The sequence below is a fragment of the Solea solea genome, chromosome 9, assembly GCF_958295425.1.
Source record: "Solea solea chromosome 9, fSolSol10.1, whole genome shotgun sequence".
NCBI classification, from domain to species: domain Eukaryota; kingdom Metazoa; phylum Chordata; class Actinopteri; order Pleuronectiformes; family Soleidae; genus Solea; species Solea solea.
The window spans coordinates 5,733,503-5,851,395 of NC_081142.1; the positions used below are offsets into that span (position 1 = coordinate 5,733,503).

The following is a 117,893-nucleotide window of genomic DNA, read 5'->3' on the forward strand; positions in this document are numbered from 1 at the left end:
AAAAACACATGGCAAACCATTGTTCTGTAAAGGTTTCGATTACAGTAAGTAATATAATAACAATAATTGTTGATTCTTAAATGCAGCTTATTAAAATGCTAACATTTTGGGTCGTGGCTCTCTGTTCCGAGTGTAACCATTTCTAGATACATTATTCACAAATATACGCTACAATAGACTGTCCAATCAACCCCCTAATGATTTCTGCTTTTCCTTCACTGTCACTCCTCTCCCATTATTCACTTTATTTTCATGTGTGTGTGTGTGTGTGTGTGTGTGTGTGTGTGGCTTGTTTAATGCACTGCAGGTTGGCTCCTGCAGCAGGTCTGGCCAGATAAGAGCAGCACACAGCTTTCTGCTTAGAGAGAGAAAGAGAGCGAGAGACTCTTCACTCACATAAACCATTAAATTCTAATGATGGGGCCACCAGCATTTAAACTTGGATCCATAGCACCCCCTGTGGGTGATTAGATGAGTGGCAGCCACAGTGCTGGGGTGCTTTTTTTTTTATTTCTTTTTTTTTACTGGGTGTTCAGTTCAGTGTTTGTGATGCACAGCACTGCTGAATGAGCCACTCAGGGCAATTGTTTGGAGTTTATTAGTCAAAAGATGCAGCAACAACTGTTTTCTGTGACCAAAAAAAGTAGACAGAGGTCAGGGTCAGCGGGACAGACGGGGAAGAAAGCAAAAGAAGTGAAACCATGAAGTGGAAGCTAAAGAGGGAGAGACCTAAACTTTTAGTGACTTTCAAAAAAATGTAAAATGTGATTAAATCAGGGGTGAAATTCACATAAAGGTACAATTAATATATTGCTCTGGTGCATCGAACCTGTCTTGTGTCTTTCATACCTTATGTGGATGGCATTGACTGTGACCTTTGTTTTTAGATTTGTGGTTGTGATGAAAACCAGAATACAGGCATAAAGTAATTGGTATTATGAACTCCATGCAATCATCTATGACGTCACATCATGCATGGTATTTTACATCACACTGTTGAACTCACAGCTACACTCAGTCAACTGAAATACATTTGTGACTCACTCCATGTCCCCAGTTTGATGGCAACATACAACAACAAGCTGACATGAATTAAACATCTCTTTAAAAAGATAATCCAGGGTGTTTTCTTTAAGTTACAGTATGTACACCAGTGTGTGGACAGCCATTCAGTGAATGTCCACACACTGTGTTCAAAGCAGAGGCTGAGCTCTCATCAGGTCATAAACGTCAGCTTGTGTGACATGTGTGTTGTTTGAGTCCGAGGCTCCACTGACCATAAAATTTCAGTTTATCTTTCCCTCGTGTCAACAGGGGACGGCTGATTGTCCAAGACAGAGGAAGAGCGAGACAAAAAGTCCCATTTACATTAAATGAGTCAACATGTCAGTGTGAAAAGTACAAGCTGTTCCTTCTCCTCTTCTGTTGTTTTTTTGCCTCATCCTCCTCCTCCTCCTCCACTTCGACACACAAATAAGGGAACTATTTTTGTCAAGAGCAAGATGTCGCTCTCTCACACACTGAAGTTTAGAGTTAAGGCTGAGCTTAATACTTGACTTGCTGATTGAGGTTTGTTTAGACATGTACTCACGTGGTGAAGTGAAGTCCAAACTTTGTCCGTAGGTTTTAATTGAATGTGTTTGTTGCCTTTACTCTGTCCATACTCTTTACTCTGTGCACACAGTCACAAACTGTTTGCTTCTCCCTCATCATGAACACCTGTGAAAGGCTGGCATGCACCACCATACACCTCACACCCCCTGCTGCTCAGGAGGAGTATACCAGAAGAAAATACTAATTCATCTCTCACTGGCCAATTAATTACAGACAACTGTCCAACTGCTTGTTAATTCAAATATTTAATCAGCTAATCACAGGGCAACGCCTCAATGCATTCAGGCCTTCTCATCAGAATGGGGAAGAGAAAAATGATTTAATTAACTGGTGCTTGGTGCCAGAGGAGCTGGTTTGTGTATTTCAGGAACTGTTGATCTGCTGGGATTTTCACGCACAATCAGCTCTGGGGTTTACAGAGAATGATCCGGAAATATCCTAAAAGAAAACAGAAAAGAGAGAACAATCCAGTGAGCAGCAGCTCTCTGGGCGAATGATGCCAGAGGTCAGAGGAGAATGAACAGACTGGTTAGAAATGATAGAAAGGCAACAGTGACTCAAACAAGCCAAAAGCAACTCTGAACACACAGCACACCAAACCTATACGCAGGCAGAGGACCACACAGGTGCCACTTCTGCCACTTTATTAGGTGACCTGTGTACCTAATAAAGTGGCTGATTAGTGTACGAGTCCTCAACCTCACTGTCGCTTCCTCTCTGTCATCAATGAGACCCTAGCTGCTGCCAGACTCATTCCCTGCTCGGTGAGCGAAGGCCAGCCTGGTCAAGTTCCTGAAGTGGTGCTACAGTGAGCCATTTTTCTCTCTTTACCTAAAGTGTCTGAATGTATGGCCAACAAGTCTGAGCTGTGATCCAGCCCACACTTCCAGTGAAGATGAGGTCAAAGACTCTAACATGCTCCTTTCACCCACACAGCGGTTTGATGAAATGACCCTGAAACAAAACCCAAAAGCCTGCAGGCTTTCATTTGTTTGTCATACTTATATTATCTGCCATCACCTGCCATGACACACCACAGTGTAAAATCACTGCTGCCTTCACAGACGCGTATGGTGACTGACAGCACCGCCCTTTTCGACGCTGCACTTTTCTTCCCCCCTGACAAATCATCACAGGGTAATGTAATGTAGTGTAATGTAAAACCCTCGCGCTGAAAAGCGTCCTCCCTTTGATTATGTGTCACAGCTGACAAGAAGGAGGCATGTTTTGATATTTCCTTCTGTCTGTCTTTCACACTGCAAAGCAGCATGCTATGTTCATTTGACACTTAAAACTGGAAGCTGCTTTTGTGTTGCATCTGGTTTTGAGGAGTTTGATGATTTATTTTATCTAGTTTGTTTTTGATCCACTGGCAGAAAAGGCAAAGTAAATTTACATCTTTTCTTTTTTCTACCCATTATACACATCTGATGTGAATGTTCATAAGCAAATGATGTGTTTAAATGTTAGTAAATGTCAGTGAAAACAACTCAGGTAAACTCAAATTAGATGTCATACATTTCAATCTGTGCAAATATGTAATTAATATATACTATATTTATGCAGTAGAATCCTTCAGTTTAATGTGCAATACATTTTGTCAAACTTTGCTGCCACCTTGTGGATTGTAATCCTTATTACACAATAAAAGGTTATTTTTGGTGGCGCTCTTTGAACATCAGATGCATTGTGTGGTTATGTGATTAAAGACATGTGGACATCCAAATTATTTTGTCTTTAAAATGTCTCTGTGTTGCTTCAGTTTGGTGTCAGAGATAAGTGGACTTATCCTGCACTGAGTCCTGAACTCCATGAACCCCATCAAACACCACTGACATGACCTGGAAAGCAGGACCTCAGACCTCACAACCAAAGTGTTACCATGAAAAGTGTGGGAGCTAATCCCACACAGTACTGTTGTTGTCTTAGCAATGCTATAATGACTCTACAGTAGAATTATTCCTCTACACTTTATTGATATACATCCGGAAAACAGGGGGAAAATGTATGAAATAATTTACTCCTACAGGTTAGTATTGAGAGTGACCTACCCTTTCACTATGTAAGTTAAAACGTGGTAGTGCATTGTTAGAACAATATATTGCAATAACAATATGCAATAGATTATTATTCTTACAATATACGTATTATGTAAATATACATTAACAACTTGGTAGTATATAAAACCAACTTTCAGTCATTAAATAATCACAGAATTTAACAGACAAAAAAACAACAAGACGGTCAGGTCTAACTTTTCTTAATTTCTTCTTTAACTTCCTGCTTTTTATTTTATAGTGAGGAAACAAACACAGCAAGAAGACCCAGGTTCACGACCCGGTCAGAACAAGGCCCACCTGCATGGAGTCCAAAAACATGCAGATTCGAGATTAGGCAAATTGGACACTCTAAATTGACTGAGATGTGAGATTGGATGGTTGTTTGGCTGCCCTATGTCAGCTGGGATTTGCACCAGATAAAGTGGTAGAAGGTAGAAGATAGATGGATGTATGAATGAATGAATGAATGAATTAATTAATTAATTAATTAATTAATTAATGAAACAACTACAAATGTACACTTTAGCTACAGCGAAAACATGTATGAACAGCATTCTTGTTAAAAAAAAAGTGTCTCTCTTGTATATTTACAATGAAAACACTTTATTCATCATGTTGTATCATTTCGCTGAAAATATAACAGACCAGTAAAAAGGAAACAATACATTTTGAAATTCATATCGTATTTCATACACCTTCAGTTTGAATCAGCACAGACAATTGATCACAAGTCCTTTCTGTGGATCATGAGGAGAATGTCATCATTCATCATAACATCATAACTATTCAGTGATTACAGTAAATATAGGAACACAAAAACCCACAAGTCTATAGTAGTGTTGTGCCATGCTGGCATGGCGGGCAGTTAGAATAAAACTATTGAAGCGTCACTTATGCATGCACGGTATATTGTCGACATAACCTGGAGTAAAAGAGCAGTACAGGACATCAAAAGCACTGAGAGGGAAACAGAAGAATCATCTCTAAGACTGTGCAACTCTGCTCAATAACAAAGGCCTATGTTAAAAGCTTTGCATTACACATGATACACAGGTTATCCTTCAGTATGTGCTCCTAGGACATACAAAATAGTCAGCTAGTAGAAAGCGCATGACACATAGCATAACAGCTAAGTGATATATGAGCATTGTGATGCTAATTATAGTAATATAATAATACAGCAATAGGTGCAATCTTCCCCTCTCCACGTGTCTCTATTCACTGTGCGTTTCAGTGTCTTTTACATTTACATTAGTGTGATGACAGAGCTGTCGTACATGGCACTTCAGAATCACTAGTCAACAAATGAGCTCACGTCAACCATTCTGAATAAATAGAGAAAATAAATAAACGCCTCTCAGACTGATCACCGAGTTTAACCAATATCCTTTTCAAGTTCTCGCAAAGGAATGTGTGCTGTTTACAGGTACACATGGACACACACACACACACAAAGAAAAATAAGGTGGGGAAAAAAAGGTCTGTTGAATCCTCTTCATTTCCTCTCCCTCACACTGCACTTCACTCATTTGCTTCGCTCTCAAAAAGCTATTAATTCATCCAAACTCCCTGTGACAATGAGGAAAATGAAATCTGAAATTAATCTTAGTGTTTGTCTCCACTTGATGGTCAGAAAGCTCTCAGCTGTAATCCATCCTCTCTGCTTGTCTCCAGCATGTCTCCAAGACAAGAGCATCGTCTTACCAATTAGTAAGCAGGCTGCAGGCTGATCACTAAGGATAACTTTAGGATGGACATATTTGGACTGTACAGGGAAGTGTAATGACAAGCGTAGCTAAGTGAAAAACCTGCCTGATGATTGACAAAAGCTAGATTTTCCAGTAAGATAACTTCAAAAGACAGGAGGGTGCCATGCTCTTAAAAATACATTGTTAAAAACTCCGCAGATGGGCCACAGATTTCTAGACATGGTTATTACCCTGGGCCAACAAGACAGCAGCTTTTCCATTGTTTCTTTCTAAACACATGTTTTGTTGAGGTCAACTTTCACTGGAAGTGGCCCCGCCTCCTGGCTCTCCTCTGATTCTTTCATAGCGACAGCTATCACAGGAGTCAGGTGGTACGGGCTGACTTTGTGGGCATTGTCCAGAAACTCTTTGTCTCCGTTGATGCTCAGCTGGAAAGACACAAAGACAGAAGCTTTGGTAAAACATGCAGGACTTCACCATACAGTGTGTGGACGTTTACATTTTGAAAGCTGCTTCACTAAAACACTTTAGTTATAGTATGAGTTATATACAGTAGCACTATACTCTGACAGCTTTCAGTGACATTCAGGCTACATCCAAACTACTTTTTCAGACAAAAATGAATTGCGTGTATCAGAAGTGATCTGCATCCATACTGGTCAGGTATGTGTCACTGTAGGGAATCAGGGTCATGAATTTGTTTCAGAACAAGCAAATGGTAAAAAGTATGAGACAAGCAAAAAGAGGAATTTGAAACTGAAACTAAGTATTTAGATTTAAGATTTCAGGAAACAAATGTCGGTAATGTGTCATCATTGTCAAAGGTCTCTGTTTCTGTCCACAAAGACTAAAATGCTGCCCTCCTTTTAAATCACAATAGAGCCAGCACCATTTTCAATTGTCTCCATTTTTGGAGCTGTAAAACGCAGAGATAATGTGGCCAGCAGATGTATGTGGCATTTTAAATCACTTTTATACATTTAAGATGAAGTAGTGAGGATGTAGCCTCAGTGTGGGTGGTCTGGTAGTAAACCTCTAAAGAAATGTTCAGGTATTCCAAGAAATGAGCCACAAATCCACAACTCTGCACCTGAGTTTATCGTCTTTGTCAGCGAATAAATGCCCCCATCATCAAACATGTTCACGAGAGAGGGGAATACTGATGTCAGCTAAGGACAGGAAGTTAGCCATCGACAACAGCAGCTGCTACTGCATTAGACAATTTAAGGTCATAAACATCAATGTGAAAGTGGCAAACAGTCTTAAGTGAGTACATTGTAGGATAAACTGCGTGTGTGTCTTCATACTGTGTCTGCCTGTGGGTTCAGGAGTTTACGTCAACACACGTATAAGAATGATGATGCTGTTTAGGATTATTACTACATTAATAAGAATATACAGTAGCAACACACTAAAAACAGCTACATTGCACTACGATACACCAAAGACCTTTAACTTTAAGATTAGATTTTAACAATGTAACCGCAATCAATACAGGCTACATTATCAGGCTTTGACACAGCATGTCACTCAAATAACAGACTGGTCAGAAGTCTTTAAGAATCAGACTCCTCTACCAAATTGGGACATAAACATATCACAGAACGAGCACATGGATGTCGGACAGTGGACAGACCTCACACTGTTGTTAGTTGTGTGACACTGAACTGGTCTGAACACAATTTCACGAGCAGCATGGTGGTAAAGTGGTATAGAAAAATCTTCATATAAAACTTTGTGCTTCTCTTGTATATCTATATGCACGTGTGTTAATGAGAGCCTGAGCTCATCTGTGTACACACCTGTGTCTTAATGTGCTGCTCAGGTGCAGTGACGAGGCTGGCACAGCTGAGCCAAAGCATGACCATGATGGACAGGAAGAGACAGGCCGCTAGAATCCACCGCGGAAGACCTGAACGTCTGGAGGACAAAAACGTCATAACATGAAGCACAACTAACCTACATGGAAATGAATGCTTAAATCACATTTTATACATTTTTCCAGAACACAATTAATAAATTAAACTAAGGATTTTCAACCACTAACTATTTAAAATAGTGATTTAAATCCTTGACAAAATCAGATTAAAATATGTAATACTATGATATCTGTATAATGAATAGTCATCGGCCCAAACAATACTCAGTATCAGTATTGGTCCGATACTGGTCAAAATCACAGGATCGAATATCAGACAGATAAAAATCAGGGAAAATCGCAAATATCGCAGGCTTCTCTATGCACAGACTGTAAAAATGTAAATACAAATCAGTATTTCTTCTACACACAGTTGGAGAATGATGTCTTTGAAAAAGATGTGTTGTGAACAGTTTAATGGTTTAAAAGGTCTCAAATGACTGTATCAGACTGATATCATAAATGGCAGATACTCGCGTCTGAGATATAGGCGGTATTGGACATGAAAGGTGGTATTGTGTCATCCCAAATAATGAAGAGAACTAAATGCCCCCCTAAACTATTCAGTTCTTCACAAACCAGAGTCTCAGCTCACCTTGACATGCAGCCCAGGAAGTCGTGCTCAGCTGTGGGGTCGTCTGCGTGCTGGACAGGGTGCTTCCCTTTACCTCCCGCTTTAGATGCTCCCTTCTCGCCATGTCCCCTCACACCTGCCACACAACACATTAGATAAGGCAATAAAACTCTCTTGGACGTGGAGACATTGCAGCAACACACATGTAAGCCTACAGTGTGTAAATACAGTGGCATACTCACCGTGAGGTCTCTGGGTGTGGGAGTGGACCTGAGGCCAAGGTTTATCCTCCACGTTGGATCGAGGAGCCTGCAGCTCCGGCAGAGAGTACTCCACCTCCGGCTGACTCTGAGGAGAGGAGAAGAAGAGAAAATGCACTGAGCCACTGAGCACTGAGCAGCAGTTACACATTCACCAGCAGATGTGATAGTGAAGATATTGTCTCAAAGTAACACTTCAAAGTCACAACACAGAGGAGTTCCAACTACAAACAGTTGGCCAGGAGGCGAGAAGAAGGAAAATCCTTATTATATCCGGATCTGCTGGGTTTTGAGTGACAAATAGCAATGAAAACACAAACTCCTTGGTGGAGTTTCTTTTGTTTTATTCTTACCGATAAAAGGGCTGATAAATTTGGAGCTGATAATATGGCGTAAATAATGACTTTGTTTGTCTCTCAATGTGTTTCTCAAACACCTAAATCTGTTTGGAGAAACACATCAAACACACACACACACACACACACACTGCTGTCAGTATTTGTACAGTTGTGTGTTTCAAACAGTATGTGTGCAGTGTGTATGAGGCTCCCCTGGAGAACTCATTAAAAGAGGATTTTGGAGCCTCCCTCCACTACAACAGCAGCTGTAGTTGGTTGCAACAATACTATTGCTGGCCTCAGCACACACATGCACACACACACACAAAAACATAGAAAAGTACAGTATATCCCTCTGGATGTTGTGTCAACCTCGCAGTATTTATCGACGCAAACACTTAACCAGATCAATACACTTTGAAAGCTTTTGCTGTGTCGGACATTATAATGCAGGAGCAGCAAAAGTTTGTTTCAATTGTTCTCGTCGGTTTATTTATAAAAGAAAACGATTGATCTGTCCTCTGCTAAATGATCTCTATCACTCATCTGGAGGAACACAACACTGAAACATAAAGCATCTGCGTGTGAGACACTTTTCTTCTTTGTTGCTGAAAAGAGTCACTTCACAGCCAGGTTTATTAGCCCATAGCGAGCGATGTTTTCTGACAGAGGGCATCAAAACCAGATGTGTTTTCTTTACCAGTTTAAGGTCTGGGGAGACGCAAGGGTAGGTAGATGTGAGCGATGGTTCTCATTGGTTGCAGACTAAAGAGATCTAACCATCAGAATGAGCGGAGCCGGATCTGCATCTGTCATGCATTATGAGAGGGAGTGCAAGAGGTGCTCTGGTTTACAGAGACTCCGAGAGAATGAAAGAAGGGTTTGAGAGTTCAGAAACGTCTCAGCCATAAAGAGACACGGGGTTTAAGACAGAGGAGTGGTGGACACATCGAGATAGATTCTCCCTTTATGGTATTTTACTATTTTTAAAAGAGCCCAGCGGGTAGATAAATGAATGAAAACACGCATTGGAAAAAGACTGGTTGTGAGCATTTTCCCTTAATCTTGAACGACACAGTGAAGAAGAAACAGGAAATGCAGTGAGACAGGCAGCAAAAGCTCTGGAGTCAAACCAGGGAACTATGTTGGTCTGCACTTAAACCATTCAGCATTCAGGATGCCCCCATTTTGCCTGCTACGCTGGTTTTACTTTGATCATGTTAAATGCTTCTTACATACATGCATGTACCAAATATATATGTAATCACGTACATAAACCCAAATGTTTTGGTCTGTTTGAGAAGCATATGCTTCAAAAAAAGAAAAAAAAAGACACGTAATCATCACAGTCTTTGATTTTCTCTGTGATTTAAGTTTCATTGATGGATTTTACATTATTTTGTTATAGAATGTATACAGCAATATTTCATTCATCAAGTCATGATGTATGATTTACATTCGCCACACATGTTTGTGCCGTAAACTGAAGATTTATTAAATTGAACTAATGGAGCTGAAGATAAATGACATAAGAACAATTACATGTTCACTTAATATTCAGTAAACTAAAATGACTTGTCAGACTTTACATCCAGACTTACGTGTCGACACAGTGTGGACTTTCAAATAATAAATAATTGAGTTATTTGCATGATACCAGCGTTAGTCACAGTCATGTTTTCTACTCCATTCTTTAAGGTTCTGTCACGCAGACTGAGTGATGCAGTTGTCGAGAAGAAATTGAGCAGACGTTTTCAGTCTTTTGTATTCAGCCTAAGTTCAATTAGTTGTGCAGACGAGTTGGTTGTTACACAGGGAGCAGGACGTCTGTCATCGACTCACTTTTGTCCAAAACAGCCTCACACTCTTGTGTCATAGCTGGGCGACGAGGTAAAGTGTGTGTTGTACTTGAATTTCTTCACAGTGAAAAAATGGCCTTTATTTGGTATTCATGATTTAAAGGAGACTTTTTTTTATTCATCTAAATCTAAAGCCTTGGAAGCACTTGTTTTTGAATGAGGTGACATGAGGTCAGAAACATTCAGCCATGACTGCATAGATGTACAATATAGCATGTATATGTACAACAGTCAATCCGCTCACTGTGAATAATTAGAATTGGAGGCAATGTTGGCTTGTTTTTCTCTCTGCTGTCCCTCAACTGAGCCTTCCTGCTCTTTCAACCCTCTCAGCGTCGAGATGGTGGCGGTTTGCCAGTTGCCCACTAAACACAGGCCTGATGGTCTTCTCACAGCACTGTGGCGCTTGACTTCCTCTCGCTGCCTCAGCCTGCATGTCACTGCTGTAAAGAGCAAACATCCATCACCAAGTCTGAAAGTAATGTTGATCATTTAATGTACTCCGGCTGCTGCATGTCTATGTACTGTACCGCAGAGGGTGGACGCACACACACACACACACACAAACCAGTGTGTACTAAACTATCTTGTGTACATTTCAGTGTTTGTTTAACAGAGGACTTTCTGTTTGGGTTCTGAGTTCTGACACACTATCATTTCCAACTAAGCCCTTTAATTATGCAGCTAAACTTGCCATCAAAGTCATATAATTCAAATGGGAAAAAAATGGTGACAGAGCTGCAAAGAGGACAGAGGGTATTTAAAGGATATGGTTGGTTTGTTGGTTAGCAAATCTTATTATAGCTTTAATGTATAGGTGTCAGTGTAGTAATTTCAGGGATATCCTGCAAACAAACCCATTACACAGGGCTTCCCACAGGTGAGGGCCAGTCATGCGTGAGTTATTCCTTCAGAAGTGACTTCATTCGTTGGCACAGTCCACTCTCTGTTAAATCATGCAGTGTGTTTGTGTCCTGAGGCAGGTTCAACAGAGCGACGGCCTGCTGGTTATCAAATATGCATGGTGCTAAGGGCAGTGACATCATTTAGAGGGACATTTATAAACAATTAACATGGTGGAAAAAAACATATTTGCAGTGCTCGGAACTCACCGGCCTTTCTCTCTCTCTCACCCTGCCGTGTGCCCTTGTTCACTCAACTGTCACTGAAACAGTCTGTGAGATGATTGGGCAGAAAATCAAGCTCTCTGGCGCCACATAGCACAAGATGTGTTTGACACTCTGGACAAGAAGCTCAACCAATAATCAATACAGTTCTACTGGCTTGCTTTTAACCTCTGAGTTTAAAAAGTGAAAAAGGCTTTGTGAATATTAATGTTATGATTAAATGCCATCATGATTCAGTGGGCCATTTATATTGTGTTAAAAATGTAGATGATCACTGTTTTTGGTTTGATTTAGCAGAAAAGCTCTCTATCATCAGTGCAGATATTCATGGTGCTAGGATGATAGAAAAAGGCAATTCTTTACATTTTTAAATTAATTCTCATGGATGCAACACAAATATAAGAATTGTATACAAAAGTTAGTATATTACTGTTCTGTAGGAGCATTTTGTCTTTTTGGCACGAAGAGGTCTCACTTTTCTCCATGTATCTGTGAGCTGTCATTGCCGCCATATTTCTGCGCTGTATTTCCCAGACATCACTAAGCTGCTGCTATTTTTGGCAGTTCACGCTTTAGAGCAAAATTTTAAAAACAAAATGCTGCTGCTCCTGCACAAAAACACTTAACCCCATCAAATTTAAAGTGCTTACAGTACAGGGATTTGGCTAAACTCATTCAGGTTAAAGAAGTGTTGCAGAGTGAAGCGAAATGCAGAATAGAACTAAAAAGCAAGGGTCTCGCCACTCAAGTCGAACCTCCACCCCCAAAACCCTGGAAGTCGTGGTCTGTGGGTGAACTGGGATTTTTGGTGACACTTTTATTGACATTTTTCCATGACTTATTCTCTAACTTATAGGTCTCTACTTATAGGCAGGTCAGATATGCCTCACTCCCGAAGATTAAACAGGTTTTTGACCAGTGGGAATGTGTTTATTCTGCATTTACTGGGGGGGCTTGCGGATTCGGTCACACATTCATCTTCCAGCCAACTTGGAGGAGCACCCAATATTTCATATATCAGAATTTCCGATCACTTGAAAGATTAAGGAACCAAAGTAAAAGATACTGTATAGTGACCACTGTAACATTATCACTGAACTCCACTGTGTTGTTTGAGATTCATCTAGATTCCAACACAATTCATGCAGGGGTGAACAAAAACACCACATAACAGACCCACCACTGGGTTCAAAAATGCTGGGTATGCCCTTGTTTCTCATTACACATGGTTACAATGAATACGCGAAAAAACATTTAGCCTAGAACAGATTTGAGGTGACTCTGATTTGCCCTACATACACAGACACTTCATTTGGGCGTACCTGGAAAACCACAACCTTGCCATCATCAGCCTGCAGGTAGAACGTCCAGGTGGAGGAGATGAGGCTCTGAGCAGAGCTGACAATGTCATTGCACCAACTGGACACGGCCTCCATCACAGAGGGGGACTTTGGGCGGAGAGTCATGGCCTTCAGCTGCAGAACAGAGAGCAGGACAGTCTTTATGTGTGTCCTTCAGTCTTTGACTGCATATGTATACTTAGTAGTGATACAGTACTAGTAATCAGAAAGCTTCAAAACCTCTTTCAGCTGCATTTACTGTGTGTATGTGTGTGTTTACATGTACACATGCACGTTCTGCTTTTCCCTGCAGAGAGGTCTTTCTCACCTTCCTTCTCTTGATCTCAGGTTCAGAGGGTTGGCTGGCACAGCCGGTGCTGCAGGCCTCCTGCTCCAGGAGCTTAATGTACGCCTCCTGGCAGGCTGAAAAGATAAAAGAAGACGCGGGTTAGTAAAAAAAAATGATAGCAGCGGAGAGGGAGTTTAGACAGACAGAGTACAGACGGATGTGAGAAAAAGACCAATTACACACTATGAGGGTGATCATGGGGCACCACAGTGAAGAAGGTGTTTATCTGGGAAGAAAAATAAAGATGCTAGCAGGACGTATCTGTCGGCCCCTGTGGCGATGATTCAACCCACACTGCTGTTACTGAAACGGAGGGGGTAACACAGCATCTGCTGTCTGGGCAGCAAATCACGTCATTGATTTCCAATACAGCAGTTCAAACAGGGCCAGCAGCCTCAAAGACTCAGACAATATCCACTGAGGTTTGAGGAAAAGACCTGTTGTGCCAAGCATTTTGATGATGAACAGACCACAGTCTCCACTAAACTGAAGGTGCACACGACACTTGGTTAATATAGATTTTTTTTAAAGGATTTAGTCCTGTCATTCATTAGTACGTAAGTGTCAACAGCTGTTTTTAAGCCTCAAGTTAAATTTTTAAGCAGCCATGATAATTTAAAGCAATCATATTTTGACAAATAACAGAGCCTGAATGAGGGCTTGTCCACTGTCCGTCCACCTGCACCTTTGGGGCCAAACTAGCTGTGAATTAGGGCTGAATGATTTTGGAATTGCAATTAGTTTTGACTGATATTGCGCAATATCAGAGAGAATGGTCATTTTCACACACACATTTAAAATGATTACTATGTGATATTTGTGCAGATCGGTGAGAAACGTTTTCTTCAGTCTGTAGAATAAGATCAAGACAATATTTTATCTAAATTTTATTTTGACACACATTTTGACTTTAAGAAATATTGCTCCTCCTGCGATTTGAAAATTGCAGTAGGCCGTATTGCCCACACCCAGTACTGTACATGCTGTATGCTCTATTTTACTCATCATTTACAAAATGGGCATCATGATGGAAACTTCTCAGGTAAATGTTTACTGAATCAAATGAGGAAAAAAAGTCATGTCATTTACACATAAAAACTATTACATACGGTCTATGATTTATTCAAATACTATATTGATTGCAGTCCCAGCAGCTTCAACCATCAGACTCATTCTAACAGTCAAACCCACAGGATGCCTGGACTGACTCACCTCCCTGACACTCCTCCCTGCTGGTGTTGAAGCCCGCGTTACCATTGACGAACTGGCAGATGGAGTAGAGGCGACATCCACGGTGACAGGCATTCATTACGGAGTCCTACAAGCCAAACACAGAGAGAGAGATGAGGATGATGAGGATGGTGATGATGGGGGTGCGGGTGCAAAATTAGAGATGCCTCCTGTATTCTTGGATAAACTCCAGATAACCTTGATAGGAAATGTGACAATGATGGGACATGGCATCTCTTAATGACATGGTGCAGCTGCTTCATCGCAGCCTGTCATAAACACTTTGATGAGAAGCCTTCAGTCATCGTTTAGGAAAAACCAGTGATAATAAGCCCGTTGTTTAACAACAGGGAAACGAGGTGGTGATGTTGAAGGAGGGGGATGCGCACAATGTGCCTTCTCCTCACGCAAATTGAGGAAACAGCGCCCCCTGATGACCTCTCTGAGAACAAGAGAGACAAAGAGATTCCCTGACCAGGGATGTTTTTTTAAAGCACTGTGCCTGACATAATCTTCATTGCGTTTGTTCACAGACAGCAGAAGTTTGAGGGTTTTTTAAAAAAAAAAATCTCAAACCACAACAATGCATCATATAAAATTGCATATTCGACATCTGTGCAGCTGTAACTCGGTCTGCACAACAACCAGGTGACGCTTTGCAGCTCTACCTCTGCTGCCCTGCGGGATGTCTGAACCACACCTGAAGGCAGCAACAGAGGAGGAGGAGGAGGAGGAGGAAGATGGTGAGGAGGATGAAGTGGCTAAACATCCGACATTCACAACAAATGCAAAGCCATCATCCACCGCCCTGCTGCTGCTGCGGAGGAGGATGCTGAACAACACTGTCAATAACGCGTCGTTGTTTCACAGCGGCCTCACTCATTCTCACTCATCAACACTCAGATTCTGCTGAAATATACGTGCATTCAACTCTTGAAAGCGCGTAAAGGTTGATACATATTTGGCGCAGTTGGTGAGCGTGAGTGCAGAACACATCTTGGATGAGTCTTTGAGGAGCAGGGGAGGAAAAAAAAGAGCTGCATCAAAATGTTCGGCCTAATTGAGAACGAGCTGAGGCAGCGAGGAGGAGACGCAGCGGAAAATCTGGAGCCAGCATCGCACCTGCCGTTACTGCGAAGCCTTTATCTTTAATCCAACATTTCTATAGTAAAGTGGCGGCTTTTCCACGCTGACTGAGAGTCTGTCTTATATTGTGGGACAGAAGACGCAGCTCTGCGCTCACAGCTGATAATGCGCCTTCTGCTGCAGAGGCAGCCTACAGTGCACACGAGGAACAACTTACTTTAGCGGGGCTCTTGTTCTTGATGGTGAGCTGACATTGCTTCTTGCAGTAGCTGATGTCGCCCAGCTGGTTGTCAAAAAGATCAGAGGACGCCGCCGCGAGACCAGCGAGGAGCACCGAGAGCAGGGCCGAGAAAGCGCACATCCTGCCGCCGAGCCGGAGCATCTGAAGCCCGGGAGAGAAGCAACGAGGTGGAGGAGGAGGAAGAGGACGAGGAGAAGGAGGAGAAGGAGGAGGAGGAGGAGCGGAGAGTCAGTCCCTTTGTGGCGGCGCTGCTGCTGCTGCTGCTGGTGATGGTGGTGATGCGGATTATGATGATGATGCTGCTGCTGTTGCTGCCTCGAGCCGCGGTCCTGTCTGCTCCGCTGGTCTCATCTGCTCATGGCGTCACACCCGTCATCATCGTCACCCGCTACCCCCACCCCCCAGCACACACACACACACACACACACACACACAGCTATCCTTATTTACTTTGAATTGACTTAATTTGTACAGCATAATCACTTATTATGGTCCTAATGAGGCAATAAACACACACACACACACACACACAGGTGTGTGTTGCAGCTATTGTTGGGATGACCCTGCAATGACGTATTGACTTCCATTTATTTGCACAAACCAAACACTTCCTTCCTCACTAGCACCTTTGGTCCCGATGAGGGCTCCTGGTCCTGAAAAGTCCTTAATCTAACCTTACCCATAACCAAATTCTAACCCTAACTCTTAATCTAATCTAACCTTACCTTTAACCTAACCCTAACCCTAAAACCATGTGAGGAGTTTTGAGGATTAAACCACAATCACTGTCACAGTATCCGGTGTTGAAGAAGATGCTGCTGTTATATGTGGACCACGACACCAGGGTTCATCAGTTTTATCACAGATATGAAAACAACAACAACAAGTAGCCTTAACTCAGAACCATGTCAGGGGAAGTGTGAGAGGCAGGAAGGGGAACAACTCAAACAGTGGTTTGTACAGATAAATAAATAAATATTATCAGGTACTCAATAGTATTTCAATTCAGGGGGGCGTGAAAAAAAGTCGGTCCTCTGGGGGGGTATGACAGAAAATAACTGAGAACATCTGATTTAAGGGAACTTCTGGAGGAGGTTACAACAGAAATAATTAAACGAAAGAAATGGTCCAATGGTAATAAATAATCACTACTAATATTATTTGGAAATAATAACACACAAATAAACATCCAAATAGATGGGGTTAATATCGAAAGAGTGAAGGAAGCTGCATTTCTATAGGACCATTTTTGACTGAAAACTGAGCAGGAATTTTTGACACTCCAAAAAGTCAAAAAGTATTGCAATAATAAACAAAGCCAAACAGTTTCTACATTACAGTTCACCTCACAATTCTCTACTAGTTTCACCCTTTGTAAGCCATGGTGCTGAGATGTGGGGGCACACATACACATGTACAAAAGTACAGCAAATTCATTATTTATCTTCCAAAAAAGAGCAATAACAAATATCCACAAGGCTGATTACCTGGATCAATTAGACACATAATTACTACAGTCCAAATAACCTCAAAATATTAATAAAATAGTCACTGTAAGAGAAGGGACTTAAAGTTTTAGGGGTTCATTCAATTTTAAACACAGAAAGAATGTGCACTACAATGACAATTTTGGAATAATTTGTATTTGTATTTGTGTCGTTTACACTTTAAATGAGGGGCTAAAAGGACGTCCAAACATGAGGCACTATAGATCTATAGAGATAAGGTAGAGTAGCAGGTGTAAAACTATAACTGGGTGTTTACTGTGTATTTATGGAATATGTTATTTGTTTACTGCGTATTTATGTAATCTTATTTGATGTTGTCTTCTTTGGTTTATGTTCTTAGTAGTTTTGGTTTAGGACAATGTGTGACGCATGTTACTGGTGCTGAGAAAAAATGTTGATAGAATGTCTATTTAACGTTAAAGATAAATCAGTGATTGACTGTATGTATCAAGTGCACAACTGGTGCTTTTATGGCTAACTATCCAGGATTATTTCCTGCCCCACACTTTTGACCATTTAACATAAAAGAAATAAGTCACTAATTAAGTAAGTATCTGTAACTATGGCTGCAGCTCTTTTTTGTTTGTTTTTTTGCAAGTTCTTCCACAGTCTGTTGATCTGTATGACCCTCACTCCTCAAACTGCACTTCAAAAAAATGTCTATCAGGAAAAAAAAAGTCTGAAAATGTCCTTCAGCTGCTTCACCCAGTTGTGGTTAGTTTCCCTGTTCTTTGTTGTAGCTGCATCGTCTTTCCTTTGCTGTAGTTTCCATCATTTTTTTCCCTCAAAATCTTTTCAAAAATCTATATAATTTGCAACTGACATGAACTTCTCCCACAACAAGAGGGAGACGGCGCCCTGCGTTTGACAGGTTGATTGACATCAGTCTAGCAGCACTGCTTTTTACAGTAATTACATCAGATGCATACATTTACTTTTAGAAAAGCATGAGTCTAGATTATAACCGATTAAAATGCGGGACATTGTCTCAATATGTGGGACAAGGGAAGCAGATTCTGACATTCAGACAAAGCGTCAGTACAAATACTTTGTTACTGTACAAAATCCATGTATCTCTACTTTACTTTGTCATGTGTATTTCTAGCAACTTTGACTTTTACTCCACTACATTTCCTCTAACTGCAGTAACTTTGGTATTATGGTCTGTATTTATATAAAGCTTTTCTAGTCTTGATGAGCTGCTTTACACTATAGTTTTGCCATCCACCCATCTCCCATACCCATTCACACACTGCAACATGGGGTTAAGTGTCTTGCTCAAGGACACATATGGACCAGCAGAGCCAGGAATTAAACCCACAACCTTCCAGTCGAAAGACCACTCGCCCTACCATGAGCTACCATGGCTCAATCCTCAATTTTTAATACTTTTACTTCTAAAACTTAAGTACATGTTATATTAGAAAATGAATTTTGATACTGAAGTTAAGTAAATGTCATATACTTTAAGACCTTTACTTAAGTAGTATTATAAAAAAGTGACTTCAACTTCTACCAAAGTCATTTTCTGGTAAGATACTTGTATTTTTACTCAAGTATCCCTTTAAGGTACTTTATACAAGACTGACACTTAGATAAACACACTTATGGATAGTATATTAAATATCTTATTAAAACCTCCTACATGTTACACACTGGACCTTTAAAGGCTGCATGTTGCTTATTGTATTACACGCGCGTGTGTGTGTGTGTGTGTGTTGTGGGTGTGTATTTGGGAGGGGACAGACTGAAGCGCAATAATGACTTGGGACTGTGCGCAAACAGAGGAGGTGGAGCAGCGTGAAGCAGAGCGGTGTCACAATGGAGTTTAAAGGAATCAAACCTGGTGGTTTCTCTCCCTGCCACTGATTTCACTGAGGAGTCACCTTTTTTCCTGCGATCAGCCGCTGCGGTTCCTCCTCCTCCTCCTCCTAAACTTTACTCCCGTGTCTCCACCGCGCGTCTGTGGACAGTGGAGAAGGAAACCAGCAGAAAGAGTCATGTTCTCCTTCATGTTCCTGCTCCTCCTCGTTCCACATGTGCTCTTCTCCTCGACGCGTAAGTACCAAACTTTGACAGATCTGCTGTAGTTTCCCTCAGGAGGTGCAGAGTCTTCCTCACTCCGAGCAGGGCTCACTGGTTTTAATCACTTGTTTAACTTAATCAAAAACAGATGAGTAATTTCTCTCCCCAGGTGTCTGCAGCTCACCCACAACAATTATTAACGAACCATAAACATCTGTCATGGTTGATCCAGCATCAACAATCCTATTTGTAATTGTCTACAAAATCACATGATACAATAGATTTAAACACGTTTATCTTTGCTGTGGAGAAATGTAAACACCTGACAAATTACCATGATCATTCAAAAGGAGAAAAATGGTGTCAATTAACAACAATTGAGCTTTTTTTTGTATTTTGAAAACATTCAGTAAAGCTTCAGCTTATAACTGAAAACAAAGGAAATGAAACTGAAAAACATCATCACGTTTCCCTCTGAAATGATTCCAGATGTATTTGTATGTGAGCACATTCATCAATACTAATGGTGACTAATTATAGTGAGAAAGATGCTTATTAGACACAGTGATGATGAGGAGGAGGAGGAAGCCGACGAGCTGTCGCTCACTCAACATCCATCAGCTCGACGATCATTTATAGCTGCTTCACAATAATAATTCACATATAAACTACATGTTATTATTATTTATTTATATTCATGTTTTTAACAAACTGCCTGTGCTATTTTTTTTGGATACAACTGTATTTTAAACACATACATTCCCAGTTGAAATAAGTGAAAGTGGAATAAATAACATATTGATAAAGTTTGTTTCTATGACAAAAGGAAAACAAGAGCAATTCAAGGCATTTATAGAAATGACAACATAAACAGAGAATAAAAAAAAAGAAAAATGAGAATAAAAAAGATCAAAATCATTAAAAACATTACACTATTAAAAGTATTTAAATGGTCAATTTCATACACAACATACATAATCATCAATCTTCCCACATAATCATCAATCATCCCACTAAACATATTTACTCAAATAAGAGACAGTAAATTACAGTAGTGACTGGTTTGACTGTAAGAAAATAGCTCTTAATGTTGAGAAAACATTTGAAAATACAATAAAACAATAGTAAAGGTGTCAGCTCCAGTCTGGTTTTCACACAGCCTCAGTGATGTGGAACCTTAATCACAATATTACATGTCACTAAATCCAGTGAGGATAAAAACAGAAAAGACAGCGGCGGCAGCAGCAGCAGCAGCACAGTGACCCTTATGTCTCACACACACACACACACACTCACAGGCTTTTTGTCATGCACATCAATCATACAGGTAAACTTTAAACCTAAGAAGAGTCGCAGGATGGAAAAGTATTCAAGGTTTTACTGACAAACCGGGGTGACCTTTCTGAGGCTCCATAAATCCATTTCATTACAGGGTCATAAATATGTGCTGAGGTGGTGCAGTGTTGCTGCTGCTGCTGCTGCTGCTGCTGCTGCTGCTGCTTACTACTTAGTATTTTGTTAGTATTTCATCTCAAGACCTGCAAGAAATGTGTTCAATTCTTAAACAAAGGTCCAGTTTGGACACAAGGCTGAAGAAAGAGGAGGCAGTCATGAAACATGACAGATGCCAACAGCGAGGGAGAAAAGAAGAATTGTTGAGAAGTTGAGGATGTCAAGGAAATAAACAGCTTAAAATACAAAGTTGATTCATCTGGAGAAACATTTAAATACAGTGTTTAAATGATATATTGTAATGTAAAGAAAAGAAAATGTGTAAAAGAAAGAAATACAGCTTGGACATTGACACAGGACCCTGAAACTACTCAAACTAATGTTTTTTAATTTAAAAGTGCGACAGTCTAATGTCTCTTAAAACAGTTTTACATATAAAAACACAGACATTACATTAAGGAATAAAATGAGAAAAAACAAATAAGGAAATCAACAAAAACTCGGCAGCGAAACACGATAAGGACTCGTGTAGTTGCTCTGGTTTTTTAAGGAATGTCATTCCAGAGTTTGGTGTATGAAATGATTTCTGGCTGGAGTTATTATTGTTGGATGGAACTGGAAGGAGAGTAACGGGTCCAGTGAGTGTTGGAGGGGAGTTATTGCTGTGGATTAATGTGGATTAGATTATATAGTTGTGAAAATACACTGAAACGATGAGTCCAGACAGGAAAGTTACTATAGAATGACATAAATTCATTGAAAGATCACCTGATTCTTTAAAAATAACAACGAACACAAAGAAATTAAAGGGAAAATATCAGCAGGGAAAACCCCGCTCATATGGGATGCAATAGGATCCATAAAATAAAAAAACACTATTTATATATATATATGTATATATATATATATATATACATACATATATATATATATATATATACAGGTTATATATATACACATATACAACAGTAAATACACATATACATTTAAGTAGACACACATGTAGATATACGCATGTATACAAGTTCATTTAAAATATACATGGATTGATTTTCCATTTTTGATATGTCCATCAAAAATAGACACGCATCTTAAAGAACTTCTGGAAATGACTTAATATTGGCTGAAAATATGGGAATAATTCTAAAGAATGGAGTTGTATTATTAATAATCACCCGTCTTATTAATGATGTGTAAGGTTCTTTTCTATTGTAGGACTGAGTTTTTTTAAATGTTGATTCCACACAGTGGGATAAATATGGAAGTACGGGTTTGTGGTTATGTTTTTGCAAAGCCTTATTATTTCATATTTTTCTCTGTCTGCACAGGAGTGCTAATGATTTTGGAATCTTTCCTCTGATATAATCAATGTGTCGTTTCCATTTTAATTTCACATTTTCTTTGTTGTTGTTTGATATCATTTTGAGTTCAACGTGATTTACTGTTTCACTGTTGATCCGACATGTGAAGGCCTCACTCTGAGATCTGTAACTGATCATGTGAAGAACTACTCAACCTGTTTGTGTTTGTGTGTCCGTCACTCAGATGTGGCAGTGATCTCCCCTCAGGATCCAGTCCTGCTTATCGGCTCCAGCCTGACGGTCACGTGCTCGCTGAGTCCAGAGCTCGGCCTCCACGCCGGCGCGTTGTACTGGACGCTGAACGGTCTGCGTCTGTCCAGCAGCTCCTACAGCGTGGCGTCCTCCAACACTCTGAGCGTCACCCTTCACAACCTGAACGGCTCTCGGCAGAAGTCTGGAGACAACCTGGTGTGTCACGCAGCAGATGGACACGTCCTGGGTGGTTCTTGTCTCTACGTGGGCAGTAAGTGGAGGCTTTGTGTTTTTACTTTTTTTCCAGTGCAGACAGTTGTGAACGGCTGATGTGGCGACAAATGACTTTTGGAGTTAGTATGATTATATAAAATTAAATTAAATAACAATCAAATCAGGTTCTGGCATTATAACACACTGTTCCACAGTTTGGGACCATTAAAAAACAGAGCCGAACCTCAGCAGATCTCTTGTGGGACACTTCAGGAATTTGTAAATGCAAGGATCTGAGGATTTTTGTTTGGACATAGAAAGAGCGATGGTCACTGATGTATCAGGTGCTAAATTATTTAGGGTTTTAAAATGATAAAGTAACTTTAAAATCTATTCTGAAAGACAGGCAGCCAACGCAGTGATGTGAGCAATTTAAATTGTCATATATGTATATATTTTTTTATATATATATATATATATAAATATATATTTATTTATATATTTATTCATTTATTTATTTTTAAGTCGTGCTTCAGGTAAGTTCATGCTGTGTTATAGAAAACAAGATGCAGCATCACGACACAAGATGTCATCAAAATATTAAATACTGTAACATGTTCAATAAAAATGTTTTAAAGTGGAATACTGTATAAGAACAATAGGAAACAAAGAACAATTACTTGGTCATTTTCCTAATTGCATTGTTTTGATTTGAAAAGGATAAATGGTTCTGCCCTGATGAAGAGAGCTTGTTATAAAAGCATGTTTCAGCGTTAAATCATCTTTCTTACTCATTATGTTATTCGGTTATACTCAACCGGCTACTGAGGAACTCATGGACAAATGCTGAGAATATTGTCAGGAGAGACTTCTGCAGACATTTGCATTCACACAAACAATTTAATAAAGTATTTAAAGTATTTAATAGGAGCGTTGCACATTAATGAACATTTAGCCAGATTATAGACATTGATTAATTTACATATACACGTCTCTAGGCAGATATATATATATATATATATATATATATATATAAACACTCAAATAAAAGGTAAGAATAAACACAAGGACATTTGATTACATGTGGCATAAACATTCATTAAAACACACGATAAAGTGAATGGAGTCACTGTGACCTCACTAAACTGTGAACGCTTGTATGTAAAGAATCCTCTCAAATTGGGCTCAAATGTTCACCTTGACCGACAGATTAAGATTTGGGTGGTCAGGGGTCAATGTCAGGGTGACCTCACAAATCATGTGTTTGGCATCTTGACCTTTAAATTCCTTTTAAGTCAAAATGTGCATATTATAAGAGTCTGGGAGAGAACGTGCGGACTGAAGCTGTTGGTCAGTGGAGACACACAATGACTGCGCAGTAACTCAGCAACACAATCAGCAATTCTATTGTACTTTTGATTGCTTTATTTTTCATGTAAGTGTAAATGGTTTCATACATGATGGAAGTAGTTTAAATGAATATATAGACACACATATGTTAATGTTTGATTGGGGTTGTGTGGTGATGCACCATCATTTGTTTTAAATCTGTTACACAATGAATATTTAAATGAAGCTCGACTGAAAAATCACAAATCAAGTCGCAAAACATCATAAAAATTGCAATTAAATAGTTTTCCCCAAATGGTTCAGCTCTAGTATCGACTCGAACATTTAGCTTCATGCTGTTTTTCTCTCTCTCTATCTCTCACAATCCACATCATTCTGTGCTAGGATTCAAATTATCTTCTCTTTCTGTTTTATAATGTGAACAATAGTTTGTTAAAAGATCTCCTGCCGCTCTCTTTCCCCACCAGCGCCTCCAGAAAAACCACTCAATTTATCGTGTTGGTCTCGCAATGCCAAGGACTTGAGCTGCAAGTGGAGCCCGGGGGGCCGCGGTGAAACCCACATCCGAACTAAATACTCGCTCAAGTACAAACTGAGGTGAGCGTCCGAGACCTGCTGCAGCTCACAGGTGATCACCTTGTCCTGCAGCACATACACTTACCCTCAGTGGCTGCAGGCTGTTGCTTTGTTTTTGTGCACATTAAAAAGAAAGATGTTTACAGAGACTGCAAAGACAAAAAAGATTTGTGTTCATGCTGTAGTTTGTTTTATTATTTAATTTGCTTTGGTGCAGGTGGTACGGCAGAGAGAAGGAGTGTGAAAATTACAGCACGGGTAAGCATCGTTACTCCTGCTACATCCCCCGTAACCTCGCCCTCTTCACCCCGTATGAGATCTGGGTTGAAGCGACCAATCAGCTGGGCTCGACATCCTCTGACATCACCACTCTGGACATCCTGGATGTAGGTGAGTAAGACTCACATTGTTTGTCTTTAGTTTCAAGCTGCAGTGCATAACATTTGGTCATCTTTTGCCTCTTGTTGGTCTTTGTGAACAGAAATGATCATAGTCAAAAACCTTTCAAACAAGCTCTGTCAAGCAGTACTATTAGACCTGACTGAGGGAGCATTTGTGTGTATGCAGCAGCAGTGCACAGGCTGTCACACTGCTGAACAACTGGGTTTTCTGGGCAGTAGAAATCACTTCGGAAAGCTTTCTTTGTGTTTTCAATCTCCAACCTGTTTACTGCTGTCGCGCTTTACTAGAGCAAAGTTGCTCGACATAGAACAAATGACTTCTTTTACGCAGTGCATGAATGTCAAGATCTAGAGAGATCACGAGCTTTCTAAGAGAAGAAGAGTGTGTGTGTGTTTGTGCATGTGTGTGCGTGTGCCGCCCACAATCATTGACTGTTGTCGTTGTCAAAATAAAATAACAAAAGTTGTTGTTGTGTCCTGGAGGAAGAATAACAAAATTAAAGACACATCAATAACAACAATCAGTTCCTCTTCATTAACTCTCGTTGAACTGTAACCACAGATAACTATTTACATAATCCAACCGTGACGGTTTATTTTGAGTTGTGGGGGAAAAGAATAGCATTCATGGATGGCTTCAATAACCTGTGTGTGTTGCGTTCACTGCCCCCGGTTCTAAACACATCAGTTTCTACTTATTGTCACTCTACTCGTTACACATCTATTTATTGGATATTTTTCACCATATTTTCAATAAAGCGACATAATAACAATTCATCTTATTTTACTCTCAGTTTTCCCTCACAGAACTTTTATTACCGTGTCAGTTGATGTCACTGAACCCAGCCCGAGCCCCACAATTATGTCTGGATTTTTGTTTTGGTCATGTAGGGTCGGGTATCCGTGCTCTAGTCATCTGACAATGGTTTGATTCCAGCGGACATTTGTTTATATTTAAAAGTTGCGCATTACAGCTTTAACTCTTGGAGGTTAATCAACAGAACTATTTCCCTTTTTCTTTTGTATACGTCCCCTCGTCTTTCCTTCCCTCTCCTCCCTGTCTGAAGCTCTCCTGCATATGGCCACCACACATCTCCAGGGACAGGGGATTTATTTTTATGGTGGACTCTCTCCAGCTCCATGCTTAACTGTGTTATAGGTTCAGGCTGTGACTCTTCCAGTTTTTTTATTGAAAAGAGTTTTAAAAAAAATGCAACAGTTGCCTCTCAGGTGATTTTTCTTCTCTCCCTCCATTCATCCTCACTGCACACTGACAAACAGATGACCTGAGTGCTTTTGAAGGAGTGGTGTCTCATATACCGTGCGCTGCCTCAATACACATAATAAACTTTTATTTGTTGTGACTTGGTTTTTCCTCTTCACCTCTAGCTGAATATAGTGGAACAAATAAAGTACATCAGCTGAGACACACACACACACACACACACACACACCGGCTTAAAGTCACAAACAGAAAACACTTTTACAAGACAAGTTCCTTCCTTCGTCTGCCTTCTTTTATCTTCACCATCGTTCTCTCTCCTTCAAAGCACTTCATTTGTTTGCACACTTTATTGTAGTGGGTTCAGTTTTATTTCATCCAAGTCTTTTCTCCACACAAAGTAAAGGCTGACCCTAACACTACACTTTCAAAATTTGTATGAGAACCTCGCTGCACTAAATGCTTACAGTAACTTTGTAATGTTTTTTTTTTTCAGACAATAGTTTTTTTCTGTATTTATTTTTTATAGCGAGACAGTTTCCTGATTGTGGTTTTAGAACGAGGTCACTCTGCTCCACGTACTGTACCTCTGCTGGAATCAAACCTTCTAACACTTGTCCTCGTGCGTCCAGTGACCACAGACCCTCCTGCCAACGTGCAGGTGGGACGCGTTGGGGACCTCGAAGACCAGCTGACAGTCCGCTGGGCGAGCCCCCCCGAGCTCAAGGACATCCTGTTTCAGGCCAAGTATCAGATCCGCTACAGACTGGAGGACAGCACTGAATGGAAGGTAGTTCAAACACACTCAAACCTGCACACAAGACTAAACCATAACTAGTTAATGCCTAACCCTAACTTCAAACGAACCACAGTTCAAACTTAGCCCTACATTTAACCAGTTCCTCAGAAATGAGGTTCTGACTCATTCAGGCCAGGTTTTGGTCTCCATGAGGACTGCTGGTCCTGACTGGTTCAGAAAAGGTCCTAAAGAGGTAACAAATACAATCACACACACACTTGCTGAGCTACTGCAGTGAAGTATGATGAATTATAGGGATAAAAAGTTGCAGCAGATCTCTTTTCCATTTTTGTGTCGTGTATTTTGAGTCTTTGCCATTTCCTGTGTGTCCCAGGTGGTGGATGATGTTGGCAACCAGACATCATGTCGGCTGGCCGGCCTCCAACCTGGAACAGTCTATTTTGTCCAGGTTAGGTGCAACCCAGTGGGCATCTATGGTTCAAGGAAAGCCGGCATCTGGAGTGACTGGAGTCACCCAACTGCAGCCTCCACTCCTAGCACTGGTACATATGTTACAGAGGACATGATGTCAAATATGGCTTTTTGGCAGTACGATGATAAAAATAGCACTGCATTTGGAACAATACTACATAAAATGGGCTTTACTTTGTGGACAGCCCCGTCACAGTTCACCGAATGTTTAAATGTATAATCATAGTCTTTCCTTCTCTTGGCTGTCTCACATTTTAAATGGTCTTTAAATGCTTCCCAAATGTCTGTGATGCCCACAATCTTGAGCATTCTTCCCATTTCTCAAAAAAAATCCACCTTTATCTGCCAATTTAAGTCAGGAAAACAATGTCCCTGTCCCTGATTCAACATCCTGGACAAGCAGATGTAAACCGCATGTGACGCAGTAGAAGGCAAACATCACATACCTTGATAGAGATCTCCCAGCAGAGGATGAGAAGGAACTGCAGAGAGCCAGGGGGACTTCTGATAGATTTTTGTTGTTGGCTTCAAAGATTGATCAAGTTAAAAAGCTGGTTGTCTGTTTGAGGCACACACAGGACCTATAAAGCTTGAGTGGAAGCAGGTTTGTGAGCAGCAGGAGGAGATAATGAGTTACATAGGTTATGTGGTATTTACTCTACTTCAGAGGGAGGAAGTTGTTATCGGAGCTCTGTTGTTGCCATAAAGAACCGATCATGGCAGTCTTATGACTTTCAGTAGCCGGTTTCCACAGGCATGTGAGTACATCACCTCCACAGTTGAAGATGTTAAACGGAGAAAACATTTCCACCGTCCACTGTACATATTGTTTTGTGGGAAATTAAACAACATTAATCTTCATAAATGCTTACTTGGGAACTCTGAGAGTCCTCCAAGCTGCACACGCAGATTTGTTCTTTCAGGTCTGTCGATATGTTAGTGTTGAAAAGCAATTTTATCCCTGATATTAGAAGAAATTCATTTCCCCCTTCCTCTAAAATGAAAATCCACAAAGAGACGTTTCTCACTGTTTTGACATTTTATTATCTAAAGAGGTATTGGGTTAATAAAACAAGTCGTCAGCCGTGTTTATAAGTGTGTGCACACGCAACATAAAAGTAGGAAAATTACAGGTCATCCTCTGTGAACTCACAAACATGTGATCGGCAATCCAGCAAAGATTTATTCAGTGTAGATAGGCAGGGAAAACGTGACAATTCCCTTCATAATTCATAATCTTATAACTAACACATGTCCTCACGATGCTGTTTTTCATTCCTTCCCTCTTTTCTTTTCTTTATCTCTCTCTCTCTCTCCCCCCCCACGACCCACCCATTCTCTCCTCTCCCAGAGCGTTTGCAGAGCGGCTCCTGTGACTCTAAGCCCAGTGAGCAGAACTCCACCCTGCGGCGGGAACTCAAGCAGTTCTTCGGTTGGGTCCGCAAGCACGCGTATGGCTGCAGTGGCATGTCAATCAAACTGTACGACCAGTGGCGGGTGTGGCTGCAGAAATCGCACAAAACGCGCAACCAGGTAGGTAAGCGGAATCTCTATTTATTTTCACTTTCTTAAAAAAAATACACACAGTAGAAGGTCAAGTTTGTAATAATTAGTGACATTGCAGACCACGATGGAGTGTTAGGGCCAAACTGAAGAGAACAAAAATGGAATCTTTTGAGAATAAAGTCAGAATATTATGAGATTTGACATGGAATATATAATATCCTTACAGGCGTAATTAATAATTTCTTCTTTATACTAATTTTATACTATTTGTTATACTTCTTATTTTAATTACTGGAGTTCTTTTATGTGGGTGAGCTCTGTAATGCCATTGTTTTCTCTTCTTTTAACAAAAAAGCTCTACTGTACATTCAATTTTGTCGTAAATGTTACCCACTGGACCATTTAACAGCCACTGCTGCACTCACGACCTCCACTGAATCTCTGATAGAGCCCTTTGTTATGCCATGTGGTCAGCATTGTGGCTGACTTCTCTCAAGCTGATTGTCTCTGTGAGGTTTCAGTCCATACTTTGTGATCAGGTAAAAAAAAAAACATGCGGTTTCCACTTTACTGGCTCAAGTGATCGAGGCAGAAAAGTGGATCCGCCGCTAGTCACGAGACTCTGATTTTATTACGTATTTTAACAATGTATACGTCTGATCTTAAGCTGATGACCACAACAAAGAGAGATGAACATGCAAATGTAATTAACAGCCCACTGTGATGGGTTCCGTTTGTGTTTTGTTCCCCTCTTGGCACTAAGAAACCCCCTTTCACGAAAATAACTCAGGCCAAATGGCACACAGAGCCTCGGCATCTCCTCTGTGTTTATGTGACTGCGAGGATTTCAGAGCATTCAGCCTCTTCCTCTGCTGTTCACTCCTTGAACTCTCACAAACACTCACTTTAACCGACTCGGTCTCTGAATATGTTATTTTTTGTGCTTGAATAATGTCCTTGTTCTCAAAATGTGACGACTTCCCACTGATTAGAGATGATGAGAAAAGTGTCAGGGGACTGGGAATGATGCACAGAGACTTCGAAAGAGATGATGCAAAAGAAGAAAAGGGAGAAAAACGTGGAATCCAGACATGGAGCAATTATCTTGATTATTGTAAATTACCCAATTTTCTGCTTTTGTATTTTCAGATTCTTCAAGATGATAATTCATAGCACCGCCAGTGTTTTGTTGTTTTTTTTTAATTCAAGAACAGCCTCACCAAACACTGATGGACAACTGGCCTGGAGTGTCCCAGCTGTGGGAGAGGTCCACCGCCCTGGCTGAGGGATACTGCAGCGTTTAGTCTCATCCGCCGCGAGTTTAAAGGGCCCGAGTGGAAGATAACTGAAGTGAGACAATGAAGCCTTTTCTCTAATATTTCCGCTGGTCTTTGCACACACACACTTACATTAATGCCCTCAGTAACTGCACTTTTTAGTCCATGTATAAAGAATGAAGTTATGGTTATAGTTCGGGCTTCTTACTGAGTTAATAAAAATATGTTTTAATGATGTCAAATGGTAACTATTACTCAAGCATGTTAAAAACATAACATATGATGTATTTCAGTGGCAATAACATGACATGGGTGTCTGTGTTTGTAAAGCGGTAATTAACAAACATTAGTACTTTTGTAGAGGTTTAAACAAATCTATGTGAAATGTACAATTTTTTCACATCCTAATGTGATTAAGTTACTTTAGCAATATCCCAATTGATCAAGTTGATGAGAACTTATAAAACATCAAATATACAGTTTTGTAATATTAGTGTAGTTAAATGTAGTCATGTCATGTCATTTCAGAGTAAGTAGTCATTAAACCACAGTACATAAATCATAAATGCTCTACTTTCTGTTAAGTGCACATATCAAAGAGTGTCTGAACATACATTTTGATACTATATATTTTTATAAATGTATATTTAAGCAATATGGATTTTTCTTTTTTTTAAGTTATATGCTTTACTTGGTCAATACTGAAACAGTGTATGAAATGTATAGAAAAGAGCAGAAAATATCTTGTTATGTGTTTTTATTTTCAAAAATATAACATTGAGTACACAGATATGTCTCATACGTTGTAATATTATTAAACATTTTTCCCCCATTTCATACGAAAAAGAAGCATTTTCTTTACTTTTTCTTTTGCTGCGGCACGCATTAACACAAGCACACATCTCCTGACAGAAGCATGCGCGCACACACACACACACACACACACACACACACAGATTGTGAAAAGCCCCCTGGGTGGAATAAGACTGCAGCAGCAAGCAGGGTGGAGCCAGAGGGCAGGTGGGGGTGAGGGAGTCGATAATTGCAGCTGAGGAATCCAAGATGAAAGTTGCGGCAGGGCTGAGTGAACCTGTCATCCCCACTGTGTGGTGATATGAGAGGGCGGCCCTGTCAATCACTCTCCTCCGAGTCATATTTAAAGTCCTGCATGATCTCACTGATTGCCTCTTTGTTCTTGATGATACTTGAGAAGAAAAGAATACAGACACACATTTATTAGGAAACTAATGTAAAAAGAATTATTGCTTTTGTGTTAATCTACGACAATTTCTTTCAACACAAACACAAATTACAGTGGTAACAAAGGACGGGCTGTTAAATTAGACACGGGACGTGCACAAGCTTCTGAGCTCGGGCAGGGTATTGAGAATGATACCCTGCTAAAAATGATTTTGATGATTAAAATTACATTACACAATAACGTTAAATCATTTTGTTTAAGCTGGCCTGGTCATCTTCTTGCAATCAAACATTGAGCAACTTTCATGTCACTTTAGATCTTCGTGATGTACCCTGTGTGCTTATTGGCTCACTTGTGCTCATAAGATTAACTCCTTAGATGCCAAAAACCTTTTGTGATATTAGGTGATACAGAGGAAGTACGATTCCCAGTTGATACCACTAAAGTGCTGCAGTTTGATACCCAGCCCTACTCTAAGCAGCTCTACAGCTGACAGCAGGTTGAAAGTGAGTGAGTAAATGGGTCAGTGGGGAGTCAACACAGTAAACGCAGGGGTTACAATGGCTGCTCTTACTCGTGCTTGATCTCCTGAATCTTTTCTTGACAGCCTTCCTCCTCCGGGTGATCCTGGGCCCGCTGCCTGGCCAGCTGCAGCTTGGCCGTCTGTTGAGAAGGCACATCAGACAAGATTTATGCAAACCATTCATCAGCAGAGACAGAGGAAGAACTCCGAGATAATAAAAGCTTCATAAAAAGCTTTACGTAAAACGATACAAAAGTGCTACACATCAACGCTGAGCACCAGATGTACGAGATGTGGAGTCTTCAAGAATGAGGAGAACCACCGGGGCTTGTTAACCTTGTAACACCAGAACTGACTGAAATGGTGTTTACTAAGCAGTGGGCACCAATATCTACACAACTCAGTCATTGTACTGTTGCCTTAACCACCCACCAAAAACGAGGTTTTTACTGTGTAACAAATACCCTTTACCTATAAAGGAAGGAATAAACAGGCCATCACCTAACTCAAAAAAAACTGCTGCTGCTTTTACTTTGAGTTTTTCACAATAAAAGTGATTATTTTTAAAATGAGTTTGCAGAGCTGATGTGATTACTGCAATGTAGCGGATTTGCAGCCCTCACTCACATTCTGGTCACATAAAAGCAGTGGCATATGTGCTTAGTAAAGAATGTACGTGATATTTTGGGTTTTACAGATTTTAAATGATTTTCTTTTTACAATACCTGATCCATGATTTTGTCCAGTATCTGACTTCTAGTGATACCGAGTATCATCCTTACCAACTCCTTAATATGACAAGAGCAAAAGCTGCTTTAGGTCAGAGAGTGCGAAATGTGCATCTTTGTGCATTTAAAGTAGTACAGCTGCATCTATTATTTAAGAAGCCCAATGAACTTAATGTCCAACCTTTCATTATTAAAAGGTAGCGCTCATCGGGGCACTCCCAGGTTTGGATGAGTGTTGATTGGACCCTTTTAAAACCTAGAACTTTCAGCACAGGAGGCCTGTGTGGAATTCACACCATCACAGAGTAATCAGTGGCCACAGGCTTGTGGTCATATACAATGAAAACATCTCACAGCTCTGTGAATATAACTCATTTACCTGGAGCACCCGTGGGGACAGTTTCTGTAACAGATTACAGCAACGAGTGCACTTCCTACTTTGACTTTTATGTTAGTCTTTATCTGGTGCTTTCAGTGAGCTTTATCAGATAAGGCATCATAGCTTGGTGCAGCTAATGTTCAAAGTGGTCAAACGGATGTAGACTGCGTCAGTTTACAAACAGGCCCCTCAGCCTAAGGCAAGACAAGAGGATACCAAATGAGCCACTGTCAGGTTCCTTAAATTGGCTCAGACTATTCTCCCTCTCTCTCTCTGCTGTGACTGTTCTTCTGTACAAGCACACAACCTGGTTTGATTATATTGTCTTACATTTAATCTTTTGCTTTACAAACACACCCATTTGCACACATGCACATCCTAAATATTATGAACATTTAATTTGACATCCTAGATTTAATTCAAATATATTCTTTAAATATTATTCATGGTGTTTTGCTATGACCTCGTGAGACGAGTCTTGACACTGTGACATTTTACTAGCTGAGTAGAAACTTCTCCCTCCGGTAGGAGATTCTTCGAGAAGGTAAAACACATTTACATTTACAAATACATTTTCACTGTGTCAGTATGACGAATAAAGCCTGTAGCAATTTTCACACTAATGGCATTTTTCATCTTTGCTGTACTGTTTCGCTGAAGAACTCTGCCTCCTTGTGGTGAAACTAAGGAACTGTACCACCAAAACTAACAACTCCTGTGAACTGCATTACATCAGAGGAAACCTGAAATATCACTTATGGTAGGTTTGGAGGATTCAAGATTCAGTTCTTCATTGTCATTTTCTTAATGACAATGTATCAATATTACCTTCAAATATCATGAAATTAAACTTTAGTTCAAATTTGAAGCTAAACCTTTGGAATATAAAAGGAATAGAATAGAATAGAATAGAATAGAAATACTTTATTCATCCCCAAGGGGAAATTGTTTCAACATAGCAGCAATACAAACAAATATTATAAACATAAAATGTAAAATGTGACATTAAGTCAAGTATGCAAAACAAAGTAATGCTACACATATTATGCATGATCCTGTTGTCTTGTTCTCTGTTCTCTCTGTCAGCTTAATATAAATGTATGATTTAAGAAATAATTAAGAGTTTCATACCAGCTCAAGTTTCTGCTTCTCTTTGCTCTGCAGTTTCTCAATGTGCTCAGAGAGATCTGGCCTGTTGAGCTCATGGTGCAGCATCCCCTTGATGTCCAGCACTTCCTTAGAGATACCACAGAAGGCCTGCGTTATCTCATGAACCAGCTGCTTGTAGTGGTCAAAGTCATAGTGGGGCCCTGTCCTCAAGTAGGCCTCATGTCCCCTGGAAGACAGCCATCAGCCAAAACAACAAAAAGGACAGGAGGAGAAATGTAAGAAGCCCATGATTTAGATTCCTCTATTTATTTGCAAAAAATGCAATTCAGCCACTAGGGCTGCATAATTGACTCTTGGTTAAAGTCCAAAACTTGATAAATTAAAAGGGTTGTACATTTGTATAACAAAGGGCAACTGGTGCCAAATTAACAAGGCTGGATAAGAAATATGTTGAGCAAGGCAAGTTTGCAGTGGTAAAGGCACTTCCTCAGAAGAGATGCAGAGTTTGATGAGAAAGTGGAGGATGGAGCTGCCACACAAAAGATAAGGATGAGGATGGCTGAAGAGAAGGTACATGGATGTGCTAAAAGGGTACATGAAAGTGGCAGGAGGGATGGAGAAGGATAGAGAGGCAAAAATCCTCCTAATCAGGAGCAGCCAAAAGAAGAAGATTGTGATAAACTATAACTACACCACAGCATTTACTCATGACATCATTACTAGATCCAAACTTACTCGTCAAAAAGCCGATAGGTCTCGACTCTCTCTGACTGAAGATGATAAAACCTCTGGATTAAGCCTTTAAAGTCTGTAGAGACCTGCACACACATAATCACATTTCAGAGCTACAACAGAACATTTTACAGCATACCTGGTGGAAATGTAGAATAATATTAGAAACATAAAGACATTCAACATTTTGAATATATATTTTTATCGATGCAAACTTGTGCAAAGTTTGTGATTTTTGGGTTGTATCTTTGACCTTCCATTGTCGTTTTTTAGCAATTCATATACGAAACTGATCTAAAACTGACGTATTATTGATGCTTAATGTTCTCGTTAAATTTTATTAACTATAACTAAAATGGACGTTTACTTACGAGCACTTTGTAGATATAAAATAAGTCAGTAACATGCAGTAAACTATTCCTGATATGAACAGTTGCCAGGTTACCATTAGCTTAGTTTAGCTTGTAGTTTAGATTAGCCTAGCTAAGCACATGTGAAGTGTCATTTCTCAGTCTAGGAGACGGTTCCCGCTAAATAACAAACTTAAAACACTTACCATAATAAACTGTTGGAAAATACTGCTGTTGAGTTTACGGAGACTCGACAATGTCATATGTTTTTCAGTCATTAAACGATGTTTTCATTCTGTATATGAATCAGCATCACGAGAGCCCGCCTACCCGGAATTGAAGGAAGAGCACGGAGCAAGAGTCGACTTCAAAATAAAGGTTTGACATTGACCAGGGCAGTTTACGCTCACAAGGGAAATGCAAGTTTGTCTGATGTCGATATTTAAGATATTTTATTTTCAGTCTGTCGATGTTGAATCAACAGGTTCCTTCTGCAGTGATGTGATTTTATCTCTCATCTTGAACATAAAGTTGATGCTACTTTTATTTTGAAAAGTGTATAACGTTACTGGCGTCTGGCTGCCACCAACCAATCAAATACACTCCTGCACAAAAGAGGCAGCAGATCACTACTTCTTTTGATTGCAGATTATTTGCATTACCTTTATTATGAAAGAATATCAATGATGGACAATGACCTGATGTTTTGTGAGGACATCACGTGATCGTAGTTGTCTCTGTGATGAGATGGTTGATGAATTGTTGCACCTCACTAACACTGGGCGTCTTCTCTGGTTTACATATAGGATAATAAAGCCTTGTACCAACATGGGGAGAGACTGAGTCTCGCGTAGCTACTACTGTGTAGAGACGCGGGCACTCCCACGCCTCGAGTCTCCCTCTGCCACCCATTGGTCCACTCAGCATCTTCAGCACCACGCAGTCTGAACAGCGACACTCAGCCATGCAGTTTCTATCGGAGAGGGATGCTGCACAGTTACTATGACAATGTTTATCTCATCATCATCATCTTCAACCCTGGTAGCATTGTTTCATCAGTGTGTGTCGGCCGTTAACCGTCGGTACATCTGTTAAAGCTCATTGCCTCGAAGAGAGGAAGCTGTTTGTTTTTGGTTTTTTTCCACCACCACCACCACCAGCAGCAGCAGCAGCAGCAGCAGCAGCAGAACAGATGCGCGGGCTCGGGGGTTTGCGTTTCTTCACCTGGTTTTCCCTCCGGTCGAGTCCACAGGCATGACGGTCTGTGACACCGGAACCGCTCGGGCTTTAGGAAGCAGCAGCAGCAGCAGCAGCAGTAACAGCAGCATCTCATGTTCAGTGCCGCATCCACAAGCCTCGCCGCCCGACCACCGGGTTCCCCGGTGTCCGCCGGTCACACGAAGGCTCTTGTGACATGACAGCTCGCGGGAAGAAGAGGAGGATTAAAGACTGCGGGCAGGGGTTGGAGAAGGATAGGAAGGAAGAGGGAAAACTGAAACAGAGAAGACACAAAATCCCTCTGTGATTCTTCCTCCATATCTGCAGGACGTTTCTCTCTGTGGTCCTCAGAGAGTTCAGAGCACGGGGTCAATCACAGAGCCGGACTCCAGGAGCCGCTTCATGTGCCCGGGCATCATCATCAGAGCAGGTGCCAGCTGACGCAGATGGACCAAACCTGGATCCTGGTCTCATTAGACCCATCTAATGCTTTATTGTGATTCAGTTTGGGGCCTTTAGTGGATGGTGGCAGCCACCTTTGCACAGTCTCAGCTGATGCACAGCCTCACCGTGTTGACACTAGAGTCAGCCGCTGCTCCTGTCAGACTCACCTGGCTGCTTCTGACCATCACCTTCACCTGCACAGACATGGGCTGCATCCAGAGCATCGCCTGTAACAAGTCACGCATCAAACGGGAGAACATCGTGGTGTACGACCTGTCTGCCACCATCGACCACTGCCCCACTGTCATCGAGGAGAACTCGCCGATAGTACTTCGGTACAAGACGCCCTATTTCAAAGCCTCGGCGCGGATTGTGATGCCGCCCATTCCACGCAATGAGACATGGGTGGTAGGCTGGATCCAAGCCTGTACCCAGATGGAATTTTACAACACCTATGGAGACATCGGCATGTGAGTTCACACCAGTGTCACCTGTGACATGCCGTCAGATAAACGCGGTTTTAAAGCCTGTATACATATAAATAAATATGCAGCATATGTCGATAATACATTTAAAAAAAATATATATATATATATTGAAAGAACAAATGTGCAGGAAAACCTAGAGAACATGAGAGCTTGTTCTGTAGCAATAATTAAATCAAAATGTATTGCAAAGTAAGGCTTGGTAATAATTCAATAGCCAGATGTATATATCATTATAATGTTAATGCACTTAACAACACAATAAATGTTATACCTAAGATTAGTGAAACGTTTCCAGGGTTAAATGTATCACTTCATTTTATTGGTTTCTTCAACATTCACTCAGGAGCAAAACCAAATTTTTCTATCGGACATTTTATTGCAATAATTTATTGCAATAATTATGTTTATGTTTTTTTTATTGTGATTGTCACATCCAAAACCTGGGTGCAACATGACAAGAGACTCCCTCCTCACAACTCCCTCGTACAAAACCTCTACAACACAGATTACTTTAAAGGTTTATAAATACAAACACAAGACTTCCCCCCAAAAGGTTCAAGAAAGTCTGGAGTTGGGATGATCAGTGCTTTAATACTGAAACCTGCTGTGCAGGACCAATCAGCTCCCAGGATCCACCAACACACCCACTCACCTGCAATCATGCACACCTGCAACCAATGATACACTCACACGCCTGCAGAGAGACAAACACACACACAATCTTGTTATATCTTAGTGAGGACACACTTTTGACATAATGCTTTCCTTAGCCCAGGGTCTGCAATCTTTAGAATGAAAAGAGCCATTTATGTTATCTCTCCACCAAAATAAAATGAATCTGGAGCTGCAAAACCCACTTGACCCATAAAATTAAGATAATATTACATGTAAAGTTGTTTATACACAGATATACTATATATAAAAAAGATTGATACTTTGTTGCATTAATTAAATTTAGACCCAACCTTTTACAAAGTGGAGGGGGAAGAAAAACAAACATATAATAATTATGAAGACCTAGTCCTCATAACTTTTTAATGAAATAAAAAGTAACCCACTCTGAAATAAATAAAGCAATATTTGGATTTTAATTGTCACGAGTATGTGGATCCAAAGATGGACAGGACTCCAAATTGGCTTCCCATATTTCAAACAACAATTTGGGTTGGTTTCAATATCACATTTGACGTAGACATTGGATGTGATGCAAGCCACAGATTGCAGACCCCTGTCTTAGCCCCTTACTCTAACCTTAATCATCACAACTAAATACCTAACCTTAACCCTTACCCTAACCTTAAAACTGTGGGGTCCAGACAAAATGTCCTCACAAAGATAGGTTTTTATATGTATCACAGTGATACAGTGCAGTACACTCACACACACAAAGACGACGCTGGGGTGGTAACAGAAAAGTTTTGACCATATTGCCCAGTCTTATTACTGAGTATTTACTATTCAACAAACAGGAGACACCATTGAAACACAAAAGGAAAACACAAAACAATAAAATACACAAAGAGGCTAAAGAAAACAGAATAACACATCGTAGCTAAAGTATTAGAAGTGTCCAGGGTTTTTCTCATACATGAGATGATTAACAGTTTCAACAGAGAGATTCCTTTAGAATCGACTGGAAATTTTGGGAAAATGTTCCGAAAAAGGTGAGGTGACGAATGCAGAGCATTTGTGAACACAGCAGGTTAACTGTGCTCGTCAGCCTTCTTCATTTAAACGCCCACCAACAGATTCTGTTCCTGTGACTTTGGCACCTAAATAGGAGAGCTGCTATTAGAGGAGCTTAACAACAGTTGCTGCTCTCGCACTCAAATTGTACTCAAATTGTACCCACAGAGACATGTCCCCCCCCCTCCTCCACACCCCCTGGAAGGCATGTATGAGGGGGTGTTTAATCCCGCTGGGTTTAGGGAGTGGGAGTACGGGGTGAGAGGATGACACTTTGAGGTACAGTGTCATCAGACTGGCCACAAAAGCACAACAGATAGATGGAAGGGAGCCACAGGGTGACAAAACTGTTGGCTGAAACATAGAGATGATGATAATCCGCTGATACAATCACAAGATGCCATTTACAGGCTGCTCATCGTCAGCTTGTGTCTGGATTCACATGTTGATCTTGTTGAAACTGTCTTAGTTTCCTCGTAAACAAAGATTTTTACAACTTTGCAAACCTCATGGACATGAATATGCCAGAAGAAGACAGAAGACAGGGAAAAAAGACAGAAAAAGCTCCCTCCATTCCTTCCAGTCTGGCTGACATTGTAATCATTATTTCTTGATGCTTTATGCCAAACTGTTTTTTTCTGTTTCTGTGAAAAATAACTTTACAATTCAACGTGTGACATAAAAAGGAGAAAAATAGCAAACCCACAAACAGGAATCTCCCATTATCTCACATTTTTACTTTGACATTTTGCTGCAAATAATCCCACACTATGTTGTTCTGTGGGAGCCACTTTTTAATATTTGACACAGACACTTTTAGATGTTATCATTTCCAAAATATTCACTGTTCAATATTCAAATTTAAACTTCAAAACATTCAGCTCAATGGTGTAGTATCCCATACTTTCTGAAATAGTCAACTTCCAAACACACTTGAATTGAAACACATTGAAACAGTGTTTCTATGAAATACTAGTTCCACATGCTTCAGTGTACAAACCTCATTCCAACAGCTACAAAAAGTGGAACGCCTCGCAATTTACACAGGTGTATATTGCGTGGAAGGTTCATTGTTAGGAGAGAACCTTCATGGTTGTCTGACTCAGTGTGTGCTGAGAGCCACAATACAGGCAGCAGAAAGGAAATGGAGGAAATCAAAACACCCTGACGACCTGCTTTCCTATCATTCTCTTCTCTCCACCTTCACTGCCTCCATCTCTGCAGCCAAACAATCTTTCTATCAGACTAAAATTCAATCCTCTTTCTCTAACCCCAAAAAACTTTTCTCGATCTTCTCTAACCTCCTTGACCCTTGACACTTTATCAACTACTTTACAAAAAAAGTAGATGACATTCACTCTTCTTTCTCAACCCCACCTCCTGATCTCACCACTGTACCAACCACAAATTCATCTCCTTCTCTATCCTCTTTCCCCCCTCTATCTCATGATCAAGTTCTTTCCCGAATAACGTCTGCCCGCCCCACCTCCTGCCTCCTTGACCCTATCCCTTCTCACCTTCTTCAGTCAATTGCTTCTGATCTTCTTCCTTTCCTCAACCTTCTCATTAACACATCTCTATCATCTGGTTGCTTTCCTGACTCTCTCAAAGAGGCCAGAGTGACCCCCCTCCTTAAAAGACCCATCTGAAGTAAATAACTACAGACCTGTCTCTCTACTTCCTTTTATTTCCAAAACTCTGGAGCGTGCTGTCTTTAATCAACTCTCTTCCTACCTTCTCCAGAACAACCTTCCTGATCCTCATCAGTCTGGTTTTAAGGCAGGTCACTCGACCGAAACTGCACTTCATGCTATCACTGAGCAACTCCACACTGCCAGGGCTGCCTCTCTCTCCTCTGTGCTCATCCTCTTGGACCTTTCTGCAGCGTTTGACACAGTTAACCACCAGATCCTTACTTCCTCCCTTCAAGAACTAGATGTCTCAGGCTCTGTACTTACCCTACTCTCATCCTATCTTCCAAACCGAACATACAGAGTAACCTGGTGAGGATCTGTGTCAGAACCCTGTCCTGTAACTACTGGGGTCCCTCAGGGTTCTGTCTTGGGCCCTCTCCTCTTCTCTCTATACACCAACTCTCTTGGTTCTGTTATTCACTCTCATGGTTTTTCCTATCACAGCTACGGCGATGACACCCAACTAATTTTCTCTTTTCCCAGCTCCGAAACACACGTAGGAGAACAGACTGTCTGACCATCACCTGAAACTCAATCTCGACAAGACCGAGTTTCTTTTTCTCCCAGGAAAGGGTTCTCCCACCACAGATCTGACCATCACCCTTGATAACTCTGTGGTAGCTCCTTCTCATACCGCAAGGAACCTGGGTGTGACACTTGATGACCATCTCTCCCTCACTACCAACATTGCTGCAACAGCTCGATCTTGCAGATACATGTTGCACAACATCAGAAGGATATGGCCTCTTCTAACCCAGAAGGCGGCACAGGTTCTGGTCCAGGCTCTTGTCATCTCACGCTTGGACTACTGCAACTCTCTCCTGGCTGGTCTCCCTGCGTGTGCCATACGACCTCTTCAGCTCATCCAGAATGCAGCAGCTCGACTGGTCTTCAACTTACCAAAATTCTCTCACATTACACCACTCCTCCGTTCCCTTCACTGGCTTCCTGTCGCTGCTCGCATCCGCTTCAAGACTCTCGTACATGCGTTCCATGCTACAAACGGATCCAGTCCATACAATGTCATTACCAAAGCACAGTGACTTACATCAGGGTGTCTCAATCCTGGTCCTCGTGCATGTTTTAGAAGTTTCCCTGCTCCAACACACCTGATTCTAATGGTCAGCTCATCTGGAAGCTCTGCAGACGCCTGATAACGAGCCCTTTATTAGAATCAGGTGTGTTGGAGCAGGGAAACACCTAAAACATGCAGGACGATGTGTCCCCAGGACCAGGATTGAGAAACACTGACTTACAGACTTTGAACTGTGTCTCTCTGACTGAGAGGAGAACCATCCAGCTTTTCCATAGAGCTCAATATAAACTGACCACTTCTGAACAAAAGCAATTTTAAAACTGCCATTTCGCAGACATTTTTGACTCTATCTTTACAAAATCTATATCAAGGTCTTCAGTCAAGCATTGTGACACCCACAATGAAGACATTTCAGCAATATAAACTGGTCTTTGCTTTAAAATGAGTTTAGAAGTCAGTGGTGCTCTCTGTTTATTTTTGTTATGGATCTCACAAGGTGCCACACACAGCTGATTCAGATAAGCAGATTAGACTGTTCACAGGTAAACACACAGTGAGAGTGTATATTCAACTCATTTAGGACATTATTGATTGTGTGATTGACTCAGTCTTCCGTCTCTAATATCTCCTCCTTCAGTGTGATTGTGTAAATGTAATGTCGATCACTTTCACAGTCGTGTTTGACTTCACTCACATGAGACTAACCCCTGATCTATCTATTCAGATGTTGGACATATTTTCTACTTTCCATCCCTCATCTTGCACAAATTTTCAACGTCTTTCTAATCATTCAGACATTCAGTTACAAAAGTTTAATTCGTCATTTCAACTTCTCATTGTTACCAGTCCACAATGCAGCATGTCAGACTCGCTTCAGCTCAGACAGAAGGCAACAATCCCTCTGATATTTCTTCAGAAATTGTCTTTTGTTGTTAGATGACAAAATGCATTTCCAGCTCATGAATTATATAAAAGAATAAAAACAACAGATGTAATTTATATTAGTAATAAATGAAACACAGCAGCAGAAATTTCTTTCTGTTCACCCATGCAGCATAAATGAGCATCCTGCTGCAGTGATGTAGAGCTGTATTCTTGGGTAAAAACAGCTGGTCACTTCAGTTTTGTACTTTAACATGATTAATGCGTTTGTTGGTTTCCAGCTGCAGATACAGTGATCTAATAGAAATAACACCAGGACTGTGTGGAATCAACTAAAAGTAAACTAAAAATAGCCACAATGGATCACGATCTGGTTTATTTTTTATTTACCTATTTACCAAACTACACGGTAACACAAATCTGTATGAGGCCTTATTTTCCTTGGACCATAACCATCATCCATATTTGATCAAAATCCATTCTTTAGTTTGTTGCTCACAAACAGACAAACACTGGATGGCAATACCAGAATCAATATGTGGATTTTCCCAGAAGACTCTTTCATTTTCTTTATTTTATTTGTTTGTTTGTTTGTTTGTTTGTTTATTACTGTTATCATTTATGTATCTATATCTCTATATATCTGTTGTATCCTCATTTGCAAACAGATAATGTCCAATCCCAGGTTCGACCTTATCAAGACCAAAACCTGGTCCTGATAAGGTAGAACCTCATTTATTAGGAATTGGTTAAGTTTAAGGCTAAGATTTGAATTGTGGTCAGGTTAAAATAGGGATAGGTGTTAGTTAACTGGTTATGATTCAGGTTCAGGCTAAATTGAAGTCAGTGAAGAACAGCTTCACTAAGCCGCGTGTGTGTGTTTGTCACTTTGTGCTACATTTTACGTGTACGAAAAGTGCTATACAAATAAAGATTGAGTGGTTGGTTCCTTCATACATTCATTGCAGGCTCATACTGTCTTGTCTCCTCCAGGTCGAGCTGGGAGCTGCCTCAGCTGCGAGAAGGTCTGGTGAGGGCCATCAGTGACTCAGACGGCGTGAGCTACCCTTGGTATGGGAATACAACGGAGACCGTCACCATCGTGGGACCCACCTCCAAGCCGTCCCGCTTCATTGTCAGCATGAATGACAATTTCTACCCAAGTGTTACCTGGGCTGTGCCAATCAGTGAATCCAACACACCCTTACTCACTAACATCAAACGGGACCAGAGCTTCACCACCTGGCTTGTGGCACTCAACACCACGTCCAGGGAAAAGATCCTGCTCCACACCATCAAGTGGAGGATGAGGGTTGATATTGCAGTGGATCCGTCCCTGCCTCTTGGCTCCAGAGCCAGGCTGGTGGGTCGGGTGCATCAGGACCAGCCTCGGGTGCTGACCCGCATGGAGCCCATCCCCTCTAACGCCATGGGGAGGCCCAACGCCAACGATGCACAGGTCCTGATGTGGAGGCCGAGGAGAGGGCCTCCACTTGTTGTTATACCGCCCAAATAGAGCGTTTCATCACATCACAGTGGGCCACTTCTGCAGCGAATCAGCCAGACGAAAACAGACATGGAAGCTCTGTAAGCAGGTTGTATGACCTGTTAACGGCATAAATAAGAATTAAATCTTTGGCGTGTAACATCTTGAAGGGACAACTGCCTTAATTACCCACTGCTGCCTTTGACGAGCCAGAAAGTATGTCAGTCTCGATGCCAGGTGCTGTTGAGCTGCTGGTTCTTCAAGCATTTATTTCAGTCTCAGCACAACTGAGCAAAGAATTGTATACCTTTGAAAAATTGGCCACCAGTGCTGGGATGTAACACGACTCTGCGCTGTAGTCTGGCCCAGAAAAGAAAGAAACGATGAATCAAGCCTGAACACAGCATGTTTTTTTTGTTTTTGTTTGTTTTTTTGTTTTTTTTTAAAAAAAAAAAACAAGGTTCTCCAGCCTTAATGATGACATCACCCTGGCCTGCTCTGTACTGCGCAGCACAGTGCTGCTTTTGAGTGGAACCAAGGAAAAGGTGCGTTTTTGTGTCACCAGGCTACACGGAGGCCAGTGCTGCTGTGGGGCCTGACTCACAACAGAGATTTACTAAATATCAAGTGATGTGACACTGGATGGTGTGTTTGCAGACGTGTGTGTGTGTGTGTGTGTGTGTGTGTGTGTGCAGCCAAGTATGTATGACTTTGTGGTCCTGTGTTTTTTATTAATGGAGCCCCAGGGTCAGGTCCAGGCTTGCTGCTTTGTCACACCAGACTGCCTCACACACACACACACAGACACACACACTAGGGCAGGTTCCCAAACCCAGGGATCCTGAGACACAGACAGCAAGTCACTAGATAATTGTAGGAAATCCACTAGTTGTTTTAAAAAAAAAACTAAATCCTGATCTAAGATATGGATCTACAACAGAAAGAACTATTGTGTTTCTCCTTGGGCCATAACCTACATCCTCCAAACACTTCATCCAAATCTGTCTTTTATATTTTGAGATATGCTCCTCACAGACAGACCACGGCAGCAAGAAAAAAAAAAAACATAGATATAAGAGATAAAAATCATATTTAAGCCATAATTGTTACAGGAGACAAAATATTGGTTGATATATAATTGTGACCTCAGATTTACTGCACCATATGAAATATAGTGATATGTTTAAAGGCATAGTACATAGTTTGTGGAAGTCGGGGTGTACGAGGTGGTTATGCAGAGTCAGTGTGTAACATACAGTAGAGAGGCAGGAGAACTGGAACATGATTTAGGTGTTAATGTGAACGGGGACCACAGAGAAAACAAGTGGTACAAGGTCCAACTGCTAAATAAAATTAAAGGCTACACCATATTGTGATATACTACAACTGTTTATTAAATATGAAATACTTTGGTTTACCATGTTATCAGACAGCACTTTAGAAATGTCAAAACAAACAGCTGATCTGCCACATCGTAACACAGCCTCTACACTGTTACATGGTTATACAGGACGTATGACAAGGGCCGTCGTCAAAACAATGCAATCCATCATGTTCCGATTCTACCGTCGCCCTCTCCACTGAACATTGGCCTCTCTGTGTAACAGACTCTGACTGTTGAGTGCCTCATACACTCCTACTTCTCTATTTTAAAAAGCCTGAACTATCCCTTAAATGTCACCGGGAACAATGGGGTTCCTGAGACACTGGCACTGTTATTTGGAGGGTGAGGTTTTGAGAAATCCTGCATTAGAACTGACTGTTATGTTTCAAGACGAGTTAAAAACAGATTGTCGACATTATAGTACATGCATCCTCAGAGCTGTTTTTGCTTTTGTTTACATATCAGAAAGAAACTGTAGATATGCAGCTTAGATTTTCAGTCATAACTTAAGCCCTGCAGCAGGATTTCCTTTTTTTCTTTTCTCAGTTGCAAATGGCCAGTTCATCTAAGCTGTAGAGCTTCTCCCACCCCTGCCTTCAGAAAGCCAGTGATGCCTGTGTTGACACTGACAGTAAAGTAAAACCATGATTTCATCTTTTCCATGTCCCGTCTAATGTGTGGTAAAGTGAGTCTGCCCACAGTGAGCTGTACTGTATGTGTCTTTGTTCACCTCGGTAAACAGAGTGAAAGAGAGCTGTTCTTACACTTAAAGGATTGGTTCACCCAAATTACACAAAAAACACGTTTCTCACTTACCTCGAGCTCATCACGTCCAATATGAATTTCAAATGCTGTCTCATGTTCTGGGTGAAGGCCAAAAACCTCCCAGTGATGCCACAGGAAAGTTCACACAGGAGGTTCATTAGGATTTGTGATCTGGGAACAATTTGAATGAACAAGATTCAACTGAGGTCAAGTGCAAAAGTAATAATAGACATTTTCTTGGAGCCATGGTGCTAGATCTAAATCTGAATCTATCTTTCCAGAGACAATAAGAAATAGTCTACATCATCCACAAGACTGTTTCTTTTATAGGGAATATTAAAGTGATAGTTCAAATGATAAAATTGACACTTGCTCTAGTGACAGTGTTTCCCAACCCCTGGTCCTCAGGGATGTTTTAGATGTTGCCCTGCTCCAACACACCTGATTCAAATGTTCAGCTCGATGACGAGCTGAACATTTCAATCAGGTGTGTTGGAGCAGGGCAACATCTAAAACATGCAGGGCAGTTTTCCCTGAGGACCAGGGTTGGGAGTCTAGGACATAGACTTAAGAAGGTGAAGATTTTATTTGGTGAGCTTTTGTTAAGTGGCTAAAACCTGCTGTCAGTGAGAGCAAGTGTCTGACTCCAGTTCAGTGTTGATAATTTATCAACATTATTCAACCTCACCTCAAAAAAAATATATTTACTATATATATATACTATATATATATGGCGAATATATGGCGTACTATATATATATATATATATATGTACATATATATACATACATACATATATATATATAGAGATATATATATATATATATATATACATACACACATACACCTCTGGGTAAATGAGAATTCCTCTGGTTGAACTGACCCTTTAAAGATTAGAGCAGTATTGAGTTTACACAATCAAGTCTCTTGTGCCATCATGATCTTTTGTAAAAATGTCTTTTTACAATGATTCTTGAGTAAAAAAGGAAGGGAAAAAAAAAAACACACACACAGTGCATATGAAGACTCAGTGAAGCCGAGACTGAGAGTAAATGTTGCTTACTGTTCTCCACATGGTTTCTGTGCCGTGTTTCTGTTTGTACACACTCGGCGCACAGTGGGCCACTAAAGCAGGCCACGCTGCGCTGGTCCAACGAGACAGAGATGAAGAGAGACAAAGGATGTAACTGCATTATTTCACCCCTGCTGCTCATTACTCTTGGTGCAAACCAAACAAGCCTTCGCACACACACACCACACCCAGAACTACACCAGAGCCATGATCACCGGAGGGACTGTTCTGCCTGTGCACTGCACCAACAGTGGACATTTTAACAACATGCCTATTGTAGCCATAACACGGGAGCAGTTTGTGAGCCACAGGAGAGCCCACACTGACAATCAAGGGAAACATCTCGAGCTGCACCTTTAAGACGGAGACACTAGAGAGGGGTGGTCCTTATTAGTTTGCGATTTTATTATTCAGATAATTGAATATTTTTTAGGGTGAAAGAAACAGGAACATGTTTCACAAGTTGCCCCAATAGGAGTGTTTACGGTCCAGTTTGTAACATTTAGGAAGGTTTATTGGAAGAAATTTAATATACGGCTCATAGCACACAGGACAGTATAATCACGTTTTGTTTTTGTAGCCTAAGAACATCTCTTTAATATGTATTTTATGGAGGCCGCATCCTGCGCCACCATGTTTCAATTCATGCCCAATTGGACATATCAGGTGTGGAGTGTTGTTACCAAGCAAACCAAGAAGAATAACATCATTTCTGGTTTGTGAAGGCCACCGTCGTTCCATAACATGCTTTTTTGGAAAGGATAAGTTGAGCAGAAGAAAAAAAACTGAAAAAACACCATGAAATGTCACTATTTCTTACACACTGGACCTTTAGAGAAAATACATTGATACTTGACGTGTGTGAATCAGGGCCTCTTTTACAGTAACAGATGTGCCTGAGGACTCGGGGTAGAGCGGGTTCATGTCCCTTCGAGAGGAGCTCGACTAAAACTCCTACTTGTTCCGCTGATTAACTGGAGTTTAACGCAGTGATTGCTTGAAGACGACTGGGTAATAACGATGCGAAGAACACGGAACTGCCGCGTTACAGTCCTTTCTCTCAGACTGTCTGGCTTTTGCATGCAGTGTTTTTAATCTCATTAAAACAAATGCCAAATACTGTATGTCAAATGTGTGAATTTATTCATGTGTTGGAGTTTGCAGGTCTAACGCACGAAAAGGAGAAGCTCACAGTCAAATTTCTCTCTGAATCTATGATGCTGGAAACCTGAGACAAAAACATCCTCACGATTTTGCAGAGTTGTAAAAATCCTGCCGAGTGCGAGTTCCTCTGTTATGTGCTGCAGTAAACAGAAAAAATGGTGTTGAAGCAAATATAGATAGTGATCTAATGAGAAAGTATATTATGTACTGTACGTATGAACAGAAATTGATGAGTTTGGGCTCCTGGAAGAAGTTTAGGAGTTTGGGGAGAGAAATATGTGACAGGCCCAAGTTGGAAACTTTTTTTTCTTTAATAAAAGATCCACAGATAAGGAATTAAAAATAATGACGTTATTAATTACACCCACTTTATACCAAAAAAAAACAACTAAATGGTTCAAGACAAAAAATTCAGTACAGTCCCGGGATACTTTTTATGCAAATAATTACTTACACATTTGAAAAAATCAGTTCTAACAACTCAGACAGTTCCACATTAAGTGATTATGTTTACTTAAAATCAACAGGGTATACTTTTACAAAAGCATTGGACACAGTGGTAGAGCGGGTCATCTTCCAACCACAAAGTCAGGGGGTTTGATCCCCGACTCTGCAAATCTACATGCCGATGAGCCGCTGGGCAAGACAGTTTACACCAAGTTGCTGCTGGCAGCTCGACGCGCTGTACGAATGTGAGAGTGAATGAGTGAATGAGTGAATGGCAAAACTGTAGCGTAAAGAGCTCTGAGTGGTTCTAAAGACTAAAAAGTCATTATATAAATACAGAGCATTTACCATTACACAAGGAGCAGGAGTTTGATCGTCACTGGCTTGGAACAATCATGTAAACGTAAGCCAAATGAATGAATGAATAAATTAAACAAATTATTCCTTTAGATTCACAGATTACAATTTTAAATTGTGCTGTTATTTACACCAACATTTTACAGAATTTTAAGTTGTACAAACAAATCAAAACGGTCTTTAAATAACCTAATAACCCCCATGTTAGCCTCCAACAGCATTTCTGAAAAGAATTATTTTTTCTTTTATTCACACACCCATTTAACAGACAGACCACAGCCATACAGTGATCTGTGTACATTATCAAAGACGACACAGTGATTTGATGTTGCCTGGCAACAAAAACTGTTTCCAAGAATAGCTGAGGGAAAGGGCAGTACGACAAGCCATAAATTAGACAACGCAACTTCTGAAGACTTGAGCTATTACGAGTCTGAAGGCTTTTGTATGATTGATTAGTTTTTACCCGAAACACTCACTTTATCCTATCTTACCATTTAATACTAACCTGGATCATTTGTGACCATTTGCTTTGGATGAGCAATGAGCACACGTCAGCCCTTAATTCTGCTTTCACATGTGTGGAACGAGTCATCTGATGTGACCGAACCTGAAATACAGCAACTCTGAGGTGAACAAACCCAGTAACAGTCTCAACAAAGGTGAAACAGTGACCGACAGTTAAACAGGCTCTAAATAAGTATTAGTCATTCCTGTGAAGAACGTCTTCTAAGCGGTTGACTGGAATTATCTCTACAGCGGCAATGAAATGAGAAGGAAAAAGGTTCAATCCTGTTTCACCCGTTTTCTTCAGCTGAGGCACTTTTGGTGACAGACTTCTCACAGCTTTGTGCTTGCTTAGTATTTTTGTAACTCTCCCCTTCGACTTTTCCTCTGCTTACCTCCTCTCTGCCATTTCCTCTGCTCCTCCTTTTTGCACTCGCATTATATGATAAAGACCTTTCCCCTTGTTTTTTTTTTTGTTTCTTTTTTCCCCCTCATCTCTGTCCTCTATTCCCCTCCTTATCTTCACGCTTCAGCAGGACCTCCTGCTGCTGCTCCAGTGTCAGCCGTGAATGTCCTACGCCCTGCTGATGTTGGGGGAAGGCTTGCCTTCATAGCCGTACAGGAAAGTGGCTCCAATGACCAAAAGAGCCCCCAGGAAGAAAACACTGTGGAGAAGAGCAACAGCTTTGTTATTACAAGACAGAAAAAAGAAAACAAAGAAGAAGAAACCATACAGCAAAGACAGCAGAGTGACAGCTTTCTTTACCCGGTGGGCTCAAAGTCCTGCAGCCAGAAGTACGATATGATAGTTGACAGGATGATGGAGAGCGATGTAGCAAAGCCCTTGAGGATGTTGTCTGCATACTTGATGACCGCTGCTATGACCAGACCACCCAGAGCCTGGAGAAACAACAAACACACAGACACAGATGGACAATGGCACGACCTGCTCCACCAAATTAAAGAGTCTTTTTCCCAGAGGCTTCAGAAGGAAGCAAGTCACTGCCAGCTGCAGCTGCTTCATTAGACTGACAAACATGTATGCTGAGCTATCGCTGCTTTTTCGCTGTGTCTGTCTGTGATATTGTTGGCCCTCATTGTTCTCTGATTGGAGTTTTTAACTCAATGAGGCTTCCAAGTGAAATGAAGGCAGAACCAAAAGAACAACTATTCAGTTTTGACATTTCTGTGAGCATTACCTGCAGCACTACGACAATCCAGGTGACTGTGTTGTAACCCTGCAACATCCCTGACTCCTTCACTCTCTCCCCATCGTACACCAGCATCCCAAAGAGACCAAATATGAGGCCGAACAGCCCTGGAAACACAGATGTAGTAATATAGATGAGTTTGTTAGAAACTAAAACATAACAGTTTCAGAAACATTTTGATGGCCCGCTGATTTGTAATAGGGAGAATGGAGCCTCTCCCACTCTGCACCTGAACTGCTACATCATTTTAGTAATTCGGTAGAAAAATATGGGTGGTGTAGCGGTTAGCACTCTTGCCTTTCCAGCAAGAAGACTTGGGTTCGAGCCCCGGTTGGAACAAGGGTCTGCATTGAGTTTGCATGTTCTCCCCGTGTGTGCGTCTGTTTTCTCCGGGTTCTCCGGCTTCCTCACACAGTCCAAAAATAATGGGGATTAAGTAAAACTGTCACTCTGAATTGTGAGAGTGAATGTGAATTGTTTCTCTCTATGTGTAGCCCTGTGATGGACTGGCAAACTGTCCAGGGTGTACCTCGCCTATCACCCTGTGTCAGCTGAGATTGGGACAGCGAACCTCTGGTGGAGGATAAAGTGGTAGATGATGGAGGGATAGGTAGAAAAACTGTAAGAAGTGAAAACAGCCAGACAAGCTGCAAGAATCGGGCTCAGCCAGTGTAATGCTGAACTGACTGCTGGCAAATTAGGGTTTTTTTCTTCTCAAATCCAATCTAAATTTGCATTTTTAATTGTTAATGATGGAATTGGCTTTGTGTGCCAAGACATACTGACATATCAGCATGGGTTGCTGTGGTAATGGTGTAAACATGGCCACATTTCTGACAAGCCTTTCAAACACAGATGCAGGAAAAATGGAAGCGCATCATATCTTCTCTCACTCATGTCACTCACACGGGGCCCCAGTGAGACATGGTATTAACATCCGTCCGATGCACAGTACGAGTGTTCGCACCCGGCATTAAAGCGTGTCCTGCACGCAGCTACTGTGACCGAATATGATCGAGCTGGCGACTAAATATACACTGATGTCATGTCTCCCTGTTTGCGAGAGCGAAAGGATGTTTTTAACAAGTCTGAGTCTTTGTGTGTGTCAGACTGAGAGAGTTGCTGAGTGAAAAACAAATTGTAATCACTTAATCAATGACAGGGTGATCAGTGTTCATATTATGATGTGCTGCTAAGAGTAAAAAAGAAACAGAAACTAATGCTGATCAGGTGACGTCAGTACAGACTGGAGTGGTTCACACCTGTAGGTGTGATCAGATCACTGAGGATGGATGGATGATAATACTAGGAGAAAAAAAATCTGGGTCTTGAAGTCTAATATACGTATATTGCAACATTTGTGTGTGTGTGTGTGTGTGTGATCTGCTGTCCAGACTTTAAAAATCTGGATAAAATCTGAATACAAAACTCTAAACAGGGACTTAAAGGTCAATCGTCATGTGCTTTTGTGGAAGTATATTTGTTACAGCGACAGCATGTGCAGCAAAAGGTACATATTGTTGCTTTAACATTTGATCACAGCAACGTCACTGAGTTCAGTTACTTTGCTTTTCTCTCCAAAATCTCTAAGTAAAAAAAATCTTTCTTTTTTTTTTTACTTGTCACTTGCTCTCGTCTACCTCTGATTATTTGATCTGTGAATTTTCTCAAGTGTGATACATAAATTGTATCCTAATTTGCCATGTGACATGATTACCATGTCTATGAAATGTGAAAAAGCACTTTGGTCTTCCGTAATAACAAATAATTGATTGATTCGCATTTCTATTTCCTGTTGTTTTGTCACTACAGCAACAACTAAGGGGGGAAGGCACAAAACAGCAGCTTTTTTCCCTCGTTTCTTGACTCCAACATTCTTCAACACCCTGCCCAGGAATCGCAGGAGACTTAACACATACCTTACACGTTCCAGGATAAAAATAAAACAGACAGGAACATTCATCTTAACAGAAATGTTTTGCATGTAAAAAAAAAGAGAAAAACGTTGAGCTGGCTCTCCGTGCAAGGAAGGAAGTACTCAATACTCAAGAGCTTTAAAAACACAATGCTGTTTACAACAACACCTCCCAACTCTGTGGACGTGCATTCATGAAATCACTTTTTCTTTTTTTTTTATTGCTGAATCAGTCTAAGCGACGCTGATTCTGCTGACTCATCACGTTCAAGGTTCAAGGTTGCTTCATCGTTGTTGACACAGGAAGAGAACAATAATGCATCGCTCACCGAGCTGGATATTGCGGATCCACACGCTCTGCTTGCTCTCCTTCAGGATCTTCTCAAAGTAGACGCCGGCAAAGCCGCTGGAGCAGCACGCCACCAGAACTGCCACCACGCCGATGAACTGGGATCCTGCAGACTCGGTCTCCTTCTTTACAGCTGCCGCGGAGTCTGAGGGCCACTGCAGGCACAACCGAGACACAAGTTTGTTTGTATCGACTGAAAAGTGATCGGTTATGTACAGACTGAGCACTGTTTGTATACTGTATATTAAACTGTTGTTCAGGTGTAACAGATTTTGTATATTTAACACGAGCAGTGACTACTGTATTGTAAAGAACTGGTTGGCAGATTTTGAACTTCCTCCCTGTTTCCACTCTCTACGTGCTGCCTTTGGACCCAACATACAGGGTGGTGTAGATTTTCTTGCCTGATGATCTCATGACCGTCATAATAATTTCATCATATTATCTGCAAAGGGAAATATTTGACAGGCTTAAATTGGAATAATTATTTACTAATTTACTACTACTAATTTACTCTCAGCTCTAATGTAATAAAAAAGATGATACGATAAAAAATAAGGCCCAATTTTACTACCTGTTACAGATGTTCTTGTCCAGCGTGTACCCCGCATATCGCCCTATGTCAACTGAGATTGGCACAGAGACCCTCATGTGGAGGATAAAGCATTAGAAGATGGATGTATGGACGCTAGATTTGTTCTTTGATATAGATAAGTAATATATATTTAAGTTTGCCTTGCACATTTATTATAGTGCATGTACATTTTAAGACAAATATTCGTCAAATTTGGAAAATAGGACAGACAGATCACACAAATAAATCATCTTTTCTTAAAGTCTATTGATCAGATACAGCTAGTTATTATTACTTGTGTGTGCACATTACAATCACAGTCGGCCAGTTCAACGTTCACCTGTATGTTCATGTTCAGCCTGATAACACAAAATAGTTTAAATTTCAGTTCAGGGTAGGTCTCCACACCCATCAGTCATTTCTTTGTTTCTCTTTCATTGTATTTATTACTTATTGAGCAACCCATGCACAAGGATACTGAGCCATGGAAAAAAAAAAAGATGCAATCAAATAAAAATACTAAACGCTATTAGTAGTTTTTCAACTCTGATAAGAATACTTCCAGAGAAGTAAGTCAGGATGTAAAGAAAATCCATAAACAAGTTGAGCTGGAAAAAAAAAATGGGTGTGAATGTTTATAGATGCAGGACAGATTTTTTAAAAGGACACACCGTTTGGCAACACATTCAGGTTTGCTAGAAAAACCTGCTATTACACCAAGAGTCTATTTACAACAGGCCAAACAACCAACGAAGCCAATCACGAAAAGTCAACCCTTCCTACATTGAAGCCAGGAGGTTTATCTCTGATGTTTGTGAGCTACAATGAAAATGTTAACAGAAAATATTGGAGAGAAATTTGCTTCAGCCCAGAAGCTGCACATGAGATCATGCACCTAATGAGGAAATCTGAAAAATGCAGCTAATGCAAGGCATAATATTTAATATGTGGAATAATGTGGAAGTAACTCAATGTCTGACGTGCTATTTTGGTGCAGCACTTCCAGGAATTAGTTTCCTTCAAGTATCGGTAAATGGAGCGTAAATGGCCTTATATAATGGATAAGGATTTTTTTTTATTATTATTTTGTGCTGTCATTCGTTGAATTAATGAATTAAATGAAATAATCCTCAGTCTTTTTTGGAACTGATGATACAAACATTCCCTTCAATCAACCGACGTTGTTGTCCTATTGCTGCATTAAGCTACACAACTACTGACTGGATATGCCAAACCAGAAGTCTCTCTTAAAAAATAATGGCAAACTATGTTTCTGCCAAAAATAAGGTCTGTACAAGGCAACAAAGTGTTTCATTTGGTCACTTTCCCTGTCTCTGACAAAGGAAATATCCAGTACTACAAGTTAGCCACTGCGTTGTCTTTTGGTTTTCCATTTTACTGTGTGAATTTCACGCTGATACGTTTGGACGACTCATTGCCGTTTGCTGTGCATTCTGCCACTGAAGCACACAGGGAAACCAAACAAGACACAACAGTTATCATGATTCCACGCTGCGTCCCAACATCGTCAAACTTTGTGTTTTGTAACTGTTTTGACGGAGCGATAAATAGCAGCAGAGATAAAATCATTTCCCTGAAGAAACATACAAAGCTTCTGCCAGGCAGAGTGAACGCAGCAGGTAGATCCTGTTAGGTGTGTGTCCACCTGTACTTCTCCTGTACGTCAGGAATACACTGTGTTAACATCCTGTATATAATTAACTGATATGAACTGGCAATTCCTTTGTTTTACTAAGGAGGAGGAAGAGGTAACATCACGTCAAAGTTCACTGATCAGCAAACTCAAACTGAAACTGAAACTATAGCAAACATTTACTTAGGAAACGAGCTCAGGCCTCATTGTGTACTTTTATCTACTTCATCCTTCACATGCAGTCTGGAAAGTGTTCAGATCTCTTTACAGCCTGTTATGTTATAGCTAATAATTATTTACTTTATGATGTTGTTTTCTATATTTATCAATCTAGTCCGAGTTCCATCAACAGTAAAGATGAGTAAGCATTCCACAGCTCCCTTGATATTCTGAATTGTGGCACTCTAATTACTGGAATAAAAGGCTTTGAAGGTCCAGTGTGGAGGGTTTACTGGCAGATATTCAATATATATTACCCACAAGTAAATGTATAATCAACTTAAATAAATACTGTTCAGTTTTTGTAGCCTTAAGATTAAGTCTTTATTCTGTGCCTTAGGCAATAGATGTGGGATATAGAAGCTGTAATTTGGCGGCACCATGTTTCCACAGCAGCCTGAACGGACAAACCAGTTTCCCATTGAAAGCTAAACGTTTACTTTGTTTCTGGTGTGTAAATGTCACTTTAGTTCCTTGACAAGCTTGGGAAAGGGAGGGTCTGCAGTCTCAGCTTTCAATGTCACACATTCTTACACACCGAATGCTGAAGAAGATACTCATACACAGTAAAATTAGTGATATTTCTGTCTTTAGTAGTAATTTCTCTATCTGTATCCTGCTTCTTGAGATGATAAGAACACGTTTATGTTTAAAGAGAATTCGAACCTGCACAAAAGCCACCCCGGCCATGAGGATGAGCAAAGAGAGCCACTGGTAGATGCCCAGTCTGCGGCCCAGCATGGACACAGAGAACAGAGCCGTGGTCAGAATCTTCAGCTGGTACGTCACCTGATTGACGTAAAGAGGGAAAGCTGTCAATAATCCATCAACAAGAATAACAAAGGGTTCTACCCCTCCAAACCCAGATGCCCTCTGCTTTACCTGGTAGGTGGCTGCGTCCAGGTTGGACAGGGCGACGTAAAGCAGGTTGTTCTGTAGGGTGTAGATGCCTGAAGGGATTGCCAGCTTCAGGGTTTCAATGGGTTTTTGGACGATTTCCTGACGCAGGATACTGTTCAGTGCTCGCATGCTATAATCTGTTAGTGACAACAAAACCAATAATCATTGCATATTCCCACACAATTCTGCCAGTATGTGATGATTTTCATGACATTTACTTGGACAAGACAATGCAAGGCAACATTTAATTTATGTTAACATGAGTTTTGAGGAGGATTTCTATTCATTTTCATTACAGAGCATGGGGGTGGCCGTGCCTCAAGGCATAGAGTGGTTAGGCCACCTCCTCCTGTCCACATTTAAGACACTGAACCCAAAACTGTCGCTGATGCCTGTGCGGGTAATGTGTGAATGATATGTGTACTAAATGCATATGGATGCACAGTGACACCCTGTGAATGGCAAAACCCTTAAAAGTTCATTGAAACAAGTACGATGAAAACCAATTATTTACAGACCACGGTTTATTTATGACATATCTGCATTATATCCACTACGCCATATATCTCACGTTTGCATCCAAATATTTGTCACAAAACCCAGTGAAAACTTAATATAGAAATGTTTGATAATAATATTCACAATATATATTATGATAACATATTCTGACCTGATTAAAATGTATACAGTCATGGAAGGTCAAAATAATTTACTCTTAATCTCACTGTTTCTGAAAGTTGATTTCATTTGGAAACAAATGAATCAAACTAAAACTAGCTGTCGCTTTGCCTCCTTTCTATTGAGGAGGTGCAGCGGGAGCCCTGAGAGGCACAACTCGGTGTCAGATTTCACTGCCAGACCATTCCCCTTGCTCTGCCCTCCACTCTTCTCCTCTCCCTCACTACTATTAAGTCAGAAAAATGTATTTACTAAAATAATAAAAAAGTAAATCAGGTATAAGTTTTCTTTCATTCGAATTTTAATTAAATGTTTGAATAGTATGAGATATGATGCGTGTATGTGTTACGGTGTAGGACATCCTGTGCAATACTTCATGCAGACAGAATGTGCAACATATTGTTGTCATCACAGTTTAGTGAGAAATGTGCAATAATCTGTGAGCTATTTACCATCATGATTTGGCGAAAGAATGTGCAACATCTGGGTAAATCTATGTGCAATGTTTTGTGGGGATTAGACAACATTTATGAGGACACAGGTGCAAAACTGACACCGTGGTTTGACATCCTGGTGTTTTCCATGTGTGGGTGTGAACGTGTTTACTTGTGGCTTTTAATTCAAACAAGCTCCACTACTGATGCCATTTGGAAGAGCCAAACATGCACAGACAGATACAAGGTTTGTAGCTTTTAAATGTAATTGAATGTATGTTACATTCAAACCATTGCAACACATGAGTTCACACGATTCTGACGAAGCCTATCAGCTCTACATGACTCTCTCTGTGTCTGCACACTATCACACATTTTACATCATGGCTGAGCAGGCAAGGCGGGTGAAGCATACAGCGTACAAGTAAACCCAGACAGCTTCATACAGCGGCGTTATAGATGAAAACACCAAGAAGAGGTGGATTGTACTGCTAAAAATAAACCTGGACCTTCAGGAGGATCATGTGTGCATGTTGTATCTGCACCTCAACACCTCTCAGCTCTAAGTTTCCGGCTCAAACCTCTATGTCTCTCTGTGTGTGACTGATGAAGGTTCCACACTGGAACTTTAATAAGACATACGAGTATACAAATAAACGCAAAACAAACAAAAACATATACCACAAAAAAAGTAGAATACACAGACAAAGACAACATGCAAGATAAAGAGGCCCTAAAGCACCTTCAGCTGACATAAAGTCCTGGGTCTTCAGTTGCTTTTGAAAAGCTGTAACTAAGGCTGCAGAACTTAAATCAAAAGGAAGAGTGTTTGGATTAATTATGGTGCCACTTCTTCAAAAGCAACATCATTTTCTTTTTGAAACCTGAGTGAAGAGCAACCACCAGTTCCTGGTCAGCATTTCTCAGGGACCTACAGAGCTAATTCTGCTCAGGTTGAGACACCATAAATCTACTTTTTGAGGTTTCTCTAATAGTATACATTACAACTTGTATGTTGGTTTTGTTAATCATAGGTAGACTGTAACAGACAACTGTGTGTTCACATGTGATATGATGCCATCCATGTTTACACACTAGAGACATACGTCTCCGTGATGGGTTATTTATTTAGTGGTAGTCCGCATGCACTTACTGTGCTCCTTGAAGACGAGCAGCACACAAGCAATGATCTTCATCAACTCTGCCAACACCACAGCAGAGGAGGCCAGATAACGCGGGCCCTCTGCCTGCAGGGTGCGGGAGTACCGCATGGTGAGAACCAGGGAAGTGGTCTGGAACACCAGCACGCCCAGAGACAGGTACTTCAGCTCGGGAGACGCCATGGCCACAGGTCAGTGAGTAGCTTAAAAAAAAGAAAAGAAAAAGAAAATTTCCTGTCATGATTATTCTGACCAAATACATTTCAAATCACAATGTTATTTTGATAATAATTGAAAAAGGTTTTAATTTTTTAGTTTCTTAAATGTAAATGGGAGGAGCCTATTGTTCAAACTGACCTTCATTGGGTTTGTTCCCTTAAGGTTTCAGTAAAAGGTGCACAAATAAGGACAAATATTATTCGTTTAAGAGCATTTTACTCGATACAGAGAACACACATTTACTAATGTTACTGATGCTACAGAAACACACATTATTACAACATGTTGTAATGATACAAAATATATAATTGTGGTAACATAATTTTATGTACAAATAAGTAACTTGAATACAATCATTTTAAATAGTGAGGCTCTGGACTGACTGGACAGATACCCGTCCCACTAAATAAATCACTAGGAGTGTGTGTTTTGATCATTCCAAGAGACCCACAGAAGGGTTCAGGGGAAATTTCGTATGGGTTGCCAATAAATAAGCAGAATTTTTTTTACTAGCCTTTTACAGTCAACAGAAAACCTGTCAGCTCCACACACTTTCTGTATTTCTCTATAGTGGTGTTTAGATCTTGTTTTGCCCATTAACATTCCACAAGAAGTGATTTTGTATAAGCAACATTGTGCTCGTAAAGCGAGATGGCTGCAAACAACTTGGAAAATGAAAGAAAACCCACATCACTCGTGATAAGTTTTCATGAGGTCGTGGAACGTGTTCATCATAAATCTGAAGGTCCTGAGTCATCCACGTCAGTAATCTTCATGTCATAACTGTAGGCAGCGAGTAAATGAATGATTTTCAGGCCACTCGAATCATTAACGATCAACTTCTTATGAGTGGTTCTCATCGCGATTATATTGTGTATTTTCTTCTACTCGGAAAAATATCATTTCTTTTTGTCTCTCAGTGACTGACAGAGACACTCACCTGTACTATCTTCTCCTTAACGGCGCCTTGATTAATGTCAAAATAAAAGCCTTCTCTGAGGTTTGAACCTCACTCTGTTCTCCGTCAGACTCAGTCCAGGTACTTGAGGTTCAAGCCAGCTGTCAAAACAGCTGCACTTCAGCTCCTGATGTCCATTGACCCCACCGTGTGTGCGCGCGTACGAGAGAGAGAGAGAGAGGGACACGGGGACACACACACACACACACACACACACAGAGAGGTGACCGCGCACGGACACCTGCACGTTATCGCTCCAAGCTCCGCACACGAACCGCAACAGTACTCACCGCCATCACGGTTATACTGTACACCGGAGGCGCAAACCGTTTATAATCACGAGTGGACAGAGAAAGAGCAGCAGCGACAAGTGACGCCTCTCATTCCTGTGAAGCAGCTAACTATGTACAGCTCGGAATAACTTCCGTGTACACACTTCTTCCTCTTCTCTTCGTCATCACTGCTTTCCGTGAGACCTTGCGCCCCCTGCTGGTTTGGAAAGAAACTGCACCACTCTAGATAGATAGATAGATAGATAGATAGATGGATAGATAGATAGACCGATAGACACATAGATAGATAGATAGAGTGTATAAAATACTGTAGTAGTAAAGAACTGTTTGCAGACTCTTATTAATTTATGTATAACCTGGTGTTTGCACAATAAATATTACTACCTCTGCCAAGGACGTTGTGTTTTGGGCCATGTTTGACTGTCAGACAGCAGAACTCTGGATATAGGACATGTCTGTGATATAGGTCACCTTCTGAGTCATTACACTCCAGATCTCTTCCATTTTGTTATAAAGGTCCACTGTGTAATATTTAGGAGGGTTTCTTGGCAGATATTGAACCTACTTCCAATTTGTAAAGTGTATAATCCCTCAAAGTCAAAACGTTTTTAGTTTTTTTAAAGCCTTTCAAAATAAAATCTTTTAAAGGACTTGTGGAGCAGAAAAAGCTCTGTATGATTGATTCAACATCAACACTGTGCATAAGTATAATGAGAAAACAGTATATACAGTATACATAAAAAAAATCACAGAGATAAAAGTCTACAAAGATCTGGGTTTTATTTAAGTAAGCACATTTTTGGTTGATCATTTGTTTTTGTTTATTTCAACAAACCAATTATTTCTTTCTACCTTACACAAATATTGTGACAACTACTTCATATAGCATGTATATTATAGGCTATTTGGTTAACAGAGTACAATAAAAAAACATTTTATATACAGAACACAGAAACATCGCCTGGTATATGTAAGAGAACTAAAAATCACATCTTGTTAAAAATGGTAACTGTTAAAGCCAGGCACTGGGAATATTGATGAAACAAGAATAATTTGGTTTGTTTACAGAAACAGGGATGAGTCGTCAATAACACAGAGGCAACATTTTGACTGTGCTGTGCATCTCTAAAGACTGCTCAAGTTAAATAAAAACAAAAATTTGAACTAAAAGTAAATTTTTGGCTTCATAAAACAAAATTTGGTCATGGAGACGCTGTTCATTTTTAAGTTTCAAAAGCGTGAATGATTGTCTGTGTTCACAGAGCAGTCACACGAAGCTATGCTCAACATCAACTTTCAGAAAGAAGGCTTAGAAAGAGAAATTTAATGAACCGTATCCATCTCCAGACTAATTGTTTGCATGTACTTTGATTGAATCAGGATGATTTTAAAAAGGTGCAGAGATAGACTGATTGTAGTTAAGCAAAAGGCAAAACTGGTTAACGTGCGAACAATATTTGTATATAAAAAAGGCTTATGTACATTTCATTATACAACAAACATAACACAGTGGCACCACATAGCCAATGGGTGTGAAAAAATGTATGTATATTTAGAAAAAAAAAAACATATTTGCAGAAATTTGGTTTTCAAATCAACTCTTCTTTCTTGCTGTAACAGGAACTGCCTTCAGACTGGTAAAACCACTGTACTCGGTAAAAAGATGCTTTTGTGAATGTTTTCTTTCTAATCAAGCAACAAAAGCTGCACTTTGACACAGTAAAAAATGCAATGAAAAAAAACAACAATATGGCAAATCTGTTTAGTTTTGCTTTGACAATAAACGCGTCAACTTAATGTGACACACTGTATTAAAAAAAAAAAAGAATAAAGAAAAAGAAGAATAGAATGAATGGTTTCAACCAGAAGTTAGTATCGGCAGGCTTATCTCATTTAACAACACATTAGGATAGAATATAGCAGAAAAAAATAATGTCCTCCAAATATCATTGCAGAATGTCTGCAGTTCATCTCAACAGTCTGTTTAATACCAGCTGACCACAATCTGGTCGACGAGCTCCTTGTTGATCCCTCAGTTAAAAGTTTGTGTTACCGTGCCAACAGCCATAAAGAAAAGTCCTGACTTAGGCAGCAGAGAGTAGAGGACACTCAGCTCAGCTGGGATTCAAGGAACAACATGGAACAAGTGATCGTAGCTCATGACAAGACACTGACTAGATGATTTTTGGTGACATGAACTTTTGATATCTAGCTGATAATACTCAACGTTTAAGAAACTATACACATTTTGTTTTTAAGTGCAAAGAAGAAAATATAAAAGGGGAGGTGACTGATTAAGAAAAGGGATAAACAAAAGTAACTAATAAGGTGAGAAAAGCACTGGATAACCATTGATGTGTGTTGTTATTTAACTACAAAGAACACCACAGTCTGTCTTTTTGTGCTTTCCTCTGGCCAGCCTATGCAAACACCTGCATGTTTCCTAGCTGAGGCTGTTGAGAGGCCTGCTGCATCTGTTGCGACTGTGACTGGGGCTGCGCCTGCTCTGGAATGTGTGTGTGACGTGATGATGGCAGTGTGTGGTGGGGGTTTCCCAGAGGGGTGGGGCTAGTGGTGACGTCAGACCAGTCTGAGTTGGAGTGTGGCGAAGAGGATGACCATGGGTCAGGGGATTCTGGTGAAGGGGTGAGATACGGATGCTCGCTCGGTGGGTGAGCAGAGTGGCCGGGGGTGGTTCCCTCTGAGCCAGCAGTAGCGTAGCTGTGCTGGGAGGGGGGTGTGGGGTATTTATCCACAGGGCTCTGCATGGGTGGATAGGAGGGGAGCGGTCGAGACTGGCCTTCAATCCCTCCGTGGCTGACGTTGTGAGGGTGCGGCAGGGTGTGGGTGAGCCCGTGCGCCATGCTCATCTGCTCAGACATCTGGTACATCATACTCGGGGTGCAGTGAAGGCGCCCTGTTGCCTGCTGGGGGTGACCCTGACTCTGGTTCTGCCCCTGGGACTGTGCAACTTGTACCTGCCCCTGCTGTGGCTGTTTCAGCATAGCCTGGCCTCCTCCAGGAGCCATCATCTGGAAGGTGACAATGGGTGGCAACTGCTCTCTGCTCATGGTGACATTCATGGGTGTCATCATCGGACCCTGGCCGTGATGTTGGCCAATGCCTGGGTGAGAACCCCCCATTTGGTGTGGTACGAGGCCAAACATGTGGCCACCATAGCCGTGTTTGGTCACGCCCACCCAGCCCTGCTGCTGTCCCAGCATGTGACTGACAGGGGGCAACATTGGTCTGGACGAGGGACTGCTCAGGAGAGGAGGAGAGTTTGCTGTTGTGGAGACAGAGCTGGAAACAACATCACCTGTGTATGAGTGTGGTGATTCCAGGGAGTCAACAGGTGACATGGTGACAGAGCTCTCTGGAAGTCCTCCTGCTGCTTTGACACCATTTGCACTCCCTCCTCCTGTGCCTCCCCCACTTCCTCCTCCCACTCCAGCTCCCACACCTGGCCCCTCACCTCCAGCAGGCTTCTTTCTTCTCTTCGTCTTCATGTCTTTTAGCTCCTTAGCTCCTCCGCCAACACCTCCAACTTTGGCCCCGCCACCCCTCCTGCTCTTCTTCCCCTGTGGCCCAGGGCGCATGCCGATGAAGCCTGCTCCATTTACACCACACATGACAGAGTTTCCTCCTCCACCCATATGGTTAGGCCCATTGTGTGGACTGTGAACCAGATTGTACTGGTCCAACAGGCGGACTATATCATGATGCATTCGTTCTTGAGCGGTGTCACGGGGCAGCCGATCCAGGTGATCAGTGATGTCACGGTTGGAGTAGTGGTCAAGGAGAACCTGTGCTGCCTCAAAGCTGCCCTCTCTGGCTGCCAGAAAGAGTGGAGTTTCTTCCTGAAAGACAAAGATAGGGATAAATGAGGAAAATGTTTCTTTCTTTCTTTCTTTCTTTCTTTCTTTCTCTTTTTAGCTGTATTTGAAATAAAATGCAGGTATTTAACTTGGTGTACAAATCCACAGCTGGTAAAAGAGATTGAAGTATTCCTATTCAAGCCTGAGTGATGAGTAAGATCTGATACACAAAAGATGGATTTTGGTTGTTTCAACTATACAGTTCAAATCAGTGGAAGTATTATCATGTGTTACAAGCTCCTTGTAGTTCTGTAGTCCGTATTATGTGGTTTTAATGTTACTTGATTCTTTTTCCGGTAAATACATTTTACTTTTATTTGAAATTGTATTGCTGTTATAGAATTTGATTTGTTCAAAATCTGCACACAGGGTTGATGGCAAGGTTTAAAATAGCATGAATGAAAAAAGAGAACAGACCTTATTGTCTTGCATGTCACGGTTGGCTCCATTCTTCAAAAGCACAAGAGTGGCCTCCACATTATTAACTGCAGCTGCCCAGTGCAGAGCAGATTTGCCTAAAATGGTGGGACAGTGACAAAGAAGCACAGACATGTTAAGCAGAATAAGGTAATTCAATTTAGAGGACTTTCTTTCCTGTTGTCTAAGGAATAATGTATGTTCATGATCAGTAAAATTTACTGACATAAATGTGACCGATTTAAATGGATCCCTCTGTGAACAGTGACCACGGTACAGGCTGTAAAGATGACCAGTTTATCCAGTACAAAAACAAAACGTTTCACAAAACAAATATGGTTTCCCTACCGTGGTCATCTACAGCATTAATGTCAGCATGGCAGTGGATCAGCTCTTCCACCATGCCCTCCACAGCCAGCCTGGCTGCCAGGATTAGTGGAGTCGTACCATCATTCATTCGGGCATCAAGTTCAGTTGCACGATTACGGATAAGAATCTGGGAGAAGATACATTTATAGACAAAAAACAGATATTAAATAATGATTTAAATTCATAGTTAAGAGTTTATCAGTTCATAAATCAAGTTCCAGTTTAGTGTCGTCTCACCTGGAAGACGCCCTGAGCATCAGCTGCCACAGCAGCGTGCAGAGGAGTTCGGCCCATGTTGTCATGAGCGTTGGGATCAGCTCCGGCGTCCAGCAGCCTCTTGGCAGCATCAGCTCTAGCATAACGAGCGGCCAGATGAAGTGCCGTTTCTCCTGTGCGGTCAGTCTGGGACATCAGTGACGCTCCCTGAGTGATCAGGTCTGAGATGACACTAGGTCCTGGTTCGTCTCCTCCACTCTCCTCCTCCTCGTCTCCGTGCAGGCTGCAGTCTGGGCCCCCACCATTACGTAGCGATGCCAACATCAGCGGAGTGAAGCCATCTGAGAGAGGAATCATTCATTATTAGACACATTACTAAAATGGCTCACACGGCAAAGTCTTGAGGTAAGAACTATACTCACCAGGTCCTTTGACATTAACATCCAAACAGTCGGCGTCCAGGTCAGCTTGTGGGGGAGTGAGCGTTATGTCAGCAGCTTTACGGTGCTGCAGGGTCCACTCCCTTCGGTCAATACATCCATCCATAGAGATAGGCAGCAGAGGTTTATCTTCAGTCTGAGAAAAACATCATCAGAACTTGAAACAACACCCAGAACCTTTCATCACAATTGACAGGTAAACAAGGGGCATCAATATGGAAACAAGTAAGCCATTCCATCCATTGCAGTCCCAAATTCAACTGCTCACAGGAAGGTATCTTATGGCGTATTTCCACCGGCTCTACTCGCTTCACTTAGCCACGACACGGCACGGCACGGTTTAAGTAGTGTTTCCACTTGCATCGTGCCTATTTTTAGTGCCTGCTCCGGCGAGGTTCCAAAAGCGTGCCGAGTAGGTTAAAACTACATAACAATCCTAAAAACCTGGGTTAACCTCAAACAACTACCAGTAGTCTGGTGTAAAGTCACTAGTAACTTGTTTGTGTGTGTGTGTCGCATATAAAACGAAGTCCCCGCAGTTTCACACAGCCGTGCAGTGATGACTCCGCCGACGTTGAGTTGGTACTTCTTTTGTAGTGGAGATGCAACCTAAATCGTGCCGTGTTGTGCCGTGCCGAGGCGAGGCGAGGTGAGTAGACTCCCACCGTCCACAAAAAACAAGTTCAATTCTTTTAGTATGAAATTGTTAAACTGAATATCATTGTCTACATCCCGTTTTTCTTAAATGAACCTATTCTTACCTGTCCTGTCCTATCTGTAATTATCAAATATTCGTTACTAATAGAATATTTTTAACTACTTCAACACACCAGTTTGGACAACTTTGCTTTCTCAGTTCACTTACTCTTGGTTTCTTCGATGCAACTTCGTCTTCCAGCCATCTTTGACTCTGACATCCATCAATAGCTGCATCTTGGGTCTTAAAATTCCTGATGTGACAGAGAAAACAGTTTAGACAGTAGAATTCCTATTTATAGTTATAAGACACAGCAGTGAAATTACTCAGATCATCTAAATCACTCAGCAAATGACATGGTAACTGTTGTCACATATCCTGTTTTAATATAAGCTGCTCATCTTTACACCGACTCACTTCATGTCAAAGTCGTCCTGACCAACAGGCTCTCTTCTCTTGTCATTTTTATTGGCCATGAAGCCATCGGGAAGCCACAGAACACCTTGCTTGTGCTTCCTCTTGGCTGCTAGCATTCCCAGCACCAGGATAAGCAGGATAATAACCACTGCCACTCCAATCAGATACATCAAGTATGGTGTCTCGGAATACTGTGTTGGGTCACCTGGAAGATTCAAAGAAAGGTCAGCACATACCTGATGTTTTGTGGATTTAGGTTTGTTACATTAATAGAAAGTCAGAATAGGTTGAATTGAATTAACTCCTGAGTGGAAGGGCAACTTACTTTTAACAGACACTAGAGGGTAAGGCAGCTCAGCCTTGATGTGTGCTGCCGCGATATAAGATGCCGCCTCATTGGTGTTGGAGAAACAGTCAACAGAGCTCTGGGAGCATTCACGGTTGTCGATTAATAGGTGCACCTCAGAGCTGTAGGAACAAATGTGAAAACACAAAAACATTAACTGAGATTCAGTTAATTGTTTAAAACAATTAAAAAAGTACTACATGAGAGTGAGAACGAGAAAAGCAGAAACACAAAAAAAGCTATGCTTACCCAATAACCTCTTTCTCTAGCTCCCGTTTGTTTCTGCGCCCCTGAGTAAAGCGTCCCTGCGCCTCTTCGTCCCCAAAGTAAGGGAACACCATTGGCTCATTATTTTTATCTGTTTTCACACGCAGGTTTGTATGCAACAGGGCCCCCAAGGCACGCAAGAAACCCTTCATGTCGACAAGTAGCTCCACAGGTTGCAGCCGAACCACAATGACCAGTGTGCCAAGTGCTGATTTGGGTGCAACGTCAGTGGAACAGTCCAGGCCATCCCAGCCACAAGCTTCCGTGTAACAGCTCTGGTCACAGATGCCATTTTGGTAGTGGTCAGCACAGTAGTCGTTATACCTGTATACGTAATACAAGAAGGATAGACATTAAGTGATTGGGCTTAAAAGGTTTTGGATTTTAGATCTAGATCTAACAGCAGAGATTGAATAAAGTGGAGGGTCACATACTTGCAGGGGGCTGGTGAGGTATCCTGGCACTCAAAGCTGTCAAAGAGACACCCAGCGTTATCACACTCCTTATCACAACGTCCATTCTTAAAGCGATCCCAGCAGGGAACTCTGGCAGTGCAGTTCACCCAAGGCTGTTGCCAGTTGAGAGAGCAGTCCCCTCCATCCCACTGGCACTCATAGTTGTTACACTGGTCATCACACACTCTGTCCCCTGCTTGCCGCTTACATTGTGGATACGGGCAGAGTGGTGGGCCTGGTATGCTTAGTTTTTCCTCACAAAGAGGTCCAGAGAAGCGCATGGTGCATCGGCAGCTGTACTGGTTTGGGTGGGAGTGGTCTTTAAAGCAGGTTCCTCCATTTTGGCAGATCCATGGACACCCCTGTTCATTCTCACAGTGTAGCCCATTGAATCCTAGCGGACACTGGCAGTACGGGTGGCCAACTGGTGGCTCCACACAGTGCCCACCATTCTGGCAACGTAGCTTTGCACAGTTGCCTTCTTTTTCTGTGTCGCAGTTGAACCCAGTAAATCCCTTAAAAATAGAAAGTGAAGTGTGAGAGCAGCAAGGTCATTTTATAGGTAAGGCTTACATAAGAATTTGTCAAAAGTCTACAAAATGTCTACAAATGACTATATTTGAGGAACTGTAGTTTCTCCTGCAAAGCTGCTGCTTATCTACTTTACCTGAGCCATGGTGTGGCCCTCTGAAGCAAGCATGAGAATAACAGAGGGAGCAAGATGTTAGTACAGAGAAAAACAAGCACTTTGTGTGAAAAAAGGATTATTTTCTTGGAAAGCAGCAAAGGAAAGGAAACCAGACGTAATAGCATCCTGTCCTACTTTATGATGTTCTGAAACCGCACAGTATTTTGATACACATGAATCGTTACAATCTAGGACTATCATCCTGTAGATGTTGTATTCAACTAAGAAATTTAAATACTGTTTTATAGAACTTGTTTTGTGACCGAAAAACAAGTAAGTAGACTTCTGCGACTTCTGGTTTGTCATTTCCTGTAAGTAGTAGTAACAGCCTTGACAGATAACATGGCTTCTAGAAAAACTGGTATCATATGTTCAGACACGGATTGCAATAACAGTAGGTATTAAGCGAAAGGCTTAACTGACACTGGGACTGGTTTTGATCATCATCACAAACTTTTTCTTCCTCCAACAAGCAAGGAAAAACTGTGGCTGAAAGCCTTAAATTTGAGGAAACCACTGAAACATCCCTATGTCTGTTCATTTCACTTTGTTGACAATGCACCTACAGAAGTCCATCCAGTACCAGAGAAGTGGCTACACTATGAAACGCCAGTAAAACTTCTGAGTTGGTGGAGCAGTAACAGCTGATATAGTTGTGTAATTAAAACCGGGTTATATTGCCTATTTTATTAATTCATTGTTTAATTTCATTCAGCCATCCACATCGAGCGACAGCACAAAATACTTTTTTAAATCCTCCATTAAAAGAGGGCACTAAAAATCCAGCGTAAAAATCTAAAAAATAAAATATGCAAATCATTATTTCAAAGACTGTTGAGCACAGATATGATAATAATCGTAAAGCTACACACTGGAAGTGAATATATGACTAAACTGCAAAGCAATTGAACAACTGTGAGAGCAAACGGATTTAAACAGTGTTATTGTATTATTCTGGAAATAAAGGGAATCTTACAGAAGTACAGTAGCACGTGTAGCCATGAACTGAGCTCATGTTCATAGAGCAGATACCACCATTGTGACATGGCCTAGAAAGACACAGATCCACCATGGACTCGCAGTGACGACCTAGAGAAACATGGCAAAAAATAAGTGAAATATTTAAACAAATAAAAAGGCATTTTCCTGACTTAACAGTGTACATACAAACTAATACATTGTTGCTTTTTTAAACATAAATGACTAGTTATCATGCTGTCCTTTTAAGCTACATTAAATGTACCCGTGTATCCATGGCGACAGCGACACTGGTAATTGTTAACCAGCTGCACACAGTCCAGGGTGCCGGGAGAATGACAGGGCCCAGACATGCATTCGTTGAGATCTCCCTCACAGTGCTCTCCAACAAATCCTGGAGGGCAGGAGCACGTATAACGGCCCACACCGTCCACACACTGTCCTCCATTCCGACAGCGAGGCTCCCAGGAGCCAGGTGCGGGCGCACAGTCATCCACATTCACTTCACACTGGAGCCCTAGAGGGCAGACAACAGAGACATATCACTGTACACATCAACTAAAGAATTCACTTTTTACAAGAAAGCATTGCATAGGCTCTTCATATGATATCACCAGTCAGATAATTAGATAACTCTTAATGTTTAAAGGATTTATTTTTAACCGTAAATTTCAACCTACAGTATGTAAGTGTATGCTAGATGTAGTCTTACCGTGTGTTCCAGGTGGACAGACACAGGTGAAGCGGTTTATGAGGTTGATGCAGGTGCCTCCATGCATGCATGGCTTGGACTGGCATTCATCCACATCATACTCACAGTTCACTCCCTGGTAGCCTGGTTTACACTGTAGTAATGAAACGAGACAGAGGCAAGTGAGTCTTGTGTGCAGCGAGTAAAGCGCAAACCACGCATACAAAAACAGCTACAAACGTAACTTACTATACACTCATATGTGCTCTGATAGTCCTTGCATGTAGCTCCATTGCGACAGGGGTTAGACTGGCACTCATCAACTGTCTCTTCACAGTAGCTGCCTGTGTATCCGGGCTGGCAGTTACAATTATGGGACTTACCCACATTTATACACCGTCCGGCATTCTTACACACATTCTCCACTTCCACACCTACAGTGATTAGGGGGGGAAAAAACACAAGTGCATTTGGTGAACACTGGAAACCGATTGCTAGCTTCTTCAAGATTTTATCTGATTACGTCAGACCGTCTATAAGAATTCGCTATCCCGTTATATGTGCATTATTCAAATCTAGAAACAGTTACTCACCTTTCGTGGTAGCGAAGTCCTGGCAGGACAAGTTAGGAATGTCACAGTAAAGTCCTGTCCATCTCACAGGGCAATGGCAGGTCCAGAATGTTGTTGTCTGAGAGCAGAAGCCACCATTGTGACAGCGCACCTGGCTGCACAGGTTAACAAGGTTCTGTGTGCATCAAAGGAAAAGGAGAAAAATAAAAGTTGTTACAAAGACAAAAGAGAAAATACACCGCATCTGGCACTTGGCTTACACACTTTATCTGCAGACTCACTCTGCACAGTTGCAGTGACAAAAGGATTACTTACCTGGCAGTTCTGTCCGTTGAATCCCACAGAGCAGGTGCAACGATAGGTGCCCAGGCCGTCAGTGCAAGTCCCTCCGTTCTTACAGGGCTGAGAGTCGCATTCATTCTGCTCATATTCACAGAACTTCCCATAAAAACCAGGACGGCAACGACAAGAGAAGGTGTTGATGTCATCAATGCAAGTCCCGTTATTTAGGCAAGAGCTGAAGATAAGGGAGTAAATAAAACATAAGTCATCGCAGGGGAAACAGCAGAATTCTTCAATACATACTGTAGCTTAAGAAATAACTGACTCACCTCTCAGTACACTCAAGGATGTTGTGTTCACAAAGGATTCCATCAAAGCCTGGTCGGCACTCACACACAAAGCTGTTGACATAGTCCCGGCAGATGGCACCATTCCTGCAAGGCTGGCTGGCACACTCATCCACCTCAATCTCACAGCGATCTCCTTCAAAACCTGCACGGCAGTCACACGAGAAACTCCCAACATCGTCCAAACAAGAGCCTCCATTCAAGCATGGGTCTAAAGAGGGGAGAAGAGAGGGAAGAGCGCGACGTGACCAAAAATGTATTTCAGTAGCAATGAATGAGTAAGATGTCACTGACTGTTTGACTGGAATTATATGAGTAATAAATCCATCTTAACATTAACATGATCATGTGTCTGAAACTTTTACACCTGTACAGACTTGTACCCATGGGCAACTCAACATCTCTGGGGACTTTCCATGCTGCTCTCTACTGGAATTATCTCCGGTCTCCAAAGATTATTACTTAGGTGTCCTAATACAGGGACATAACTAGAGGTGCAGATTACACTGGGTCTGTGTAGCTACAAACAAGGTAGTCCTGCATAGCCAAACCCCTGTGTTAGGACTTGTCTTGGTGGAACAATTGCATGTCAACTATGTGATTCACCAAATCTTTGACAAATGTTGTCCTTTTCAGCTTGCTGCCACCTTAGAGATTGTCATTTTCTGAAGTGAAGAGGGTTTTTAAAAAGGCATCAGGCCAGAAGCATAAAGGGAAGTAAAATTATACACAAGACACATGGCCAATGGCAGGTTTATAGCATATACCAAGTGGGTCTGACTACTGACACAGTGACAGAATTAGCTTAAGTGAAACTTACTGGGTGAGCAATCGTCAATGTCTATCTGACAATTGTGTCCACTGTATCCAGGTTGACATTTACACGTGTAGCTGCCAGGGCTATTCATGCAACGACCACCATTTTTGCAAGGATTCTTTTTGCATTCGTCCACATCGTCATTGCATCGTTGACCTATTCAATTAGGAACAAAAAGATATACAATATTACAGGATGACATGACTGCACTCAGGCACATTGTATCATTTTCTCCCTCCTCACACTTAAATCACCATAAGTCACAGGTAGATACATACCTTGCCTGCCAGTGGGACATCGACAGGTGAAAGAGGTGTAGTCTGCAGATGGATGACACACTCCTCCGTTCTCACATGGATGAGAGGCACAGGGAGCCTGCTCCACTTCACAGTGTTTCCCTATTTTAGCACACATTTCATTAAAAAGAATGTGAATGAATAAACTGTATTTGCTAAAATGACATTCACTGCATAAACTATTGAATTGATTTAAGGTGGATATTAATATGATGGTATCACTAACCAGTGAACGGCAGGCTACATTGGCAAGTGTAACTGTTAACTCCATCGATACAAAAGCCATGGTTACGACAGGGTCCAGACGCACATTCATCAATGTTCTTCTCACAGTTCACACCTGACGAGAGAGAAAGGGTGACTCAGTTATTATTTTTTCCCAAATGTCTACTTTGATATAACAATAAATAAATAATGCTATTATTGATGGTATTACCTCTGAATCCAAGTTGGCATTGACAAGTGTAGCCATTATGTCTGTCCAGACAACTGCCGCCATTTAGGCATGGGTTAGGCTGGCATTCATCCTTTTCCTTTTCACAATGCTGTCCCATCCAGCCAGCTTCACACTCGCAGTGGTACCTTTACACACAGGAGAAGCAAGCGTGTGTTAAAAGGGAAAAATTAGGTAAAGCTAATACTTGAATTATGAGAAAATACAATTATGTGCAGAAGTCTTGTGTTGTTATGTCTGTCAAATTCTGTGATCATTGACATTTGGATTGGAAGTTGACTGAGAGTTGGTCTTATACATCAGCAAGCTGTCAATGAGTATAACTCATGAAACGTGTATGTTATGCTCAAGCATGTCCAAGGCATGTCGAGTGCTACAAAAATGTTTTCGTTTGATGACACTGGTACACCTAACATCTCCAGTTTATCATACAATGATCACTGTGTGTCAACAGAATCAACACTGACGGTCAAAAATTGATTCTGTCTTTATTGTCTTTAAATATTGATCAGTTCATTCACCTCCCTGCCCTGTAGCACTCTCTACACACACATAGACCAGTCTAACTGTGGTTGCCACCCCTTGTCATCATTGACTGACAATATACTCACTACAGTAGACCACAACTACACCGCAATATAGTATAGTAGTCATATATAGTATAGTAGTTTCACTTTTTATTTTTTCATATCATTAGAGTTAGTTAGTAATTATTTACCATTTTGTTTATTGAGTGTTTGTATGGTGCCCTATATGCCATATAACCATTTCAAAACTGTGAGGAATTTCCCTGTTGATCTAACCAGTGAAGCAACGTCACCATTTGATGTGGGCAAGTGTGTTTGTGGGTATACTCCATCCATCACTCCATCTTTCCATCCACTATCAACTGTTTATCAGAGATAGTGTTGTGGGGTCATAAGACTATATTTGTGCTTCAAATGAAGACAAATATGTACCTACACTTCATTCTTGTTTACAATAATTTATATAAGAATGAATGTATAAAGGAAATGACAAAGAACCAACCCTTAAAAAGTGGTGCTGAAAAATGTTGTGCTAAATGTTGTGCTAATGCGCCTCGCATCCGCTGTAAAAAAAAGTTAGACTAGAGCCCCGATGTCTTGAATAAAGCAGTGTAAAGGTAGGTCACACTATATACTTGATACTATTACCCTGTGGAAAAGTTTATATTCTGAATCAATTAATTGTTCTGCAAGTTCCAATAAAGTTAATGATAATACTTAACAATACTTAATTGTTAAGTGTTGATGTTTAGCAGGAACAAATTTGGAAACACAGCAGGTGATTTTGACTATTTGCCCAACAACTTTGGTTATAAATCATTTAACTTCTTATAAATGCTGTGTAACTAGTGTGTTGACAGCCTACCCATGTTGTTGTTCAACACATTCTCCATGCACACAAGGCTGAGGAGCACAATGGTCTGTCCCAGACAGGCACAAAGGGCCATGGGTGCTGGGTGGGCACAGGCAGTGAAATCCATTGACTTTGTCCAAACAGCTCCCGCCACTCATACATGGGTTTGAGATGCACTCATTGATCTCCACATCACATTTATCTCCTAACACAGAGAAATAAAAAGAATGTTAAGTGCTTCATTTCTAAAACATTTTTGAATGTTTTCTGTTTTACTGGACTTTAGAATGACGTACCGGTGTATCCTGGGGAGCACACGCATTTGTACTCGTTAATCCCATCCTGGCACTCTCCATACTCACAGGGGTTGCTGGCACAATCATCTTCATTAATCTCACAGTTAACCCCTGAAGACAAACACATAATAATCACATGACATGGTAAGAGATTAGTAAAAAAGCTGCATTAAGAGTGAAGTTAAATAAACTGGGGAAAAAGGGTGGGAAAACCATGTTTACCACCAGAGGGAGTAAGACGCCATATGAATTAAGTTCACCAAGACATGAAAAAGGGTTAACAAAAATGGAGATGGACCTTGAATTGAGCAGAGGAATAATTCAAGTTTGGCATAATATGTGAGAGGTACATTTCAGTGGGAGAAGGCAAGAGAGAGTAAAGAGAGGAGAAACAAAAAGAGAGGTAGAGAAAAGTCGACAATAGAACGAGGCACATCAAAGGAGAGGAAGTGAGGGCATAAAACCTCAAAGTGAGACCTGACAGGGTGACCTGATGCCAGTTCTGGTAAAGTGAGTACAGTACATGCTCCAGTACCAGGCCTCAGGGTGATACAACACACTAAAGTGATCTTACTAATCCACAGAGCAATGTGGAGTAGCACCACTCCACCCAGACTTGTGACTGCTAACACACATGACAAATGCTCTTAACTTCACAATACACTGAAAGCTGTACAGGAAGCTCAAAGGTGTGGGGGATGGAGGGCTTTATATTCTATTAATGCTGTTCTCTCAAAACGAGAACACTCTCAGAGGCAGAATAATGCAACATAAACAGATCATTTAGAAAACAGGTACTCAATTGTTTCTCAACTAAAAAATAAAAATATAGACCTATACACATTATGATCATTTCAATGGATGAATCTGGAAACTTTGCATAGACCCCACTGGCACTGTATTACAGGCTCTAAAGGGTTCCCACACCCCTATTTGAGAACCTATGATTTTAGAGACATTAACAACAAAATAGCTAGTCATTTTATATTTCAGAGAAGTGCTGTGTTGCAATGTGTAAGAGGAACTGAACGCAACAAAATGTTTGGTGTTGATTGTTTAGTCTGTGTGGTTGCTATAGTGGCCAGATACACATGTATCAAACTAGAGGGTGGAAGATACAATGAGAGAACATCTGCATTTATACCAGTATGACAGATGTTTCAGAGTGACTTGTTATCTCTGTCTATATTCACAGTAGGTAACTTTTCTCAATGAATAATACAGGCCTTAAAGCTTTAAGGCCTGTATTATTCATTGAGAAAAGTTACCTACTGGTAGGGCGTGTAATGTTTTATTTCTGAAAAAACTTTATCATCAATCAGGAGGTTACGTTTTTCTGACATTGTCTCTTTGTTTTTATTTAATCTTTGTGAGCAGCAAAAGAAAGCAAAAATAAGGATGTACATGGGTTATAGCACATGTGATCCAGATACAGTTAACTCGGCAGAATTTTGTGTTCTCTGGGTGCTTTCTCCAGTCTTACATGGAAATCCTATTCACATTCTGAAAAAAATAAATAAAACTGGTCCAAAAAAGTTCATTCAAACTCACAAAATTATACTCTGACTCTACATCCTTTTCTCAGCTGGAGTAAGTTTGTTTACCTTGACAGTTTTAACTGCATGTTTTCAAACATACCTGAGGGACAAAGGAGTAACACCGAGAGGTTTTGAATTTTTGAATGAAGTTAAACGAATGTAGTCAGAGTATAATAAATAAAGCTGGCTGGTGTTATATAGGTAACTTATAATTCTGTAATAGAGACAACCAATTATTTTGAAATGACCTTCTGGCATCCATGTCTGTCACCAACTGTCAACATCAAAACACAAAGACATACACTGCTGATGCAGAGACGATAATCAAAGGTTAACCAATGAGTCACAGACAAATAGAAGAGAAAGTTCAGCAAAAATGTCCTGTTCCAGTACAGGCGATTACAGCCTGCTATTGCTAGCATTTCCAACATATAAAGAGGATTTTTGTATGCCTGCTTCGATTAACCAAGTTTTTCTGTTATTAACAAAAATAGTTTGACTTGTCTCAAAATACAGACAATAATTAATTACTCCAAGTACTCACCTAAAGTCCCTGATGGGCAGTTACACTGGTAGGCATTGACCAGATCGATGCAGCGTCCTCGGTTCTGACAAGGGTTGCTGTGGCATTCTTTGACTTGGATATTACAGATGGAGCCTGTGTACCCCGCGTAGCACTCACAGGAGTAGGTGGCGATGCCGTCTTTACACAGACCATGGTGGCAAGGCTCTGGCAGACAGTCATTGATGTTCTCCTCACAAAGAGGGCCAGTAAAGCCTAGGGGAGGACCAAAACAATAGCTTTATGGACTATGAGACGATTTTAGATTATTTTTCGGGTCAAATCCCTGTATTTAATGCACAACAGCAGTGGTGGCTAAAATAATCTGAATTAGGCCCATTTCTTTTACACTTCAGATACTTTTTTTTTGCTTTTACCTTCAGCACATTCACAGTCATATCCGTTGGGTCGGTCAATACACTTGGCTCCATTTAAACAGGGTGTGCTGGAGCACTCATCAATGTCTATCTGACACGTTTCACCGCTGAAGCCTGAAAACCAAACACAGAAACACACGATAAACATAGTACCAATTTATTAATAACATTAATCAAAGAGCACCAAGTCATGTGAACCAACCTGCTGGGCACTCGCAGACAAAGCGGCTGACCTGGTCCAGACATTCACCCTGGTTCAAACAAGGGGAACTGAGACACTCATCCACCTCTATCTCACAGTGAGTCCCCTCAAATCCTGCACAGCAAAACAGAGGAGTCATTCTCGTGACCGACTGCACTTCCTTATCTGGAACATCCAGTTTGTGACGCACACTATCATCTCATTGTAATCCAAAATAAACACTTTTCTGTCTCCAAACCATAGACAATTTCTGCACTTTTTAACTTAATCTTTTTGTGTAATTTAATGAAATGATAAGTAATACATATTTCTCCAGTAAATGTACCAGGCATGCAGATGCAGGTGTAATCGCCGATGCGATCCAGGCAAGTGCCATCATTCTGGCACGGGCTAGAAGCACATTCGTTGACATCTTGTTCACAACGAGGTCCAGCGTAACCCCTAACACAGTTACAGGTGAAGGAACCATCAGTGTTGACACACTGGCCACCATGCTCACAAGGGTTGGTACCTGAGGGGGAAAGGAGGAAAGAAAAAGGGTTCAAATCTGAAGGTCAAGCAAGTTATATATGTACAGAAGAAGAGGGGTAGTGTTCTTTCTTACCAATGCTGCATTCATCTCTGTCCGTGTTGCAGGTGCTGCCTGTATAACCAGGTGGGCAGTTACAGTTGAACATGCCACTGATGGGGTTGGTGTCACACTGAGAGCCCTCTCTACAGGGGTTACTGATACAGGCATCATCTCTATGGCACAGCAAACCTGTGAAGAAGAATGTGTTGGCAATCAATAAATAAATAAAAATATGTTTGTCCTGTGCTGAGACAATAAAATGTAGTCAGAGTATATTCAGGATTGTGCCCAGTACAAAGAAAAGGTAAATTCAATGGACCTCTGGTACAAGGGAGTGTTTTTTTTATGACAAGGATTAATCCAAGAGGAGTCACTAAACAGTTGGCTGAAAGAGGCAATCTATTATTTTCATTGAAGAAAAAGCGTCTCGTGAATTAAGGAGTTTATTAATTAAAGCTGTGGAAGGCAGGATTACTTGAATAGCTGTTTGTTGAGTCTCATCCATAAGTCGTTGAATTTTAATGTTTTGTGATCTATGTTGTGAGAGAGACGGATAAATACACACTTAATTTACAACAGATGACTAGCTTTCCTTGTCTGAAACACTATGACATGTTTAATTTCATCTGTTCCCTTTTAGACTCTCTTTCATTTTTCATGTTGCTTTGCAGCATATGGACTTGTGATTCAAAACTATTTGAAGAGTAAGTTCATTGCAAAAAGAGGGTTAGTGGAGAGATAATTACAGTTATTTGGATTTTAGTTCCCCTTTTTTAGTTGTAACCAACAACACACAACATTCTGTGAAGGAAACTACAAACCTATAGCATTAACCCACAGAGATTTCTGTTTTTGTAACATTCAATCTTAACTGTATTTAAAAAATTGGTGGTTACCCACAACTGGCTCACCTGTCTTTCCATGAGGGCAGACACAGATGAAAGAGGCAACACGGTCAATGCATGTGGAGCCTTGGCTGCATGCGGCTGTATCACAGTCATCAATGTTTTCAGAGCAGTCGGGGCCACTCCAGCCATTAACGCACACGCAGACGTAGCTACCAATCAGGTTGCTGCATGTACCACCATTTTGGCAAGTGTTGGGCTGCAGACGACATTCATCCACATCCTCTGTGCAGCGTTGACCTGTGGAGGAGCAGGTAGGGAGGTAAAAAGGGGAAGAAGACATTTTTTTTAGAAGTTTTTGTTTTTAATTAAGTTATGTTAGCTTAGCTACCCTAGCTGATGTATGCATGTTTGTTTTGTAAATGGCAACCTTGCACATGGCACACAAGTATGTCACACCTTGAGTCACACCTTGTGCAAGGAACAAGGACATGTGAGGAAAAGTAGGAAGTATGATATCAAAACATACCACATGAAAGGATACCAGCTCTAAATAGAAAAGGTATTTCATGATGAAAATTGTTGTAGGCACCAGAAACCTCCAGATTAAGATGTTTCAGATTTTCTTCGATCACATATCCAGTTCAGACACATGCAGTGTCTTAATGTGTTTAATATCTTATGTGGATTTGAGATGGTAACATTATGTACTCTGCCACAATAAAATACAAACCAATGTGTTCAAACAGAGTATAATACAGCAAATTCCCTTACCAGTCCACTCTGGTGGGCATTGACAGTTGTAGGTATTGACTCCATCCATGCAGGTTCCTCCATTTGCACACTGATGGCCAGGACAGTCATTAATGTTGTTCTCACAGTTAGTCCCATTGAAACCTTGCACAAACGAAAAGACAAACAAACATTAATTAAATTATTCTTTGCTGTCAAATATATTTGCTTGAATACGATGCCTTCTAGAAACAGAAGTCAGACATAATGGGCTGGTGTAGTGTTTGAACAGCTGTGTGTTTGATTGTTGTGTCTACTTAACTGTAGCAAACTGCAGTGTGTTTAATATAGCACAGAAGACAGGATCATACTGTTTGCACTGTAAACATAATGTAACAATTGAGAAACTCTAGATAATACTTTTCACTCTCTCATCATTTACTCCTCTTCTCTGAAATTCTGCTTTCCCTTTCTCTCACCGGGCTGTGATGTGGATGGTTGTTGTTTTGAATGTGGTGAATTGGCATTGGTCGTTTGGAGAAGGAAAAAAAAAGAAAAGAAAAGAAATTCAGGCTTTCATAATCTAAATTCTCTCACCTGGAAGGCAGTGGCAAGAGTAGCTGGTTTCAGATGTCTGGTGGCAAGTGCCCCCATTTAAGCATGGTGAAGGAGAGCATGGGATGTACGAGCTTTCACAGTGTCGGCCCGTAAACCCCGAGACACAAACACACCTGTAGCAATGAAAAGAGTCATTTTCATTTGCATTTCTTTCAGTCTTTACAATGGACATCAGAATGTAGTATTAAATATTCCAGTCCAGATACTGACAATTTCTGAATTGGATTATGATAAACTAGATTCATACTTGTAGGAGCCAGGGGTGTTGAGGCATACTCCTTCATTTAGACATATGGAGGGCGTGGTGGCACATTCATTTGTGTCATTAAGACAGCGAGGACCTGTGTAGCCAGGAGGACAGGAACATGTGTAACTACCAGCAGATGGAGAGCTGCACTTTCCACCATTACCGCAGGGACTGGACAGACAGCTGTCTTCATGCTCACACCGTGGACCTGGGAATGAAAACAAAGCAGAGGACAAAGAGATTAGCATGAGCACTTTAGTTGTCGTCTGTGTCATTTTACAATGTGAATGTTAATTTGTGCTCAAATCAAATCTGTGCTCATCACCTTTTTTTGTCTTTTATCCATGATACTTTAAGTACATGTTTAAAATAAGCTTGGGAAGATTTAACTCTTGATTGGTTCACAGTATAATGATAATTATAAGATACCTTTTTTCAGAGTTGCTATTATTTCATCAGTCAGTGTGGGCCAAAAACAAAACTGTTTAAATACAGTGACACGACTGAAGCAACTTTAGTCCATCTTTAAAAATCTGGATCTTGCACGTAGATTTTAATCTTGTTAATCCCCACATGGACTGATGTTAATTTACTTTTATTTTCTGTGTAATGTTTTGAGATCACAGGAGGAAGTAATAACAGGACTTTCAGCATTAGCTTAACATAGCCTCCTGCAATGCAAACAAGTTAATTAAGGTCGAGTTCTGAAACAGAAGTCAGACATCACTGCCTTCGTGGCAAAACCTCTCAATAGACAAACAGTGTTATACCTGTCCATCCTCTGGCACACACGCATTTATACTTGTCGAGGGACAGCAGGGCGCAGACTCCTTGGTTGGCACAGGGGTTGTTGGGGTAACACGTGGAGTTTTGGGGAGTCTGGCAGTGCTGGCCAATGAAGCCTAGAGGACAGGTGCAGGTTGCACTGCCAGGTACAGGTACACCAGCTGATATGGACACTGAGCAGTTCCCTCCATTCAGGCAGAAGCCAGGCTGACAGGGATCCTTGTGTTGGCAGTACTCACCCAGGAAGCCAGGTGCACACCTGGACATACACACAAAACCACAAATGTAAGTGAGGGTGCATCCAATATATAAGCATTCCAAGTCACTTATTCCTTAATACAGACGATGGAGCTTTAATAGAATTACACAAATACACAAGTATGTGTGGGTGTGTGTGTGTGAGAGAGAGAGAGAGCGAGAGAGAGAGAGAGAGTATGTGTATCTGTTTGCGTTTGTGTTTGACAGAGACAAACACACAAAACAAAAGGGTGAGTTTCAGGTACATGAATGTATTGTTATGTACCACATCAGACAAGTGCTGCAGAGATCTGCTCAACATTGCTGTAGTATGCGCACAAGCACACACACACACATCAAAGACTATCAGATGAATTACTACTGATACAGTCTTGTCACTGCACTGTAATGATCTAAACAACAGTCTGTGGGGCACCACACTAGGAGGAGTATTAGCAAAATACGAAAGTTGTGGAGAAAGACTAATTGTTCGTTCAAATACTGAACCATGTAGGATTTATTTACCTGTTTTCATTAAATTACCTTTTCCGAATAGACAAACAGTATGATGCTATATTTTGTGCAGAGAATGTGTATTTTGAACACCAGATTTATTTATGCCACATTTGGAACTGTTTACAAACAAACAGGACCTTCCTCAAATCTTTAACCTGTCTGACAAACATCCTACAGTGTATCCTGAAGCACTGAAGGGGTAAAGTTACAGCTCATGAATGAAGTAAGCTCCCCTCTTCCATGTTCCATACCCTGGTATTTATTTTCCTTTTCTTTTTTATTAATTCAATTGAATAAGCATCAGCTTATCATCCCTAGATGCTGAATTTAAATCTTTTTTTGTGAAGCGATTTTCCTGGTCCTTATAATTAATTTGTTAAATTGTGTAGTGCCAATTTAATGTTCTTTATGTCACCACTGATATGCAAAGGCCTTAAGAGCTCTATTATAACGATCAAATAAAAGTTATAAATGGTTGTACTTATTAGTCTTCATTACTAATGAGTGTGTTTTATGCAATGCAACAACCAGGTGTGTTTGCACCTTGGTGGATTGCCATCATATTGGCAGATTTGCCAAGAAACGATTTAGAAACTAAATGCTGGGCTGCGGCCCTGTAAACCCTGTTAAGAGGGTTAAAGTGGGGTCAGTGATGGCAAAGAAGAAGTTCAAAAGCAGAAGGATGTGAGGTGGAGTCATCTGGAAGTTGTTGAATGAAGCCTGGTAGAAACTAAAAACAACAAGTGGGAAGCACAAGCAAATTTTTTGAGCAAAGTTATGCGTGAGCAATATTCTTGCCAACAGGACAGTAATGCCCTATAGCATGCCAATACAGATGAGTGGCAAAGAACTAGAAAAGCTACACATTACAATCAGTGAATTATCCAATCAGGTGTGACTGTTCTTCCATCCACTTATTCATCACCTTATTCTTTTGATGTCTTCAAAGTGTTTTAGCTGTGTGCTGAGTAGTGGGTAGGAAATTACAATATTACACAACATGTGCACTCGGGATGTAATCAGAGACAATGTTCCCTCCGTCACTTTCTATTCCTTTGTTTGTTCTCAGACCCTCCCACTTTCACTTCTCTAGTGTGTGACAGTATTTGGTCAGAGGTCTTATTTAGTTACTGAACAAAACTTGGACAACAGTCAGATAATTTTCTGTGTATGTTATTTTGTTCATTCATTTTCACGTGTGTGTGAGTAGGTGTGTGTGTGCGTGTGGGTGTGTGTGTAAGGCACATGGCAGACACGCTGTCTGGGGACTGAGGGCGACTAAGCGACATGCTGCCTCTTAGACAGGCCTCTAAACCCACCTCCCTAGAGGAGCTCAGGTAACATAATAGGAGAACAGAGTACAGCTCACAGTATCTGACACACACACACACACACACACACACACACACACACACACACACACACACACACACACACACACACACACACACACACACACACACACACACACACACACACACACACACACACACACACACACACACACACACACACAAACTGACATGTGCAGGCAAACTAAAATCCAAAGGAAAAGAATAATATTGTTTTACAAATGCGTATAACTGGTGTTAGATAAAAATCATACTTTTAGAAATATGAAATTGAGACAAACAGAGGAGATAGGGTTATACGAAACTCATGGCTCTAACTGTTATTAATTACTTACCACTCCACCCCAAAGCAGCTTGAAGTTATTAGATTGTGAGTGCATGGGAAAGTAGAAAGAGAGTCATGAATCACGCCAGGCAGACGTTTCACAGATCAATCACATATGTGGTAATTCAGCCTGGTATGATGTGAGTCATCCACTTACTGTCTCTTCAAATACAGACAGCACCAACACAGTCCCACACATGTACAGTTGATAAAATCAACCAACATGAGACATGATCTAACTTGCATTCATTAACCACAACAAATGCTACAATGATCAATACTTTATTTTTTTTTAACAATTTTCAATTTTTGAGACTACATATGCATTTTCTTAACTTACTTCAAGCAAACAATAGGTCTGGCAGTATTTATTTTGATTGATCCTGGTGGTGCTAAGTCACATCAGTCAAGCCTATTTTAAAAAAATGATTATAGATTTGTCAATGACAGCATTCAGACTGACATTAAAATGCATCATGATTTCTACATGTGTCTTGTGTGTTTGTGATTTTATTCATTTTACAAAGTCAAGAACAGTTTAAAAATAACAGAAAATCATTTGGTCAGTCAGTGGTTTCTGTCAATTGTTGTGGTGGCCTCAAATGTATATATTTGGTACATTAGTTAGCTGTTGCAGGTTACAACATGTACAGAGGCGGTGTTATGTGCCTCGGACTCATTGACATGATCACTGGTCAGAGAATCTAGCCACATGCGTGCTTGGCAGCTCCAAGTATGGTCTGGGTGATCAAATCTCTGGGGTGTCCTCAGCCTGTCTTGTGTGTACTTATGTGAGCTGTCCACTTGTGATCAGATCACCTAACCTTTCCCCAAACAATAGCCAATAAACATGGCCCTGCATCTATATGTACTTACCAAAGTCACAGCTTCATCAAATGTACTATTTTCTTTTGGGAGCTTACTGAACGTTATTTAATCATGACTTGGGCAGTGCTGACTAAAATATCATTGGTTTTGGTCAGTTCATGGGATTTGTTGTCAACAACACAGTAAAGAATGTTATTCTGGCCTCTAAATACATCGTTTATGTATTCTCTGAAATTCCTCTATTTTCAAACATCGTATAGGATGGGTCAACACATAAACAAGTTAGCTGATTAGTGAGGTCTACTATTTACTACAGAAAGATCATCAAAGAAAAGAAAAAGTGAATCAATCTTTATCTCAACTCTAAAAGATGTATATGTAGCATAACTTATCAGCACTGCAACATCAAGCATACCCTACAATGTATGTATGTAACACATAAATTCACAATCATAAAGATGCCCCCAAGCCACACTAGACAAACACAACTTGGTCATGTTATCTCAACAAGAAGGCCGTCCTGGGAATTAGTGCTGCTCTTTTTTTCTACCGGACAACCTCTCCGCCCCTATCCCAGAGTAATGACACAGCTCTCTGCCCTCTAACATACATCACATTAGCAGGCTGACTCACAAAGAACACCATGTCCAGGTTAATGCCAGGTTTACATTTCACTGGGAACATTTCACACATTTTCACCTTTAAATCTAAAGGTAACATGAGATGCATAGTCCAGAATAACCACTTCAGTGAGAGAAAGGGGACATTTGAAACGTGTGCTTTGTTGTAATACTCTGGCTATGCTTTCAGTCATTTGAGTTTGGAATAAACATGACTTTGTGACATTTATTTTTACTGTTGTGAAACTGCCCGGCAACTCAAAACCTCTGCCCTCTTAGGTTGTCAAAATCTTTAAAGTGCTGACACGGGAGATGCAAAATTCAATCGCTGCTTTCTAACCAGTGTTGACAGAACCAAATGCCATGGCGTCAGAAAGCGATACCACTCTGTCCTTCAGGTTTCACTGCTAGATAGAGAGCTCATTATTAGCCACTGGCTGTATCGCCAGGACTTGAGGAACACAAACAAGGCAGTGCATGATTCACATTATTGTCGGGGAGGGGTAACTTAGTGGAGAAGAGATAACCCACCAACTCTTGCTGAATACAACCCAGGGAGAAGTTTCATTCTTCTGGCAAGCTTACATACAAAAAAGAGCCAGCTTTTGCACTCGAGACGAATGTGTTTAGAAACTTAAACACACACAGTCAGCTCTGCTTTCATGAACAACACTGCAGAGAGGGTTTATGCAGCCAAACTCATCTATGGGATTCTTTGTTTTGCTCCATGAAGACTTTTTTTTCCCTCGTCTTTTCTACATCTTTCTCTTGCTCTGTGAAGTTTCCTGCAGCCCTTCTTTCCCTCCATTTCTCACTCCTTCACTTCTCATTTCTACCCCACTCCCGAGGTTTCAGGTTTCTACAGCTGGTTCACATTAGCGCCCCCGTCTCATGCACCTTCTCCCCTCCTTGCTCTTTCTCTGCACCCCCTCTCTCTTCATTTTCTCTATCCTCCTCCTTTACCATCATGCTCTGACCTCTGCCTGTCCTGGCTGTCTGTGGAGGCTTCAATAAGCAGGGAGGGGAGGCATGATCCTCACTCATTTATGTTATGTACCTAACCTCCTCGATTTTTAATTCCTGTGTCCCAGGCTCCTCTTACTACTCCTACTCTCAATTCAGCGCCCCCTTTCTGTGTCAATTGTCTCCTCCTCCGACCTCTCCTTCTTTCGTCAACTACATACCTCCTCCCCACGCTGCTATTCTAGTCTCAGCAAAGCCTAATAACTCCATCATGCTCCCCCTGCAGCCATAGCCACAGAAAAACGACAAGAGAGAGGGAAAGAGGGAGAGCATGAACCAGCTCTTATTTCAATCTCTGAATCATTCCCTCGCTTGGCTGGTGCATAGATGGTCTATTCACTGTGCAGTGTTCATGCATGTGTGTTCCAAGTCAAATTTAAAAGGCACAATATTTTCTTTACTACAGCTTATATGCATGGCCCTGCAGCACACTTAGTGGTGGGGGTTAATCAGAGGTTTAAGGATAGTACCGTAGAAAACAATAGACCATTTTAAGAAAAGTGAGCTGCAGTGAAACTTGTCCAGAATGGTAGAAAATGTAGATTATTTCATAAAACTTGCTGTCATTAGACTATAACTTAAAATCCCACATCACTTTCATCAAATCAAGTGGAAATGTGCACCATTGCTTCACTTATTTGAGTTGAAATATTTAAATTCAAGTGAAAAAGCTGTATAAATGAAATGTTGTAAATTCACTTTCACAGGTGAAAATTCACTTTCATCATGGGGGTGGGGGCTTACTTTCACACCTTCATTTGGTTTGGTTCACTTTTCACACTGCACTTTTTAAGTGGACCAAACCGCCTGGACAACATCACGCAGTTAAAATAGCTGCTCATTTGGGGCGGTTTTGCCTAAAACAAGCACTGATGTGGATGAATAAAAGCATGAGCAAGAAGAAAACCCAGCTCATCGATTCCCAATGAAAGCGAACTGCACCAGGGTTCACTTGCGAACGAAGCAAGTAGTTCAGTAGAGCATCAGAATGATAATTAACTTTTTGAGGGAGTTTTGTGTTTGTGACAATAGAATAAGCAATTCTGACAAACTTTATGTTAAATCATTGTTTGTTAATGTCCCCAATTACTATTCTAAAGTCAACACAACATTCTGTAAACTTACCATTCTTTTTTTACAAAGGTATTTGCCAAGTCAGTTTTATAAAAGCTCTATAGATTTATTACTGATATGAAGATGATGAAGATGGTTTCCAGGTGCATGTAATAAACTGTTGGTGCCTGCACTAAAAATAGCCATAGCTGTGAGCAAATCTGAGACATAAGAGTGGTTGCTATCCATTTATGGATAATTGTGCTTGTACAAATCAAGCATGTACATGTGTGCCATTTCCGCAAAACTGAAATATACATGCCTATGTCTTCATAAATCAATATAAAAGACTTGTTCAGACTTACACCAAGCCATGGAAATGATAGTGAGTTTTGCAAGATCTTTTTCTTGCATTTCCACAATGTTTAACAGGTCTTGTTGTGTGTGACTAGCAATAGTGTATAAAGCTGGAACAATTAATCGATTAATCAATTATTAAATTCATCGACAACTATTTTGATAATTGATTAATCGGTTTGAAGCTTTTTTCATGATTAAAACAAGATTCTTTAAGCTTCTAAAATATGCATTTTTTTTTTTATTTCTTTGCTCTGGATAGCAAAGAAATCATTAAAAGTTAATCATTGGACAAAACAAGACATTTGAGAACATCATCATTTCCAGGTTTGACGAACACCAGCCAATTTTTTAAGGTTTTCTGATATTTTATGGACCAAACAATTCATCGATTAATCCAGAAAATAATTGACAGATTAATCGATTATGAAAATAATCGTTAGTTGCAGCTCTAGTAGTGTACTAGTTCAGCCCACAAAGCAGTGGGTGCCAAGGGTAAAAGAGTTCTACACTGGAAAAATAAAATGCACCTATACTTAGAAGTAAAGGTTTAATTATGGGTTTTTCTTTGGCAGGATGGAAACAATGAATCTTAACTTAAATATTCATCAGTAACAATGTAGCTTTTGTGAGTTGGAGGTGTATTTTTTTTTGGCACGGTAACTCACTTCCCAGCACTGTTTTGTTTCTTTACACTTTCATAGTTAAGAACAGAGAAAGCAAAAACAACATCAAAGAGAAGGGGGGAGAGATGTCAAAATGAGACAAAAGAAAAACGCGTGACAGAAAAGAGGAAGGTGGACGAAGTGAAACAATTGCAAGAAGGTGGAAATAAAAGTCAGAAAACCAATAACAGCGAGGTATTGTAAGAGAAAAGGAAGCAAGGCAGACAGACACAGAAGCATCAGTGCAGACAGAATAAAGGAGCACAGAGCAGGGTGGAGTCTAAACTAGAGCCATGTGGTAAACTTTCAAGCTATGTTTAGAAACATGTTCATAAAGAGTCATCTGAGAAAGCACGGGACACATTTACTCTGTGAAAACGTCTTCTGCCCATCTTACTATGTTGTTCTGTCATTATCCTGGTTCTGCGGTTGTTTTAAGCGGAATCTCCAAAAATAGGTCTGTCGGCCTTTAAGAGTTCCATATACGGGTCTCCTCTGAGCAAAGTGAACAACAACTGAAACAAAGTGTATGCCACCCTATGAAGATCACCCGTTAGCTGGACTTCTATTATTTTATTAAATAGTGACTTTTATTATTTCATAACATTACTTGAAACCACCCAAATATATTTGCTCTCTGCTAATATCTGTTTTGTCTTTATTTCAGATATCTGTTTGGAAGTTAACACTGGAACAAAACAGAGTTTGTTTTCATAATTTATTTATTGAATTTCATTGATGGTTGTTCATTTTTCAATCATATATACAATTTGATTAATGCCTAATCATGGAAGGAGGGGTAAAGTTCATACTTGTCAAAGAGGGGTGATGTATAGTACACTGTGACAATATGACAAAGCAGAGGTACAGTGTCACCATCACTGTGTGACAGAGAGACACTTATCACCTCAATGAATGTGGGTTTATGGTCTGGTTGCTACATTCCTCACTGTTTCGGAAGGCTTCCTCTTTTGAGAGTAAGGGTTGAGTTTCCAGGCCTCGAAACAGCATGCTATCTGTGTATTTTACCCTTCATTTGTTTGTTTTTATGTTTTTGTTTGTTTATATGTCTGTTTATTTAATCGTGGAGATCCTTGAAGAGAGAGTCAAATCTCAACAGACACAAAAAGTAGGCCATGGTGACTGCTCACAGGCTAGTGATTTGGCACTAGTGCTGAAAAGTTTCAAAACTTAGTTATTAAAATAGAATTTTAATAGAACAACTCATGGAGCAACTATACAAGACATGTACTGGGTTCAGCATTTGGGTGGTGTTACGAAATCACAGAACTCGTGAAGGAACTGGAGCCAAAGTATAAAATTCCAAGTTGCGCCACAATTTCAAGACACATACCATAACTGTACGCTACAAAATAGGAAAGCAGATGAGAAAAAAACTCAAAATCAAACTGAACCAAACAGTGGAAACAGGGCTGATGTGAACTTGCCCCAGGCTCAAGGTGCCTCCTACTATTCATACACACACACACATGGTCCCTATACACAAAGAAACCCTTATCATCGTAAATAGTCTGTATTTTTATAGCACTTTTCTAGTCTTGATGACCACTCAAATCTGCTTTACAACACCCATTCACTCATACTTTCATACAGTGCACCTATGTGCAGCACATGTAGACTAGCAGAGCCGGGAATCAAACCTACAACCATCAACCCATTCATTGTTGAAAGACAATTCGCTCTACCATGGTCGCCCCAAATCACCAGTCCCTCTTACAAATTCAATAATGAATTAACCATTTGAACCGGTTTGCTGCCTGAACAATGCAGCTTGTCCTAATGTTGCACCTTTAATGGGCTTTGGCATCTAGACAGCCAAAATATAGCTGAAATGAGCACGTTTCTCCAGGTGTCATGTTTCCACCACTGCCAGTGAATGACAACTGTATCCTTCCCGACTGCAGACAAAAGCCAGATGTAAGTGGGCGTTAAAAAAGAAACATTTTCTATTTTCTATAATGGAAATGCTCAAACCCAGATATGATTAAAAGATGATATGACTGATAAAGTTAAAATGTGAAGATGACAAAAAAATAATTACAAATTATTACAAATTAAGTGATTGGTTAAAAAAAAAGAAATACTAGCATTTGTGGTGAGAGGTCTGGGTTGTGGAATAAGGATTAAGAGGCCAGGTGAGTTATGTTCACAGACATCTCAACCCTTGCAGCAGTGGGAGGGAGCGAGGCTTGGATGGATGAGTGACAGTTTGATGAAGAAGGCATAACAAGAGGAAAATTACACTCCTCTTTCTACTCTCTCCCTTCCCCCCCCTCAGCGCTGCTCTCTCATCATTAGTTAGGACTTGCGCTCCAAGGTATTCCTCCTCAAATTACCTTAAAAGAGACATCCTCTTTTCTTTTGGCCCTTTCTCTTCCTCTGTCTGCCCAGCAGGCAAATGCTACCTGTCACTCAAGGAAGCAACAGGTCTACACAGCACAGTAACACTCTCCCCTCACTCTGATGAAAAGCATTTTTTTTTTTTAATAAACAAAAGAGCAAGAGAATAACTGCACAAAAAAACGAAGAATGGAGATGGACAGTTTGTACCATGAGATCTTCATAGACTGCTCATAAATTAACTCAGCGGGTCCAACTCCATGTTATAGAGCTTTCCGTTAGTATCACCTATTAGCCAAACGGCTTATAAGTCCAGTTACCTAATGATACTAATGTTTGGTTTATTTTGCTATTGTGTGTACATTTTATGACCAGTAGCCTTGGATTCAAAACAATGCCAAACATGTCTGTCTGTATCAGTCCAGACCCTCTATGCTCGATATGGGAGTGTAAGGAGTCATCTTCCTTTACACTGCACCTTTAACAGCAAGCCCATTTTTAACACACAATGCAAACATACACTTAAACAAACAATGTTGACAAAGCAGTATATACACAGACTTGCTGGTATGTGGGATTAAAATGAAAATATCCCTAAAATAACCGTGTTTGTTTGATCTAATAACACTGCACACTAATCATCAACATGTTCATATAAATGACAATGGTGTGATAAAATAAATAACAAATTCTTTCTATGATTTCTATGGATACTGAGGTTGCCATCGCGCCTTGATGATGTTATTGGAAGCGAGAGTCTGCATAGTAGTGATGTAGAAGAACTATCAATACGTCCCCCAACCAATTCAAGTCAATTTCAGCTGTCATCCTGAACATGACTAGAAGTACCTACTATGTAGCACTGAACTTTTATCTACTTGTTTATTTGTGCTTGGTTCGATCCATTTTCTCACGGAGAACAGGGTTTGTAGCCTAAACTGGAGCCAACCAACCTTTAGGAGCAATCATGTCTTATATTCATTCTTTGATCAAGGTAGATAAACTCAATAAAACAAGCAAAAAATAAAATTGCTGCATTTGAAGGAATAGTGGCATTACAATGCAGCAAAGGGGTGGACAAGAAACCGCTACGTAGAGACCAATGTATCTGTGCTCTCAGTCACTATCTCCCTTCAGCAAGTTACAACTATGTAGACAATAACTGGTAGAGACAGCACACAACTATTTCTCACACCCTGAGCCGATGGCTTGCAGAGTCACCGGTTAGACGGCTTCTCTACAACCAGCCCTCTCAACCTCTCCCATGTGCTGGAATTCTAACACAACATTCCTGAGACACCTGTGCTTTCAAACAATTATTTTCACAGACATTTTCAAATTGTTTTGAATTATTAGATATGAAATGTATGTACTGCAAACTAGGGCTGAACAGGTAATCGAAATTTTATCGGAATCGCAATATAGCCTTGTGCAATTTTCAAATCACAGGAGGCGCAATATTTGTTAAAGCCAAAATGTGCGTCAAAATTAATTACTGTCTTCCCATTTTATTCTACATACTGAAGAGTGCATCTTTGCTTATCTCAGATCTGCACAAATATTACACAGTAATCATTTTAAATATGTCTTTCGCAAGAAAATGAAAATAATGATGTAAAAATGACCATTCTCTCTGATATTACAAATCGTATCGCTATCCCTGTCAAAATAATCGGAGTTAGATATTTATTCAAAATCATTCAGTCCTACTGTAAACACGCACAGAGATCAAAACGTTAAATGTTTTCCTTTTCCATGTCTATTAAAAAACATATCTAAAAAGGTATTAAACAATGGAAAAATAGATTCATACTCAGGACTACAGTTGTTGCATTTTTCAAACTTTCCAGGATGTATGGGAAATCTGGAGAGGAAGTGCTAGAAGCCGAAACATAGACACAGAAGCTCATTCTGATGCCAATCAAAACAAAGCTTTGCTTACAATTTGAGGCAAATCATTGAGTCATATCAGTCATGTCCTCACCTGTATTTGTGATGATGTTTTGCCTAAGAAGAGTTAATAACATGATTAACTTCCTCTCACTGTATATAAAACTTAATTAAATTGTAAATAAAAATCGATATTCAGGGTCTGACATCAGACCCGATGCATGTGATATAATTATTACATTTTAACACAATGAGCCTTTTGACAAGCAACACTGTACAGCAGGGGTCACAACTATATTTGGCGAGGGGTCAGAATTTTTCTTGACAAACTCTTTGGGGGCCGGACATTAAAAAAAAAAAATTTAAGTAAACTTTACATTTTGGCCAAATAATTTAGTTTAGATTTTTTTGTATAAAATTGAAGGCATTGTAGCCTTCTTTTTTGACCGAGAAGTCTGTTCGTTTTAAGCTTGTTGTTGAGACAGCGAAATAAAAACAAATGTGAAAGTACGATCTTGTAAAACAAATGTTCAATGAGCGTCATTTTTGAATATAAACAAAGTAAAATCAACATTGTTCGTTGCTTCGTTAATACACTATCTGACGGCAGTATTCACAATGTTAACATTTATTTGAAGGGTGTTTTCCATTAATAAATGAATGGCTGTTGTTGTTAGTGTTTGTTTATGTGTGCTGCGCGCTGAGCTGTTTGTCCCTGTCTGGGTGCAAGCGCGCACTGAGTGAAAATAATCAACAGGGCTCGGATCTAATTCCTTCAACAAGCTGTAAATTCAGAAATCGGACTTACTGCACGATTGTGGGTTGATGGGCTGAGGCCAGATTATTATGGGAGACACTCATACACTGAGAACTATGAGTGCGCGCTCGTCACAAACCCATTTAGAAGAAGCAGCTAGTCATTTTTTTCTTATGTCATAAATTCAATATTATGAAATCTATTTGAAAGTATTTGACCCACTGCCATTCCGTTTGCATGTAACAAGCAGTGAAATCTCTTTCAATCTCAGCCTATATTAGTTACAAAGCTCAGATTATAACTGAATCCTCAGGAAGCAGACAATTAAATTATCAAGATGGAGTGACAAAAAAAAAGGAGCGATGGACAATAATACCCAACATATTTGTTCAATCACCCAACCCTAGACCACAAGACATTTTTTTCTTTTTTGGAATTAAGTCACAGGCTGGATTGGAAGCTTTGGGGGGGGGGGGGGGGGGGGGATAGTTGATTATCCTTGCTACCAGACACTCTTGTGTGTGTTTGTTTGAGTATACTGTTCGTGTTTGCCTCCACATTGTAGAAAAATCGAACTGAGTAGATAACAAGCCTAACAGTGGGCCTGCGCTCTGTCAGCTGACTCTTCTAAACTGGAAGACTCCTCTGTGTGTGTCTCCTGGGCAAGAGGCCTCTCCATTGTTTTTCTTTTATCTTCACAGTCATCATTCAATTCAGAAATAAAATTACTGACTTAATGGTCTGGAATGGAAACAGAGACAGAGTGAGAGTAAGGGCAAACAGAATCCAATAGTCCCAGTCCCCAGCAAAAATCATTTTAGTTTTCTGTGCAAAAACTACAAAAGAATTATTACATGTGAGGTTGGTATTTACAGTTGAAATTTAAAAATGTGGTAAAATAAAAGTAAATATATTAAGAAAAATAAAATAAAAACCTGCATCATGAAAACTTGAGGAAGTGTTCAAGCCTCAGACTGATTAGAAGTATTTTGAGCACATGTGTGTTTTTTCAGTTATTGCATGGTAGAGGTGTGTGCAGTGCTATCTGCCTCATGCTGACTCATTTCAAGATCACGCTCTTGTCTCAAGCAATCATCTATAAAATTATTACATCTAAAAAGACTGCCAACCTCATAGTTTCAGCTGTATGTGCCTGCTACCTGTTACTGTTGTGCCTAAGAGCAATACAAAAGCTGATCGTCAATAAACGTTTACAGTAATGCCGCATGTAAGTCACACATGCAGGTGACATACAGCAATAACCCTCTGAGCATCTGCAGTAGAATATCTGTCTGACCTTCAATTAAACAGAAAACATTCCAAACACTTCTTATGAAGTGTTGCTTTCCCCTTCACTTTTTTTTACAGAAGCAGTCGCAGAGTGTTGAAATTCCAAAAGCTCTGGGAACAGACACACAGAGTGATTCACATCACATTTGATGAAATATGATCAGGTTCATGAACCAGCTATGTGTGTATTTCTCATCTGGAGTTTGGCTCGGGAGTGGCAGTGCATTTGTAAGACCACTTAGTCTTAATTACAAACTATACTAAGCTGTCAGAAAATGGAAGGCATACATTACAGAGGCCACTGTTCTCTAGTGCACGTTAGAGGTGGATTATTGGCAGGTTATTACAAGTTTCTCAAACCAATATGGAACTTGCCAAGGAACAAAAGGCTGGAAGTGTGTGGTAACAATTAATAATCTACAAGTAATTTTTTATTCAGGCAGCCAAGTTCAAGAGGGGCCTTTTTCACATAAGTTTGAACAGGACACTTTCTCATGTAATAAAAATGTTTCTTCATTTTAGTGATCCCCCTGCTACAACAAATCAACAAAGTGGAATATGTTGAAAAATATGAAAAATCCCTAAAGTTATCAGTTCTATAGCAACCAGAGAGTATGTAACAAAAGCCCCTAAATGACCATAAAAAGATCTTGGGAGATTGAAATGTGTGCATTGGTATTGTTCCCAGAACTCGTGTACTTTGTCAGACAGAGCAGTCTTTTATTCCTTTTTTCGTGCCAGAGCAAAACCTCATGGTCCCGTGAACAGGCTGAGGTTGAGCTAAAAACCCTATTTCACATCTTACAATGGACTTACGGGGTTTCCATCAATTTGTGCACATTGTTGTTGCAGGGGATGACAGCATGAATTTAAAAGCCTGAGCCTGAGCCAATCTTACCTGCAGTATTCAGTGCCATTTGTAAAGGTCAGACATGTAGCGTTGTTAACACACGGCGCCTTATCATCCATACATTGCAGAGCTGCAAGAGAAAAAAAGACAAGTTAAACAGGTGAAGGTCGGGTTGTAACATGTCCAACGATCATATTTGATTATTTTTATACCCGTCATCAAAAATAAAGCTTTTTACTTGTGTTTACTAGTTTACAATGATCACTCGACATGGAAGAGCTGAGAAGGTTTGCATTGCAGGTGTGCTCTCTCTCTCTCTCTCTCCCTCCCTCCCTCCCTCTGTCTGTCTACTTCCCTGACGTTTTGTTTCTGTACGCAAACAACCACTAAAATAACAAGCAGGAGAATTTAAGAAAACAAACTATTCTTTTAATTAAAATTTGACAATGAATAAGTGTTTATATTCTTACATAGAAGGCAAAAGGTTGTTAACGTTTTTGCCAAATAAATGACAAACATGTTTAAATGCAGCAATGATGTGCCGAATCAAGCTGCCCCGTTCTTTCAGTTGCTGCATATTTGAATGACATGTCCTTAAGTATACCTGATTTTTGTTATTCTGTAAATGGTAGATAATTAGGCTATTGATCTTATGTTGATGTATGGTATTTCTAGAGTGTAAACACCGTGACCCCAAAACCAAGATTTGAACCAAACCCTGGATTTTGTGATCTGTTCCATCCCACAACATACAGATATGTACATTGCCAGAATCTGTTGGTTATCCACACTTTATTAAAACTGGATTTAATGATCGACTTGCTTGGACTTGCTGGGTCTAGGCATGATGAGGCACCATGTTGGCTACATCCAGAGGCATCATACGGCTAAAAATAAAAATACTATTTGACCAAATAAAATCAATCATTCAGGGTTCACACACCCAAACCCTCTGAGAGAAAACACCACACAGTACATGGTCGGGGCTTTTCTCCTTCTTTTCATTAATATAGACAGATGATGCAAAGGGTTCACCACCTATTTAGGCAACTATGCAAAGCCAGGCAGTGGTCGCTGAACGGTGACTGGATGGGCAAGCAGATAGAAAGGAGCACTGATGAAGACAACAAAACCCAACTATCAACTATCTATGAGACGCTTAAAGTCAGACACATAAGCTATTGTGCAGTTTTCAAGGCGTCAGAGACACATGGCTCAAGTGTTCTCACACACCATGCTGGCCCAACATGCCAAACAGAAGTGTGGTGTTCTCAGTCTTTATTTATCAATGTGATGTGATAGTAAAATGAGGGAAACTACTGTCACTATGAGAAACTTTTTAAATTGGATTGAATTAAATGCTGCTATGGTAACACATTTTGATTAATATATCACCTCACGTGGTTATGCTTAAGTGGTTATGTGATGTATTGCAACTCTGCAGAACAGTGCTCTTTTTACAGAACTGAGGGTAGGTCAGCTGATTTCGAAGAAAAACGCCACACTCTTCACAAAAGAGTCATTGCATTACAGGAAGTGTGCTCAGCTAAGCAGTAGTGTTACTTCCTGCACCTAGATTAATCAAAGTGTCACTTAAATTTGATAGTACTTTAGGAGTTCAATAGTTTCATACCTGAAATTAATCTTGAGGTGTTCAAAGTTTTTTAAGTTTTACATGTACAGGGATGAGCATCTGGACTGGTATGATCCAAGAGTGAGGGCAGACTAATGCCTTAGAGGGCTGACAGACATAGTCCATTAGACATGGGGATACCATACAAAGACCACTGTGAAATTACTGATCCCAACAAGCATGCGCACATGCATGCACACACACACACACACACACACACACACACGCACACACACGCAGTATGTGCATACTTGCACAGACCACCACTGCAATAAAGTGTGAGTAGGTGTCAGACGACTGCTGCATTAGAAGAGAGCACAGAAAATACTATGCTATTTTTGGACTACGTCTGTGCAGAGCTGACATACAGTGTGCACACTTGATCATCAGGAAAATATAATGTCACAATGCAGACAATCAATATGCTGTTAAAAGTGTGATGTGGACATTTAAACTTCAACAAAATCTGCTTAAATGTTTGAAGAAGAAAAAAACCTGGCAAAAACAAAAGGAAATAGCACAATTGTCTAGCAAAGAGCAGACAATTGCAAAATCTGCAGAAGAAAAGAGAATGGCTGAGGGGGAGGAGGAAGGGAGAGCAGAAAAGACTAATTCATCAGACAGGGAGTGTAAGATTTGAAGCAAGAGAGCAGAGACCGGAAAAGGCTGCTGACGTCCCCTGACTGGTTTGACGAGCTTCCCATACATGCTGTCATAATGCCAGACACATTACAGAGTCAATGGTTTTACCAGATATGGGCCAGTCTTTCTACTATTACCCCACTTAAATACTTTAACACACTTTGACATTGGCCAGTCACAATCATCAACCTTCACCACACTGACACACTGCCCCCAAACCCCCACTGCAGGTACAACAATCAGGTACAAAATCCTGGTTCACACACTTTGAAATGACTAAACAATTATGTTATAACTCAAGCTCCTATCAATAACCTTGCATCCTCTCTACCGGGCTGTTCTCACACTTCACTATCAATGAACCACGGACAGAAACATTTTCCAGGAATGAGAGCCTTGATAAGACCAGATCGACAAAGTCAACAGTGAAACTACAGCCGGAGGGTGAGAGCCGAGAGAAAACACACAGCAGTTACCTGACCAGATAATTACCATTGTTTGGACCCATTGTGATCAAAGTTCCCACTTATTTTGATCACAAAGGGGCCTGCTATGTTTGTGTGCGTGTGTAATAATAGAATAGAAAGCCTTTATTGACATTGTACAAGAAAAGACATGTACACACGTACACACACACACACACACAGCTATTCATCTTAGGACACTGCATTAAATTCCATTATTTTGAATAGTCTAAAAGCCTTATACTTAACCTTAACCATAACCAGTCAATACCTCACCCCAACCTAAAGCTAACGAACAATTGAAACCATTGCTCTAAACATAACCAATTATGCATCATGAGGACTTTGGTCTCTATGAGGACTACTGGTCCTGACAAGGTCAGTGTGTATGCCAGAAAAAGTCCTAAAGAGGAGACCATTTTTAACCCGGGCCACACTGGTGGCTTGTTGGCTGTGTCGTTGATATACTGTTAATCTCTGTTAATCACACAGGGAGTGTGTCTGTGTGTGAAAATTGCCATAAACAATAAATGCCCTAATAATGTAAATACTCCTCTGTGGTCAATTACATGCTTGGACTATCCAGTATGAAGTCATGCATCAAAGGTTTCACAACAAAAGCCTTGTTGACAAAAATGAAACAAGTGGAAATAAAGATTGCCTTTACTTTGAAACGGGTACAGGATGTGTTGTGTTTGTTACTTATGCAACAGATAAACATGTGGAAACTGTAGTGAAAGATCTACAAGTCCGTAGATCTGAAATCAGCAGCAGCTGGACTTGTAGCAATTAACTATGGCCTGGATGAATGAGAATCTACACAGACGCAGTGAAATATTTTTTTTTTGCTGTGAACTGCACACGGCTCGTGGTAAAACATAGGCAAGGTCTATTCTCAAAAAGAGCAGTGTCTGAAACCTTATTTTTTTAAATCATGAAAAACAATCTGGCCATATCATCCAGCCCTAAACATTACCATCCAATCTGAACAACATCTATCCCAAAATCGGCATTTTTGTTATTGGGCCTGAAAGCCAGTAAAGAAACTTGGTTTCAAACTGAAATAACTGGAACTAAATCCTGATGAAGAAGTCAAAAATATTGGTATTTAAATATTGCCCACATATGCAATACAATATTTGACAAGAACTGCATTTTATCATTTGAAAAACATCACCAAGGTGAGACCATTTTTGGCCAACACAGACATCAATACATGCTTTTATTACTTCCAAACTCAATGACACTCTTCTTTTATTTTACTTTCTTCACCTTGTAGTATCATTATTACTGTCTATTTATTGACTCATTTATTTATCTGTTTCATTTTATTTTAATTCCTGTCAATCAATGTTAGCGTGTCCTCTCTTCCTCATCTCTGTTTTATGTTAAATATTTGTTAATCTCATATGCCGGGCGGGATGGTTGATGGATGGGTGGTGGGGGTTATTCCTTGTAATTTTTTAAACAGCATTGCTTTATATCAACAAAAAGGAGAGGCATCTGATTCGCTCTAAGTTTAAGTGGGGGGGGGGGGGGGCAGAGAAAGAAAGCTACTCACTCTGTTGTTAAGAAGAAGAAAAAAAAAGGTCAGAAACAGTAGACAGGATAATGGCTGGTGGAAACAGAATCTTTAAGAAGAAATTGACTTTTGTAGGGAAACATTAATGTCATGCATTGCACTCCACAATAAAACCCCTAAATAAGGATAAAAATGATCCAAGATGTCTGAAACTATAAGGTCTCCAGTTAGTTTCCAGGTGGGGCTAGAGTTGCATGTTGCTTTGTATAAAGCCCCACATGTGAGATGAGAGGGGAAAAAATGGTAATGCCCTCATGAAATAAGGACACAAACACAATCAGCATTTGTAGTAGTTTAAAATGAGCCTTGAGGGAGACAAGGCTTAGTTTTCCTAAGGCTCAAACTAAAACATAGAAAATCAACAACACTTGTTTAACTTGGCACTTCATCAGACGAGTGCACATTTTGGACAGTAAAAAACGTTGCTCTTTATCAATCAACACTGAGCTACAGTATGTTCACCTGACATGACCTAACCAAGCACCTGACATGAACTAACCTAGCCACATGGTTCAGCATTGGATGCAGGAAAAGCAACCCATCATTGTTTAATGACTTGCTCAACTTGTTCAACTGACTTGCATCTGCATCATCATCATAACAGAAAATTGTGTTGCACCGTGTATCAGAGCAATACTATATTATTTATCAAATTTTACAAATACTGGTACTTCAAAATGAGTTTATCTTTCTTAGATGTTACGGCCAAATGATAATGAGCAGTAATAATGACATTACTCAAATAGTTGTTAGTTTCTCTGTTCAATTATAAAAATGACCATTCAGCTAGGGCCATTGTCATGGACAGACTCACATAGCCACAAATATTATAAACGTTTTAAGCCTTTGCACACAAGATGCGTTTTGTCTTTCAAAAGACACATTACCACTATTTTTCAAACTTGATTCCAGTCAATGCAAGCTTTTCATTTTGCAGAGTTTTGCATCACTTTTTTTGATTGTTTAAGTTTTGATCCCAGCAAATCTAACCAGTGCACACCTGGGACTTACAAAACAAATGAGACCTGTCTCAAATCTATGTATTTTCTTAATTACTTTGCACTTGATGTGAAGAGTGAAAGTGCATCAAAACTAATATCCAGATTATCTCCAATTTTTTGCTTATTATTTCTGTGACCCCAATGTATAAACGGCTTCGATTTTAATTTTATTATGACTTAGAAAGAGTCTTTTACAAAATAAGAAGCTTTTTTGTTGTTCTCTCCATTGAACTTTTTATTTTCTGTTTAATTGTCTGTATTTATAGAGCACTTTTCTAGTCTTGATGACCACTCACAGCTGCTTCACACTATAATCTTGCCAATCATACCCATTCACTCACACATCTAAATACAGCACATTTTCTATCACAAATGTTTCATACAAGTTTACATGGCCCAAAGCATTCTAGGGGTCTTTATCCAAACAGCAAAAAGTATTGTGAATTTTGTTAACTGGTGGGAAAGACAGCAACTACAACTACTTCTACACTGTGACATTATGTTAAGTTTAAAAAAAAAGTATAAACTTAACTGCCTTTGGTTTGGATATCTTCCTGTGAAACCCAGTGAGAACTGAAAACACTAATTTCCAAGTGTAAGTACGCGAAGAGAAGGCAGAAATCACAGCCCTTGATGGTCTAGACAGTAAAAAAATGAAAGGAGCAGTGTGGTTGTTTGTGCTCTGCTGGCATTACGCTGGGTCCTCCCTCAGCACTCGCCACTGTTGTGTTAGTGACACCAAAGCGGGTCCCAGGAGGGTTACAGCCATGTCATGAGAAGAAAAGAAAGACTGTCAAAGAGGAAGAAAGAGAAAGGGTGAGGGAGGGAGAGATGGATGGGCTTTGAGCTAATAGCTGTGGATTGAGATGGGGAAGTAATTCTGAAACTACAGACAAAGCCTACACACGAAGAGGTGTCCCTGAGCCCTGGCATGCATCCCATAGAGCAGAGGGCAGGAAGTTGTTCGCACTGAGTGAGGAAGTAACCCCATTTCCTGGAATTGCTGTACAAGCCTTTATATCCAGCTGGCTAACAAGTTGTCATGGTAACTTGCAATAAAATACCCTTAGCTCAGCATGGAAGGAGGGAGACGAGGCTCAAACTAAACACCATGACCCTGAGGGAAGCAGGCCCACACAAACAGTGCAGAGGAACTGCACAGACAAACTACGCTTGAGCTTAATTCTCTCGGGTCCATTTCAGTTTGTAACATACCAGTGTCCTCAGGAACTAGGAAATACCAAACGGTATGTGGCAGAGGGAGTACCACGTTGGTCTCTCAGATCTTTATCAGGACATATTTATTTTGTACCTATGCATTTCCAATACATTGTTTAAAGCAGCCTTTTTCAAACTGTGGGGCTGGCCCCCCAGGGGGGGCTTGGAGACTTTCCAGGTGGGGCGCGAGTTCTGTTTTTTTTAAGTCCTAACTAAAGATAGGCTTAATCAGCATTGTGTGAACTTGTTAATGGTTTGAATGTAGCAGGTGTTTGTTTACATTTGACAGTCAAACACACTACAGCTTTAACTGTATTTTAACACAGCTGTGTCTCCCCTGCATTACAAATGTCTTTGTAAAAAAAATCTAGTGAACACTTGAACATTCCCTGAGATGACACTGTAATACCCTTTAAGCTGAGACTTGCTGTGAAATACATAACTTTTTAAATACTTAAACCAATTTTTTACAAAAATCTCTGTTTACCTTCAACTACAGCCTGATTTGGCCTGCACAGCTTATTACTCACATCCACCCTGCTTGCCTGTCTCCAGAATTACAAAGCACCCTGTGATGCCAGATGTTATACTGGTATTTACTGTGAAGATTAAATTCACTGAGCAAACTGACCAAGCAGGTATGGTTAGTATATTGGCATAGTGAAGCAAAGAGGCAAAAAAAAAAAAAAAATACTGTTTAACCCTCACCTTCAACGTCATAATCACAGTGTGTCTATAGGTGTATGCCCACATTGCACATTGTGCTTGTGTGTGCATGGAAATCAAGACTAACCCAAGACTGGGGTACAGTCCCACAGACACACCCACCCACTGAGTCATACAGTTCCACACATTATTTACAACTCTCACTCCCACTACAACCAACACGCATGGGGCAGAAACACATGGAGGCCTGGCTTTTTAACTACACTACTAATCAAAAGGGTGGAGAAGGCTGCACTGCTGAAACATGATGATCACACTGAAGAACACAGGAAGAGATAAGAAGGAAACTAAAGGGAAACCTTTAAGGGCGTCATGCAGAAAGCGTCTTAAGCCACATAAATAACACAGCCACAAAGCAGTGGGTAGAGCTGGTGGTCAGTAAATAATGCAGTGTTGTAGGCAGCTCAATAAATATCTTTGTCTTCAGAGCACAGGGCGAAACATGGTGCAGATAAAGCACATTTCACACCAGGCTCCAGCTTGGTTCAGATGCAACAAAACTATGGACGGCACAAATGCTGGCCTTTGTCGGGTTTGTGTCCACAATGCAATACGTACACACACGCAAATAGATACACACACGCATGTCGGCCAACTGCACTGGGGAAATTTATGCAACCGATCTCAAGCCCACACTCTGGGGATAACACACACAACGTGTGCCACAAAGATGGAACCTACGCTTCCTCAACAATCAGATTAATATTCAGATAAAACAGTGGACTGCTGTATCTGTGTGCTAATCAGAACAATGATAACAATGTTTCTACATCAACACTTATCAGCTGCATTGTTCTTTACATTTTAACATTTTTACTCTAAAATTCACATATATTAGCATTTTCAGACATTTTTTCGGGGCATACAAATCAACCAACTTTTGTGGTCATCTACTGTCAATTTAAAATGTGACTTTTTCTTCTAAGAGGATAATAAGCCAAAGCTGTGCTGTTGCATGTTATGTTTTGATTACAATAAGAATTTCCACTGCCCCATCACAGCAGGGGATCTCTGTTGTGGCCTGCAAATTTGTGGTTGTGCTCAGGGTGAGGTCAAACTTTTTGCCATTGCCCCAACTGAGCTTTGGTGCACAAAATTGAAAAGTTTATAAAAAGAACATTAGAAAGACTTTTGTAAGCACAACCACTTAGCCTGCCAATTCAAAACTAACTTCCAAATTAAAACTTTCCAACCACAAAACATCTGGCAGGCTCTTGTTGTGAAAAAACTATATGATATGGTGCTATCATTGTCTAAGTGGTTAGCAAGTATAGTACTAGAGCAGATATTTTCAGACAGCTTTGTTGATGAACCTTTCCCAAATACTGCAAAGAAGAAACACTAACACAAGTAATGCCCACAGTGATATGGACAGAACTAAAAACTAGGGCTTTTAATGATTAACTGAGTAGAATAATTGACGTAAACAATTAAACCGATTATGAATGTATTAATTAGTTAATAAGCATGTCTTGTTTACATGTTTCCTTTAGTTTGTGTGTTAGGGGGGTTAGCACCACAACTCACAGTTTGTAGGTGATGCCCACTGTTAAACCAGCCTAATTCATTTAATGCATCAGTGTGTAAACAGAAATAAAAAACCTTTGTCAGCCAAAATCTCTCCTCTGGATGTAAAGTCGGATAATATATGTGTATCCCGCCAACATCTGTGTCATCAGAGAGTGTTTCTCTGCCATTAACAAGAGGGCGACACAAGAAGCCATTTCAGGTAAGAGACGCATTGTTGTACAATGTAATGTAATGTACAATCATTTATTGTTTACAAATAACCAACTACTGTTTATTAGCCCAGGCCACACGGTGAAGCGGCTGGCACTGCTGACTCATAGCAAGAAGGTCACCAGTACAACCTCTCTCTGTGCGTGTGTGGGTTTTCTCCAGATACTCAGACTTCCTCTCACAGTCCAAAAACATGCAGAGGTTAATTGGACGCTCTAAACTGAATAGAGTGTGAGAGTGAATGGTTGTTCATCTCTGTGTGCTGGCTCTGCAATGGACTGGCAACCTGTCCAGGGTGTACCCCACCCCACTGCATCCATGACAGGCCATAATCACAGTTTCTCACAGAGCAGTGGACTTACTGGCAGAGTCCCATTCACTTGATCTATTCAGAATTAGTATTAAAGAAAATCATGGTGCACACAGCATGGATATGTTTTGAGTGCATGTGTGTAAAAGAGATAGAGAGCAGGAGGGAGAGAGAGCAATAGAGATATAGAGAGGTTGAACAGGGGGGGGGAGAATGTCAAACACCAACAACATTCCAGTGCTTCTTGCACTGCCTGCAGCACTTTTTACTTTGTCTTTTCTTCTTTTGTGCAACTTTTCTTTTCACAAGTCACCTATAGTCCATGAAAAGGTGTGAGAAAGAATAGCAAGGCTGCATGCATGAAGTCTGAAGGTAAGAAGCTAAAACAGTGTTGAAAAAGCCTACACGGTATTTCATAGTTTACATTTCTCAGAGCAGCAATTGAAGCTAATTTACTATTTACATGCTGGGTTAGTTAGAAAATAGAAGGCACAAACCACATTAGATTTTTCAGTTTAATTATATTCACAAATTAATCCAGTTTTGCCTTTTTAATATAACACCCTGGCCAGAAGCTTTCAATAGTTTGACCAACCATGCCAAAAAGCTCCTAATATTGTATTTTCAAATACTACAACCTACATGAGCCACTCACCTTCATTTAAGGTAAATATAAACATTGCTTATCTGAGGGAAATTACACATTTAAGGTTGGTTTTATCTTAATCTGGGGCAATTAACAGTTTTACAGCCCTTTGTCTAACATGTTGTTAAATTAACCAAATTTTTTTTAACATGTGATTTCCTACATTAAAATGCATTTTGGTCATATTACAATGTTTTACATCTTTCTTCTTTAATCTGTGTAAGAAAACACAGACACATTGGCATTGTCTAAGGACAATCAATGCTATAAATAAATAATAAAATAAAGTTTCCAAGTAACAACAGTCACAAGGGAGTGACGTTTTTTTGCCAGCCCAATAAGCAGGTTATTTTTGTACTATTCCTACTGGAGATGCAAAAAAAATACATACCATACTGTACCAAACTGAACCGTTCCACTCGATGGAAGCACGGCTAGAGACCAATAAGGCAACCTTAACCATAACATTAGGGATATCAGTCAATGCATGAATTTGGCGATTTAGAAACTCCGTTATGAGGTTAACTATAACGGCATACAGTATATTTTAATAAGGATGCAATTGAATTGTTAATATATGATAGCTCATTCAAACTGAATTTGAGAACTATTGTCCCATGCATGCCCATCATCCTTTTTCCACTCTGCCTCGATTGATCTAGTATAGCAAACATGACCAGCATCAAAAGAGCATGAATGAAAGAAGGGAAGAAAGATTTTGAAGTTGTGGACCCTTCTGAACGCATTTTAGTTTATACCATGTCAAGAAATGAGAAAGGGCAAAAGGTGACAGACAAGCAAAAAAACTATATTCATGACCTACAAATTGACACATATGTTACATGAGAAAAATACAAATCATAACATCAAAAAGATTTAAGAGGACGCAAGGAAAAATATCCAGCCAGGCCAAAAGACAAAGGGAAGCCTCTACAACTCACTGCCCCATACCAGCAGACATACGTTAGTCATACAGCATCACCAGGTCTCTATGAACGGACAAAAACGTAAGTTACACAGACAACAATTAGAGTGCATCTCCATCACCAAAGATGGTGGATTTCCCAAGATTCTCAGAGCTGTCTTGCGATCACATTAACTCATTAAATATTGCACTGTGGACTTGTTAATGCAGTTTGATTATAATGCAGAGATAAGTCCACAGTACAATGTTTATTCACCCTAATACCCACACGATATTGATTATTCCATAACTCTCAACGCACCTCATTCATCGAGGCAGCTTGCACAAGTTAGAGTGTCCATTTTGAATTCTTTCTCTTGCTGTTCACCATCTGGACAGCTCAACTCAGACTAAACAATCAGGTCTGGTAGGCCTAAGCATTTATGTTAATCAGCTCTCAAACCCCTGGCTTAGACACAAGGCAATGTTTTCTTCCATGTCTTGAGCAATCACTTTAATTCTCATTCTTTTAACAATATGAATATGGTCCAGGGTAGAACTGGGCAATAATTAATAACTTGCCATTTTATTAGATACACCTTTGCAATTGCTATATAATATATAATCTGCCACATTACATGGCAGCAGCTCAAAACATACATGGCCTGCTGTAGAGCATCAGAGTGGGGAAGAAATTGGATAAACATGACTTTGAAAGTAGCATGGTTGTTAGTGCCAGATGGGCTGGTTTGAGTGTCTGAAAAACTGACACACAACCCTCTTTAAGGTTTCGAGATAATGGTTAGAAAAGAGAAAATAGCCGGTGAGCATCAAGTATCTGGGCAAAACTGCTTTGTTGATGGCAAAGAAGAATGGCCAGACTGGTTTTCGAGGACAGAAGGGCAACCCAAAACTCAAAACCACTTGTTACAACCAAAGTATGCCAAGGGCCATCTTTGAACATGCATGTAGAAACTTCAAGCAGACAGGCTACAGCAGAAGAAGACCTGTGTACCTAATAAAGTGGTCAAACAATGATATGATTTTTGTACACTTGAAGTACATACAAACAATTTGGATGTTTTATCCCAGATTTGTGAAATGTTTCTGTCATGTTAATGTTATGTAATGTTATATTAAAAAAATATTAAATATTAATAAAACAGAATTAAGTTTATTAAGATAACCTTTTTGGCTACATGACCCATCCCTAGCTCATACTGAACAATCAGTATTAGACAGCCTTAGCATTTATCTTTATCAGGCCTTAAAGATCATCTAATGGCAAGACTCCAGATCAAGCACCTCCATTCACCTAAGTGTGTTCACTAACTACAGTGGCCTTCTTCATTCATGCAGTGAGCTTAAGGCTGCTGTACAAGATGGCACCCACCACAATGCAAGGCCCTTACAAGTCAAATACATATATTTAATAAACTATGAACTCACACTTTTGCTGGTAGTAAATTAAAATCGTTACACACTCTGGCTCAGACACAAGGTGATATTAGGTTCACTTTTAGTGTTTTTGTGGAGATGACCGATCACTTCTAGACATTTCAACTGTGTAATGTAGTCCGAGGGTATTTTTGTACTAATGGGTTGTGGGTTCCATCCCCGGCTCAACTAGTCTACATGCCCATGTGTCCCTGGGCAAGACCCTTGCTCCTGACTGATGAGTGCTATGTAATGCGCTGTATGAACGTGAGCGTGAATGGGTGAATAGAGGAAAACTGTAGTATAAAGCAGCTTTGAGTGGTCCCCAAAACTAGAAAAGAAATCAATAAAAAGTTATGAAGAAGAGCTGCTGTTTTGAGTAAAATCCAAAACACTTTGGCCATGTTGCTAAGTCATGAATAAAACGCCACTTACACAAACAGTGTGTATTTGCTTGAGTGAATGCAGCTCATATTTTCATTTTATTTCTCTTTTTTATGTTAAAACAGTTAAAAGGTCAGAATACACCAGAGTAACAAGCACCAGACAGTGGAGAGATGCTCCGTGAGCACCGCGTCGCCCGCAGATGCAAAAAAGGCTGCAAAACGTGACGAGTTATGGATTATTACAGATGAAGGAACAAAAATAACCACACAGCTTTTGACTTGATGTAAACAATCTTACCCAAAGAGAGGCGGAGGAAGCAGACGACCAGGACTAGTGACTTGCCGGAGGAGAAACCGGAGATGTGCTCCATATTTTCTGTAAAATCCACATAAGGTCGCCAGCCCAAAGTTGAGCTGTCTCCACGGGACGGTTAGCTCTCAAAAAAAAGTATCGCTGGATACGGTTAACACCCAATTAAGATTTAAAACACACGTAGAGCCAAATTACAACATCTCAGCTATTTTTTACATTCGTTCCCGCCACAGCGTGTTACCTTAAAGCCGTTTAAAACACACATAAATTGGACGTGTCCTCAGAGACTCGCGGAGATTAAGTCTTCCACCTCTGTTCGCTCGGCACCAACTGAGAGCGAAGAAACTATCTCGTATCCTTCCGCTGAAGTCACCGCGGATCTATATCCTACCTGAAAAAGATGATGTAGTTGTTTGTTTAAAAGACTGTTATCGAAATCGTCGCGTTCGGTCACTTTAACAAAGTACAACCATCACATATGTAGATGTTAAAGTCAGCCCGGACATGATTATAAAACAGATACTGCCAGTTTTCCTTCGCTGTGTCGCCGCGGCGGAGGAATGTTTTTTCTCATTTTTCTACCTCTTGCCGCACACTATGACTCAAAATTAACCCGTTCGATGATGTTTTTTTTCTTCTATTCTCATCGTGAACTGCACGCTATTTCCCGATATGTCTTTGAGCACCCACTCTTACTGTTTTACTCTACAATGCCATTCTGTGGATCCGGGTTTAAAGCTTCAAGTTAAAGCCCCAACCTTCAGGTATTAGGAGGATTTATTTGTGGAGGCTGAATTCAAAGAACAAGAAGAAGAAGGAAAAAAAGTCAGCAAACCATTAGTTCCAGTCATCATCAGACTTCTTCCCCACATTTCTGTGCCCTTAACATACATACATACACACATAGATAGATAGATAGATAGATAGATAGATAGATAGATACATAGATAGATAGATAGGTCCACAGAAAATTAATCAGCAACAGTTTTGATTATTAATTAGACTTTTTAATGCACATTTTTTAAAAACAAGGAAATAATCTAATTCATGATTAATTAAGTCATTGTCCCTGTCGCCATGCAAATTGATTTGATGTTTGAGCTGTCAGGAACGTACAAAGGTAAACATTTTTCCTAGTTTACCAAAAGAAAACTCCTCTATTTTTTTATTTTTTTATTTTTTTATTTCCAGAGAGTAAGTTTAACTTAACTAGCTCAAGAATAAACTTTTTTTTTTCTCATAAACAGACAGAAACACTTACACTTGTTTCATCAACCGTCACTGACTACTATAATACTAATCCCAGACTAATTATCCCTTATCAGCCTGAAACCTTCCTGGTGTAAAATCACAAGATCATCACAAAAACAAGACTACAGTCTCATCCCAGTGATTTGTTTGTCTTTACACCCTGCTAGAGAAACATTGCAGAGCCCCCCTGCTGCTGTGACCGGCCCTCTGTCCTCTGTTCAACCTTACTGAAAAGCTTGGATCAAGACAACCCCCCCACCCTCCAACCCCAGGGGTTCACACTCACCATTCTTTTGTTGCTGTGGCCAATGTCAAGCTCTTGTTCTTGTGTGGTTAGGTGTCAGGTGCTGTCACAACAACAAATGCTGTTTTTGTCTATAAACCCTTTCATCATCATCATCATCATCATCTATGGATTCACTGTCACAGATGCACCCATTCCTAAATAAACCCTGTAAACCCTTTGTAAAGGTTGTCATTTCTATTCAGTGCTGAATTTCTAAATCCTACCATACTCTTATTTCATGGTCGAGCCATCGGCCATGTCAGCCAATCGTAAATCATATCAGAGGATCACTTTGTCTGCAGCACTGTTTCCCTGATGATGTCACTCCAGATGTGGCGCCTATCGTGTAGGAAAAGATGGGGTGGGAGAGGGTGTGGATCTGCCTTGTGAGCAGAAAACACAGATTAGTTCCTCCTTGCCACTGCACTGATGAAAGACTTTGACAACAGAAGTCTGACGCCATTTCAAAGAGGGAAAAATAAAGCATTCAAAAACAAAGTATTGGGAAAGCTCACTATCTACAGTATTTGGTGCAATCCCTTTCATCCATTGTTGTATTAAATTCATCAAAACAACCTTGATTTTCAATCTTTGGTGTCAGATGACACGTACGCCTGCAGTTTACCAGGGCTACAAAAGCACTTAATAATAATGATAGTTTTCTCTGTACGAGTGCATTTACAAATCACATTCAAAATCTGGTCAGACAGCAGTCAAGACTGTCAGAAATGAATGCAAAACAAGGGGTGTGTCATGAGATTATTATTTTCTTTGCTACAGGAACAGAGCAGTAATAAAACTTGGCCTGGATCACAGCCATCGGCCTGGCAGGAGAGCGGCTTTCATCAACGTTGGGGCTCTTCACACTGATTTGGAGCTCATCAGTCAGGGTGACTCCAGCTGTTGGTGTGTGTGGATTTATACTGCAGAACACTGTGTTCAGGGAGCAGACAGCAATGACTGATAACACCAGAGAGATGAGTGTGAGTATGTGTGAGTATGTGTGAGTGTGTGTTCTTGTGCACACCCTGTAACCATAAATGTGGCATTTTTCTCCAACGTGATAGCCATGGGAAATCAAATCAGCGCCTGTGTTACTCAAGAGCGCCTTTGACGTCACCCGGCCTTTACGTTTTGTGGCAGCCGAGAGAGATAGTGTGAAGCGTGTATATATGATTCCTGTCTATAATTAGTGCTGGCAAGGACTCATTTACTTTTCATAGTGGCAACTGACCTGCTAGCATAAACAGATGTACATAACTGAGATGTCTCATTCTCTGGTCCGGATTGTGTTTGTAATGTAATTCACTTTCTAAAATCTATTGAAATGCACCATAGCCTCTTGCAATCACCACTGATACAGTTTAATGCTTCATTAAGATCAAGTTTCTTTAAAGCTAGGGTTGGTAGAGCAAAAGGCTACTCTTTAAAAAAATGCAAATAACACATTCCACCCCTTCCCATTGGTCCCCTGGTCAAAGCTCCACCCCCATAACATTAAAGGTTAATGTCTGTTGTAAATATGGGAATTTTGGCCGCACTTTCTCTGACCTCAATCGCTAACTTCTGCCGCGTCGGGTATGATTTTATGTGAGGGTAATGTGCTGGGAGAGCAGGGTCCGTGTTGGTAGTCAGATGCGTTAGGCCCAGGTCATATTTTACATTTCTGCATGTCTGCAAAGGTCTGTGTGGCTCCACGTGATGTAAAGTCATGTACAGTCCATCTATTTCCAGGGTTCACGTGGATCCTACTTGGAAAAAACGCAAGCACCCCAAAAGTTGAGTCTGTGCAGACCGCACTTGCCAACTGTGCAGGCTTGAGGCCCATTTATACTCTGTGTATCCCAAACATTATCTCTGTCACTACTCTACATACCTCTATACCTCCCTTTTGCGTTGATATGGACGCTTACACAATACTTACTTGTGGGGTTCAACAAACATAGCAACCATTAAAAGGGGTTATTTTTATTGGGCTTGATCCGAAATAGGCTGAAAAGCAAGTGGATTTCTTAGCCGTCCCATTAACGTGGAATAGTTGCTGGTGTTGCCAATGAGAGATTGATGAGTCCAGTTGGTAGTGTGCTCTTATTTGCTTGCAGTTTCTTCAAACTTATCAACTATTGTGCTGGCTTTGCAGAGAAGAACATTCATGAGGGAGCACTGTGTTTTGGTGCCATCTGTGTACCTTTGCAGATGTTGCGTTTTAAAGCAACATCGATCTGATGTCATTCTTACTGTGTGAGCAGATATGGAGTACAGGAAACTATGGTGGGTAAATTTAGTCTTGATTATCGCCTTCATCTCACTACCGTGCTTTAACTGCTGTAAAAGATAACAGCTTTACATTTATGCTTCGCGTCACCCCTTTTTGTAATAAGCAAAAAGATTTTAAGAAAAGCTTTGCAAAGCTGGGGTGGACAGTGGTGTTCTGTTGTGTGGCTCTGACTCTGATAACATATTTAGGTCCAGAGAACTTATCAGATTAGTGAAGGTTCAGATCTCCTTGACACCAGCATCAACCGGGATAATTTGGCCACTCTAGAGGGGTCATCAAGATGAGAAACCACATGGTGTCTGATTTACAGAGACGCAGAGTTGATACAAGGGTTAGGGTTAATCACAGTAAATCATTTCCCTGTGTGAACTTAAAGTTATATGAGCCAAATGTCAACACTGGGACAGATAATATGCACAAAATTTGAGAACGCACACATATCAGCACTAAAGTGGTGTAATCATTGACCCAGTCAGACATGGCAAGGTAAACCATGTGCATGATTTTTTTTTTTTTTTTTTTTTTTACTGGCCTTTACTTGTTTTATTGCAAAATATTAAGATAAGTAACCATTGATAAAAAAAAGTCCTTCCATAATGTAATCTAAGGATATGATGAAGTTTGTTTGATCATCAAGCTGATAATAAACTCTCAGATCTCCATTAGCGCAGCCGCCAGTGTCACATTGCAGACGGCTTCAACACATGGATACATTTGTGGATATTCTGCACATTATAGTGTACTGTATGCAACGCAGTGCAGTGATCATCTTACACACAGACGGCAGGGATTTTGTGCAATATGTTTGTGAATGTGTGTGTGTGTGTGCAAATGTGTGTGTAAGCGAATGTGTGCATCATGGCGTCCCAAAATCGACACTGGTGGACAGTCGGCAAGGCTCTTGTGTGAGCAAGCGTGATGTCGGTCAAGACTTTAGCCAGCAGTGACCAGGAAGGGAGGGGAGTTCGCAGAGAGGTGGGGAAACAGTTGATGATGGAAAGGTGTGAGGAGGAGGTGGAGGAGGGATGTGTGCATGTGACCACATCTTGTAAAGTGACCTGGGGCTGTGGAAGGGCCAGGTGGACAGGAATGTGCTGTTGTGTGCGGATGGGATCCTCCCCTGAGTGCCCTAGCCTGCCCACCGTCACCCCACACTAGCAGGCTATTTATATTACACTGTGGGAAAATAACGTCGGTGCTGCAAGGTTTTTAATTCCCTCCACCGCACGCACGCACACACACACACAACGACAGGCCTTCTAACTCCCCGTAGTCATAAACAACTTAGTATGTAACCTACTGTAACTGGCATAGAAGTCTTGTACTCTCACAGTAACACTGCGTCTGGATTCAGCTGGATTCACCTCACAATGCAGGGTTTGCGCAGAGGAACAAGTCTGTACCTGTGTGAATGATAGGGAAACTGAATTTGCATAGTTTTAAAGGATTTGTAAACATATAGATATGCATATACTGTCCCACACACACACACACACACACAGTGTATTCATGCATGCAGAATGGTCATTTGTGGAAAGCAAACATTCCTCCGTTGTCTAAAATTGTGCTTCTGAAGTAGAACACTCTCTGCAGCATGAGGAATAATAAGAAGCTGTATGGACAAAAAAAAAGGAAATGAAAAAGAAAGCGTATTTTCCACCCAAAAGAGGTGGTTTGTATTTTGCAGTACATCCCTCAGCCTATAATTCAATGAGGAAGTCGGAGACAGTTTCCTGAATCTTAATTGGCCAAATTATTGTAATTTAACTGTGGAACTGGGTTAGACTGACCCACAACTGCCTCTGGTAACCCAAACCCTGAGCCGTGTCCTGACTTTACTGTTAAATTGTACAACAACTGTTTGAGGAGTTGTAGTTGTTTGGTTTTTTTCAGATGTGTGGCTGATTTAGTAACAGGAGGTTAACACTGTGACCTCTGCTTGTAATCCACCATCATACATGTACACATTATGATTATGATTATGATTTAAAAAAAAAAAAAAAAGGTGTGAGGTCAGTGAGGTCACCTTTAACCGTGCCAGCTGTTACCCAAGGCTGTCTGAATCTGTTTCCCATACATTCACACACACACACAACACAGGCGTTGTTATTTAAGCACAGATGTATGTATGTGCACACTCCGTTTCTCACACCTTCAACACACAAAAAGTAAAAATACTGACACGCACGTTATGCGTCCCTCTCCCATCATGCTCTGGCTCCCTGAGGCCCAAAGGTGCAGCAGGTCAAAGTCATATTCCACACATCATGTTAACCATGAGAGCAGTGAGGAAAGGGCGGAGAGGAAAAATAATAAGGTGATAAGGTGCTATATTTTAAGACATAAAATGTGTCAGCAGAGGAAGGAGAGATATTCAATTGAAATACTGGATTCACTGATAACACTGGTGCAATGGTGCGTTCTCTCACCCGCTCTCTCACACCATTTTGTTGGTGGATATTTATCGTCATGTTTTTATGGTCCGTCATCATCTGTTCATTTTCCTCTGAAGCCGACACACTTGCACTTTTTATCTCCAGCTGTTGCTTATGTGCTGAAATATGTTCAACGATTATCAAAATAAAGCAGACAGTTATGTGTGTGTGTGTGTGTGTGTGTTTGTACGTGATCATAGTAAAAGTGCAGCATCTCTTTTATGTATTTCAGAAAATCTGGTGACCACACCCCTGCAATGTTTTGATTTGGGATTGCAGTGCGGCTTTCAAGAGAAAAAGGTTGCTGTTGTACATAATTTATATTTATATTTGGATTACAATTTTCGGGGGGTGATGGTTTTGGCCCAAGAAAGACATTCTAACATTTCAGTGGTGATCCAGCAACTGAACACTGTTGTGACACTGTGGGAAAACTCGCTCTAGTTAGGTTCTGTGACCTTGACCTTCAGACTTTATCCATCAAATTATAATATGTTCATTCATTAGTAAGCATTTGTACTGAATTTGCAGGGTTCCCTTGAAGCTGTCGTTTTAACAGAGCTAATAATAAGCCCAGTATTTTGTTATCACATTGACCCAATTTTAAATCAGTTTATACTTGAGCCAACCAGGATGGGATGAAGAGACAAATTGAAAACAACTATAGGCATAAAAAACAAGTAAACAAGTAGAACATTAAGTTACCTAGGACTGCATAAAACAAAATATAATACATAGTTTGATTCAAAAAACAAAACAATCATGACACAAATACAAGCACTAAAAGTGAACATATCTCTGTGGTTTGAGCTTCACGCAAATAATAGTTTCTGACGTCACCTGGTTAAAAATGTTTACATGGTTGAGTCATCTGCCATTTGCATTGTCTTCATTCTCAGCTCATGTCATGTGCGGCCCATGTCTCTCTACATGTTTAACTCATATGCTGAAAGTTATGGAGGGTGTCAAGTGAGTGTGCTCCACATATCTCCCAGGGTTACTTGTATCATAAATTCACAGGCTGCTAAAAGACAGGCATGGCTGGAATTCACACTTCAGCCCTCACTTTCTCACAGGCTCGGCTCAGCATTGTCTGTGTGTCTGTGTGTGTGTGTGTGTGTGTGTGTGTGTCAGATGTGATGCTATGATAAAACAACAATGTCGTCTGTTTGAAGAAAAGAAGAAATCATGTCAGAAGCATCTCTTCCCGTGACATATATTCTATATCCATATCTTTTTTTCACCCACCTTAAGAGCAATTCTACCACTCAGCGTGAGATGTCTGTAAATGTTTTATAACTGAGTGAAGTGTCTGCTCTGTTTTTATAAACACAGGTACACTCGAGCAGCATAATGGCAGTAGGGAGTGGAGGGTCATCACTGGATGGGGATAAAATGATAAAGAACACACACGCACAGTGGAGAGCAGGCCTCAGCCTGTGGAAAACACTTCATGGTTGACCCCCCCTGTGAGAAGTTCCCTGTTCCCAGGCCCCGGTGTGTACGTTTGGGTGCAATAACTCATCAGGTCCCTTTGACTTCCTCTTTCGTCCTCCTGCATTTTATGGCCCACTCCTCTGCCATACAGCTGCTGTCTCCACAGCTTTTCTTTGCTCTGATTGGATCAGAGGGAAGAAGATGACGGGGAAGAGAGTGGAGAGCAGCTGGGATGAGGTGGGACGACGCTGGGTTTGGTACGAGATGGAGCATGTTTTTTTATGTTTGTTTTTTTCTGTCACGGACGGCATTACAGATTCCCCTGGTCCACATCTCTCTGCGTCTTCCAAAAGCACCGGACCTGTATTTGTAGGGTTTTGTTGTTTGTGTCATTTTTGATTCAGTCATTCATTATCTACTATTATCTACTGCTTATCCTTTGAGGGTCATGGGGAGGAGCTGAGTTCATTCCAGCGGACACTGTGGAAGACAGACAGTCGTACATTCAGTGTGGCTCAGTCGTCTTTCAACTCGAAGGTTGTGGGTTTGCTGTGTAAATGGGGGAATGGCAAAGCTGTAGTGTAAAGCAGCTTTATAGTCTGTCATCAAGACTAGAAAAGTGCTATATAAATACAAACCATTTACCGTTATAATACCCATTGTTGTAAATTCCCCCCAAATAATGTCATGTTATTTACTGCTAATTTCTGAACATGCCTGTACACTGCCTAGTTCTTATATAAAGAATATTCCCTGTGTCTCTCTGACCTGAGTATGTGTTGTTGTTAATACAGAGGTGCCAGCATCATTACAAACTCAGCATCAGTTTATGCAACAGGCATTAAATCTGACTTAAAACTTTACTCTGGTGCTGTAAACTGACCTGCTGCAACTGATGCTGGTGATATTTTTCTTTAAATGTAACTATTTGTTGTAATTGCTGTGATTGTAATTACTTTAAAATTGTATTAAAGTCTGTGTTTACCATCAAAACCCCGTCAAACTCTGAATGAACACATGTTTTTGACCAGTGATAATGGTTTAAAGTTCTCTCCCAGATCACTTAACTCGCATTGTGCTGTTGTGCCCCATTTCACTCTCAGGGAAATAAAGGGAGTTGTCAGAGCAGCAGGACGTTTAGTTATCTCGTCTTACATCTCTGCACTGTGGTCTATAAATGTCAGTCTTTTTTTTCTGTGAAGTTCACAGTGGACACGGGGAAGAAGGAATGGATTTGCAGCTGAGTGTAGTGTCTGTGTATGTTTGTTTCCCCCTCAAGCGCTGAAACTGCTCAGCCAGAAACATGACTGAAACTTTCTCTCTCTCTCTCTCTCTCTCTCTCTCTCTCTATCTCTCTCTTACTGAGTGTGGATTTGCACACTTGACTGTTTCAGTGACTTTGAGACAAAGTGGCTGCAGATCAAGGTGAAGGTCATGTTGTCTTAATGTCCTATTTCTTTCAGATTGCACAAGCGTCAGGAGATGTCTTGTGTGGGTGGATGGTCTTGTGGTTGTGTCTTGCGTCGTAGACAGGAAATTTAATCGAGATATGGTAACGTGAGTTTGGCAGAAGTACAGATCTTTTTGAAAACAGTGCTTGTATAGATCTACACATGTATGTGTGTGTGTGTGTGTGTGTTTAAATCAGTCGGTGTGTGTTTAGGACATGCGCTGTATTCTTGACCCCTGATCACGTAAAGTATTTTAATCCAATCAGCTTCGTTTTCACATGACTGTCACACACTCGCTGCTGCTATGGCAACGCAGCAGAGGAAGGAGAGAAAGTGCTGGTGTGAGAGAGGGCTACACTGTCCTCTCTTTAATCACTGTGACATTTACACACACACAATCCCACATGGATATTTCACTCATATCTACTCTTCATAACTCTTTTCAAGTTAATATACATATATATATATGCATATATACATATATACATATATGTATATATATGTATATTAACTTGAAAAGAATGTATATATATATATATATATATACATATGTACTGTACAACAAACTGTACAACAAACAACACAAACCCTATTTTTTGTTTTTATAGGAAC

General features: G+C 40.6%; 6 protein-coding genes across 7 annotated transcripts; 2 read left to right on the forward strand and 4 right to left on the reverse strand.

Moving 5' to 3' along the window:
* Positions 1-4,253: 4,253 nt before the first annotated feature.
* Positions 4,254-16,045, reverse strand: tmem59l (transmembrane protein 59-like). The gene is made up of 8 exons (XM_058639394.1): positions 15,682-16,045; positions 14,361-14,466; positions 13,128-13,222; positions 12,782-12,934; positions 8,118-8,223; positions 7,897-8,011; positions 7,186-7,303; positions 4,254-5,811 (listed from the first exon to the last, which is right to left on the reverse strand). Exons 1-8 carry the CDS (start codon positions 15,844-15,846, stop codon positions 5,653-5,655), a joined length of 1,017 nt encoding a protein of 338 aa, XP_058495377.1. The 5' UTR covers positions 15,847-16,045; the 3' UTR covers positions 4,254-5,652.
* Positions 16,046-19,054: 3,009 nt separating this feature from the next.
* Positions 19,055-30,338, forward strand: crlf1b (cytokine receptor-like factor 1b). Of its 2 annotated transcripts, none has more exons than XM_058639431.1 (8): positions 19,055-19,271; positions 22,236-22,514; positions 24,274-24,403; positions 24,600-24,772; positions 26,638-26,795; positions 27,139-27,307; positions 28,588-28,769; positions 29,892-30,338. In XM_058639431.1, the coding sequence occupies exons 1-8, from the start codon at positions 19,214-19,216 to the stop codon at positions 29,913-29,915; spliced, it is 1,173 nt and encodes a 390-aa protein (XP_058495414.1). In that variant the 5' UTR covers positions 19,055-19,213; the 3' UTR covers positions 29,916-30,338. The 2 variants fall into 2 exon arrangements, with proteins under 2 accessions (XP_058495414.1, XP_058495413.1); XM_058639430.1 differs by having other exon boundaries at positions 19,134-19,271; positions 28,588-28,773.
* A 423-nt stretch (positions 30,339-30,761) lies between these two features.
* rex1bd (required for excision 1-B domain containing) lies at positions 30,762-35,396 on the reverse strand. Its single transcript, XM_058639432.1, has 5 exons — positions 35,249-35,396; positions 34,696-34,778; positions 33,982-34,186; positions 31,795-31,883; positions 30,762-31,223 (listed from the first exon to the last, which is right to left on the reverse strand). Exons 1-5 carry the CDS (start codon positions 35,318-35,320, stop codon positions 31,151-31,153), a joined length of 522 nt encoding a protein of 173 aa, XP_058495415.1. The 5' UTR covers positions 35,321-35,396; the 3' UTR covers positions 30,762-31,150.
* Positions 35,397-35,630: 234 nt separating this feature from the next.
* On the forward strand, positions 35,631-44,415 carry fam78bb (family with sequence similarity 78 member Bb). Its single transcript, XM_058637425.1, has 2 exons — positions 35,631-37,174; positions 43,484-44,415. The coding sequence occupies exons 1-2, from the start codon at positions 36,783-36,785 to the stop codon at positions 44,004-44,006; spliced, it is 915 nt and encodes a 304-aa protein (XP_058493408.1). The 5' UTR covers positions 35,631-36,782; the 3' UTR covers positions 44,007-44,415.
* A 4,233-nt stretch (positions 44,416-48,648) lies between these two features.
* slc35a3a (solute carrier family 35 member A3a) lies at positions 48,649-60,139 on the reverse strand. The gene is made up of 8 exons (XM_058639089.1): positions 59,926-60,139; positions 58,760-58,969; positions 56,477-56,631; positions 56,261-56,383; positions 53,128-53,302; positions 50,872-50,990; positions 50,439-50,572; positions 48,649-50,337 (listed from the first exon to the last, which is right to left on the reverse strand). The coding sequence occupies exons 2-8, from the start codon at positions 58,947-58,949 to the stop codon at positions 50,247-50,249; spliced, it is 987 nt and encodes a 328-aa protein (XP_058495072.1). The 5' UTR covers positions 58,950-58,969; positions 59,926-60,139; the 3' UTR covers positions 48,649-50,246.
* Positions 60,140-60,999: 860 nt separating this feature from the next.
* Positions 61,000-108,486, reverse strand: notch2 (notch receptor 2). The gene is made up of 35 exons (XM_058637787.1): positions 108,129-108,486; positions 95,190-95,271; positions 81,002-81,276; positions 80,232-80,439; positions 79,964-80,097; positions 79,409-79,531; positions 78,701-78,934; positions 77,823-77,978; positions 77,544-77,729; positions 77,219-77,332; positions 77,017-77,130; positions 76,622-76,855; positions 74,540-74,650; positions 74,256-74,448; positions 72,846-72,991; positions 72,636-72,749; positions 72,392-72,511; positions 72,117-72,269; positions 71,279-71,507; positions 70,983-71,184; positions 70,689-70,842; positions 70,345-70,529; positions 70,117-70,249; positions 69,670-69,921; positions 69,403-69,515; positions 67,718-68,253; positions 67,266-67,607; positions 66,996-67,138; positions 66,671-66,875; positions 66,422-66,506; positions 65,539-65,692; positions 65,138-65,457; positions 64,880-65,027; positions 64,532-64,629; positions 61,000-64,096 (listed from the first exon to the last, which is right to left on the reverse strand). The coding sequence occupies exons 1-35, from the start codon at positions 108,199-108,201 to the stop codon at positions 62,657-62,659; spliced, it is 7,509 nt and encodes a 2,502-aa protein (XP_058493770.1). The 5' UTR covers positions 108,202-108,486; the 3' UTR covers positions 61,000-62,656.
* Between the last annotated feature and the right edge of the window lie 9,407 nt (positions 108,487-117,893).

What these genes read in the sequence shown, in the direction of transcription:
- tmem59l (XM_058639394.1), bottom strand. Translation starts at nt 15,846, where the DNA reads ATGCTCCGGCTCGGCGGCAGGATGTGCGCTTTCTCGGCCCTGCTCTCG. An exon ending in AGAACAAGAGCCCCGCTAAA is followed by an intron (nt 14,467 to 15,681) that starts GTAAGTTGTTCC and finishes TTTGGCTTGTAG; the next exon opens with GACTCCGTAATGAATGCCTG. An exon ending in CCACACCCAGAGACCTCACG is followed by an intron (nt 8,012 to 8,117) that starts GTGAGTATGCCA and finishes GTTGTGTGGCAG; the next exon opens with GTGTGAGGGGACATGGCGAG.
- crlf1b (XM_058639431.1), top strand. Translation starts at nt 19,214, where the DNA reads ATGTTCTCCTTCATGTTCCTGCTCCTCCTCGTTCCACATGTGCTCTTC. An exon ending in TCGCTCAAGTACAAACTGAG is followed by an intron (nt 24,404 to 24,599) that starts GTGAGCGTCCGA and finishes GCTTTGGTGCAG; the next exon opens with GTGGTACGGCAGAGAGAAGG. An exon ending in AGGACAGCACTGAATGGAAG is followed by an intron (nt 26,796 to 27,138) that starts GTAGTTCAAACA and finishes TGTGTGTCCCAG; the next exon opens with GTGGTGGATGATGTTGGCAA.
- rex1bd (XM_058639432.1), bottom strand. Translation starts at nt 35,320, where the DNA reads ATGACTGAAAAACATATGACATTGTCGAGTCTCCGTAAACTCAACAGC. An exon ending in TTTTCCAACAGTTTATTATG is followed by an intron (nt 34,779 to 35,248) that starts GTAAGTGTTTTA and finishes ATGTGTGTGCAG; the next exon opens with GTCTCTACAGACTTTAAAGG. An exon ending in ACCTATCGGCTTTTTGACGA is followed by an intron (nt 34,187 to 34,695) that starts GTAAGTTTGGAT and finishes GCTGTCTTCCAG; the next exon opens with GGGACATGAGGCCTACTTGA.
- fam78bb (XM_058637425.1), top strand. Translation starts at nt 36,783, where the DNA reads ATGGTGGCAGCCACCTTTGCACAGTCTCAGCTGATGCACAGCCTCACC. An exon ending in ACCTATGGAGACATCGGCAT is followed by an intron (nt 37,175 to 43,483) that starts GTGAGTTCACAC and finishes TGTCTCCTCCAG; the next exon opens with GTCGAGCTGGGAGCTGCCTC.
- slc35a3a (XM_058639089.1), bottom strand. Translation starts at nt 58,949, where the DNA reads ATGGCGTCTCCCGAGCTGAAGTACCTGTCTCTGGGCGTGCTGGTGTTC. An exon ending in GCTCGTCTTCAAGGAGCACA is followed by an intron (nt 56,632 to 58,759) that starts GTAAGTGCATGC and finishes TGTCACTAACAG; the next exon opens with ATTATAGCATGCGAGCACTG. An exon ending in CAGGACTTTGAGCCCACCGG is followed by an intron (nt 50,338 to 50,438) that starts GTAAAGAAAGCT and finishes TCTTCTCCACAG; the next exon opens with TGTTTTCTTCCTGGGGGCTC.
- notch2 (XM_058637787.1), bottom strand. Translation starts at nt 108,201, where the DNA reads ATGGAGCACATCTCCGGTTTCTCCTCCGGCAAGTCACTAGTCCTGGTC. An exon ending in AGAGCACATATGAGTGTATA is followed by an intron (nt 70,250 to 70,344) that starts GTAAGTTACGTT and finishes TCATTACTACAG; the next exon opens with TGTAAACCAGGCTACCAGGG. An exon ending in ATGCTCAGGGCGTCTTCCAG is followed by an intron (nt 65,028 to 65,137) that starts GTGAGACGACAC and finishes ATCTTCTCCCAG; the next exon opens with ATTCTTATCCGTAATCGTGC.